Consider the following 132,427-nt stretch of genomic DNA (forward strand, 5'->3'; position numbering starts at 1 on the left):
CATCCACGTAGGCAGTCCTGTGCCAAATCGTTACTGCATTGCACAGCTGTACTGTTTGCCGTTAACTATTTAGACGCCGTTTCAGAAAAGGACTAAATTGAACAGATTTTATAATCTTTAGGACCACATTGAACAAAAATAAAAAAATGAGGACCAAAATGAACAAACCAAACAAAAATAGAGACCAAAATAGCTATTAAGCCATAAATAAATAATGATTTATGATAATATTTAGGGTTAAATATGTTTTTAGTCCCTATACTTTGGGGCGACTTTGGTTTTAGTCATTCTTTCAAACTAAGGTATAATTTAGTCCTTCAACTTTAGAAAACTCTGGTTTTAGTCCTTTTTATCAAATTTTTTTAATTTTATTGGTTGTTTTTAACTTTGGTTTCTTTAACTAAGGTATATTAAAAAAATTTGGTAAAAAGGACTAAAACCAGAATTTTCTAAAGTTGAAGGACTAAATTGTATTTTAGTTTGAAAGAGAGATTAAAATCAAAATTGTCCCAAAATATAGGGACTAAAAACATATTTAACCCTAATATTTATGATTATTATTATTGATTATGAAATAATTTTGGACCTATCACAAAATAACATTTAAATAATGTCTAAATATATATATATTTTGAAAAGTGCAAGTGAAGATAAATAAAGAAAAGAGAAAGAAGGTGAAGGGAAGCGTCAAGATCACAGACATAGACATCAGCATTCTTCGTTTCACACCGCTTTCACTTCAACTTCTAGTGCCTAGGTAAACGCCAACGACGTCAACGTTTGCCCTCCTCTCGGTCTTCGAACCTTCTAGAACCGACCCACCAAAACTTCCATACGAAGGAGATAACTGTACGGACACATTAACTCACAAATTAGCGTGGCATTTCAACCGCTATGTTGTTTTTTTCCTATGGTCTACACTAAAGTCACAATTCCACCTTAAAATATGTCACAATAATACTCTACTTGTTATATTTTATTCATAAGAAAACAAATTACATGTATTAATTAGCTAAATTGAATTTTTTATCGAATTTTATTATATATTTTTAAAATGTGTTTGTACTCGTAAATAATAATGAAATTAAATAAATATTTAATTGCATAAACGCGTGAATGAAAAGTCAGTAGAATTTTAACATAAAGTAATACGCGTAACTTAACAGATTACCGTTTGAAAGGAACAAAAGAAAGCATAACAAAAATTATAAGACTGGAATCCTAAACTGTTATATTATTCTTTCTTTCTCATTTTAACTTTTTTTTTTCTCTTTGTAAATGAATTTTTTTCTGCTTTATTTAAAATATTATTTTAATTAAAATTAAATTAAGGCATTTTTTTCGTTTCCTCTTTTGTTGAAACACGTAAAAAATCATCCTCAGATACATGTAGAGAGAAAAAGGACACAGTTAAAGCAAGAAAAAAAGGTAAATTCTTTCCCTACGAGGCTTCACTACTGAAAAGTTCTGATAGAGAAAATTGAACTTGTACGGAACAGGAATATCCTAGAACGTAAGAAAGGTTTTTGGAATTCCAACCCTAATATCGAAAATATAAATATAAAATTTGTGAAATAAGACAGATAAAATGAAAGGAAAATTCATACGTCGATTTATTAAATACTATGGAAAAAATGTTAAATTCAAATATAAAATAATCAGTCTAATATTATTAATAAAATAAATAGAAAATAGTTGTACGGTCCACTAAGATTATAATCGCTTGTGACTCTTGACAGAATTGAAAGAATCGTGTCTGTCTCCAGTAATATAACGCCGCCCATCCTATACCAGAAATGATAACCTAGTGCTGTAACCAATTTCTTCACGCTCCTCTTTTGAAACTCACACACTACTCGCGTTTTCTTCGCGAAACGTGTCTAACTGAAAAACTTCTCAAATACGCTTAGAGATACCTGCGCGAGTACAAAGATTGATGAAGGTGAGAGTGTGGGTAAACTTTCTGCGCTACGTGTGGAATGGAGTTTGTTTTTTTTTTTTTTACGTAATATAAACTGAATAAATACGGAATGTTATTTATTATTTATACTTTAATACTTTATCCAATAAAGGATATAGTTTTTATAAATACTTTTATTTTATTAAAATGATATAATTTTTTGAATAAAGTCTTTATATTTTTTATCCATATAGACCATTCTAATTCCTCGATTAAAAATAGCTGCCTGACATCTTAACTTTTTGAAAGTTATTTAATAATCATATTTATCTCATCACATTATTCTAATAAACATATTTGTTTAATATCAACAAATATAAATAGTATATCAGTCAGTATTTATTTATAGATTTGAATACAGAACATTCTGCTCAAAGATATGGTTATTAAAAGAAATGATTTTGTAAACCCAACAGTCATACTTGAAAGACTTTTTATATTTTCATTAAAATTTTAGTATTCAGGGAGGAGAAATGATTAATAACATTCCCATTTCAATTTAATCGCATTTAATATTTTTCCGAGAATGATTACAAAACGCTGTAATGTATGTTGCTAAACTCATCAATGATAATAAATACACAAAATTATAGCATTGATTAAAACAGTATATATTTTATATTATCTATTTCTTTACTTGTAATGTTATAATTTATTATGGTTTACTATTTTCTTTTAATTAGTAAACTCTCACTCTATTCCAAACATTATTATATTAGTACTCTTCAACGACAAACAAAAAAACTAAACTCTGCTGTTTATAGTAAACACGTAATTGTCGATGGTATTTCTATTTTTCTTTAAATACACCAAGTCAGTTTTCTGTGAAAGAATAAAATAAAAAGGAAGAAAAAAATTTTGAAATAAAGGAAAAATGAGTTTAATTGTTGGATACTATTATTTTTTTTTAATTATTCTTATTTTCTTTTATTTGTAATTTGTAATTTCGGATTTTACAAAAGCAGTTACAAGCAGTTTTTATTTTTTTATTTGCAGAAAATAGTTGTTAATGAAAAGAAATGGGGGATTTTGAAATTTACCCATTAGTTTTCTCTCTTTCTTCATGCCTTCCTTCCTTCCTTCCTTCCTCATTCCAAACCAAACTGTTACCTTCCCCCCAACGCAGTTCACTACTTAAAGAATAACTTGAAGAGCCATTTTTCATAAAACTCAGAATCACCACAAACTACACTGCAAAACCTCTCACCTGCAACAATGTCCCGTCGCGGCTCTAACCAATCGGATTTCAACCGTCCGCAGCAATCTTCGGCTTCTTCTTCCGCTGCCGGAGGCCGAGGCCGCGGTCGCGGCCGCGGGCATTCTGCTCCGTCTCCTCCGGCTCAAACATTTTCCCCTCGTCCTGCACAAACATCATCCGCTGCTTCTCCGGCCCCGTCTACCGCCGCTCCTCCCCGTGCCGTGGCGCCTGTCCCTGCATCAGCAGGACCGGGTTCATCCCGCCCTCCGCCAGTCCAAGCCTCGCCGGCGCCAGTTCCTGGATTGGGAGCGGTTGCTACAACGGCTCCGCCGGCAGTTCAAACAGTTACTTCTGCGCTCGAGAAGCAACTTACATTGGAGACGTCAGCACCGTCATCGTCGAAGGCTATGAGATTCCCAGACCGGCCAGGATTTGGGAGAGCGGGAAGGAAGATCCAAATTAGAGCAAATCATTTTCAAGTGAAAGTTGCGGTGCCCGAAATATATCACTACGATGTTAGTTAGTTGAATCGTATTTATTCTGTTCTGCATTAGTTTAATTTTGTGGGTTGCATGTTAGTGTTTTCTGTTGCTTATGCGTGTGAGAGTGAAATGAGATGTGTGTCTGAGTGAGTTCATTATGTGATTAGGTGGCAATCACTCCGGAGATTACTTCGAAGAAGGTTTCCAGAGATGTTATCGACTTGTTGGTTCGAGCACACTGTGAATCGATTCTGGGAAATCGCATGCCCGCATACGATGGACGAAAAAGTCTTTTCACCGCCGGACCTCTCCCTTTTGAAATTAAGGAATTTAAGGTCAAACTGGGAGATAACGATGAACTAAGGTCTTCTGCCACCTTTACTTCTAGTTTTTTTTTTTTTTTTTTGTAGTTATTATTATTATAATCAATAATTGTTATTATTTAAATGTAAATGTATTTTTAATATTTCATTAGTTTATGGTAATTTTGTTTCTATTGGCATAGGAAAAAGCGTGAACGTGAGTTTAGGGTCACAATCCGATTTGCTTCGAAGACTGACCTTAATCACCTTACTCAATTTCTCGCTCGCCGTCAGTTGGACTGCCCACAGGAAACTATTCAGGCCCTTGATGTTGTTCTGCGGGCTACACCTTCTGAGATGTTGTTTTTTATTTGGTGTTGTTTTGTTGGTTGAATTTTGATTTGAACTGTTCTGTGCTCTGTTTTACTGATTTGTTTATTTTTTAAAATGAAGGTTTGATGTGGTTGGGAGATCCTTTTTTTCTCCTGCATTGGGTCCGAAAGGACCGTTGGGTAGTGGAACCGAATATTGGCGGGGGTATTACCAGAGTCTTCGCCCAACTCAGATGGGCCTGTCCCTTAATATTGGTTGGTTTAACATGTCAATGTTGGTCAAGTTCTGAGTGTCTTGAATAAAGCAGTCTTGACAACTGATCATTCTTGTGCTGCAGATGTCTCAGCTAGGGCATTTTATGAGGCCATTCCTGTCCTTGACTTCGTTTCGAAGAATTTTAGACTCGATCTACGCAGGCCTTTGCCTGATCAGGACCGAATTAAGGTATTGTGCTGGAAATTTGTGTCGTTCTTTATTCTTATTAAGTTACATTTTGCTCATAAATGCATACCAATGAGATTTTTGTATTGTGCTCGAAGATTGTGTGTTTTTTTTGTTCTTATTGAGCTACATTTTGCTTTTGAGTGCATACTAATGAGGTTTTTGTTTATGCTGTGAGTAAAGATCTGTTACCAGATTTTTCTTGAGATCGTTTGATTAATTTTCAGTCTGGGCATGTTGAAATGTGTATAATTAATTTAGAAATCATGTGTGCCTTTTGGTTCTTAATTTACAGATTAAGAAAACTTTGAGAGGAATCAAGGTCCAAGTTAATCATGGACAGAATATTAGACGTTACAAAGTCACTGCAGTAACAAAAGAGCCGCTCAGAGCCTTAATGTAAGGAACTTTTGCTTTAGTTTTTCCATTTTAATTGTTGTTTATGATTTATATTTAGATTATTAATTGGTGGAAAAAATTATCGTAATGACATGGGTTTTTGTAATATGCATTTCAGTTGTTATACTTCATTTCTTCATAAATTATTGGCATTTTTAAATGACAAAAAGGTTTATGTCCAAATCATTCTCATTTAGTCCGTTCATGAGTTAACTTACAAAAGTATTCTCTGTTCTTATATATAAAGTGCGCAGTAGTATGAATAATCCAAGAGTTTGACTTTGTTATTTGTATGTTTAGGTTTACTGATGAAAATGGAACCAACAAATCTGTTGTTCAGTATTTCCAAGAGAAATATAATATTTCATTGCAGTATACACAGCTTTCTGCTCTTCAAGCTGGTAGTGACACTAAGCCAATATTTTTGCCTATGGAGGTTTATCTCTGCATCACTTCATCTTTTTACGAGTGTATATACAGAAAATGTATGGAGTATTTTTGGGGAGACTTAACTTTGTTTCAATGTACTTGTTTTATATTGTAGCTTTGTCAAATTGTTGCTGGACAGAGATACACCAAGAGATTAAATGAAGATCAAGTGACTGCTCTTTTAAAGGCCACATGTCAGCGCCCTCGTGAGAGGGAAGACTCCATCAGACAGGTACCTACTTCGTAATGAATTGGCATGTTTTGCTTGTTTAGTTCTTTTACTGGTGGTGATTTTTTCTGTTTTGACAGATTGTGAGGCAGAGAAAATTCAGCACGGACAAATTTGCCCGCCATTTTCAAATTCAAGTCAGGGAGGATCCAGTAGTACTTGATGCTCGTGTATTACCTCCTCCTATGGTATGATTATACGTAACACATTTTGGCCAATTCTTTTGTTTAGAATATCTAATTTTATTTTGTTTCTGCAGCTTAAATACCATGGATCGGGAAGTGAATCACAGATTCAACCAAATATGGGACAGTGGAATATGATTAATAAGGTAAATCTGTGGATGATTTCCTGTCGGGTGGTAATTAATACCAATGTTTTATAAAATACTGATTATGGTTTTCGTGAGTAATGTGGTTTAATTGAGTGCTCTTTGTATGATTGATTACAATGCTCCATAACCTAATGCTTTTTTGTATCTCATTCTTCATCATTATTTGTTATTTTTCTTATGGAAGTTGTGTTATCATGTACCTTAGATATGACTAATATTATACACTGTTCAATTATACACTGGGAATTATTACAAGTAAATTTAATGTCAATCAAGTATTGTACTCCAAGTAATATTATAATAATTTACTGGACCGGATAAAAAGATGTAACCACTTGTAATATTTTGTAGAAAATGATTGCTGGTGGTACTGTTGAACACTGGACTTGCCTAAACTTTTCTGGAAGAATACACAGAGATCTGCCATATCAACTTTGTCAGAATTTGGCTGAAATGTGTAACAGCAGGGGAATGGTATGGTAGTTTGTACAGTTTGCTACTGTGATTGTCTAATGGCTAGATTGTTGAGTATTTTTTATTTGCTTGGATTTTATGCCAGCGGTTTAAAGAAAGTCCTGTAGTACCAATCACATCATCTCCAAGTGGTCAAATAGAGAATGCCCTTGGGAACCTGCATAAGCAGTGTAAACGGGCGAATGTAGGGCTCCAATTGTTGATTATAATTTTACCTGACGTCAAGGGGTCATATGGTGAGTGATTTCAATTTTCAAATATAATACACTCTTAATTTGGCTCTATCATATCTAATCATTTCGTTCTGACAGGGAAAATAAAGCGCATCTGTGAAACAGAATTAGGAATAGTATCTCAGTGTTGCCAGCCCAAACAAGTGGTAAAAATGAGCAGGCAATATCTTGAAAATCTGGCCCTCAAGATAAATGTGAAGGTTGAAGTTATTCACTAAAAACCTTGTTTGTGTTAATCATATTGTTGCTTAAGATATATATGTTTCAGTAAACCTTTTGTTTCTTTTAAATTGTAAACGTGTCTTTGTTGATTATATAGGTGGGTGGTACAAACACGATGTTGAATGATGCATATGTGCATAGAATACCTCATGTCTCCGATGTACCGACGATAATATTTGGTGCAGATGTTACGCATCCCCAGCCAGGGGAGGACAGTAGTCCTTCCATTGCTGCAGTAAGCTCTTTTTTTCAGTCTTATTTGTAGATGCATTACTCGGTGATTTTACTGGGTTTAATGCTCAATGTTTGTGTAGGTGGTGGCATCCATGGATTGGCCTTTTGTAACAAGGTACAAAGGAGTTGTTTCTGCGCAGAAACATCGCGATGAAATGATACACGATCTTTATATTGGAGATTCGGCAAGGGGAATTCCACCTTCAGGAATTATCAGGTATTGTTGATTGGTGTTTGCTATTGCCAATTTTGTAAAGCCAACCTAATTGACATATTTTTTTTACTCTTTTCAGGGAGTTGTTTCGGGCTTTCCGAAATTCAACTAATCGTAAACCGGAGAGAATTATATTCTACAGGTTGGGTTTGATTGAACTTTTTTGTGCTATTAGGCTCTTATTGTGTATCTAATTCATTTTTCAATTTCAAATTTATTCTCAACAGAGATGGTGTAAGTGAAGGACAGTTTAATCAAGTGCTTCTTTATGAAATGGACGCCATAAGAAAGGTATGTGGGATTTGGGGAATTCTTTTGAAGAGAGGACAAGATGCATGTTTTATAACAGTCACGATAATTTACGAAGACACACTCATTGAAACTCTTGAGCAAAATTCTTTTTGTGTATCATACGGGAATGCATGATGTTGTAATTGGAGATTTATTCCACTCTTCTTAATTGTGAGTTTCATATATCTTGTTTCAGGCTTGTAGCTCTTTAGAACCGGGTTATTTACCCCCAGTTACTTTTGTGGTGGTCCAGAAGAGGCACCACACTCGGTTGTTCCCTGCCGATCACGGAGCACGAGCACGTGATAGTACAGATAGAAGTGGAAATATAATGCCAGGTTTTATATCTGAGCTGTGTTTGGCTACATTGCAGGTTCATTTGTTTACGCCTGAATTTATTAATTGTGTACTTTTTCTTTCAGGTACTGTAGTTGATACAACTATATGTCATCCTCGGGAATTTGACTTTTATCTGAATAGTCATGCTGGAATTCAAGTAATGCCATTACTCTTAAGACGTGCATTCAACTTGTTATTTATTTTTCTAAAGGCATTTGATAAGTTACCTGCTTGCATTGGATGTATATATTTTTCAGGGAACAAGCCGACCAACTCATTACCATGTATTGTTCGATGAGAATAAATTTACTGCTGATGAGTTGCAAATTTTGACCAATAATTTGTGTTACACGTAAAATTCTACTCCCATGCTATTTGTACTATATTTTACTATTTTTGTTGTTGCTTTGGGTGTATCAGTCTTGTTAAGTGTGATTGAAATTTGAGTTTATTTTCAGCTATGCAAGGTGCACAAAATCAGTTTCAATAGGTTTGTTACATCAAATTCGGTTCCTATATCTTTGACGATATTAACGTATTTACACTCTCATTCGGAGTTTGATTGTTTGCTTGCAGTTCCTCCCGCTTATTATGCCCATTTGGCCGCTTTCCGTGCTCGCTATTACATTGAAGGTGACACATCGGATGCTGGTTCTTCAACTGGAGGTAAGGGTATTTCAGCCAGCTTTGAGGTTAAATTGCCTTCGGTGAAGGGTAATGTCGCCGACGTGATGTTTTTCTGTTGAAGACTCAAGATGGTTTTCTGTAAAGATCTGTGGAAAAATCTCTGGTGTTGCCAAATCCTTTTTTGGTCTAAACATTTTGGCATCATGTCTTTTTGGTCTGAAAACATAGCTGCGCCGCCACGTACAGAGTTTTTTGGTTCTCTAGAACAATTCTGAGAAGTGAAATACGATTATGACTTTGTAAGGGCATAACATTTGTTTTACTTTATTGATGGCTAAGATTTAATTAAATGTGTTGTTGATTGTGTTTTATAAATGAAGGCATGAAATGATACTTCTATTTAATCAAAATCAGTAATATATCATCCTAAAATGTTATGGTAATATTAGAAGACATAGATAGGAGTCGAATTACGGCTTCTCATATGATCTGAATTCAATAAAATGAAAAGTTTACTTTGCACAACAAATACATTATTGGTTTTTGATTTCCGGATAAAATCATTTTACCCACAATTTTGATTACAATTTTTTTTATTGTGGTAAATTAATATAAATAAAATTTCAAAAATGCTCAAATTTATAAAGGGTGAAAGGCGAATTAACCGAAGGTACGTTTGAATTGCTTTTATTCTAGTCTAGTTCTTGATTTTATGTGGATGATATACGTAAGTTTTATGTGCAGGAGAACCGTTCTGTAATTTTTATAGCAATTAATGCTACATCCACATGATCTGAATAATTATTTTTCTAAAGCCCTCCACAATTTACAATAAGCCATTTTATACAAAAAACTATGATGATATTTTTATGCAGAAATTGAGTTTGACAAACATGTTATGACTTGTATCTTCATTCAAGAAAAAAACCATGTTAATTTACAATACTATGTACCAGAAAAGCAAAAAAAAAAACGATGATAGACACGGCTGACAAAGAGTGACTCAAATAAGCACCTGAAGCTAAAACAGACAACCCTGTTGTGCACAAAGAAAACACAAACAAGTGACGATCCAAGTAATAACGGAACGTGTGGTCTTGCCGATTGCACCAATTCCGGCAAGAGAAATACATAGCAAAAAAAAGAATATAAAGTTCCAATTCCACATGCTACAAAATTAGTGTTATGTGCATGAACAGAGCAAGCAACAACGTCCTTATCAAAGTGTGAGGTCCTTCACATAAAGAAGTGCTTCCACCTAGCTCTCCTGCATCTACAAACTCACTTCTGCCCCTACCAGCTGATGCAGATACATTCACTGGCAATGAACCTATATTAATGCATTTAAATTGTAAAACTCTTTGAATATGATGTACCCTTCAACATATACAAATACAATGCAACACAACCCAATGATGAGTGACACCTTAAGTTAAAACTTTAGACACATCTATTACTTCAAATAACAGAGTTATGCGTTGGACCCTTTTAGCTTTATAAAACTAATGATGAGTGAAAGTCTAAAGAAAAATTGAAGAGACCTTTTACTTTAAAGAAGAGACTTACATGTTAGACCCTTTTGTTAATGATTTATTTACAAACACTAATAACCAATAATTATTTTAGTTGGTCTAAAATTTGAGTTTTAGTAATCTGATCCTTCCAAATACCTAAAGAAACCTTACTTCATAAGTATATAGAATCCTTATTTACACATCTCGTTTGCTATGTGTCTGCAATGAAGTGTTGGTGAAACTTACAATCATAGTCAGTCCATCCTATGCGTTGACCAGCAACATCGTAGACAAAAATTTTGTCTTTTAATACGAGATCTGCCCCAAAAGAATCCAATGTTGTTAGTATATCATACATGATAGTTAAGAATGTACAGCATACAAGGATTTCTATTTTTGATTCTATACTATTTGTGGGCATTACCAAAATTACAAAATATAAGTATTTTCTTTCTAAATATAAGCTTTAAGGTCCAACTATTGCTATTTTAACTTCAGTGACATTATCAACTTATTTTATGTATCCTTATATTACCAAAAAACATCCACAAAGGACCTAAAGTTTCCAAACCAGCACTATACCTCCTAGAATAGTTACACTTTGACCAGGGATTTTCTGAAAGCCAATACACCAAACTGAACCCTCACCCTGCAACACAGAGGTTAATTGATACCCTTGTACGAGTGAGAAAACATGCAGAGTATAATAATAACATGCATATGAAAAATAGATGTAGGTAGTCCAGTGGTCAGATATTATACCTCAGAAAATTGAATAAAAGGAAATTAAAACTTGATTGCTTACAATATAATTCTGTTGAATAAGGTAGTCCAGTGGTCTTAAAACCAGAGATGCACCACCAGCGAAGTTCAGACTTACTTGTGGAAACATGTCAACAGTGCTAAACAAAGTATAGCCAGAGAGACAGATAAACAGTGTCAAAAAAATTTATTTTTATCCAAACATGAAAAGAAGAATGCTTGAAATCAACAAAATATATATGAACAGGTCAACTTAACCTGGAGGTGGTTATTAAGTAACACTGATTTCCCCTGGAAAGAACACTGCGTACAGATTGTGGAATAGCAGCTGTAATCTGCATCAACAATAATATTGCTGTTAATTATCAATAAATTTCCTAGAAAGAATAAATAATGACACTATTGCTAATCACATATGAAGGATCAAAGCATCATCTATTATTAATCAATTGGATGAAAAGAAATTACCTAACATAACTCACCGCATTCACAAAGGTTGTATAAGCCTCTTCTGCAAGGTAGGACAAAGTTGTTCCAGAATCAACAATGGTACCTCTGTTGCTTGATGTAGCAAAAACTGCAGGGTTAATTTGCAAAAACTGGCCATTGACAGAGATGCTCTGCAGATATAAATTGTAATGAGGCCTGAAATATTTGCCAAGGAAGCAGTTACTCGAACCAGTTTTCACAAATAAACTATATATAGCGATATATTCCAATTTGAAAATTCTCATTCAATTTTTTGTATCATGTTAAGCCATAATTGAAGCAAATTTTTAGTACAAGGGAAAGGCAGTAACCATGATAGAGTTGTAAAATCCAAAAATTAAGCCTCAATAGCGGTTTATCTGTAAAATCCTAGTAAACAAATAAAAGCACTTGCACCAAATCACACCTATTACAAACTATGCACCCATAGTGGAAGGAAGGCTGGCTGAGATGTTCAGTTCTCAAGCTATTCAAGGCTTAAAAATCAACAGACCTTGTCATGCTGATTTCAGGATTGGGCTTTACAGAAGTAGAAATCAATTTGAGAGTATCATCACCTTAAACAAGAAGTAATTGACTCTGATTCAAGATGGAACATGTTTTCCTTCTGTGTTTTGATGACTGATTTCAATGTTTTGGAGATCTAACCACCATTTGCACTAAGTATAAATAGATAGGACCACTTGACCAACCAGTAACCCCTGAATGAAAATTCTTTGACCTCACACAAGGCACCTTTCCAAGAGCAGGCACCCAAGAACATTGAAAACATTCCATCCATCCCATAGTTCTAGAACCGTTAATTTGTGCAGTGACAAACAATCAAAGTGCAAAATACCTATTGTCGGGTGAACATTTTCACAACACAGTAACTAGTGTCCTAGATGTTATAAATTGATTTCATTTATTTGTTTTATTAGGTTCCTAAGAACAAACACAAGAAGCTCCATCAATTCATCAACTTTTTTCATCTCATACAAAAAAAAAATCAACAGAAGTAAACACTTGAAAAAAAATTTCAATCTTCAAGTCAAATAGATAATCTGAATGATAAATACCATGTTGAAATTTCACTGAATCCATAAAGCAGCATCTATATAGCACATACTAAACCACAAATAAAAATTGGCATAAAGAAATTGAAATGTAGCATGTAGNCTAANAAATAAATAAACGTACTGCGATGGAACAAGTGGAGTATAAACTATGTTTGGCTCCACAATTTCACCAAGAACCAAGACACCTCCACCATTGTTATCTCCTTTTAAGCAATGAGAGAACACTCTTGGTGCAATTCCTTGCGATGAGAGTTGGGAAATGACAGACATGCCTTGTTGCCCGAATCCAAATATCCCATCAACTGCTCTCTCAGACTTTGTTAAGTCCCCAGTTTGCTGGATGCTACAANTGTTCCACAGTAAAACATTATAAGACGATGCTTTACAAGTTTAAACCAACAAATTCAGAAGGGGAGATGAGGGAGGGGTGCTTATTAAAACATAGGAATGCTATTTTGAGCCATTTCTGACTCACAATACAACAATAACACCAGTCTTATCCTACTACATGAGATTGGTTATTTCAAACTCGTGATAGCTCACCCAAAAACTACAGATGCAGAAGCATTTGTTGTCAAGGTTCCCTCAAAAATACTAGCAAAATGCATCAAGTCTGACACATAATAGCCTGATGTCCCACTGCCATCTCCATACTGGAACGTGTAAATGCACTGGTTGTTCTGACTGGAACAGCTTGCATCGGAGGACTGAACTCCGTTCCTGCACCTCCGGTCAGAACAAGAGATCAATGAAGATGTTGATGAACTCCTAGGGTCAAAGTAATTGAGCTGAATCTGCAACCAAATCCAGCAAAGATGATGTTCAATCAGTATCATTCACAAATCCCAAAAGTACATTGTTATAGTCTCATCCAAACTGTGTACTAAATTGAATCAACTAACTAACAAATAAGGAGCAGGGAAGTTAAATTTACTTGCAGCCCACTTGTCTGAGGACAACCATTGCAGGACCCACAACTAACCCAGAGAACATCACTCCCAGTGTCAATCTGCACATAAAATTCCCTTGGAGGAGTACCCATTTTTACTTTGGTATAGTAAAGCCTGTGGGAAAAGCCAAAATTTTTGTTTTGTTTTATTTCATTTCAAAAAGTAAAACATTAAATGGAGAGCACAAAGCATATAACAAAAGCATCAAGATTGGAATTGCAAGAGAATTTCAAATATCATAAAGAAAAGCTCAGAATTGAGAGCCAGCCACACATGACAAAGAATCACCAAGATAAGAAATTTGAAGACACCCATGAGAGAAATTGATCCAAAAAACACATAAAAACTTAGAATTGAAAAATGGGTGATAGAATTACCCGACTTCTGAGGGATCGAAGGTGCCTTTGACAGGGAAATCTACGACATAGTTAGTAGACTGCAACATTCTACGATGTCTGAGGCTGTCCCGCGCTCTGAGCTGACTCAACTCCACGCCATGATTCGAAGGAAACGCTCTTTCCAGTGTCAGAGTCACCGGCGACCCCTCCACCACCGACAGAAGTGCGGTGGCGAATAGAAAAACGGCGGCCACCGCTTCCATTTAGTGTCGGTTGGAGAGTGTAAAAGAAGGGAAAGTGAAGCGGAATTGAGACAGTGACACTAATGAAATATGAGAACAAAAAGCCACGCAGCGCAAAAATTGTTGGTGTTGCTGTTCTTCATGATCGTGATGAGAGAGAATTGTAACCTGAAAGAACCTGCAAGTTGCAGGTTGCGAATTTGGTTCACATAACACAACAATAATGGATTACGTATAGTTACTGCCATTTTTATATGAAGCCATCGTAACAATTACTGCACCACCGCTACATACATTTTTGTAATATACTCCACCTTCTTCTTCCACCGTTAAAGAAAAAAAAAAGTTTATACTGGGGGAATGTTGTTATTATTCTGTTATACTATATATACTAAAATTCGTATGAAAAAACAGAACATTAACGGACATTTTTTCATAACCATGATAAAATAGAACATGTTTTCTACCCAGGAAAGAAAGAAAAAGGTTAAATGAAAATAACAAAAGAGTGAAAATATGAAAAGATTAAAATGAAAATTAATCATATTTAGGTCAAGAATGGAATATCTTGATATAAAACTATTAAATAAAATATTATAAAATTGGTAAAATAAAATAAATATTTAAAAATATAAGCAATATCAATACAATTGTTTATCATAATAATAATTATAATATATATATATATATATATATATATATATATATATATATATATATATATATATAAAGTTACATGAGTTTTTTTTCTAAAATAAAAATCTTATATAAAATAACTAAGTAAACTATTAAATTACTTTATCACTTACTTGTCTTTCATCAGAAGCAAATGATCACATATTTCAATATTTGTTCATATTATAAAATGATTATCACCACAAAGTGAAAGAATAAGCTAATGTATTTGGCTTAATTTAATTACAATATACCAATTTATAAACATGTGTAAAATATGTTATATACTTATATAAGTAGTTGACAATGTACTTAATTATCTGAATACATGTTTTAGATATAAGATTTTGATGTAGGCATCACTTGTAATAATATTTATGTTATGTAAAATCACAAACAAAGGAGTTATCATTCTAAAACTTATAAGGTTAGTTCTCTTTACATCTATGATTAATAGTCTAGTGGTTAAGACATTCTGGAACTCTCACCACATAATTAATTCTATTCTATTTTGAGTATGAATAATTATTAGAGTTCAATACTTTTAACTTCTTATGTCAATGCATACACTAATAGTTTCATCACATAATTAATTATATTCTATTTTGAGTATGAATAATTATTAAAGTCCAATACTTTTAACCTTCTTATGTTAATGCATACAAAGAATTTTTCCTTTGAAATTCTTTCAACATCAACACCAAACATATTTACAACATTATCATCACATTCTTATAACATTATAATGTTCATAAGCATATACAAAGTTAATTGTAAATCTACTCACAATAGTCAAAGAAAAAACAATTTAAACATATAAACTGATGTTTAGAGATGACATTCAATGTTAGACTTTTCGCAAAAGATAGTTCTTAACGACAATCACAACGCTTAACATCATTTTTCTCATAAAAAAACAGTGTTTAACGACACTCAACACCAAACCATTTGCAAATATTTTTTGAAAGTTAACATCCTAGAACTAAAATATTCTAGTCAAGATTAATGCTCAAATATACTATCAAATCTAAAACACGATTTTTTAGATTTTTACAAAAATAAAAATATAGAAAAAAACTTCACAATTTCTAAAAGAAAATATTAACCTGAATTTGAAAGATTTAAAAAAATTGAAAACAAGAGAAAAATTAACTGTGAAAAAAAAACTTTGAAGATAAATATGCCATGGAAAAGAGAGAATTTACTAAAAGTAATTAAGTAAATTATGTGAGAGTGAAAATTATAAGAAAAATATATTTATAAATGTATAAAATGAAGATACATTATTTTCTATATGTATTCACAGGTTTGTATCTAACAATTATATTATTTTTCAATAACCCTGTTTATCTTTTTTCATATCGTTTATATTTTGTTAAGAATATATTATAAATCGTTTATTATTTATTATTTAATTATTTCTTAAGTTAAAATCTCAAAATTAGTACATACTATGATTTAAGAAAGTCAAACACACAAAAATAAAGAAATATTTTCTTGCATCACTTGACAGAAAACTCTTGACCAAATCACCTCAATCTTAGGAACTGATATACTAGATCGAGAAGAAAGATGTCTCACTCTATATTTTGAAGACACCTCGACCAATAGTAGATAAAATACTTAAAATGTTACATAAATAAAAAGATAAATCATAATTAAGTTGTAGAAGGTTCAAAAATAATTAGACAAATTAAAAAGCTCTTAAAATAAGATAAATCTATAAGATTAAGCTCAATAATCAAGACCCACAAAATTCTTATATATAGTCATTATTTACTAAAATTTCAATTAAATTATTTATTACTAATTCTCATTTTATAACATAATAATGTATTTGCAAACTCTTCCCATGAAAAACATTAATATAGATCTACATCCGACTAGAAAAACTAAGAAACAAGTGAATACGTTACATATTGGAAAAAAACATAAGACAATTAATATAATCAATATATTTTTAATACTGTTGATACGATTTATTTTTTACGGTATTAATTTTAGAGGACTAAAATCAAAGTTTTTTTTTAAAAAAAAAAATTAAAATGTATCTTACTTTAAAATAGAGACTAAAACCTAATAGAGACTAAAACCTAAAACCAAAATCGCTTGATAATACATGAGTAAAAACATATTTAACTTTTTATTTAACTATTATTCTTAATACTATGATTTGAATGTCTTGAAAATATGCATAAAATTTTTAAAATAAAATTTATAAAATTAATATTTGTATTTTTCATATTCAAGCTTAATGATTAAGCATCTTAATTTTGAAAGTTGACACAAATCTCCAGGTAAACTGCTTTTGTTTTCTTAGGAAAGGTAAATTGCTTTTACTAATGCGTCGACACTTGTCTTTCATTACTCATTAAAATAATTGACTTTTAACTTCTTCCAAACCCCATCATTGGATTATTTATCTTTTCAAAGTTAGTGCAGTTAGTTGCTCTTATTCAACCAACTTAGTCGTAATCCAATCTCGATTCTTTCATTTTTTTTATTCTAGTTTGTGTTCTTCAAATAAATTCGATTTAATATTTTAAAGATATATTAAAAAAATTTATTATATCAAAAATTAGTAAATGTTAAAGGGATTGTACAAAGATAGCACAAAAAACTTAACACACAATCTGATTTCGTTACAATTTTATTTCTTACAACTTTCTTAAACATAAGCTAATGCAATTAATGTTCAACGTTTTATGTTGATTTTATGATAAATTAGCGGTTAATTTGTGAACAAATAAGTGATTATATATTTAAATTTGAATGATAGTTTATTATTTTATAATAAATCAAAATAGAGAAAGATATATAGTTCTCAAGTTACATTAAACGCCACATGATCGGTTTGAAAATAGTTGTGAATAAATTAACTGTAAATAAATAATAATTAACATACATTATCTTGTTGGTATAGTTAGGATATTTTTTTTTTTTCTTTTAGAAATATGCATGATATGAAGATTTGAATGGGTTTCGATGATGATTATTTTAATTCTTACCTAACAAGAAATTGCTAAAGATTGATGTGCAATCTGCTATCTCAATTGATTTCATTGTGAATATTATAAATAATGAATGTAGCATTTAAAAAACATTAAATTTTGCAATATCCATTAAAGATTTGTAGTTTATTCCGATTAAAAAGGATATACATATATGTAACTATTAAAATGAATAAAAAAGTTGAATTACGATAAAATAAAAATATTTTTTATGCCATTATAAAAATAGAAATCAGTCAACAGATTTCTAAAATAGTTAAAATTTTGTAAATTGATTTTCAAACTATTTTTTAGTTGGGTTATGGTCTAGTGATGATCTCTATTGAATTTTCGTGACTAATATAATCAGTTTTGCGAGTTTCAAATTTTCAGAAACTTGGTTTTTGGTTTATATATGCTATTATTAAAAATTGTTGTAGTCTTAAAAATTCTTAAATAATTGTAAACCCAGAGTAATTTGACCCTATAAATAATTATATATATGCTATTATTAACTTCACAAAGAATATTTTAAAAATACTATTTATTATAATCTTATGAAAGTAACAATTTAAGAATGAATTACTTTTAAAATTTTAATATTTCAGGCGATAAGTTTTATTTAATTTTCTCTCAGAACTAACTTCTTCAATTATTTAAAAGAAAAAAAATAATTTTCTTTTATTATTTTTTTATACTTGTCAATGACCATTCAAACATGATTTAGATGTTTTATTTATTGTTTGAAAGACATGTAAGAACGGAAATCAACACAAAGTTAATGCTATTTTTTTCTTCTTTTCTTATCCCATAAATTGACAAAAAGTGTTGAGACAACTTCATTATTGCTTTAAACGATGGCTAGACTAAAGCGCATTTCAATTTGACATATTTTGAACTTTTTTTATTTATTTTTCATTATCATTTAAAATTTAAGTGTGAGTGGAATATAAGTTCACAGACCCATTCTTAATTTTTTTTGATGATACACTTAAAATTTCTTATAATTTATAATTTATTCATTTGAATTAAATATTTTCATTCATACCTTTATGAAAAAAATACCAATTATCTAAAAAAATATTGACAAATAACTTTGGACAAAAGTAATATACTTAAATGTGATTTTAATATTTAATTTCCATATAAAGTAAATTGAGTTTATTTTCTATTTAGGAAGGGCAAACTTTTCTTATTACATCACTTTTCAATAAACTAGCCAAAATATAAATGCATTTTTAAATATGTATGATATTATATAGTTAGTTATGATATTGTATTGTGATTAAGTTAATATATAAAATAGATTTATATTTATTAAGAGCAAAATGGATGAATGGAGGAAAAAAGAAAGAAAAACATTACTAACAAACGGAGAAAAAAACATCCAAGACAATTTTATATAAAACATGTCAAAATAATTATTAGTTATTTAAAAAATAAATAAATAATTATATTGTAATTAATAGTAAACTAGAAATAGTAATTATAAACAACGAAAAATATATACTCTCTTTATATATAGTTATAAATAATATAAATAAGGGTTAAATATGTTTTTAGTCCCTATACTTTGAGACGATTTTGGTTTTAGTCCATTTTCAAACTATGGTACAATTTAGTCCTTCAACTTTAGAAAATTCTGGTTTTAGTCCTTTTTATCAATTTAACTTTATTTGTTGTTTCAAACACGTTTCATTATAGCATTTGGATTGTTTACACTGTTTGACACATTTTTACTTCAATGTTAACTGAGAAACGTGCTTGGAACAACAAATAAAGTTAAAAAAATTTGATAAAAAGAATTAAAACTAGAGTTTTCTAAAGTTGGAGGACTAAATTGTACCATAGTTTGAAAATGGACTAAAACCAAAATGGCCTCAAAGTATAGGGACTAAAAACATATTTAACCCTTAAAATAAATGTTCACATCTTAATTATAAAAAGTCTTTAACTTTTTATGTTAGAAAAATGAAAGTTAAGGGACAAAATGATCCCATTTTCTATAAAGAATATCCCACTTATTTATTCTTTCTCAATAATAACCAACTTATTATTAAAGTTTTTTTTTTCTTTTTTGAGTTGATTCAAGAAGTTTTATCACAGATTATGATGTATTTATGAAAAACTCTATAATTTTGAATAAAAAGTTTACAATATATAAATATAAAATTAGATTTACATCATCTATATAATATTTTAGTCATAATCACATCAACACCAGTGGTTTTATAGAAGAGACCAGAAGTCTCTGGCTGTAACATCTTTATCCCTTACCCTTTATATCACCATCTCCCATGTTTAATCACATTTACATTTTGAATATTTGAATCATGAATTATGGCGCTTCAAACACATCCATGAACTTTTTTTTTTCTTTTTCTTTTTGTCAATATTCATGGAATTTTGGTCATAAACGAGAAATAAAAATATTATCTTTATTCTTTAGTTAGTAGGGTCTATATATAGAGGATTATCTTTGAAAGACTCCACTTTTCTTTTTCTTCTTCAGTTGTTTCCATGCTATCCTATCCCAAGTCATAAAGTTAAAGGAGAAAACTTTAGTTTGGTGGTTGGAAATTTAGTTAGTTACTTACTTTAGTATAAAACTATAACACAGATTTCTAGTCATTCCATGATAATATATAAAACTTAGGAAAATGATATTTTAACATCATTTGACACTATTTTGACACCGTACACATGTCAAAATATGGTTAGACGATTTCAAATTAAAAAAAAAAACTTTGGTTTTTATCTTCCAAATATGTTATTGCCTATATCTTTTTTAATTTGAAATCGTCCAACTACATTTTGACATGTGTACAGTGTCAAAAAATGATGTTAAAATATCATTTCCCTAAAACTTATTCAATACTTATAAAACTCAATCATGTTACCAATAAGTCAAAAAATAACGAAAAAATTCCTTACGTTATATATATATTTTAATTAAATTTCAACACTTGAATTTAAGGTTTTTTTTTATTATTTATTTTATGCTGTCAAGGTGATACTTAAAAACAATCAATTGGGATAAAAGCGATATTGTACAATATTTTAAAATAACACATCTAAAGTGTGTTTTCCAACAACCAAAACAAAATCCTTATTTTAGGATACATAGCAGCCTTTGCCGATTTTCCTCAGAAAATAAAATAAAAGTTACAGAAATAGTTTTCAAACATCTTTCTGCTGTTCTGAAATGTGTATATAATAGATCGGTCCCTGTCCTGGGCCTGAGAATTGGAAGGCCTACTGATTTGTGGCTTAGGCAACCACGGCTTTGTCGAGGCCGTTTCTTCCTGCACCACAACTGTTTTTCCTGCACTCCTAATCATTGCAAATACCAGTTTTACCCTTGAGTAAAGGATTAAAACCTGATCTTAATTTCTCATGAAATAAAATGTCACGGTCGACCTAATTTACAAGGTCTCAATCTTTTATGACAGTCTTACTTCACTTATAACGTCGTTATAGAAAGAGTTTCTTATTTCAAATCATGTCATAGAAATTTCTTTTAACTCTTATTACCTAAACTTAATCTCTATATTAACCAATATATAATTGCTTCTTAAGAACACCATATTTATATAATACACACAGTTATAATAACTTTCCAATCAAAACATTCCATTTTGTCATTATGTTGGAAAACATTTATATAAATCATTCCTTAAAAGAAGAAGAATATGAACTATCTATTATGAAAATATCACATCTAAAACTATCAAAACTTGTTCAACATTGTCTAGTGGATATAGAGGACGAGTGTTAGGTTAAATAAAAGGCTTTTCTATAAGAAAATTTAAAATTTGTGTCTAACAGTTTGATATTTTTGTTTAGCGAAAATCTCTAACGCACAACGTGAATCAACTCTAGAGCTCAATATAAAGTGAGAGCCTAACACTTATAACGTGACACCTAATGTTATAACCACTAAAGCTCACTAACTTCATATCTCAACTTGGTGTCCAGTGGTACACACTTAGCATCCGACACCATATTATAGTAGTGGAGAATGAGACCTCAATTTATTAGATTGGTTTAAATTTTATCCTTTTTATAAATCCTAATTGATACCAATTCAATTTAGAAATGTACACTTTGAAATCAATTGTTCAAACATAAATGCTCATTCTCAACCATTCCACAATTTCAAGAAACAATTAAACACTTCTCATTCACTACAATTTCATTCAACAAATTTTCATAAATGTTAGTCTAATAGCTTATAGACCAAATTATCATAAAATTAACTCAAGTAGACATACAATCTAACAAAAGTACAAAAAGTAATATTTAGTATTAGTTTCATTCACTTCATGTAATTAGCTCACTAAGTTAGAGTTATTCTTTAAAGTTCTATATTTCACACAGTAATTTAATTGTAAAACTAAAACTTTAATTAGAAGTCAAATAGTATCTTTATGGTTATAAATAAACAAATATTTATTTTAAACTATTTTGAGTTAGCTATGTTGAATTCCAACCCACATTCAATTTAAAAAACAAATTAACCTAAAAAAGAGTACAAAGTAAACTTATTTTGTTCTCCACTCTACTTGAATTGAAGTGTATAATTTTTTTTTTAATATATAGATTTTTACTTTTAAAAAATATAAATAAGATTAAAAATCTAGTGATAGTTATTTAAAAAATATTATAAAATAAAACTCAATTAATAAAAAATCTATTTATAATTTTAATATTTTATTAATAAAATAATCGAATTTCATAATTAAAAATCACAATACTCTTAGTGGATTATTTATTAGTTTAAATAAAATTTATCAAAAATAGTAATTTAAAAAAAATTATTCGGTTAATATAAAAAAATGAAAAAGTAAGTTAGACATTTTTTTTAAATGATGCGTTAAAAAGATATATTTTTTTTTTTCAGAGTAGTAAATTTCAAATGATAAGTTATTCATAATATATATAAAAAAATAACACTGTTTAATATTTAAATTTGGTGTTTTTTTTTAAAGTAACATGGCATCAACAAATTTGTCTTGAATGACTTATTATTTATATTTACTTAAATAATATTATTTATTATTTATGATAAAATTTGGCATGGAAATCAAGTGTGACCATTATTTAGATAACATTTTATATTACTTAATTTTTATATAAATATAGAATAATAAAATATTTTATTTATTTAATTTATTATTCAGTAGTGGAAATACATGCTATATACACATGTGTATTATTTTTTTATTGTAACAAAAAATTATTAAGTCATAAAATATTTTTTTTTATTTAAAATAATTATAAAAATAAATAATTTGTATATTTTTATTATATAAATAATTATTTAAATTAAAAAAATGTAATTAAAAAGATAAAATTAAAAAATATTTCTTTATTATAAGTAATTATTTAAATTTAAAAGCATGGTTACTAAAGGATAAATTTTTTTGAAAAACTATGATACCAAAAAATTTAATCTATATTTATTAATAATATTAATATTATGCATAAAGGAGATTTACCTTTCTCTTGTACATATTTTTTTTTTCTTTTAATAATTACTTTTTTAAATCTATACCATTATATTTTTTTAAATAATTATTTAGAGAGTTAAACATGTTTTTAAACTTTTAAAAATATAAAATTAAAATTTTCTATTATTTCAAAATTTAATATAATTTTATTTTTAAAGAAAATAAATAAATATAATCTTTTCAACACAATTATATGATTTTTTTTATAACGTAAGGCATTTAAATTATTTATTCTTTAATTCAAATATTAACCTTAAATAACATTTAACTTGAGATGTATGAAACTTGATCTACAATTCCAATTTTGCATATATATATTTATAGATTAAAAAAATATTTAATATTTAAAAAATCATTTTCCAATTTTACTTTTTTACAATTAAACAAAAAAGTAACTGTACCAAAATCATTATTTTTATAATTATCTTTTTATAAGAAATATATTTTAACTTTATAAAACTTTTACTATAACAATATAACAAAAAGTGTGCATGTGTTTTTATTTATGTCTAGATTTATTGGTAAAATAAAGGTTTAATATTATTTTGGTTTATTGATAAGTCTGTTCAAAATGGTTCTACTTTGGTATTTGTGTTTAAAGTGATTTTACTATTTTTTAGATCTTTTCATATTTTGTAGAAATGGTTCAAGTTGTTCTTTTTGTTTATTGAATGAGTTGTCCAATTATTGCTTGTGTGACACCAAGGTCAATTGACTTGGTAACGTATGTAGACCACATCACCATAGGGCCACCATGCCACCATGAGTTCATCTTCTCACATAATCAAAACTCCATAACCACCACGCCATCAACCTCCATGTGCAAACATCGCACCATCTTCATTCCGAAGTGCAGAACCACCATCCAACTTAATTACACACATTTAGCCACCATGGCGACCTTCACAAAACATAATTGCATCAAACCCTAAATCGTGTCTCACCTCCACCGCAACGATGCTAGTTCAATCCGACGATGCCTGTAGAAAAATCCTAAACTAGAATTGTGATTCACCCATTCAAACCCTAATCGAGAGTTCCTTCTCCCTCGATTCAAACATTAGAAAAAACAACCAAATTGCCTAATTCGAACCTCCACAACCAACATTCGAAAGCCTTAACTTAAATCGTGTAATAACGACGAGTTCATCTCCTTCGCGCACTGCAAGCAATTCTCTTTCATCTTCGTCTTCTCCACGAACTCAAAGAACCCACATCGCATTCTTGCCAATAAACATATCCTTCTTCGCAACATTTTTCATTGCAAAAGAAATGCGGGCATCATCTCCATCCATCTCCAAACTTGTAAATCGAGAAGGAACCACAACATAGAAATCCCCTCTAATCATGCCACCTCGAGCTCCTTTGTGCAACAGAAGAACCAACAACTACCATAGATGAAGGTCAAAAATCCTGATTCGAGAAGGAGAGAATGTATCTCGCTTCCCAAGTACCATTATGTAATTATGTGAAACACTAATTTAGGTGGGAAAGAGATTGTCACTTGACAGTCCATCATTGGTTGAGTTTGCCACACACTCAATAACTGAATAACTCATTCAATTTTGATCAAGGAACAATTACACTATTAACATTAAAAAAAAATATCAACTATCTAAGAAAAGTAAAACCACTTTAAACACATATACCAAGCCTATTAACCAAGCCTAAGGACCAAGTATTAAACCTGAAATAAATTCAGTAGGACTAGTTCCATTGTTTTGAATTTTAAATTTAAAAATAACAGTCAGAATTTTTTAAAAATCAAACTGTTACGAAGTGAAGGGATGGAGTTAAAAAAAAAAAACTTTTTTCATAATTTTTAATTCGTTACTGGCAGTCACAATGATAATAACTATAGTTCCCTCAGTCACTCTCAAATTCCGGTGGTTTTATTTTCCCGGTAAAGTTCAAAAACCCTAACTCCGATTCGCCTCTCTCTGACTCAAACAAATTGGGATTTGTAACCGAAGCATTTGATGGAAAGGAACGAAAATTACAGTTCAGAGGAGGAATGCATGGAGGATTACAGGCGTGGAGGGTACCATGCCGTTCGAATCGGCGATGCTTTCAACAACGGCCGCTACGTCGTGCAGTCCAAGCTCGGTTGGGGCCATTTTTCCACCGTTTGGCTCGCTTGGGACACTCTCATTTCGGTACCTCCATTTTTCAACTCCGTTCCTTTGATTTTCGTGTTATAATTGCCTACATTATGCTTTTTTTATGTCTTTGGACTTCGATCACTCACTACGTTGAATTGTTAATTCCTCGTATTTCGAGAACTCCATTGCGTTTAGTTGCTTCCCTGTGATGTTTTTGGAGTAATGATTGTGAGAATGTTGCAGTTTTTGTGTTCCAGTTTCTTGTTTTAGTTGCGAGGGAAGGGTGGGAAATGAGAAGAGACTTTACAGAACCTTGAACGTAGGGAGCTAAATGAAAATTATGTGGCACTATTTGTTAGGAGTCCCACGTTGAGTGACTCTAGGTGAATGAAGCCGTGAAAGGGAAATGGACAATTTGCGTTGGAGTTGGGAAAGGATTCCATGGACTTTTAAAGTAACTGATTATGTTAGAGTGCTAAAATATGATACTGATGCCTTTGAGTCTCTCTTACTTGTTAGTATAAAATTTACACTCTTAATTAATCAGAAGTCGCGATAAGTATAACTTTCTATTAAGTTACGGAGTAACTCAACAAGCTTACTAAATTTGACTAGTTATTATTGGATTGGATGTCTTTATCAGTGAAAACATGTAAACTGAAATGAAAAAGTGACCCAAGTTAACAAACGAAACATCCACCATGTTTCACTTGTCGCTGTTTGTAAATGTTGAATTTTGGAGTTTGATTTTCTTACTGATAGGAAAGTTTTTTGTTTGCAGCGTTTTGTAGCCCTTAAAATTCAAAAGAGTGCGCAACATTACACTGAAGCTGCAATGGATGAAATAAAGATTCTCAAACAAATAGCCGAGGGGGACCTGGATGATAAGAAATGTGTTGTGAAGCTTTTGGATCATTTCAAGCATTCGGGGCCTAATGGACAGCATGTGTGTATGGTTTTTGAATTCCTGGGTGACAATCTTCTCACCCTTATTAAATATACTGACTATCGTGGGGTTCCACTCCACATGGTTAAAGAAATCTGTTTTCATATATTGGTGGGCTTAGATTACTTGCATCGTGAGCTTTCTGTTATACACACTGATTTAAAGCCAGAAAATGTGTTGCTTCAGTCACTGATAAATCCATCCAAAGATCCTAGGAAATCAGGTGCTTCACTCATCCTTCCGAATACTAAGGGTAAGGCTGCGTCTAACAATGGGACTCACCAAGACAATAAAATTTTGAATGGAGATCCACTGAAGAGCCAGAAAAAGAAAGTCAAGAGGAAGGCTAAGGTAGCTCAAGGCTTTGTTGGGACGGAAACTTCAGAGGAAGCTGAGGATTATAAAGGACCCGAGCAAGAAGATTGTGGTAATGATGTAAAATCAAGTGTAGAATCTGTTGAAGATAAACCTGATAGTTCTCTGAGTAAAGATGAATCAACAAAGAATTTTGAAAAGGATGCTTCACAAGGAAGTCATAGTCATATGAGTAGCAGCCGTTCCATGAAAAAGAAATTGCTGGCAGCCGTTGACCTTAGGTGCAAGCTGGTTGATTTTGGTAGTGCTTGTTGGACTTACAAACAATTCACGAATGATATTCAGACAAGGCAATATAGGTGTCCTGAGGTTCTTCTTGGATCCAAATACTCAACCCCAGCAGATTTATGGTCCTTTGCTTGCATTTGCTTTGAGCTTGCAACTGGTGATGTTCTTTTTGATCCTCACAGTGGTGACAACTATGATAGAGATGAGGTAATTGCACCTCTTTTCCACCAAAAACACCATCATGCTTCCAACTGGTTGGCTTTATTGTGCTATCAAGTATCAACATCATGCTTTACAACTGTCATGAACTTTTTTCTATTGAGTGTTTTTAACAGTGTAGAAGTTCACTTGTGCTTTAGTTTTTTATTTGGTCACTTTGCTATTACAATTCAATTTTGTATCCTCATGCTTTTGTTACATGTGAGTGAATGCAAAAGTGTATATTTCTTCGTATTTTAAACAAATATCTGTTTTTTCAAAAGGAAAAAGGCAAATGCTATCTTTTGGAAACAATTGTATGCCATGAGGAGGGTGGGTAGAATATACAGTTTGTAATTTCTAATTTGACAATAGGAAATATATTATGGGCCCTGGGGCTGGGAGCCATAATACAGAGGACATGCCCATGGCAGTTGAATCAATAATATTATCATGCTTGTGTCTTCATTCTTTTTCATTTATATCAGCCTTCTTTGGAATTCATGTTGTATTTGGAAATTTAAGAGAAACATTCGTTGGGAACATTGCTAACTTATGTAGGCAGAACACTTATAGTTAAAAGAGTGATTTCTTTCCTACTAAGGATATTTTAACTCTTTGTACTCTTTTCTTACTTCTGAAGGATGAAATGGAGGCTTTAGCTTGCAGTTTGTGAATGTTGAAGTTATGCTACTGGTTAAAATTGGGGCTTCATCAGTCTTCTCTGTTTGGTTCTAATCAATGAAATTTTAAAGCAAATTTTGGGGGATACACACACACACACATTGAAATCACTGGGACTCTAGGCCCATGTTCTGTGTACACTATATATTTTTCCTTGCTTTATACTTGCTGGAAATTTTGAAATCTATTTTAGTGGAAAACCATGTTTGAAAACAGTGATGACTACGTAAAAATGAACTGCAATCTTGTCTTGGTGATATTTAGGCGTTTGTTTTACAGGACCATCTGGCATTGATGATGGAGCTTGTTGGGAAGATGCCTCCGAAGGTATGGATTTTATTTCATCTGCAGGAAATTTTTGAAGTTTATAGGTACCTTTGTTAAATATTTATATCCAAGAATCACTATTCAAATTAAACTTCGTTTCAGAGTATTTTTCAGATCGTCATGTTGTGTATTCCATTTTACTCTGAATGAGTTTTTCTACTTAAAAGAAACTGAAAAATAGGATAATTTACTGTATTTCATTCTGAAAATCAGTCAATGTTGATATTTCATCTTGTGTGCTGAACAGCAAAATTTGAATATGTTCTTCAGATTGCACTAGGGGGACGATATTCTCGAGAATTTTTCAATACACATGGTGACTTGAGGCACATAAGCAATTTGAGATTCTGGCCAATTGATAAGGTGCTGATGGACAAGTATAATTTCAGTGAGCAAGACACAAAGGACATGGTTGACTTCCTTGTTCCAATACTTGATTTCGTCCCAGAAAAGAGACCAACAGCTGCTCAGTGCCTTAGTCATCCGTGGTTGAATACAGGTCCTCGTACTCTTCAGCCCTCAATAACTTCCGTTCAACCTGATGCCGTCAATGAGGAATTGTCTGAAAGAAGGAAAAGGGAAGCTGCTGAAAAAGAGTCAGTGGAAATTGGTTTGAGGAATATAGCCATTAAAGGAACTTCTGAGCCTCTCAAAGACTCCCAACCTCTAAAATCACCCAAATATATATAAATTGGCTTGTACGGGGTTTATAACAACCCCTTTTGTTTCCATGGATACGTTTTGCTGATTCTTTGAGCTTGATATCCGTGGAATTGTTGGATGGGGCATTATATGCAATGCAGGTCAGACAATAAGCTTCTGGAAGCTCTTCCTGGGGCAAACTCTACTGGAATTCTGCTGTACTGTTGTAACCTAACTTATTTCACCTTTACTGGCATTACAGGTGTAGGTGTAGCTTCAAATTCAATGGATCAAGTGTGCTCAGTTATACAAACTATGATTTCTTTTGTGCTTGGAACTTCTTCCTATATTAGAGTTAGGGGTGGGCAAACTGCCCTGTAGTATACTGCACTATAAAAAATTATAATTAACTATAAACTAATTTTAAAAAACTGCACTGAACAAACACTTCAAAGTAACTAAACTGAACTATTTTTAAGTTCAATTTGTGCAATGCAGTTTAGTTAATTCTTTTTTGCAACCCAAGACCCTACTTCATCTACCCACCCTCAAACACAAAAAACAACAACACACCATTTTTGCAGTATTTCTTGGGCAATGGTGTGTTGTCCCAGCGTTATTAAACATGATGTCCAGCTTCCCGTACTTTGAAACTGCTGTGTCCACGCACTTTTCAACGTCTTCTTCCTTTGTCACATCACAATGAACATATACAGTTGATTCCAACTCATTGTAGAGAGAAAGACCCAAATCGTCTTGAATATCAGCTATCACCACATGAGCTCCATGGTTAAAGAAGAGCCTTGTAGTGGCCTCTCCTGTTCCGCTGGCACCACCAGTTATAATCGTCACTTTCCCAGGCTTTCTTCTATTCAAAACACACACAGGCAAAAAAACAAAATTTGTTTCGCTTTTATCCTTTTTGTGTACGGTTTGAGCATGGAGATAATTCTCTTGTGCTTTCTGTGTCTTCAACAGCAGCAGTAACCTAGGTGAGTGGGAAGAATGGGATGTAAGGAGAAAACAAATGAAACTTAGGGTAAGAGATATAAACCTAAACTGAGTTAACGGTACTGAATATAAAAACAGTTCAGTATTTTTAAACTGTACTATTTATTAGTTTAACCAGTTTTTAGTTAACTATATTATTAGTTTTTTAAGTTTAAAAAAGTATGGATTAACTGTAGTTTAAGTATTTTATGTTAACTATGCCCACTCCTAATTAGAGTTTGGTCTTTCGGAAACGCAACACTTGCTCAGGAGGGGGGTTGTCAGATTGTACATTTTAAACGAGTTGATCCTTGATTTGTCTGCATCTGTCTTTGTTGCATGCGTAGTTTGTGGGACATTTAACTTTAGTTTCTGCTCATTGTATGTAAAAAAAAAAGATTGAATATTTTCCTGGATTTGAATTACTACGTCTAAGTCGCAAAAAACTTTAGAAGACAAGGGATTACCATATCGATGACCCTCGGTAGCGACAGGGTGCTACAACGCTATAAATAAAATGGTAGTCAATGAGTTTTCTTAGTTAATAAAATACATTTTATATTGTAATATCCCAGGATTTTATTTTAATCTTTCGTAAACAGCGTGCTAAGGGGTATGGATTGTGCAAAAGTAAATGAGATGGATCTTTAATTGTCTATATAAGACTTTTTTCCCTATAAATTTCCATTACATGTATTTAATCACAACTGAATGATAGAGTTTTGAATCAAGAGTTACAATCACAAATGTGACTAAATGGATTGGTATTAAACATATGTATATGTCACAGACAATGTGATGGGCAATGAAGAGAGAAGAAAGAAAAGTTCTAGGGTGTTCATCTATGTGTGGAATACCATTTTCACTCAATTTAGATACCACTAGGGTCTATGTATGACCAACAAAGTAAAAATTAAATCCCTAAAAAGATAACCAAACGTACAAGGTAATGCATACTAATTACCCTAAATTAAACTAAAATCCATAAATATACAATCACAATTAAAACGCCAAATATGCCTAATTGGATCATTGTAGCAGTAATTTTACAATGCACTTTGTTGGTAAATTTCTCAGATTAAAGATATAGATATCTTAATACAAACACAATTTCACAAAATTCTGTGTGCTAATTCGCAAAGAAGGGAACTTCCCGATATCAGATGCCAACCTCAATATAGCCAATCTCTGTTTCATAAGATACTCACATCATGTAAATTCTTCAACAAGAGGCTGATAGAACATTTTGTATGCCTCAATCACTTCAAGATACCACATAGCCTCTCGGTCAGGAGATGATGAAAGATCAACAATCTTGTGAATCTGTTACCATTATCAGATTAAATTAGATTTTGACTACTTTAAATTATGTTACAATTCTTTATAAATTTCTTTATATGTGAGACCAATATTAGATTTCACACCCAATAACAAACAGAGATAAAACGGAGTAATCTCGAATATAATATTCCTTCCCACAACATCGCCCAAACCCGAGTGCAATATAAACAGCCATATAAAAGTTCTCTCCCATAGGCAGAAAGCGAAAATCAGATTTTCTACATTCATTGAACGTCACCAAAATAAACTCCCTTACTTTGTGGGAGAGAAAATCAATGCAAGTATGAATGGCTATGGAAGCTAGTTTTGAGATTATTTCATTCAATTTGGAAATGCCTCTAACTCAGATCAAATGATAAACATAAGTGTACATTATTATTACCTTGATCATAGGAAGTTCTCCCGCACGTGCAACATATCCTCCAACTACCATTACATACATCCCTGACAAAGTAAATGAATTAAAATATAGAGTGAGCTATTTGAAGAAACACATCAAGTATAAAATTTTGAGAAAACCCCACGCTTAGTTATTACAATTTCCATTTAAATCCAATTCAACCCCCACAAAACAACAATCTATAAGGGAGTGAAGGGTCATCCCCTATTTATACACTGTTATGTAATAATCTCAAACCTGAAGTTTGCTAGATTAGTTATTATGTGGTAAACCTTACCGCTACCACCAACTTGTTATTACTTTTACTTTTTTGCACAATTATTACACTTCTTTCACCCCTAAAATCTTATGTAAGTCATTTCCCCGTATGTATTGCCTTCATTGCCCACTTCTACCAATGTCAGACACTTGATCGATCAATTTAACTGTGTCAGGATATTTTGCTTAACAAATGATATTCGAGACGAGTCGAATTAAAATATCGAAATGGAGCAATCTTAATGTTACAAGCTATTTTTCTTGCACTGATACAAATTCTAAGATTAATTGATGGAATGCAGAGGGGTGGAGTTTACCGAGTTGCCAGCTACGGTGGCGAAACTCCCCAGTGAGGGAGAGCTCGATGAGGCCGGTGCCGTCGTCGAGAAGCAGAGAGCCGGTGTCGGAGACGGAGACAAGAACGCCCTGAGAAATTAGGCAAAAAATGAAAGACAAGGAAAACGGCGGCGTTTAGGGAATACCAACGGAGAGGGAAGTCGAAACCTGCAGCCACGCTCGCTGGAAGAGGAGGCCGCCGAGCGTGTAGCTGTTTTGAGAGGGTACTTCTCCAGCCTGCTTCAGCTGCGAGCACAAAAGTTTCAACGCTGCCAAGCTATAGTCCATCACGCTCTCCCTTCACTGCTTCGCTAACGCACGTTATGTTCTTATTCCACAGAAATGGTAGAGTGACACAAAAGATAAAATAATTATAAGAATAATTTTTTATATTTTAAAAAAACAAAAATAAAAAATTTGTATGGATCAAAATACCATTTCTCATTTTCAAGTAAATATAAAAACTAATTTTTTTCCTTATTTGGGTAAGAACACAAATACATTATTGTGTGTTTTTAATAGAAAATGTAATCTATAATAATGGCAGATTCTTCCTGGAATTCTATGATTTCCATCCTCGTCCTCCTATACAAAAAAAAAAAAAAATCGTTTTTCTTTTTGAATTATACAATTTGTAAATTATTTCTGAAAATTAAAATTGACTTTAGAATTGTACCATTTAAATGTAAATTTAAAACTATATTTTTTTTTGATATAAATTATAATACACTTGTTTTCTTTTATTCTTATTATTTGTTGTTGTTGAACTAATCCAAGCAACATAAAAGCATACATTTTCATTAATGCAATTTAACATACAAAAATCTCCTTTAGTCTTTTACATAAGCCATCTTCAAACAACGCCCGTGTAGACTATATTGTGAAGTGTTTGATTAGATATGAGAGAGATTCCAGCAGCAACCAAACTATCAGCCAAAACCTTGTTAGCAGCTTCTGAAGGATGGAAACTATCCCAGAATACATACTCAGATGCATTGGTACATGTTCCTGTGGAATACCTATTGCACAATATAGATGTCTCTATCAACCCTGTTCCACAACAACCTTTCCTTGCTTCAGAAAATCCTGTCATCACACATCAAAAATATTAAAAAAAATAACTTTAAGTTTAACTTAATTCTATAAAATCAATTTATAAAATAAAGTTTATATCTCAATTATATATTATAAATTGATTTTATGTCGATGTAACACTTCCATTAGAAAACACATTAACAACATTAACAATAGTCAGAGCAAACTTAAATCAGATAAAACTTAAATCAGATTGTTTTTAGAGTCATCGTTCAGTGATGATCTATGTTAAAAACATGTAAGGAACTATATATGAATTTTATCTATTTAGATGTTGTACCATGTTGAGAAGGCTTGGTGACCAAGTCATAGAGAGGTTGGTAGATATCAAAGATAACCAAATTGAGGCCTGGAAGCATGTTTTTCAAGTTACGAGATGTGGTGTTGAGCTTTTCATTGAAGGTAATTGCATCATTGTTTAATCTGGCAACACATTCGTTGCTAGTAATACCAAAGAGAGTGATGGCTCCAGGTAAGCAACCTATAGGAGGCAATGATGTCACACCGATCCTCCTTGCTCCCAGTGCATGTAAACTCTGTTAAGGGCATGATCAGAAATGAAAATCATAATCAGCAAAAACGAAATAACTTAAAGTTTTAATCAATGGTAAGGTTGAGAAATGCATGCCTTGATGAAGTCTGAATAGGACTGCAAGAGGGTGTCTGAGAATTCATCAACTGTATAAAACTTGTTAAGCAAAGGATTTATGTAGTAGTTCTGAATGAAATCACTTGTTCCAGCACTGACAAGATATATAGCATCGGATATAATTGATGAAGCATTTGATTTTCCTGCTGCTTCCACCAATTTTTTCTGGCATTCCTTGTAGTATTCTAGTTGCTGACTCAATGGAATTGCATTCTACATCCATGAAAACACACAAAAGCACTTACCAAATATATGATGTTAAAGAAAGAAGAAGAGAAAGCCTAAAACTTGTAAAAATTTCTAAGAGTATTTACATATAGTTTGGCTGTGGGTTCATAGTAACCAGAAGCAGCTGAGGCAAAGTTGGAACCATTCAAGAGGTTATTTCCTTCGGTGTTCAAGTTAAGGTAAGCTGGGGGATGAGATGTAAATCCAAGAACTTCAGCTGCAGTGAATGAATCAATGAAACAGATATCAAATCCAAGTTCAGAAAATGAGTGATAAGTGTTGAAAATCAACTGAGTCTAAATAGTATATTAAATAAAAATGAGAAAGTAGAACACTGTAGAAAGACAAATTAACCTATAGATAAAAACTCCTATCAATTCTGATTATACTAAGATTTTATTGATGTTGTACCTCTTTTTCGATAGATTCAATAATAAAGTTATTCAGGTAAATGAGAATGGAGGAAAAGGTAAAGGTACCTGTGAAATCTATGGCAAGCTTTCCATTGCAGAACCTTCCTGTTGGATAGTGATTTTCAAAGTCTCTTCCATAAGGAAGAAAGTTTGCTTTTATTAATGTAAGTTTGTGATTATTATTGCCCACATCAACAACAGAGTCCCCAAATATGAACAATGCAGGTACCAGAGGCTGTCCATTGCTCACATTCAGCAACAAAGCAAGAAGAAAAGAAATGAAGAAGGACCATGAATACCTCATACTTTTAAATTTCCCCTTCAGAAAAGATGTTTTCTTTTTCATGCAAAAAGAAACAATAGGAGAAAAAAAAACTTTGAAGTAATTAACAATATAATAAACCTATACATATATAAAGAGATTGTTTTATTGGTGTTTATTTTTTTTCCCAATTTTTTCTTTTAAATAAAATTTATTAAATTAAAAAAAATATTGTATTAATTTTACTATTTAAATGATTTTTTAAATTTAACCAGTTTTTTATTTTTAATTTGACTATTTTTGAAACTTAATATTTTTTTTTAATTATAAAACTACCTACAAAATAAACAAAATTATTTATCATAAAGTTGTAAAAATTATTTATACTTACTTCTACAATTATAACAATATAAAATAATAATAATAATAATAATTTTATTTATTTTTTGTTATAATAACAAAAAACAACTCAGTGTAACAAATGTGTTTTCACGAAAATATAATGATATTGAAAATAATAAGTATATATTTAATAAGAATTTCATTCAAATAAAACGGGATAAAAACTAATTTCCTGTTATAGATTAAAATTAATTTATATATTACAAATTATTAAATATACTAATAATAATATTTTCAATTAATACTTAATAATTTAAGGAGGAAATAAAATAAAAATCATAAATATATTTAAATTTTCTAACAAAAAGAGTAATTAGTTAATATAATAAATTGTAATGATAGTTTTAATAATTTTAATTTAATTTTAGAAAAAATATGATAAATTTGGAAATAATAGGTACACGTTTAATAATAATTTCATTTAAATAAAAATGGATTAAAAAAAATTCCTATAGATTAAAACTACTTTATATATTACTAATTATTGATTGTACAAATAATAATGACAATTTTAATTAATAAAAAATAATTTAATCAGGAAATAGAATAAAATTCTAAATATGATTAAAACCACTAACCAAAAAGGAAGAATTTAATTAAGAAGATATTTGTAGTACTAGTTTTAATTTAATTATAGAAAAGAGTACAATAAAATTAGAAATAATAAATATTTATTTAATAATAATTTCATTAAAATAAAATATATTCAAACTATTTCCTATTATAAATTAAAGGATTAAATACTTTTTATCACTAAATTTTGATAAAAGATGAAACTCGTGATATATTTTGATTCTCAAATTTAAAAATAATTGATATAGTATTTCTAATTATATTAAATTTTTACTCACATTTAAAAATTGCATTTGAGTATCAACATGATTATGTTATCATTATTTTTTAAATGTGTCTTTTGAATATCATTCCAAAAAGCCTCTTTCTAGTGAAGGTATCTTACGTGTAGTATCTTATGTGTATATAAACTTATGTCCATTTTTTATGTTATTCGATGTGAGACTTTGTTTGTACACAACGACATTTTCTTCCTCTTCCATTATAGAGCATTTATCCTTCGCCCTGTCATTGTGTCGCCGTTAATGAACCTTTCTTCTATTCTCTGTTCATTCTCTTCGTTGTTGTTAGGCATTGTCGCAATCCCTAAATTTGATTCATTTTTCAGTTCATGGTTAAGTTGTCTTCTCTTGCAATTCATAATTCCATCATGGCTTGAACCTCAATTCCGTTTTCCATTTCCTACCCTTTTTCCACCACCCATGATTCATCTTTAATCTGTCATATTCAAGAGATCAATTTCATCATACCATTCAATCATGCAATTACAGATTTTAAGATATTTATAACATTAAAACAATGCAATTAGTTTCTCTTACATGAGACATTGATGAACTTGCTCTAAGCAACCCAAAACCCTTTAAGCTCACAGGTTGTCCTATCTATACTTAGGAATAACACAAACATGATCATGGCATACCATTAAAATCACTAATAAGTAGGGGCTCATATAGATGACTAAAAAGATGTATGCAAGTGAAAGAAGACTCATATGCAATAGGTAACAAAAAAAGACTAAGAAAAAGAGATGAGATTCAACTTACGTAAATGGAGAACTGAAGCATCTCAACAATCAAAGGAAAAAAAGCAAAAGTGATTCCCATAGTAGCGACAAGCGAAATAAGAGCAGCCTAAACCGTGAAAACAAGTTATGGGAGAGCTATACAAGTGTCGTGTTCCTAAGTGAACCAAAATAAAATGCTACACCCTAGATGGCGAGAGTCCAATAGCCAAAAGCATCACTAGCTTACGCTCGGACATGAGTGGCATGAGACACATTGAATCCCTTGTAAATCAGCAAGGACCACCTTACAAGACTAAATACCTTATCGATACAAATAGAAGAACTCACTGTAAGGATCAATCATACAATTTCGATTCTTTTGACGAACATAGAAGATAAACCACTTAAAAAGAAGTCAAATAACTTTAAAAAATATCCACAAAAAGACAATGTGATTTAAAATAAAATAATAAAATTAATTCGTAACAAAACTTTTTATATTAAAATTTTTTAATATTAAAATAATCGAATTTCACTTTTTTCATACCATTTATCACATCTAAAAATGTTAGATCTTTACATTTTTAATTTTTAATTATTAATTATACTGATAATAATAATTTCAATTAATAATTTAAGAAAGAATTAAAATAAATAATAAATATAGTTAAAAGTGTCCCACCAAAAGAAACTAATTAACTAATAAAATAAATAATAATAATAGTTTTAATTTAATTTTAGAAAAGAATATAATAAAATTGAAAACAATAGGTATACATTTAATAATAACTTCATTCAAATAAAACTGGATTAAAACAAAATTCCTGTTATAGATTAAAACTAGTTTATATATTACTAATTATTAATTATACTCATAATAATAATTTTAATTAATAGATAAAAATTTAAGAAGAAAATAAAATAAAAATCGTAAGTTAATAACAATTTTAATTTATGTTTATAAAAAGTATAATAAAATTTGAAATAGTAGATATGTATTTAATAATAATTTCATTCAAACAAAACTGTGTTAAAAATAATTTCGATTAAAACTAATTTATATATTCGTAATTATTAATTATAATAATAATAATAATGATTTCAATAAATAACTAACAATTTAAGAAGGAAAAAAATAAAAATCGTAAATATAGTTAGAATTTCCGACTGAAGAAGAGGAAGCAATGAGCTAATAAAATAAACTATAATAATAGTTTTAATTTAATTTTTGAAAATATTATAATAAAATTGAAAATAATATGTATTGATAATGATTAATAATTGTCTAGATTAAAACTAATTTATTTATTACTAATCATTAATTATACTAATAATAATAATTTCAATTAGAATTAAAAATTTAAGTATGAAATAAAATAAAAAATCGTAAAAATAGTTACATTTTCTAAAAGTAAAGTAATTAACTAATAAAATAAATTATAATAATATTTTTAATTTAATTTAAAAAAAAATAATAAAATTGGAAATAATATTAATATATATATATATATATATATATATATATATAATTTAATTCAAATAAAATTGAATTAAAACTAATTTCCTTTTATAGATTAAAATTAATTTATATATTACTAATTATTAATTATACTAATAATAATTATTTAAATTATTAGTTGCTTTTGTATTTGACCTTTGAAAAACTTCAAAACTAAATAAACATGACAATCAACATCTAATTCAAACTCTATTTTTTCCATCATTATAATGCAACACAAATCAAAACATTTCACAACCTTTCATCCATTTTAATAAAGACATTGGATTTTACTAATATGAAAAAACCTACACAATTTTGCCTATTTATAATTAACATTGCACGACCATAATAAAAAAAAAAGGGGCAAAAATATATTGTTTTTTCGCAACTTAGATTTTTAATTATTGTAGATTTCATCTTACAAGTAGTCAAATATTGTTTTCGAATCACATTTAGAATATCACCTTGGAATACGAAATGATTAATCAATGAATCTTGTACATCACATATTACAATCAAAATTAAAATAATAATAATAATAATAATCTGAGTGTAAACTTTTCAAAAAAATATATTGTAACAGTATCTCCTGTGTTGAAGTGAGGAGGAAGAGACACCTAAAGGTTGTTATCACAGTGGTGCTGCCACTTGAATAAATAAGGCACGCAATACAAAACTAAGTGCTCACCAACCGCATTAATATGGACACTACAAGTTTCTACCACCAGGAAATCCAAATCTGAGTCTAAATCTCACCTTAAATAGAAATAAAAAAGTAGAATAGTATATAAAGGTGAAAGACACGTTAACTTATTGTCTTATCATTTTTTATATAGTTAGACTCAGATGTTATTGATGTTTATGTAATCTACAAGTAATGATTCCAATATCAAAAGACTTTCTGACAAAGATATTCAGATAAACAAATTTCGTTAAAACAAATAGCAGTTAGAAAGGACTACTCGTGGTTCTGATTGGTGTATCTCCTTCTTGATATACCCAACATGTATGCTTTGTAATTTCGTTCTCCTATTCATTTTTTTTTTTGGTTTAGTTCATGTTGTTGTGTTCTGTTGTATACATTTAGTATGGTTGAAAAATAGGAAGTTAGGATCATTAACAGTAGAAGACATCGTGTGTCAATAGTTCAATTCTTCTACTTACTGGTAAGTATACTAACAAAAACATCCATCAATACAACCATAATATTCTGTCATGATTGTAGGTTGAGTGTATGAGCAGAATAAAATGATGATTGTTTAGGAAGGATTCATTACAGAGATATTACATAAATATGATTTAAGTCTAACTTATATAAAAGAGATTAACACTACTTTTCACCAATTTTAACCAAAGATTAGTGCTTAACTTTTTTCATTTCTATTTTAACCAAAATGGGTTTTAAACTCTGTGTTCTCACTTGTTACGCCTCTCTTTGGTTCTATTAGACTAAGCATATGTTTATGGTTTTCCTTAAGAGGATACAGCTAAGCTATCATGTTGCCACCTAAGTAATTCCATCTCAACAGTAAATTTTGGCAGCATTATACAAGCATGCAACCTCTTTTGTAAATTCCTGAAACTAATAATGCAAATAGTGTTTTTGAAGTTACAGGAATTTGGACAGTGGACAGGTACAGTATTTTCTATGTTGACTTATGTTATTCAGTACTCTTTACTTAAGTTGGAGCATTAATGAAGTTCTTGGAAATGCAGCCTTTACAAACCAGCTACACTGTGTGCACCAGATTCAAAGCAAACGAATAGAGTCAGATTGTCAGTTCCCAAAACGGTAATCCATCTTCAGAGTTGCTTTTTCTGTTGTGTCTTTTTGCATGAACAAAAAGAAGGCCTTTTGCTGAAGGGGAATTGAAAAGTATGGAGTATTCAAGGTCCTTCTTGGCTTCTTTTCTTCTTGCTTTGTTGCTGAATTTGAGCAATGGACAGCCTCTGGTACCTGCATTGTTCATATTTGGGGACTCTGTTGTTGATGTGGGCAATAATAATCACAAATTTACTGTTATGAAAGCAAACTTTCCTCCTTATGGAAGAGACTTTGAGAATCACTATCCAACAGGAAGGTTCTGCAATGGAAAGCTTGCCACAGACTTCACAGGCACCTTTTCTTTTTCCTCAGTTTCCATTTAGCTAAATATCTTATTCCTAAAGCTCTATCACTCAGTTTTTGAACTTGGATTTAATATATGTTTCATCTATTCATTTACTGCAGCTGAAGTACTTGGATTTACCTCTTATCCCCCAGCTTACCTTAACTTGAACAACAAAGGAAATAACCTCTTGAATGGTGCTAACTTTGCCTCAGCTGCTTCTGGTTACTATGAACCCACAGCCAAACTATATGTAAATACTCTTAGAAGTTTTTACAAGTTTTAGGCTCAATCTCATTGCTTTTCTATCTTCTTTGTTTGACATCATGTGGTAAGTGCTTTTGTGTGTTTTCATGGATGTAGAATGCAATTCCATTGCGCCAGCAGCTGGAATACTACAAGGAGTGCCAGAACAAATTGGTGGAAGCAGCAGGACAATCAAGTGCTTCATCAATTATATCTGATGCTATATATCTTGTCAGTGCTGGAACAAGTGATTTCATTCAGAACTACTACATAAATCCTTTGCTTAACAAGTTTTATACAATTGATCAATTCTCAGACACCCTCTTGAGGTTCTATTCAGACTTCATCCAGGTATGCATTTCTCAACCTTGACATGTTGTCCTATAATAAAACTTTCCAAAAAGAAGAGGCAAAGTTATTTTATTTTGCTGATTATGATTTTCATTTCTAATCATGCCTTCAACAGAGTTTACATGCACTGGGAGCAAGGAGGATCGGTGTGACATCATTGCCTCCAATAGGTTGCTTACCTGGAGCCATCACTCTCTTTGGTTTTAATAGCAACGAATGTGTGGCCAGTTTAAACAGTGATGCAATTACCTTCAATGTAAAGCTAAACACCACATCACATAACTTGCAAAACATGCTTCCAGGCCTCAATTTGGTTGTCTTTGATATCTACCAACCTCTCTATGATTTGGTCACCAAGCCTTCTGAAAATGGTACAACATCTAAATAGATTAAAAATTTACATATAGTTCCTTAGATGCTTTCAGTAAAAGATTGCATGAAGCATCAAATGATCATCAACATAGATCACCACTGAATCAAAACTCTAATTCTGATCTCAGTTTTATCTGATCTGTTCCCATGTGTGTCATGCATTGTGATATCACAGGATTTTTTGAAGCAAGGAAGGCTTGTTGTGGAACAGGGTTGATAGAGACATCTATATTGTGCAATAGGAAGTCCATAGGAACATGCACCAATTCATCTGAGTATGTATTCTGGGATAGTTTCCATCCCTCAGAGGCTGCTAACAGGCTTTTGGCCGATAGTTTGGTTGCTGCTGGAATCTCTCTCATATCCTAATCAAACACTTCACGGTTCATACTCTGGATTTTCTACACTTGTGGTTGCTGGAGTTGTATGGAGATGGCCTATGTAAAAGACTAAAGGAGATTTTGTATTTTAAATTGCATATATAAAAATGTATGCTTTTATGTTCTTTGTTACTCGAGTCTCTATGCTTGAGTGTGTGTAAACTTTTCTTTGCTTCAGATTTTGTATAGCAAAATCTTCTCAATCCATCTACCTCTTTTTTGACTGTTTGCTAAGTGCAGACTTCTTATTGAGATCAAATTTAGAAAGATTTAAACATAATGAGACTGCATCATATCATGAAGTTCTCTTGATGGCAGATGGTTACTTACACAATTTGTCATCAAATTCCACCTACATACCTTTGTTAGTGATCACACTATTTCTACATTAGCCTTGCATTTTCTTCAACTTCTCTTGTCATTATTCAATCATTAAACATAGTCATAGTCTGAGATTTATCCTCTCGGACATCCTCATTATATCAGAAAACATCCTATCACCTCCAATTTCTACTCCTGCAGCTATTAGTAAAACATCTTCAATTAAGGCAACATTTCCCACAAAAAGAAACAAAAATTTCTCCCACTGGTCATCTAAAGCTGATGAGTAATTTGGGTACCAAGAATTCTATAACCATGACAAATGAGTGAAAGTAAAACTAAATTTTGATAAGGAACTTCTGAATACTAAAAGTTGCGTTAAAGAATATCACTGAATCTTTTAAGGAAAAACTAGTGAAAAGTTTAAACGAATTCGCATACTTACATGGTCTCGAGCGAGTTAGAACAGTATTTGTAATGAGCATATTTTGGATCCTCTAAGTTCTCTGCAATCCCATGAAAGAAGTTGAACAGGACATTCCCAGCAAACGAACATAGTGTAAATGATACTTTATTTTTACTTAATTGTAAACTTCATTGGAAATACTTTAAAATACAACAAGAGATTAATAGTATAATATATATAGTGAAAAACATAAATATTAAAACTAAAAAATAAAATTAAAATAATTACTCTCGAAATAAATAAAAAAATCAAGAGTTGAAAAATAATTTCCCCACCCCCTCTCCCTCCGAACGCCCACCTTTCTTTCTCCGCTTCTCTGCAAGTCTCCTGAGGCGGAAGCGGAGGCGCCGCCGCCGGAGGACCACTGGCTGCAGAAGCTACCGGAGAAGTCGAAGCCGCTCTTGAACTTGTAGATCCTTTGCTCTTCTTCCCTCTCTTCCTCTCATTTTTAACATAACAACAGTAACAGTTTCAATTCATGAAAGCAATTGCTCCGTTGACTCACCAACTTCCCAAGTTACAGACCTTGGTTTCTTCAATTAGAAAATCACCGGGGTCCTCACAAAACCCAGTTCTTGTTTTGGAACTTCTGGGCAAAGCGTTAGACCAATACCCAGATATCAAAACATTGAAAAATGTGCATTCGAAGGCTTTTAATCTCTGCTTTCATGAAAATCCATCTCTGGGAATCAAACTCATGAGAGCCTATGCTGCGTGCGGAGAACCTGGATTGGCACGCAAGGTGTTTGATGGAATTCCTGAGAGGAATGTTATTTTCTATAATGTCATGATCAGAAGTTATGTGAATAACCATCGGTACAATGATGCATTGCTTGTTTTCAGGGACATGGTTGATGGTGGATTTAGTCCTGATAACTATACTTACCCTTGTGTTTTGAAGGCTTGCTCTTGCTCTGACAATCCGAGAATCGGGTTTCAACTTCACGGAGTTGTTTTTAAGGTTGGGTTTGACTTGAATTTATTTGTTGGAAATGGTCTTATTGCGTTGTACGGTAAGTGTGGTTGCTTGCTAGAGGCACGGCGTGTTCTTGGTGAAATGCCAAGTAGAGATGTTGTTTCATGGAACTCAATGGTTGCTGGATATGTTCAGAATAAGCGGTTTGATGATGCGCTACAGATTTGCCGAGAAATGGAGTCTCTAAGGCATAAACCGGATGCCGGTACAATGGCTAGTCTCCTGCCAGCATTAACTGACACTTCATCAGAAATTATTTCATATGTTAAGCAGATGTTTGTGAATTTGGAGAAGAAAAATTTGGTCTCATGGAATGTGATGATAACTGCGTATATGAAAAACTCAATGCCTGAAAAAGCTGTTGATCTTTATTTACAAATGGAGAAATGTGAAGTGGAACCAGATGCAATCACTTGTGCTAGTGTACTTCCAGCATGTGGCGATCTTTCAGCTTTGTTGTTAGGAAGGAGGATTCATGAATATGTTGAGAGGAAGAATCTATGTCCAAATTTGCTTCTGGAGAATTCATTGATAGACATGTATGCTAGATGTGGATGTCTAGAAGATGCAAGAAGAGTGTTTGACAGAATGAAGTTTCGTGATGTTGCATCTTGGACTTCATTGATATCTGCCTATGGTATGACTGGAAAAGGCTATAATGCTGTGGCACTCTTCACTGAAATGCTAAATTCAGGTCAAAGTCCAGATTCCATTGCCTTTGTCGCAATTATCTCAGCCTGCAGCCATTCAGGATTATACAATGAAGGGAAGCTTTACTTTAAGCAGATGACAGACGATTATGGAATAACACCAAGAATTGAACACTTCTCTTGTTTGGTGGATCTTTTAGGACGGTCTGGACGAGTAGATGAGGCCTATAATTTCATCAAACAGATGCCAATGGAGCCTAATGAAAGAATTTGGGGAACACTGCTTAGCTCCTGTCGGGTGTATTCTAACATGGATATTGGGCTTGTAGCTGCTGACAAACTTCTTCAGTTGGATCCTGAGGAATCTGGCTACTATGTATTGTTATCAAATATTTATGCAAAGGCTGGTAGATGGACAGAAGTAACAGCTACTCGATCACTAATGAAGAGAAGAAAAATTCGAAAAAGACCTGGGATCAGCAATGTTGAGCTAAATAATCAGGTCCACACCTTTCTTGCGGGTGACACGTCACACCCACAGTCAAAGGAAATATATGAAGAGCTGAGTGTGCTGGTTGGGAAAATGAAAGAGTTAGGATACGTCCCTGAGACTGATTCTGCTCTTCATGACGTGGAGGAGGAGGATAAAGAATGCCATCTAGCTGTTCACAGCGAGAAGTTAGCTATTGTGTTTGCTATTTTGAATACCCGTGAATCTCCAATCAGAATTACCAAAAACCTACGTGTTTGTGGAGATTGCCATATTGCTGTCAAGCTTATCTCTAAGATAGTTCAACGTGAAATTGTCGTCAGGGACACCAATCGATTCCACCATTTTAAGGATGGTACATGCTCTTGTTGTGATTATTGGTGAAACTACTTCAGGCTGATTATAGTTGGAGAGAACTGCAAATTCAAAGTTTTCTATATATGATGATGGATAATTCTCTTATTTCTTAGCTGTTTGGTACATAGGAGGAACAAGAACTTGGATAGAAGGAGGGAATAAATGTTGTAGAGGGAGATGGATTTTCCAACATCATCACACTCCATTGTTACAAATTGGCAATGGTACTAGGGGGTTAATAGAAATCGCCGGGATTTGTGAGTTAGTAAAAAACCGCAACAATTGTCTGGATTACGTAGTTGAGGTTTTGAAAACTGCCGAAAATGAAAATAATTTAATTTTTTTTTATTATTCAAATGATTTGATTAATGTAATTAACATGGAATATGTTTAATATTAAAGCGGAATAATATGAAATTAAAAGTTATTATTATTATATAAAATAAACTGTAAAATTTAAAAACGTTTAGTTTTTCAACTTAAGAAATAACATATGTACTAAATAACAATTATTATTCTTGTTTTTCATTTTCTTCCTTTGATATATTTCAACTTAAGAAATAACATATGTTCTAAATAATAATTATTATGATTCTTGTTTTTCATTTTTTTCATTTTGATATATTTTCTTTATCATCAGATACCTATAATATAAAATAATAATTACTTAATAATAAGTTAAGAATTCTATTAAGACAATTTCTCCATACACCATATAAGTTTCTTCCTACACCTTCATAAAAGAAATTTATCATTTTGTCCATTTCATATTACACCTTCATATTACACCATGACTTGTGTTAGAAAAAAGACGAAGTGATACTCTATTTTTACTCAGCTCAACTTCTTTTTAACATTTTGAGAATGAAAAATTATATTTTTTTAAAAAAGAATGACTAAAAAGTATTTTAATTTAAAAGATAAACTAAAAACAAAATCGTTTGATAATTTAAAAAACTAACATATTTAATTTAATTATATATTATAAATTAATTTTATTTTTCGTGGAATGTGTAATTTTTTATATTAAATCAGATGGAAATTACCATAATGTAACATGTAAAAAAAATGTGATCATATTTAATTCAATGCTCCTTTATATTATACAACATGAGAGATTCCTTAAAATGATGAAATGAAATGATCTGTTTTAGAAGGTTAAGGATGATAAAAGGGTAAGAAGCCTAAACCCTAAACAGAAGTCACCTGAACAAAACAATCATGGAAGAAAATGACGAGTAAGGCTGGAGCTTGCCAATGAGCTTGCTTGAACACATTTCTGAGATGGTTTATGACAATGCTTTCGGAATAGAAGGAATATGATAATCCATTCACTACTGCCATATTGCCTTCTGCCTCACAGCAAATCAAATAAGAACTAAATAGAATGGAAGAAATCAAGAACAACTGCAACAACTGGACTTATAGTTAAGAGCAAAAGAAATATAGAAAGGAGGAAAATAATGAAAAGGAAATTCGAGGTCTTTTTAATTTTTCTTTTTATAATAAAAACAATTTCATTAATGAACTAACATATAAAAATTTCATTTCTTTTATCGTATAAGTTGAGAATAATTTTACACGTAGAAAGACATCACTCTCAGAGATAAAATATATTCTTAAAAAAAGTTAGTATCTGTCGGTAGATATAAAGGAATGCAGTAACGTGACAGACAAAATATCATAATTCAACTTCTGACTACATAATATTTTTAATCTATTACGCCATTTTAATATTAATTATATATTTATTATAGATATTATTATGTTATATTTTGTGTGTATATTAAACTTTTATTATATAATCTAATATAAAATATTGTTTAACATGTATTGCTAAATATTTTTTGTGTAGTTAACTATAAATAATTACAAAATTGAATATAATTTAGTTAAATTTATAAATTAAAGTTCTTTACATGTCACTACAAGAATGTTAATTAGTTATTGATTATTCTGTCATACATTCCTTAGAAATTCCTTATATAGACGGATTAGCAAAATATCTATGAAAGAATCATCTCTAATAGAATTCAAGAATGAAGAAAAAAATCTTATTGTTAAAAAAAAAAAAGTACAAAAAAGATTAAAAAAAAACTACAATGACATTTGAAATGATTTTGTTAACGTCTTTTATATAAATATCATGCAAAGGACAAAATTAAATCAATTTAACATAAAATAGAACTTAATTAAAAAGAAACAAATTAACAAAATAAAAACAACAAATACACGGACTATATTATTATGTAAGCCTATGTCCATATTTTTATCACATATGTTGTGTTTAATGTGATAATCATCTTCAGAATCATATATAAAATAAATTAGCTTTGTTTTAGTTTTGCAATTTTTTAATCTTTTAAAATTGAAAAATTACTACTTTTAACCTCTAGACTATAATATTATAGGGTTAGAAAGGAGAACCAAGAGGAGGGAGGTGAGAATATTGATTTTTTGCATATAAGAAACTAGATTAGAAGTTGTGGAAAGGAATATATGTTACATGCTTGGAAGAAATAGTGTTTGGTTGCACATCATTATAGAAATAGTGGCTACATGGAAAGGTTGCAAAGACTATGGTAATTGTAAATCTATACTACTCATGTTATATTCAAAGAAAAAAACAATCTGGGAGGAATTGTACTATCAAGAAGAGGTTGTATCAATGGAAAATGGTGTTTGGTAAAGGATATCAATGTTGTTAGTAAAAAGGGGAGGAAATACAGGGAAAGGAAAGGGCTAGTGGAACTGATAAATTTACCTTTGATAGGCAGAAAGGAAAAGAGTATGTAGGATCTATAGGTTCCTAATATCATTTTAGTGCTTATACCATATACATTTCAATTCACATTTTAAACATTATATATGATTATTATTGCCTACAGATACCCACGAATAATTTAACAGTACACAGCTTCCAATAGTAACTAGCTCTAAGGTCTAATTCATTGAAATAAAATCCTTTAACATTCTTATAAAAGTGCCGACATCCACTAAAAAGGGGACTACTATTGAAAGAACAAAAAAAAAGGGAGAGCAAATATCTCGATGCTCATAGGTTAATGTCAGAATCATAACATGTTCCAAACTTCAACTAGGAATGGATATCTTCATATGCCTTCAAAAAAAAGCAGCAAGACTCACTCTCCATGCAATCTATTCAGTTAAACATCCACTGAAATCTGAAGTGAGAAACTACCCATCCTAATATCTCTCCCTTTAAACTTTCAGAACAGCTACAAAGTGTCCAGCCTAATTTGTCTCCTCCGTAACAGCATTGGTTTCTTCCATGCTGCTCTCACCTGTGGTTACAGCATTCGCAACTACATCTTGATTGGGGCTATTTATTTCCATTGAAGCACCCATTTCTGACACGTTCTCCCCATTGTCAGTATAACCATCAGTAGGGCTACTACCTTCCACTTTTTCAACAACATTCTCAGCAGCTGGTGAAGCATTTGCTAATTTAGCATCACTGTCATGTACTGTATGCATGTTATCAGAATCCACATTCATGTCATGGCTGGGGCTAGAAGTCGACTTGTCTTGCATAATCTCAACTTGCTGGTCAGAAGTTCCATCATGTGATGACTCGACTGTTATTGCTTGAGCATTTCCATCCTCTGCTGAGTGAGGTACAATACTCCCGGTATCCTGCACATCAGTTTCATTGATTTTGGTCTCATTGGTCTCAGCATGAGCATTGTTTGCTTCAATTTCTTTTTGCTGCTCTGCCTTTAATCTGCATTGGTTCATGATATTTTGCATCTTCTCCAGCTCTTCAATTAGACTCCCGTACCTGTTTTGCAAAGTTTTTTCAAGTTCCTTTTGCTTCTGTACTTCACTCCACAAATTGTTTATCCTGTGNGATGCTGCTAACTGCTCCTGATTTTGCAAAGCTTTAAAGCATTCTAACTCGGTTGCAGCTATATCCATCTGCTTGAAAGTGGCCTCAATTTGCGGCCAGATACTTTTCTTTGCTCTCATCTGAAAATGCAATAGCCAAATTAAAATATATACAAGATTGAATATGCAAACACTCAGGTAACGTGTATCTAGAATTACATATAAAAAAAAAACATTTATTTTGTCCAATAGCAAAAACCAAAGCACAGAATCCTGCTTTCTTCGTGTTCTCTCAATTCCCACCATTGTGAAACGTAGGAGTATTCCACTACCGTGTTGATTTCCCACTATCGTTATGAAACACTTTTCAGTTTGGCTTATTTATGGGCAAAACACAAATGAGAAATTTAAAAACTAACTTTCCAGAGGCAATAAAACCAATAAGATTCTAAAAAATTAGTGATACAATTAATACAAGCTTTGAAAGCAAAATACGAGACTACATGTTTTAATGTAGCAGCTCTGCAAGAAACAGAAATGTAGCATCACATACCTCGTATCCTTGTGTGATAACAGTCACCTTCTTCTCAAGCCGTACCATCTTCTCCTTATCATCATCCAATTTCTTTCTCACATTCTCAAATTCATTTTGCAAAGCAGCTAGTTTTTCCATGTTCCCAGCAACACTGGAGAGACCATATGCATTACGGGTAGGAAAGTACATAAGATCATTGAGGCAGGTTCGATGTGCTTCAATAAATTCTTCAAGGGGCTCATTTTCATGTCCCATTGCGGCACAAAGATATTGGACTTCTTCCTTTATCAACTTATCAGCCTACCATAAATAAACAGAAAGACAAATAAATACTTTCTCCAATGATATCATAATTATAATTATATAGGAGCAGGAAAAAATACAGCTCATTAGACATAGCCAATGCTTTATCAAAATAAAACACAATATGCATTACTTAATAAATTAATTGCAGTGCCAATTGTGGTAAAATGCAAGGGCAGAACTTGGACAATTACATATGACTCAATGAATCTGATCTGACAATATCTGAAAAGATGAACAAAAATTCAGATAAAAACGCACTAAATCCAACTTAATTAAAGGAAGGATTGTAACAAAAATGTGAACATTTAAGATCCAATTCACAAGCTCTTTTCTTATACAATGACATTCAGAATAAAAAAAGAATACATTTACACAGTTTTGTGAATATGATATATACAACAATCGTGTGGAATTGTTTGTTTCAAAATGTTCACTGGGATTTCATAGTATTATGTTTTCAATTACTATACCTTCCTCTAAATAATTATCAACTCAGTAATAACTATCATAATAAGAAGAATTAAGACATGAATTGATCAAAATGGAAAATTAAAAAAGTGATGGAACATTGACAAATCTAAATTATTTCAATTTCATTAGTCAGTGGAATATTTTGGGAGGTTTATGATGGAAGGGGAAACATAATTAAAAAATTGAGTAATAAAAATATAAAGTCATTATAGTCACTGAATCTTAATAAAAAAAAAAAAGTGGTAATTTTCAACACAGAAGTCAAATCTTGTGCGTAATAAAGAGTGTAAGTTGAGCAAGTTACTTCCTATCAACAGAAGAAAATGAGATGTCATAAAAAAGGGAAAGGAAAAAGAAACAAGTCAGGACATACATCTTTCATTTCATCTTCCTCAAAATCTTCTATCACAGGGACCGCAGACAAATCTGCAGATCGCTTGACTCCTTTCTTTTTCTCCTTATTCACTTTATCATCAAGCGGATACTTAGCATTGTCATGCTCCAGTAAAGTTAGAAGCTCCTTTCTAATCATCTCATCAGCCTGCTCAATAGAGGTTGGTGGAACAAAGGAACTCTTGTCCCCATCAGATCTAATTAAGGAATTTCTTATAAGCTCCAATGAAGCAGCAGGGGGTCTAGGAAGTTCCCGTTGAAGGACCTTTGATCGTTTTCTAAGTAATGCCTGCTGTCTTGCCTCTTCTTCTGCTTTTTCTCTAGCTATCCTGTCAGACATATCCTCTTCAATCTTCTCCTCAGGCTCTTCGGCATCTTCTGTGACTGGTTCCATCACTATTTGGTACTCATTCTTGGGCTGAGGAAGGCTTCCTAAACCAGAACGCAGACTTCTTCTNATATCAGCCTGTCTCTGCAGCTCACGTTTAGTGCTNTCATGCATATTCATGTCCTCATTAATACGTAGTTCATCCCTCAAAGGAGTCCCCTTTGGTGTCATGCTAAAAGAAAAACCATCTCTTGTTGGTGTCATACCAATTCTTGGAGTGAGGCCTGCACCTCCAGGAGTTGCAGATGGGGTCAGCATTGGATTTGGAGTCTGAATGTCTTTTTTCTTAGGAGTGACACCAGAAAAATCTGAAGGATGCAACTCCGGATTCTCTCCTCCCAACAATGGCGTTTGAGACTCCCTCAACCTGGCAAGATTTTCAGCTTCCATCATAATAGCATCTCCTTTACCAGATGGTGTTCTCTGAGGGGTTCGCAAAGGAGTCACTCCTTGACCGGGTGTCTGTGCATAATTAGCCAGAAGAGCACGTGTAGCACCACTACCTTCAGTAAGTTCCTGACTCCCTGCAAGGTCACTAGCATAACCCAACTTAGCAATTTCATCCAATTCTTGATCAGATATCTGGGGTGGTGGAAGCATCAATTTTGACCTCTTTCTTACTGTTTCTGGATCATTCAATTTGTTGGCATGCAATATGGCAGATGGGGCATCTTGCCTTTGTGCAATTTTATTTTTTGCAATGTCCTGCTTTCTTAATTGTGCCTCAATATCAACCCTCCTTTTCCCCTCAAGTTCTTCAATTGTAGTAGGGAACTTGGGCTGTTCCACTGGTCTATCTTCATCTGCAACATCGAAAAANCCTGGAGGAGGCCTTTTCTCAAATGGAATTTCTGCATTGTAGTCTATTCCTTTCCTTTTTCTCTTNCGCTGCCTGATATCAATTCCAGCCGCCTTCAATTCCCTCTTCTTTTGTAGGGAAGCAAGCCTCCTNGCTTCCTCAAGCTGTTTCTCCCTAGCTTTCCTTTTTGCTTTCTTTCCCTTTGTGTTGGCTAATCGGGCTCGTGCTTCAGAAAGCATCTCCTTTTCATCCTCATCCATATCAACAGGATCAGGCCGTGCAGGTTTTGACTCGGGGTTTGGATCAATCTCCCCAGGACGCAATTTTCGAGGATCATCACCAGGCTCATANTTCTCATCTTTTACACAGGCTGCATCAAGGAGCTTCTCATACCGCTCAAGACACTGAGAAGGTGTACGACCTACAATTGGAGCAATTGTTCTCCACTGAGTGGGCATGAGCTTAGCAAGATGAAGTAACTTCTCATCCTCTTCTCTAGTCCACTCAGTCTACACAAAAAGCATCAAATTGAAAAAATCACTCCTTATTAACGAAAAGCCAGATAGTAAAAACTAAAAAGTGGAAGACAAAAGCTGTAGATGGAAAAAATCAATTAAAAATAGCTTGTAACTAACATAATGGAAAATTAGAAGGATGTAGGTTTCACATCATATAAGAAAGCTTAAAAGTGTGAGAGTAATACCACTGAGCAAAATATTACAACCACTACCCATTTTTTACAGAGTAACAAAAAAGGATAAACTTCAATTAAACTTCTCCTAATCTTTGGATATAATATACAAAAAGAAGTAGGAAACTGAGATGAGAGGCACCTTCTTTATGGAGGGATCAAGCCACTCGTACCAGCGAGCTTTGCATTGCTTGGCAGATTTGCGAACAAGGAGCGAAGAGATTCGAGCCCATTGATTCTTACCATATTTCATAACAGCCGCTTTCAGGATTTCATCTTCGGTGTTTTTCCAAACACCGCCCTTTATCATAATCCTCATCTTTGCTTCAACTACAGACAATATAATCTGAGTATAATATGTCCTCGACAGGTTATGCAATCTAGAATCTGTAACATTCATAAAGGCAACACATAATCCTTTTAGTATACAAACTGTTTTTTTCTATTTACAATCACACACTATAATTTTTTTCATTACTTTTCCATTTTCTATTCAGCACTCTCTCTCTTCCAATATATGCTATCATGATGGATGATAGCCATGCACACCGAACAAAGTTTTTATTCATCATGTGTCGGAGAACAAAAACACTTAGAGATGCTCAAACAAGTCGCATTAATGGTAGCTAGTAGCAGAACTTATTAAAAGCATATATTATAGCTCATACATGGATCAAATTCTTCCAACGGACAAAAGGAAAAAGGTACATTCAATTATTGGTGCTTTGCTTTTATCCTAATCTATGTTTGACTATGTCTTGAAGCTTCCCTTTATTATATACCCCGCAACATAACTTCAAATACAAAAAATGTAAAAATTAAGTTACAATATAAATTGGCAAGTTAGAGGCGAAAGAAATGATATTTCTAAACCCATATACATAGCTGGACCCATATACTCCCTTTTGTTATGGACTGTTGCAGTGGAAAGAACCTTAGTAACCATCAACTAGGGCATAAGCTAATTTGAAGATTTTTGCTAATGAAAATTATTGAAAGGATTTTTATCGCCTAAAATCTCAACAAATCTAAATTCCACACTTATGTAGTATAAGGACAATTTAGGATCTAATCCGTGGACTTGGTACTTATTAAGTTAGAATTGTAGAATTAAGTCTATTTAATTATTTACTAAAACTAAAACTAGGTGGGGAAAATAAAATGTCAAAATAAAACCTAATATGAAAAACTAAAAGATAATGCAATGCATGATTTCTAACCTAAAGCAATCTGGACTAACAGAACCAAACCAATGCAATTAAAAGAATCTTAAAAACTAAAAAGAAACTAAAACAGAATTCACAATCTAAAATTCAATTAGTATGAAGGAAATCCTAATTTGGTAATTAACTAAGTGAATAAGCGATAAAAACTAATATGAGAATGAATGCTAAGAAAGAAATTAAAACAGTAACTGTACGTGGAAATTTGTAGAATTTGAAAACACCAAAAAATAGAATTGACACCTAACCTAATCACATATCAACTAAATCAGTAAACAAATCATCTACTACAATCAAAACAGATCAAAATATAAGAAATGAAAACTTTTACTAGAAATGGATACACAACAACTGAAAGCATACATAGAAAGTCTAAATCTAATCATCTATAATTGGGAGAGATTGGAAATAGAATAAGATCAAGCACAGTATTGGCAACAGAATTAATTTGAATCCTTAAAGCTTAATATGTCTCAAGAAGACATCTTGGAAATTTAGGCCCTCTTTCGGGTCCTAAGGTATCTCATTCAAATACCTGTAATGTGCATAGTTTCTTTAATTTTCCAAATTAATTCCAAATGCCTAACTGTTCTTTACCTTACTCTATAATCCTCTAAAACATATTACCAAAAATCAAAACCTGGACTAAACTATACTACAACGTGCAACAAAAGTAAAAAGAAACATAACTAAGTACTGAACAATGATCAATTTCAGAATGTAAGATGAATATGAAAAAAATGAAAACTAGAAACAAGAACTTCAAACAAAACCAAACTAAATTCAGGAACTGTAAATTGGTAATGCAATAAAACTAAAACGCAGAATTAACAAAAGTAAAGGTGCTGAAAAAATGAAATCGCAGAAGAGAAAATAAGGACAATCAACAATTTGAAAGTATTGCAAGCTGAAATCAAAATACAGAATACCAGAGTTTCCCAGATATCCACTGCCTGTCCCCCAATGACGTGATCCAAGATTCCTCAGTAAAGCAGAGAGTGTATCTACTTCTACGGAAGCAATAAAATCTAAAACTAAGGCAAGAATTTCGAAAACTGAATCGCAGAGTAAACCCTACCAGTGATGTCTGTCACCCACTACTATCTACTCTAAGTAGACTGTCTGTCACCCAATGCACCTACATTATTCATTACCAGACTCCTGTAGGGAAAGTCCAAAACAGAAAAAGAAGGAAAGAGAGAAAGAACTGAAAACAAACTTGGAATATTCTGGAGTATCCTTCAACTAACTTTGCTTCGTTCATTAACCGTCAATCCAGCTCAGCACAGCTCATCGAACCGATCAACATCTTGGGCTCTTTCTTTGGGCCGCAGCGCTTCTGACTGTCTTCCAACTCGACCCATGGAGTGCTTCTCTGCTTCGTCCTGTTTGTTGGCTCGCGAACCCTAGCGAGGGTTGAGAAAATTGGAGAAAACCCGAAATGTTTGAACCTTTGCGCCAAAGAATATGCTCGAGCTTACCTCCAAAGGCAGCTTCAACGTTCCAAAAACGCTGCGTTTCAATTATGCTCAACCCATACAACAATAGCTCAATGATGCAATTAAATCAACTCTTCCGCATCTCAGTGTGGTCCATTTCAGCAATTAGAAACTTCAGCCTCTGCCAGCCTATTAAAAGCTTTTGAACAATGCTTTTAGGGTGTTAGTCTCTCTACCACACAAGTGTACCTATGTCTCTTTGTTATTTCTTTTTATTCTAAAAATATTTTACAAATTCTCGTTATTTCTTTTTATTCCAAAAATATCTTAAATTTTTTTATGATTCTCAATCATTTTTCTTTTTTTCTCTTTACATTAATAAAGAATGATTTAGATTTGAACTTGTGATATATTGCAAAATGTAATATTTATATTTTATTCTAAATTTTTTAAAAAAATATTTATATATGTATTTTTTTCTTTTACATTTAATATCTATAATTTTTAATATTATATTATGTTTTAACTTGCCGACATGTTTTACTCAAATAACTTGAATAAAGTATTTAATTTATTAGATAAATAATATAAAATTATTATTAAATACCTAAAATATAAAAGAAAATTTATTTGTTAAAGATTTAGAATTTATTTAGTTCTTTCTTTATTGTAAAGTTAGTATATAATAATAATAATATATTATTATTTACTATTAATATTATTATGTTTATTATTTTTGTATTTGCATCTAACTTTTAAGTTTATAAAATTGAAGTAGTAAAAGCACTAATATTGAATTTTCCTCTCAATTTTATATTTTGCAATAGGTTTAATAGTCAATTTTGTCCCCACTTTGGTTGACAAATATCAATTTAGTCCTTTATTATAAAAGTGTTTTAAGTAATGTAGGTTTTTGTTATTTCTAATTTCATTATTGATATTTGTCCTTTTTTTTGTACCTGTGTATATTACATGCTATATTTTGGTTTCATTTTTCTTCATTCATAATAAGTTGAATTTGACATTTAAAAGAGATTTTATTTTTTATTTTATGGAAGTATTGGTTGCAACATTATACTCGAATAACAAGCAATACCATCTCTATTAGAGATTCATATGATTTTGAGGTAGAGGTTTATTATAGTAAAAGTTGTTGTAGATAAATATCACAAGAACTGAATTTCTTTAATGGAAAAGTTGAATTGATTGTTGTTGTTATGGTTTTGGAAGGGTATATCTCGTCCTTTTATGCAATTTTTATTTCACTTATTCACAACAAGCATCGAACATGGTGAATGTTCCAAATACTACCTTAATTAAATGTAAGTATCTTTTCAACAAAGGTTTGTGTCTTCTGATTAAGATTTACATTTTACAATTTACAGGACACTAAGAGTGTGATATTGTTCTCATATGGAAGTGACTTAAATTCCACAATGTTCTCCTTGCAACTACGTGAAGGTTAATCTCCATTTAGGTTGTCAAACATTGTCAAAGTGATGGATGTTGATGGAAAATTGAAGTCTAAGGCATGGAGTATTTTAGCTTTTGAGAGTCTAAAGAAAACCCACTATTGCACGGTGCCTATTGTAAGATCAAGAAAAAATAAATATCTAGAAAGATGGTTTAGACATTAATTATATTTATTAAAATAAGAAATAACATGTTAAATAAAAGTGAAGTTTAGTACAATTGATTAAAGTTTATTGTTATAGGTTAGAAGTCATCTATTTCATTCTTACTTTATGGATAATATATGTTTATTATCTATTTTCAATTTGTTTTATGTGCAAGTGTGGTATGAACTAATAATTATAATAATTGTCGCGTATGTGTTTGATAAAAATTAATTAGAGTTAGGAGAGTGAAATGAATGAGTTAATTAAAGTAGTTTAGAAAAAAAGAGATAACTTATTTCTTGTAATGATAATTATATATTTTTGTATTTATATAAATAATATTCTATGGGGCAGCTTTCTTTTGTTATATTATTTATGATTATATAAATAATATTTCTTTTGTGGAATTACAGTTTTAATAAGGATTGGGTTGGTTGAAGTAATATTATATATATTATGTATAATATAATTTCATTTATATATGTAGTGAAAATATATAATTGAATAATTATATTTTGTAGCTTTGTAGTGTTTAAATATTATTAACTTATGGGCTTTTGCAAATATTTTAGAAAAATCAATTCAAAAAGTGAGCTGTCTTTAATGTTTATATAATATTAAAATAGAAACCCCAGCTAGGAGGAATGTGATATAGAAAACTCTCTAGCCGTGAAAGAAGTGGGGGAGAATTATTTTCTGTCAAGAGAGAAGACTAGGAACCAAGCTATTAGGAGGACTTAGAATATCTAGATTTCTTTATTGGATTAGAGGTAAGGGGAGCTACCATTATTGTGTGTTTTGAGATAGTTTTGAATCTCTTATATTTCTGCGACGTATTTTGTTCGGTTATACTTTTAAATATATATAGGTTTAAATCATTTAAGCGTCCCTAGTTTTGTTAGGTATTCCCAATTGGATCCCTTTTTTTTTTAAGTTTCTCAATTGAGTCCTTATAAGTGCTAATTTGAAACAATTTAGCCCCTGCTGTCAAGGTTGTCAAACTCGAGAGTTTACGTAAACTCGTAAGAGCTTCGTAAACTCAGAATCGTAAAATCGTAAGAGTTTACTTTTTTATAAAAAAATTTATAAAAAATATTAATTCAAATATTATGATAAAATAATCAAAGAAAATAGTTAAATTATTTTTATTTCTATTTTTTAATAAATAAGATAATTTAGATAATTATTAATTAAATTTGATTTATTCCTAAACCTATTTTAAATTATTCCTAATTTTAGTTTCCAACTGCAACATTACAAATACCGTTAATATAATAAAATATTATGATCACGATTTTTATTATAAAATCAGATATTTGTATAATAGCAATATATTATAATAATAGTACAATAAAATCTAATACCATTAATATAATAAAATATTATAATAATGTATCACAGTTAACGTCCTTGAATAAAATTTACTCAGATCACAGATTTTATAATAAGTAATGCGGCAACAGCAGGGAATAGTCAAATCAAATGTCTTTTCTTAATCAAATTAAAGACAAAATATTTTAAAGTAAAAAGCTTTTAGTACATATTAGAGCTTTTGAATCATTCTTATAATTCACTCTCCATTAAAAGCATAACTCAGAAGCTTTTGAAATAAAAAATTTTACTCAAACCACCATCACCCAGTGACGCCACACAAGACCTACAACAAGTTGACGAACACGACGGCGAACAAGATGCCACCACGAATAAGGTGGACGGCAAACAACGAGCCAGACGAATGAAGACCACAAAACGTGACGCCGACTATGACGGTGAGTACGAACCAGACCACCAGACCACGACGACGAGACCGACCGCTACAAACGGTGACTACAAACGGCGACCACGCAGACAATGGTAGGGTGAAGCACAACGAAGAACCAAATCAGAAATCTTCTTTGTTCGTTTTTCTCTTTTTTAAACGCAATTTCCCTTTTTTAAACTCGTTAAATCGCGATAAAATCGCGATTTTATACGATTTTATCGAGTCTGCTAACGAGTCCACCGAGTTTACTCGGAAACCGAGTTTACTATCGAGTTAACTCGGTAACTATAAGTAAAAACGCAAACTCGTCCGAGTTAACGAGTTAACTCGCGAGTTGGATAACCATGCCTGCCGTTAAAAATCGTTAACGGTGTTAAAATTGTGCACAGGTGGCGAGATGACGTATTAAATTGTAATGTACATATAATTATGGAGGACTTCCAACCGTGTATTTGCATGTTCTTTACAGTGGTTAGGAGAATTTGTGGGGATCGGTTTTATAAACATATTGTTAATAGGATGTGAAAATCCTACTTTGGTAAGTAGGTCTCGTTTTGATAAATGGGAGAGTGAAGGAAATGCTCTATTTATACAGTTGGTGAACAAGGCCCATGATCCAAAAGATCAGTTAGAAAATGATTTTTTTAATGAATTAAAATGTTGGCAACAACACTTACGAGACTTGTGGGACAGTAGCAACTTCCAATTCAAAATATTTTGCAATATTATATTCAAAACTTATAACAGTATTCGCACATGGACAGTTGTATGTTGTTGTTTCTAGAGTCAAAACAAAAAAAGGATTGGAAATTATCGATAAATTTTAGTGATCGACTTAACTTGTGAGCAAAAAAGTGTTGTGAGAATGGTGAAGTTGAATCATTAGCACTTTACACATACTGATTCTCAAGTAGAGAATGGTGAGGCATGTCATGAGAACAAAAGGAGGTCCTAGCCTAGGGATTTTACCTTCACTCACCCTAGCCGCAAATCAACCACCAACGAACCGTTGTCAGCGTCCGCAACAACAAGAGCTTCAAACCGGCTTAGGGCGACAATGGAAGAGCGCCACCCAGCAACGACCCGCTTCGAACAGAGAGTACAGTGGAAGAGCACNACCCANCAACGAACCTCGATCACCGTCAACACCACCAAACTTGCGCTGTCAAACCGCAGTGTCAAACCAGCTGACCGCCTCTAAGGTCACGACCCCAAGTAAAGGACTTNGACGAACAGGAGGGAGGGAACTCTTCTGTGAAATTTGGGAAATTTGAGAACGAATACTCAAATTTTCAACTTAAAGCATAGCAGACGTTACCGAAGGGCGAAAACCCTCGGTATTTAATTTCACCAAAACATTACCGAAGGCCTGTTGGCCGTCGGTAATAATCCTTCGGTAATATGCGCTTTTACTGTAGTACGGGCTAACCTCGTGTGGCAGCTGATGGGTTTCAAGTTACTTCACCCACGAGTGCACAAACGACCATAACTACATATTCATACTAATCCGGACGGTCAAGTCAAAGTGGTCGGTCATATATGTTTATATGAATTATACATGTTGTATGAGTATCTTAGATGTTTGTTTGAATTGTATTCTCACATAAATATTAAATTACACTAACTTATTCTATATCTCTATGTCTATGTAGAAGAAAAAAAGCATCTCAACCAAACATAAATTAACTATTCCTTTTTTCTCTTTTCCATTTCTCTTATACTTCCTTCTTCTGCATCTGCTAGCTGACAGCTCCATATATAACACATACCGGAAACCCTTCATACACTTTCATTACGAAAATCACTCACTCACTATTAGTTATCAAATTAATGCTATCGGCAACCCTTTTTCTTCTTATAGATACTGATACATCTAAAGTATTTATATCATTATCTATTTTATAGCTTATGTCTTATTTTTTATTTTTTATAACACTTCATGAAGAACATGTAATTACAGTCTGTACTAGTCATCGTTTCCATTTGATACTCACAAATTCCTACCACATTTTCATTAATGACATTTTTATTCAAAACTAATCCGCTTTTCTACTACTAATTCTGGATTAATTAACATAATTTTTTTAAATTTAAATAATGATGATAATATTCTCACTCCTTCCCATATTTTTAGATGTCTAGAATTAATACACACGAATTAAAAATATGTAGAAGAAAGAAGTAAGAATAGGGAAAGTGAGATAATGGAAGGAGAAATTTGGTAAGCGGCGGAGAAAGCCACCCTCCCTCACAGGACCGCTTGCTTGTCAATAGATAAACATTTAAAGCTGTCTTCTTCGCCACCTTCACTCTTCCACCTTCATAAGTAATTTTTTAATGCATGCTTTTTGTATTATCATGCGTAATTTTATAAATTGACTATTTTCTTTTTATGTATTAGTATTCGAACCCAGCGTTACACAAACTGGTGTAGTATGTTTTATGTAACATATATAGTAGGAAATAAGCCACTTAAAAGTAATATAGTCATAGTTAATGGTTGGGTTAGGTATGTTTAGAGGGGAAAAACTGTCAAAATCTGTTAAATGGGACAACGTTCATTCTGTTTCGTTTTAGTAATTTTTTCTCCTGTATATGATTATTCTGCTTATCCCATCACTGCTAAAACTTTGCCCATTTTTAAGCTTTCACGGCAAGAACAATGCGTGGTTTAAGTTATTTTATTTCAAGAATTAATGAAATGACTTGTGATAGGGCTGAACCAACCTAATTTCAAACATATCGTTTTGAGATACGTCAAGAATAGGATTTTGTGCACCAAAATTGTTTTAAAAATCAGTTTGAATTCAGTCTTTGAGTAGGTTGTACTGAGTTGATTCATGTTAAATCTTAGACATTATTATTAATCTTTCTAGTATAAAAAGTTCATGAAGGAAACCCATGATCAAAGTATCCATTTATTTATTATCTTTATTAACAGATTTAATAATTAATTTTGTTAAATATTTCTAATTCAAGTAATTAATTTAACAAAAGGTAATAATAACATCTGTTAAAAAACTGTTTTAAACTCTTAACAAAACTTTTAGTTTTGTTAACAGAACACATAATAGGAATGCATTTGTGAAAATTATCTAGCATTAACGTTTAGGAATATTAACATGAATTTTCAAACAAACTGAGATATAAGGTACTTTGTTTTATTTCAAACATATCTTTATTTCTACTTAATAAATGTTCTAATACTTAAAAATTCCAATTCTTAACTCAAGTAGATCATATTACTCAATTAAAGAATCTCACACATGCATTCATACTCCTTAAAAGGTAAATAATGATTTTTATTTATTACTTCTACATAAACTCAATTGTTACATAATGTTTCTATTATTTACATATATATTAAAAATATTTACTTTTTATAAATGGTAAAAAAGTTAAAACACATCTTTAACATTAATCTTTATTTAGTTTTCCAATNAAAGAAAANTTTAAAGATATAAATATATGATATTTTCAGTTAGTAATTTTTTTTACAGTGAATGAAAATATATTCACTTTGTTAACAAATATAATTTACTATATATATATCGATTTCAATTTCTAAACAACTACTAAATTTTGTATATATATCTATTTGGTTTTCCACATAACATGAATAAAAGAAAGATCATTCTAGTAATACTGGAATGATCATTGGCTCAATCCGTACATTAGTCCCCAAATCGCACTTAAATAGAAATTAAACACATTTCATATAATAACATATACTATAGTATATATTATAATATTTTAGATATTTAAGATTTTTGAACACATAAGCTTGATAGCAACTGCGCTAGTAGTAATATAAATATCATGAATGTCATTTACATACATATTCTTATTCAAATAAACATATAGGTATATATTTTGAATTAGTCAAAAAATATTAGATTTTTATAGTAATTTTACAGTGACAACTATGGTTTTTAGACAAAGCATTAGGAATGAGATAATGATTGAGCAAGTTGATTAATTTTTATCTTTATTAATTGATTTTAGATTAAAGAAAAATAATTTACCTCTGGATTAAAAATTAAATAATTGAAAAAAAAAAAACTGGTGTTTTTCAAGCGCGCCACAATCGCGTTGCGAGATTGTCTGTGTCGGTGCGAGATTGTGAGTGTCAATTGACAGTTGTGCCCTTTTGTCGGCGCGTGACAGGCAATTGGTCAACCAACGCAATGCAGTTAGGCTTTTAACTTTTTTTTTTTTCTGAAAATTTTACTTTGGATTAAGTACTTATATATAATTAAATGTTTCTTTTTAATTTTATTTCAATAAAAAATTTGTTTTTACATTATTACTTTATCTGAAAATAAAACACAATTAAAGTTATTTAATTATTTAAGAATTCATATTTAATATAATTTGTAGTTAGTTAATAATATGAAATATTTATACTAAATTTGTTAACTTTAAATTATAAAATAATATAAAATTAATCGAGTTATAAACACATTATAAGATATTACAAATATGAAATATATGATTTAATCAGCTATTAGTTTTTTCATTACAGATGTAACTACTCATTTTTATAGAATCTTTCATATCTTATTTTAATTATTTTTTATTAACAAAAATTTAGCTTTATAATTTTGTTTTGAATATGTCCAGTTCCAATCAAGAATTTACACAAGACATACCAATTTTCTCCTTAATAAGAGTCATTAACATAATAAATCATGTCTTTTAGAGAAAGAGTAGGTTTTAACACATGAAAGAAATCATGTTTATTTGAAATAAGTTGGTAATATGAGTTTGGAGTGTTTTTTGACAAACTCACTTAAAAAAAAAGAACAAAACAAACAAAATAAAATTATTTTTTATACATAACCTATTTTATATATATATATATATATATATATATATATTCAATCTCTAATTTTTTATTTTTAAATTATATTTAAGTTAATTTAACTCGTGGAAAAATGATTTTTGTATACTTTTTCTATACAAACCTTATGAAAAAGTTTGTCAAAAATAATTAATCTTTTAAATAATGAATAATTAGATAATTTTGTTTAAGAGAATAATGATTATTTCTTATATAAAATAAGTATGTTCTAACACTGTAATATGTTCGAAAGCTTAAAAAAGTGCTTTGTATTTATCTGCTATTTTTAGCAATAACTAAAAACATTATTTATATTTTTCAAAAAGTGTACACATTATAGTGAAANTACTTAAAAAGTTTAATTATTTTTCCTATATGACTAATGATTTACCATATTTGAGTTTTATAAAGATAAAATTAAAATAAATAAGTAATATAAAATACGTAAATAAAAGATAAACATTTATTCTTTATTTCATTGAGTATTTTTTTTCTATAATTAATTTTTTCTACATTTTCTTTTAAGCTTACCTAAAAATATCATTTTTGTTCATATTGTATTTCTAAATAACAATAAGAGATAAGAAGCTTAGGAAACTTGTTTGTTTCAAATTTTTAGTGAGTGTATTATTCTTTACAAAAAAAATAATTATTCAATATAACTCCAAACATTCCTATATAGATACATGAAACTGCAACATTATTAAACTTATTCATTGTAATTTAAAATATTTTATTTTCTATTTTTATAAATGACTTTATTTTTTTTCTTAATTTGGCACCAACCATGTTAATGAGTTTGGATAAAATAACACCCTTTTATCTACGTAATTTATTTAATCGATTATAAATTGCTATTTTGTTCTAACTATTTTGATATATGTTTTTATTCGCTTTAATTATTTTCATTGGTAATTTATTTGTTTTAAAGTCTGTATTATATATTTTTCCAAATAACATATATTGTAAAAATTAAAATAAAAATATGCATTGAAAATACTGAAAATAACAATAACAACTAAAAAGAGAATTTTACAATGACAACATATAAAGCAAATTTTATGATAAAATATCTTGGTTTAAAAAGTAAAAAAATACAGAGAAGCTTTCATTTAAAAGATAATTTAATTAAACACACATAATACCTGGAGAAAAAAATGGTGAAATCATGAAATGACCAAATTGGATATGACACTTGGACAGCTCAGTACCACATATAAAGGCTACAAAACGTTCATGTGTTATAAGTGTGTCCATGATAATATATGAACCCCCGTGAAATGATGTCTACTGTATCGTTTTCTTTCCCATTTAAACGGAAACTCATTTCTTTCACACGCGCTTCTACAATACTACTAAGTCACATTTAAGGTTGAATATAATTAAGGGTTAAATATATTTTTAGTCCTATATTTTTGGGTGATTTTGGTTTTTGTTCATTTTCAAACTATAGTAAAATTTAGTCCTTCAATTTTAGAAAATTCTGGTTTTAGTTTTGTTACCATTTTTTTTTTACTTTATTTGTTGTTTCAAACACGTTTCTTAGTTAACAATGAAGCAAAAATGTGTCAAACAGTGTAAACAATCCAAATGTTATAATGAAACGTGTTTGAAACAACAAATAAAGTAAAAAAAAAATTGATAAAAAAGACTAAAATCAGAGTTTTCTAAAATTGAAGGACTAAATTGTACTATAATATACATGTTAATATAATTTAATCTAACATATACAATAATATACAATAATATTCATGCAATTAAAACACATAGTATACTATAACATATTTTAATCTAGACAAAACTCGTCCGGACTTAGAATGAATATCAAGTTATGGCGGGTTGTGCACTTGTGGTTGCCTCTACTACTTTGCAAAGCCATTGCCATGGGTTGAACCCACACACACAAGTGTAAGTCCGTTATCACTCACCTTGGATCATACTGGAAGCACCCAAGACTAGGACCTCCTACTACTCTCACCACATGACTAATTCTTCTCTAAGTGAGATTGAAAGAATCATTAGAGTGTTACAATAACCCCCAAGACTGAGCTTCCTATATTCATTCTAAACATTACAAAGATCTCACCTAGAGATCTTACATTTAAACCACCGCCAACAATCTTGAACTCATAGTCATATACTTTCGAATTATAAACAAACCAAAATATGCACGCTAAAGTTGCTACCAAGTAATATAGTTCTACAACCCCAAAATAAATAATAGTTCACCGTTCCTCTACGAAGACCTAAGACTACATCACAACCATTTATGCTTCTATCACTAACCAACAAGGATGAGCCTAATACAATCATATGTCTAATAGCTTCCTTCCTTTCAATATTTAAAGTCAATAAAATTAACAAAAAGTAAAACTATCTACATGCTCACACTAAAATATTTAAAGTCATAAGTTAATAAATTAAAAGGCCTCTGGAATGTAATTTCTAATACACCAAAAATATATTTTCTTAAACCATCATGGCTTAAATAAAATATTAATTAAACTTTTATGATTTAAGTTTAGGTAAACAATTTCCAACAAAGAAGACTAACTATTAAAGTAACTAAATTAGATATTTAACAAATTATTATTAAAAATAAATACTCTCACGACCCTCTCATGTCCTCCTTTTTATAATTTATCCAAGTCTTTAAAACCACCAATTTATACTTACGAGAATGCTACACAGAGATCCCATTTCCAATCATTTATAAACAAAATATATATAAGGTGGTCTACCACTAGCTTCTTATTTCTGTACCTAGTGAAAATTTCCTGTAGCATCTAACTACATCCCCATTATTTTACTCTAAATTCTATACCACTTAACTTTATCTCTATCTCTGCCTTTTCTAAAAGTAAGAAACCATATTCACGCTTCTGCAACTATCAAAATTCCGAAATAAAACTCTTAGTCAATACATCTTCATAGGCAAATGAACTAGATGAAGACCACACATTACTTATTACATCTATGTTCAACCAACATTTATTTTTTTAAAAGAAACAACATCTTCAAAAGTGAAAATACAAGTATCAAGACCGTTGAAATCAGAATATTCAAGCAAAGAATGAACTATAAATCATACACAAGCATTATTTGTAAAAAGATACAGACAACAATAATGCAAAGTAACTAAATAACAATTTTATACCCAATTAATCAAGTGGTACCAATAAGGCAAACAAAACAAAGAAATTGAAAAAAAAACAATGTTGGATATTAACTTTCTACTGATAAATATGATACTTACATACTTTTACAAATTTTAAATCTAGTTCCTCTTACCTTCAATTGGTAGCACAATACAAAAGGGATTTGCCCCCTTTCTCTGAATCCTAAAAAAAAAAAGCAAGAGTCACCTATAGATAGACAAATTGTAGATAAAAAGGGTTTTTAGGATCTAATAGAAACTATAAATTTTTGGGAAAAGAACAAGATGAATCACATGCAGCAAAATTGTTGCATGCCCCATAGCCCCAAATTGCATGAAAAAGTAAAAAACAACTTACCCGCAGAGGAACTAGAAATTGATCAGTGCAACTCGCAATCTTTAACGTCAAGAAGCTGTTAAACATTTTAATTTCCTAAAACTTAATTTATTTCTATTTTAATATTTTTAAATGCTTTAAATTTTAAATTATGGGATATTACAAAAGTGACAAAAAATTTGGTTAAAAAATTATCTCAAAACCACTTAAAGCAAAAAATAAATCAAAGATATATAAGTAAATCTATGTTCATTTCTCGCAAATATCTTAATATCAAGTGAGATTATAATAGATAACAATTCCGCTAATCTAACTTTTCTTTCCAAAATAGTTCCATATGAATACAAACAATCAATTCGAAATCATTTTCTCTTTTTTGTTTTAACAGTAAATAACTGAATTGAATGTGTGAACACATCATAAACGATAAAATCGTGTAAGAGAAACCAAATGAGGACGCAAGACATTTCAAAATTTGGACACACGTCAGTGAGAGAATGAGCCACACATTTGGAAGGTGCACAAAAGTCATGGGAGTCTTTTTCTTTTCTTTTCTTATCATATTTTTATTAAATTTCTTTTTCAACTTTATTTTTTTAATTTTGTGTGATTGACACTTTTTATCATACTTTATCATACTTTTTATTTCTTTATCTTTTATATCATGTTTTCATCTTAAATACGAACTTTTCATTTCCTTGCTTTCTACCCATATGTGCAAATCTATTTATGAAACAAACCAGATCCATAAGGATGAAAGATAATGAAAGCTTTTTGACCTTTAGTAAAAAAGATTATAAAAAATATAATCAATGACATCGATTGAATTAAAATATCTTAAAAGTTTTTAATAAAAGGTAATTTCTTAAAAAGATTATTGATAAAACATGAAAATAACATAAAGATTTTTCCATTCCTTTTTCCTTCTTTCATAAATCAGTCTTTCTTTTCTTATTCTAAATATGATTTTCAATATATCAATTTTCAATACAGTGTCGCTTTGATACCAAGATTTCTTTTTCTTTTAGATAGATTTGACATGTAGTTAAAGAAAAGTTTAATGTTCTCATAATTTTAAATAGCTTTCTTTTTTTGACGTCTCAATTGAGTTTTTGTTTTTGTAAAATTGAATAAAATAAGATCTTTCTGTCAAATTAAGATGATACAATTAAGAAGGATATCTTGACCGTATAGTTTTTTATTATATGGCATTGAAAATGTGACTGAATTGTATTTTTTTAATTTTTAAATTAAAAACTGAAGTATACTTTATATTTCCGTCAAATTGAGATACGTCGTTAAAAAAAAAAATATGCTGATGACATTAAAAACGTGACTGAATTGTATTTTTTTAATTTTTAAATTAAAAAACAAAAAATACAAAGTCTATCATTTTTTATGAAGATTAAAAGAATCTTTTGTGAAAATTAAAAAAAAATGTTCATTATTAGTTAAACATTTTGAGGAGTTGTGCAATTTTCTCTGTTTCTTACTATTTTATTGGTTTAAATTATTGTTAAAACATTAAATTTATACGAAAAAATTATTAAAAATATTATTAACAATAAAGCAATTCACCCACTTAATTTATTATACATATTAATCATTGTACTGCACGAGAAAAAGCATAAATAAAATATATATTACACAAATCAATCATATATTTAAGCTAAAAAAGTGAAAACGATTCAAAAGGTATTATTATTGTAAGAAATATAATATATTTTACTTGACATTTGACTTTTCAAAACCCACAATTTAGATGTGAAGAAAAGAAACTATTTAAAATGGTTTTACCAACTATTACACTTTTAGCAGGTAAACAAACTTTAACAGGACATTAATATACTTTATGTTATAATTTATAATAACCATGCGAATAAAATATTTATATATTGTCAAATATTTCGTTGAAACAACAGTAATCGTACTATATGTATTTATTGTGTAAATTAAATTACAGTTATTGTACTATCTGGTTTTAATGTGAAAAAGAAAAGACTTAGCTATATTTATAGTTTTTCAAATTCAAATATTTTTAATTTACCACTTTAAACTTCAAATTAATACAAAAAATTAATCTCTACCTCGAAATACATATGTGATATAGGATGTGTTAATTTGGGGTGATTAAGGAGATAATTTGGGGAGAATGATTGAATGAATTTGAGAGTAAATTTTGTTGTGTGAGAGTGAATTTAGAAGTAAAGTTTGTAAGAATTAGGATAGAATTTGATCGATATGACAATTTTAAAAAATTTGTTTAAATGATAGAATTAAAGCTTACCAAAATGTCCCTAGTTATTAAAATAATATAAAATGATAATTGTTAATGTTATATTTAATTATAAAAATGTTTATAAAGAGTAAAAAAATTAAAAACAATTATTAAAATTATTTTTTAAAAATAATTATTAAAATTAACCATGTTTATAAGATTAAGAGGTGTATAACCAACTAAATATCGATAATAAACATAAAAGGACCCAGTGAGTATGGAGGTGCAAAGCATTAGTTAGGATGTGTAAAAATCAAATATGGCCTAGGCCTAAATACACTAAGCTCATTCTTCATACAGGGCGTGAGAGAGAACTGCCCCCCTCTCTTTTTCATTTATTGGTTTCCACACATCTCCATCTCTCCGGTAGTCACTTACCACTTCTTCCGAGCATCTCCTCCACCTGGTCATTGCCACGTCATTTATCGAAGCTCGCCACACTCTCGCAAGAGGCATCATGCACCTCCACTTCCATCTCCTTTGGTTTCACGAAACCCCGACACCAGTTCTAGGGGCAACCATCGTGCCTTACCCAGTTCGCTAGAGTCATCAGCAGCGACACAGTCGCCTCCGCAAACCTTGTCGGCGTCTTCGCCGCACCTCTTCCTTCTTTAAGATTTGCAAATCGTGAAAACATGGCTCTGCATCCTCCATTGCTTCTTGAGGATCTTCCTCCATTGCTTCAACCAGCATGGGATGCGTGCTACATCCTCCACCACCACCACCACGGAGAGCTTCGTTCTCCCCCAAACGCATGCCTCTGCAACCACCACCTTCGTCGCATGGGTACTACAATGTCCACCTTCTTCAACCATGAAGGCGCCATAACGAGTTGCAAGGACGACTGCTACCCGAATACACCTCTGGGGAACTGAATACGCTAGACGGGAACCGAATACGGTTTCACATGCTTTTCTTCAGATGCCTATAACCGAATACGTCGTCTTCGAACCGAATACGATTTCAGAGTTCTTCGTCTTTTTTAGCTTCGCAAAGTCCTCTTCTTCGTCAACCTCTTCTTCATCGTGAGTGCATAGTGAACGCTCTATATTTTAAATATGCAATGCAATTTGATTATAATTTAAGAATGTTTGTTCATCTGGGAATTTTATTCAGTTACAGAGGCATTTTAGAGAAAGTGCATTTGATCCCTCCAAATCTCCTCATATATGCGGGTGAGTGAACAGTAGACAAATCCTGCAATTCCCTTAAATTCCATCCGCACAATTCACTTCAAGTGAACGCGTAATTACCTTCCACTCCTCACTCTCTAATCTTCGTAAACAGTATGACACCCTCAAGTGAACATAGTATATAATGTTTAATAAGCATGGAAACTTAAAATAAATTACTAAACAAATAGTTTATAATTTATTTGCCAAGTAAACTAAGTTTCATATTAGGTTTAAATTAAAACAAATTTTAACTATATAAATTAACAAAAATAATATTATAATAATAGTAAAATTATTTCAAAATTTTAAAACTGAAAACTTATTTAAGCTTTCATTCATGATAAGAGATTGAATGTGCTAAAAGGGAGGAGTATACCATGACTAAGATGTGATTGTTTTAGAGGATTGATTTGGGATATACTGAGTGGATGAATTTGAAGAGATTTGAGGATAAATTGATTGCTTTTTTTAGTCAATTTTGAGGTGAGTGAAAGTGAATTTAGAAGTAAAGTTTGTAAAGATCAGTGTATGATTAGACCGATGTGACAGATAAAAAAATTGTTTAATTAATAAAAATTTAAGATTACCAAAATACTCCTAGTTATAAAAATAATAATTGTTAATGTATATATAATTATTATTATTATTAAAAGTAAAATACATGTAAAAAATATACATTAGATGGAAGTAAAAGAGAAATAAAGTAAAAAGTTGTTTTGAAGAATAAAAATAAGAAGAAAATGGAGAAAAGCCGAGTCTGTTCCATGGAACTGAATAAAGCACAAGTGGAACCAAATACATGTGAGTGTGGAATTGAATACAACTGGGCGAGAATCGAATAGAAGCATCAGTTGGATTTCTTCTCTCCACTATAACCGAATACTAAAAAATGGAACTGAACACATGCATCAAAAACCGAATACAACTCGTGTTCAACTCCTTCCTCAAGCTCTGATCTTCATCTTCATCTTTAACATGGAGGACAAAGATGAGATTTCAAAGTAAATCACTCTAAATCTCTACATATTAGCGGGTGACCACTTTTAAGGATATCTCGCAAATACACTATTCTCAAATGTCGAAAATCGGACCAAACAAACATATTGTTGGAAATGCCACATCGGCTAGAGATAAGACCAATTTATAATATATAAGTGGGGTGCAGACGTCGTCTTACAAACCGGTTTTGTGGGTTGAGTTAGGCTTAAAACCCACTTCTAACACATGTATAAATTTATACTTTATTTTTTCATAACAATATAATCAACTTAAACGAATACAGCCTTAATGAGCATACACGTTTATTTATTAGACTACTTATTTATGTGTTTATCTTATAAATTACTTATACTTATAAATTATATTTCAATAACTTTTACTTCTCCCTATCTGCCTAGACCTTATGTTTTTAATTGTTAAAAATGTATACTTTTTATAATTTAATATTATTTTCATCTTAATATTTGTATTTTTAGTAATTTAATATTCTTTTGATCTCATTATTTGTATTTTTCCGATTTTTCATGTTAACATTATTATTAGAAGATGATCTTAATATAATGCCATGAACACGTTTATTCTTACACAATAACAAAATGTTTCACTCTCTACGACTAATTGAGATCACAGAAAAATTTTAAAAAATAATAATTACATAAATATTAAGAAACAAATATTAAACTTTTCTTTTTAAATTCTTTTACGTATTCCGAAGACAATCTTTCAAACTCTCTAATTAAATTACTCTTAAAGATTTATATATTAATATATCCTTAATATCTTGAAAGTTGGTAACGAAAGGCATACGTCGTGCAAAAATTGAAATGTGAAATTTTACTTTTTAATCTTTTTATATATTTCATCAAATCTTTACTAATTTTCTGGTGCTATGCTACATTTTAAAATAAATTTTTAAATGATGATAACTAAATAATTCATAATTTTTAAAATTTTCATCTTCACCATTCGTTGATACATGTTTTTTTATACATATTAAATTATATTTTTTCAAACATGCCCTAGTACATTATTAGAACATAATTCAATTGTTATATGTTATATTAATAAATAAATTATCTCTTTCGACTGTTTATTTTTAAACAATTTGTTAAATTTTATTTTTAAATAACTAGTTTTGTAAATTTAATTAACTATTTATAATTACCAAAGTTCTTACACAATAGAAAGTTATCTATTTACAGAATTATACAAATAAACATAATAATTATTTTTATGATTCTTTTACAGTTTGATAATAATTTTTTAATAATATTTTTTTCTTATTTTATTAACTATATTTATTTTAATAATTATTATAATATTTTTTTGTTATGGTAAAAAATATAAATACATGGTTCCTTCGACTGGTATATAAAGATTAAAAGTGAAAATGGAGGTCTAATTTGATCTGTTTAGTTCGTTTCACTTTCGGCCTACAAAATACGTAGTGGCCCATATTGACCCGCATTCTTAAAGAGTATTTTGAATTCTAGTGCTACAAACTTGACGTATTTGAAATGTTTTCATTACTAACTCCTGCATTAATGTCGATGTTCTGAATAAGTTTATTTTGATTTCATCTCTATTATTTTTTTTAACGATTAAATATTTTTTTTATTTAATGAAAATTAAAATTAATTTCGTTTGAAAATTTTGAATTAATTTAATCTCTTGCATTTAAAATTACATAAATTTAACTTTTTTTAACCTAATTTTATTAAGTTTATTTAAAATTTTTAAAATATTTTTTAATTAGAATGAAATAAAAAATGAGTCAAATAATATAAATTATTTAAATACTATCATAAAATATATTTAAAAAATTTGATTGATAAAATTAAATTAACATATTTCTAAAATTGAAAAATTAAATTAAGTGAGAGTTTGGAAAAAAAAGACTAATTTAATTTTTACTAAGTGAAAAAATACATTTATCTTCTTTTTGAATAATTCAAAGTTATAATTAAATAAAAATGTTATAAAGTTAGGATTAAACATATAACATGCAAGAGGGCTTAAAATTTCAAAGAACAACAACTTTAATGGTACCAATTATTAACTTGTGATTGCAAATAGTAGGCATTCTGGTATAGCTACATTCATTCACTACTGCAATGCAACACACCATACCAGAAGAACCTTGCAGCTTACAATTGGTTGAGTGGTAGGCATGCAATTAACTTGAATCAATGGTATTTTCTTACAGGTTAATAATTTCTTTTAATAATTTTTAATAATAAACTATATATTATTATTTTATTGATTTATATATATATATATATATATATATATATATATATATATATATATATTTTTGTTTATTTTTATCCCTAAAAACGTTTAATTATAAAGTTCTTAAATATTAGGTTACTGAAAAACCGAAGGGGTAAAATTGGAAGAAAAGTTAAATACTCCGCTCTGCAGCTTAATACAGTGGAGACTACATTAAAAGAGAAAAATCAGACCAAAAAAATTGTAATTGTAATACTATTAAATATTTTTTCTCTGTCGAAGAAATTTTATAATGTCAGAAATAACTACATAGATTTTATGTGAACAGATAAATTTAAATATAAATCTACCACTTAAAATTAATTTAAATATTCGAAACAATAAAATAAATTATTTTAGAAAAGAAATGGAAGTAGAGATTTTATTTTATCCCCCAGCGGGTACAAGAGCGAGTAGAGAGTAGACGCGAAAAACGCGCGTGGAAAACTAGAAAAGGATCCGAGAAACGCTTGTCACAGTCGGAAGAAGAAATGCACGTTCTTCAATCCTTCTATTTCATTTTCATTTCAAGATTATTAAATAAAATAAAATAATAATAATAATAACTATAACTATTATTATTAATTTTGCATTTCTGCCTTCTATATATAGTCACTCGCTGAGTTGCGTTATAATCACCACGAATTGGAGGTAGCTTTGCTTGGTGTATGAATCGAAGCAGCACAATGGCGCGAGTGGATCTGGACGGTAACCCCATCAAGCCTATCACGATCTGCATGATCGGTGCCGGTGGGTTCATCGGCTCGCACCTCTGCGAGAAACTCATGCACGAAACCCCTCACACGGTTTTCGCCTTGGACGTTTACAATGACAAGATCAAGCACCTTCTGGAACCCGATTCTCTGCCTTGGGCCGGTCGCATCACCTTCCACCGCCTCAACATCAAACACGATTCTCGCCTCGAAGGTCTCATCAAGATGGCAGATCTCGTAATTCCACAACCACTTCTATTTCCTTTCCTTTTTTGTTTCTTTTTCCTTTTCTGTTTCTGTTCAATTTTTTTACTTCTTGCTTTCTGTTCCAGACAATTAATCTGGCTGCGATTTGCACCCCTGCGGATTACAACACGCGTCCGCTCGACACCATTTACAGCAATTTCATTGACGCACTCCCCGTGGTACTCCTCTTCTTCCGGTTACGTTTCAATTCAAAATGCGAATCTTAAAGATTTGGTTTCGATTAGACGTCGTTTCGTTCTTTGTAGGTGAAATACTGTTCAGAGAATAACAAGCGCCTTATCCACTTCTCCACTTGCGAAGTGTACGGGAAAACGATTGGAGCCTTTCTCCCCAAAGATAGTCCTCTTCGTAAGGTAATCTTTCTTTTTCTCTTTAGCCGTTTTCTTTTACGACCGTTCCAGATCTGTGCATTGTGAATTGTGCTTTTTTCTTAATTTGGAAATTGTCGGTGATTTGGATTTAGTGAAGTGACGTGGCTAATTGTTTCTTACGTTTTGTTTAGGTTGTTACTAGTGTATGATTATTGTCTTTTTATCATGTGATTTTGACTATGTACCTTTGAGGTTAAGGTAATGTGGATTTTCTTGATGGATGTGCCTTTGGATTTTGCATGTAGTTTTTCACATGCATTCCGGTTTTTAATTTAGTTACATGAAGCTGACTTATTGTGAGTTTTTGATGAATTATCGTTATGTTTATTGTTTGTTCTTTAGGATCAGATTAGTGTTGGTTTTTTCAATTTTGCAGAATTCTTCGCTATCTGTTTTTCTGGTTTTGGATTGGCTGCAAGACTTCGTATTTTGTTGTTTCTTGCTATGAGATTAGATTATATGTGTTGTTTGTTATTTTGTGTTAGGATCCGGCGTACTTTGTCCTTAAAGAAGACGAATCTCCTTGCATTTTTGGTTCTATTGAAAAGCAGAGGTGGTCTTACGCCTGTGCTAAACAGTTGATTGAGAGGCTGATTTATGGTGAGATTTATTTTATTTTTTGTTTTGATGCAGTGTTTCTTTCTAAATAATCTGATGATGAGGTTTGATTGTTCTCACTTATGTGATTGTTGGCAGCTGAGGGCGCTGAAAATGGTTTGGAATTCACCATTGTTAGGCCTTTTAACTGGATTGGACCTAGAATGGATTTCATTCCTGGCATCGATGGTCCAAGTGAGGGTGTTCCTCGGGTTCTTGCATGCTTTAGCAATGTTAGTTAGTTACTTTTGCTGAATTTTGTTCTGAGTTTTCAAAAACTTGTTCAAAATTCCTCAATTTTTCTTTTACTGCAGAATCTTCTCAGAGGAGAGCCCCTCAAGCTTGTAGACGGTGGACAGTCTCAAAGGACCTTTGTTTACATTAAAGATGCTATTGAGGCTGTCTTGTTGATGATTGTAGGTTCTTGTCTATTTTTTCTTTATTTTTGAGACTAATTTTCTAAACACAGGCCAGGCCAGGCCATGTGACTTTGTTCATCTTAAATTATTAATTCACCGAGTTTCATGTCTTGTTTTACAGGAAAATCCTGCCAGAGCTAATGGTCATATATTTAATGTCGGTAACCCAAACAACGAGGTTACTGTTAGGCAGCTTGCTGAAATAATGATTCAGGTGAAGTGATCTAGTTTTTAATTATTTGACCTACTGTTGTTAGAATTTAAGCCTAATGTTTCTGAAATTCAATAATGAATTGTTAATTCTATTTCATTCTACAGGTTTACTCAAAGGTGAGTGGAGAAAAAACTCCTGAAACCCCAACCATTGATGTGAGCTCAAAAGAATTTTATGGTGAGGGATATGATGACAGTGACAAGAGAATTCCTGACATGACCATAATAAACAAGCAGCTTGGTAAGTTTCCTCACTTTCTCACTCTATTTGACCTTCTAAGAATGTATCTTACTTGACCTGATTGTTAATTTGCCAGGTTGGAATCCTAAGACTTCGCTCTTCGACCTGCTGGAATCCACTCTGACCTATCAGCACAGGACATATGCTGAAGCCATCAAGAAAGTAATTGCAAAACCCGTTGCAAGTTAAGCTTTTACAGGGATGGTGATTTGCTATCTTGGAGAAGGGTGTCGTTGCCTGAGTTTTCTGCCATATTTCACTGGTTGATTTTATATAAATGGTAAATTTTCTTCCTTTTGGTTTCCTTAGCCAGCCGTAGGCAGCTCACATAAGTCATTGCCCTTAATGTATGTTCTGGAGAAGTAGGAATTTATATATAGGGCAATCTGTGCTGCTATGTAATTTTAATGTAGACTTTGCGTTACTAAACATCTTGAGGCATTTTATAATATTAGAGAAGATGTTTTTTATGTGTTTTTAGGGATGTCTCCAACATTGTTTTGTTGTCTTTCCGGGTCAGCTGTAAGTTGTATCATTCTGTATTGACCCTCTTAAGAGCCATGTCTTCTTAATATTAATTTATTCTATGGTTATTTTTTGTTACTTTTTTTTTTCTCTCTCCCTCTCTCTATTATCTATTATCAAATATATATTGACATCTGGACATTCTTAATAGTTTTTTAATGTTTTTGTTAATTACATTATAGTTATTTAATAAATTATGGTCAATATTCATAATCAGTGTGTTCTCACGACATTTTTAGCAAAACTCAATTAAGATGTGATCACCGTGGCTTAGTGGGATAGTAAATTAGTATCGTCACAGAAATTTCTGTCACGACACACTTTTTATGAAAGGAGGACGGTGACCATCCATATCAATGGATCACAGCGGTTTCTTTTCTAACTAAAACCAAAGTCATTAATCGCTCATAGATTTGGCAAAAGGAGAAGAAAGCACCTTTAGCAACATGAGAGGGGGAACATTTGACTGTTCATCACGCGTTTAATTTGATCTCACGTTAGATTAAATATGCTGTAACTATCATCGTTAGTTGAGAAGTTAGATAAGACTCGTTGTAAATTTATATTTAGTTACAAATTTAAGTTCCTCTTAATCATTATAATTTAATTTATCAAATTACATAATATAAGTTTTATTTGAATGTAAGATCAATCTACACTTTAATAATTTATTTATTAGACTAAATAATATTTAAAAGTGAAAATATTTTATAATTCTAAAATAGAGTTCTTAAATTTAAAATTTCATATGAAACAAAATTATGCTTTACACATTGGACTTGACATCAGTTTTGTTCTGTGAATAATCAGAATTGGGACCCACAATAACTATGTGTCTCCATGCATTTGACAGTGGCAAATGCGGTTCCAGCTCCTATAACCGTCCCATGTGACAATGGGTGAAACCACCTAGTACTTGGTATGGATGAGCGGATGCATTGAAAGAAAAATTGAACCACAATAATTGTGTGGGTCTAACTAATGTGTATTTGGATAGAATTGGAAAATTCGATTTATAGATGAAAAAAATGTGAACAAATGTTATTTTGGTGTGGCCAAGCATGTACTACACCGGAATGGTGATGTTTTTGTGTAATTTCTTTTCACAATTTTCCACTTCTTTTTTGCAAAACTGGTTGAACACACCATTTTTTAAAAAGATGATTCCGATAATATTTTATCATCATTTGAAGTTATAAGGGGTTTTTAAATAAAGATCATTATTGTGTTTGTGTAAAAGGAAGACATGTTAATCTCTAGTTAAATACGGAATATGATGCATAGAAGGAAGGAAAATGATATATGAACAACAAATGTTAACAACATTTAGACACAGAACACGGTGATGGTGCTGGATGCTTAGCACGAGAACTAGGTGGTGGCTCAATCGTAAGCTCTCTCTTTCTCTCAGATTTCAGATTTCGCAAATGAAACCTAATTTCAAATTGTGTGCCATTCAAAAGCTTACCACATCAACATTTTATTTTAAATTTAATTTCCACGTGGACCAATACCATTTAGACACGTGTTCCGTGTCTAAATGTTGTCAACATTTGTTGTTCATATATCATTTTCCTAAAAAGAACGACAGAACACAAGAATTCAAATGTGAATTGAAAGTTTCACTTTTAACAAACAAAAAATTATATTAAAAAAAACATATATATTGAATTTTAAGAATTTGTGTTGAATAAGGTGTACGGTGATTTATATAAATAACTCATATCAGATAGAAAAATTTTAATAGTAATATTCGTTTATGTTTGAATTCGAAAATTAATTTGAGAGAATAAAAATGGATGAATTTGAAGATAAATTAATATAAAAGTAAAGTTGTTTGGATTGAAAAAAGATAAGAAGAAATGAAATTAAAATTTGTGAATAATTTGATGATAAAAATTTTAAAAATTAAATTAAGGATAAAATAATTTCAAAAATTAAATTAAATATAACAAAAAATATTTAAAAATATCAATTCAAGCTAAAATACATTAAAATAAAATATGAAACTTTAAATAAACTAATTTATTTTATATAATATTTTAGTATTAATTATTTAATTGATTAAAATTATTATATCATTGGATAGGGTGAAAAAATTATTATATCAATGGATATGGCGATGATTGATACTTTCCTCACCAATTTAAGGGTGTCCTCATTTAGAAGGATGAATTTTGAGGAAAGGAAGTGATGGATTTGAGAGTAAATTAAATGTTCTTTTTAAAGGATTTAAGAGTGAATTTGGAATTCAAGTTTATAAAAATTAGTGTAAGATTTGACTGATATGATAGATAAAAAAATGTTTAAATTAATATAAAATAAAAATTACTAAAATATCCTTAATGATAAAAATAATATAAATGATATTTATTCATTTGATAAAAAATATTATAAAGATGAAAAAAATCAAAATTATTATAAATCAATATTTTTTTAGGATTATTATTATTATTATTATTATTATTATTGTTATTGTTGTTGTTATTATTATTATTATTAACAATCAGATGCACTTGCTTCATTATCAATTATTCACATTTTTAATATTTCTCATATCCACATTAAAGAAACATAGTATCACTAATAACAAGAGCTATTTTGTAATTTTGCTTTTCATCCCTCAAATCCTGTCATTTTAGTCGGGATTATTTTTAATCTTCATCTCTCAAATCCTCACCCACAAATCCACACAAATCAGATTAAGTGAATAACATGAATCTATTTTTTTTTTCTTTTTTCCTTCTTCACCAAGAGTGCATAAACACATTATAAGAGTTTTTTTTAAAAGAAAAAAAATTAGCATTGAAATTCTCACTTGCAAAGCATCCTGCACCTTTTATCTTTTCATCTCTTTGAAAGAAAGAGAAGTTTAAAGTTTATAGTTTCTCTTCATATTCCACTTAGATAGACTAATAAAAATACATGTCATGTGTTAAAAACCTAACATTAGTTAATAAAAAAAATGCATTGAAATAAATAGGTAGAATAAGTATCTCATATTAAATCCATAATAAAATTTAATTCACAATTAAAAAAAATGGTTAGAAATCTAAGTATAAATTAAAAATCCCACATTAATTAAAAAAAGTTTAATACCTCTTTTGGTCCCTCTTTTGGGAGGGTTTGTTCAAAGTGGTCCTCCCTTTATTAAAAGGTTCACTAAAGTTCTACCTTTTGCAAAAACTGTGCAAGTAGGTCCTTTTTGGTTTAGTCGTTAACTTTGTTAACAACAGAGGTGCCCAGCTGGCTAAAATTTGATGACGTGTAACGTTTTCCCTTTGCTGGCACTGTTATGTGTTTAAAAAATAATAATAAATTGTGATGTGCAATTTAATATAGTTAGGGTTAAATTAGAAATTGAATTAAGGATAGTTTGGGGTGGCTGTCTGTTATCTCAGAGAATGCACAAAGAACTCCAATCTCATGATTCAGGTGTGGGTTCCCTTACGCAGAGGTCTTATAGCTGGGCCTGAGTACCTCACCAGAAACTTAGATGATTGGGTTGCAGTTGAGATGAACATGAACGTCAAATTGAACAGCATGAGGGATGTAAGCCTTCGATTCTACCGAAGCCAGGAGTACCCTCGACTTCCTTATTACGTGGATCTTCCTGGTTCTTTAGCCCTTCGTGTGTTCGAAAGAGGCACCGACACATGCCTCGGTGTCATTCAGGTTCTAACGCCTCCCTGTGACACCATCAACTATGTTGGGAATGCAAGTGCGAGTCCAAGTCCCACATTGGATAGAAATGAGAAAGTAAAGCATTATATAAAGATGAAAGATCCATTAACCCATTGCCTTAAGGTTTTGGGTAGAGAGTGGTGTCAATTCCTTATATAGTCGGGCTCATATCTCATTGGTGTTTGTATCTCCTCGGTAAACCTCATCCTTAATAGACCCAACAGTGGTATCAGAGCCGATTGTTAGTCTTGTGGTCGGCTCAGACGAGTATAATGATCCCTATATCGAAAGTCTTCTTGGCAGAGGGTGGTTCCAGGTAAGCGTGTCCTGTTAAGATGAACGACGGTATGAAGGGCTACTCGTGGTTGTGGTTGGATGAGAATGCTTCCGTTGGAGGGGGAGTGTACCAATGTGGAAGGGACTCACCCTTGAGGGGGAGATTGTTGGGAATGCAAGTGCGAGTCCAAGTCCCACATTGGATAGAAATGAGAAAGTAAAGCACTATATAAAGATGAAAGATCCATTAACCCATTGCCTTAAGGTTTTGGGTAGAGAGTGGTGTCAATTCCTTATATAGTTGGGCTCATATCTTATTGGTGTTTGTATCTCCTCGGTGAACCTCATCCTTAATAGACCCAACAAACTATTGCCCGTAGCTTCTCAACAATAATTAAATATGCCGACAAGCACAAATGTGCCGATGATCTCGGCACCGAGAGCAGTGCCTTTGGAGCACTGGAGTTGGCACCGCCGCCAACGAAACAAGCTCCTTGACGAACCACGAAGCTGGACGAAGAGGGTGGAAGACCACAAAATCCCTAGAGGGCTGATGGAGATTACTGGATTGAAGGTGCTTGATGAACCCTAAGTTGCCCAGAATTTCCTAATCCCAATCGCAAATTTACCCAAATAATTTTCTGACCAAAATCAACTTACTTAATTACCCACCCCAAATTACCCACATAACAAAATCAACTTACTTAATTACCCACCCCAAATTACCCACATAATAGTGCCAGTAAAGGGAAAACGTTACACGTCATCAGATATTAGCCAGCTGAGCACCTCTGTCGTTAACAAAGTTAACGCCGTAACAAAAAAGGACATACTTGCACAATTTTTGCAAAAAGTAGGACTTTAGTGACTTTTTAAAAAAGGAAGGACCACTTTGAACAAACCCTCACAAAAGAGGGATCAAAATAGACATTAAACCTTAATAAAATATATAAAAAAGTTATTTGATTTTAAAACTCTATAATACTCTTAAAAATTTACATTTCAATTATAGTTTCATGTGACGCTTGTAATTATTATGAATTGAGAATAAAAAAGTATACAAAATTAGTTGAGAATAAAAAACTACTTATTAAGATAAGGAAATTAAATCAAAACTAAATCAACTCTTCAATTCTTGTTTTATATTATAATATTATATTATTTTCCTAATGAGTTGTTTATAAATAACTATTATAAGATTATATTATTTCAAAATATTTTGTTTATAGAGTACTATTGATTGGAAAAAGGTTAGTGGTGGACNTTTAATTGATTGATAGGTCATCACNTACACAAATATAAATATAGATGTTACATATGATGCGGAAAGAAANGNGATAAAAAAAAAATGTTTCATTTAAATGAAAATGTTACATATCATTGCTCTCGTATCATATAGTTGTTGTTATTAAGAACCTTTACAAAATTAAAATTACTTAAAATATTAATGATATTATAAGACAAGTTAAATACGCGATAATTTTATCATTAAGAGTTAAATACTATAATTACTTAATTAATAAGCTATGATAAATTATTTATAATTAAAAAATATGAGCAATGTATACCTTGATAATTTATATCACACTCAAAATTTGTCATGATAGTATCCACCGTATATATATACAAATATATGTATATTCATATATTGTAATGTACAGCTTCAATTAACAACGTCGCTTTGGCCGAGTGGTTAAGGCGTGTGCCTGCTAAGTACATGGGGTTTCCCCGCGAGAGTTCGAATCTCTCAGGCGACGTTCCCCTTTTCTAAGCTTTTAACTGTACTTTTTCCCTTTTTTTTTCACATTATGAAATAAGTGTTTAGGAACATACAGAATTTTGATGAAATTCCAGGTACTATTATTATATTTTCTCATCGCCTTTATTTATTTTTTTCAAAATTTATAGACAATAAAACTAATTATTTTAAATTTTACAATGTCCAAATTATATTTCACCATCTACATATTCATGGAAAAATATAAATCGAGATTATATAATTATGGAGAAAAACCATTCACTTATACAATGAATAAAATAATATTTTTATGATTTTAGTTTTCCAAAATAAACCTATAGTGTATGGTCGTTTGGTTAGTCATAAATTGAACGATGAGTTACAAATTAGACGATCAACCTTTATTTGAACATGTCTTAGTCATTCTCAAGACTGGAGAGTCACGTAAGTGAACCGGTCGGTCATGAGTCAAATAATTAACTTTAATGCTGATCAACTTAGAAGTAAAGTATGATTACATACATGTTTGAAGTAAGGAAATATGTGATTTATATTTGTTGTGCTATTAATATTTGAACTGCCAACGCTGAATTGACTTTGACATCAGAGTGTCTTCTACAAGTACCCAATGAACAGGTTGGATAGTGGTTACGAGAGAACTTGGACTTCAGGATAACTTTTGGATCCTAGAGAACTTGGACTTCAGGGTAACTTTTGGATCCTAGAGAACTTATCTGACTTTGGACCATTGAACTTGATTCTACATTCTGAAACAAAACTTTTTAAACTTTTAAACTAACTAATACCAGTTTAGGACAAATTCAGCAAAGATGAAAGAGTTTCCATAAATATTTTTAAAATGGTTTCATGTTACAAAAATCATTTGCAAAAATGGTGAATTTTACACTCCCAATTTAAAAATTATATAAAGGAATGGGAAGATTTCAAGGTATACAAGTTAGATAAAGTTAAAGCTTTGTTTGACCTAAAACAAACACCAATAATATTGTTCAATTATATAAACTTTAGCTTCTTGAAGAAAGGGTTTAAAAATAACTAAGCAAATATCTTGCGAACCCAGAAACACTTCTTTCTTTTAGAAAAAAATCATCATTTATTTAATTTTATTCTCTCAAAAAAACTATTTACCTATCTCTAATCTCTTATTCAACTTTAATCATTTTGAAGATTTAACACAACTAGAGTAATCTACTCGAGGAACTTTACCAAAAAATCCAGATAATTTATCATATTAGTAAGTTCAATTTTCTATTCATTCTCTATAGAACCACATGCTTTCTCTTATATGCAAATTTCTTTTTGCTTTTCATGTTGCCTTTTCTTTATCCTTAATGAAATTTCCTGTATCTGACATACTAAATTTGTGTCTTGATCATTATTTGGGTCTTTAGCTGTGTAGTTTGAGTGATTCAAGGTGTGGAGCTGTTTTGGGAGAAAAGAGTAGTGCTAGAAAAGTCTGTAAGGTAAGAAAAATTAATCATTTATAAGTCTTTCTTAATATTTGATTTGAATGAGTTGTAAAAGTTTTGAAACTATTGAGTAATTGTTGTTGAAATAAATTTGGGAATTTTGTATTTTAGAGTGTGGTAGGATATGTGTATTGGTGGATTGATTCAATGAAATTGAAAATATGGTAATGTTATATTATTGTTGTGTTAATTTGTGAATGTTATGAAATTGTGATGTGTTTATGTTGTAGGTGAACGAGAGAAATGAAAATGAATCATAGTAAAGACAGGGAAAGGTTGTGAATGAGTTGTATCATGACTCATACTTGTGAGGTTGTGAATGAGTTGTATCATGACTTATTATTGTGAGGCAGAATTATTTATGATGAAATATTTGTGAAAGGATGTTATAATGTAAAAATTAGATGGTAAGATGAAAACTAATGTGTTGTTGTATAAATATAGGTTGTTGTATTTTTCCTGCTTATAAACTTGTTTGAGTTTGTAGAGATGGCAGGAAAATGAATAGAAATTATGCAGTAGACATTGGAGAACATGATAACTGATTTAGTTGAAGTTTTGAGGTGATGGAAGATAATAATTTATTTGTTATGTTGATATGGATTTCTATGTGTTACTTTTGAATGTATAGGTACTAAATGTGGTATATGTTTGATGAGATGAGCAAATTGTTGAGAATTAGTGCAATAGAAAATATAAAGAATTTAGAAATGTAGAAGAGTGATTGTCTTAGGTGCTAAAATATTAGATCTGCATTGATGTTTTTCTTGAAAGTGAGCAAAAATGTTTAAAATTTTTGTTAGAGAACTCTAGTGAAACTGGTATCTAGATGACACTAGGTGCAATGAGTCATTATTTCAATCACGCTAGGCGACACATCGGTGCGCTCAGGTGCAAAAGCTTTACAGGAAGCTAGCAGAAAACTTTTCATCGAGTGAAACTCCTAACTTAAAATTTTTGAAAATAAGTAATCCTAAAACCTTGTTTTCGTATTAATGTGTGGTTGAGTTCCAAAAAGTTGTTTTCATTGAACAAAAATACTACTATATAAGATGTCAAAGTGTATTGAAGGGAACTTTAGGGGTTAAACTCTCCTAATTCAATTAATATCCCACTCACATAAAGTCTAATATCTAGGTGGTGTGAGTCAAAGGAGACTTCACATGACAAATAGTATGATATGAAAAAGGATGACACTTTAAGAGCTACTATGATATGAAAGAGGATGACACTTTAAGAGCTACTGGGGCTATTCTTGTCATATGCACATATGTATGTATTTAGGTATGTACATACGCACGTATGTATGTATGTATGTAGGTATGTACTTACGTATGTATGTATATATGTATGTATATATTCCAAATATGTATAACAGTGTAGTTACAATTTGTAGAGGACCAATTGATTAAAATTCTTTGATGTACATTTTATCATAAAAACTATTAGAAACAAAACCTAACACAATGATAAAGAAAGTCAACTGGAAAAAGTAACAAATTTAGAATAATTTTTCCTGTTAATCAAAGCATCATTAGCCATAGTAGAAAAAGACCTTTCTCCTTACATCAATCATTGATCAGGTACCTGGTAGGAGCATTATCTGTTGCATCTACTATTATATTATATCTACCAAATTCGCATAATTAAAACAAAGAAAAACATGGCTAGTCATAACATTCAAGCACTCTTATCAAGAACATGATAACACAACACCCCAAATGGTAATGTCATTTTTATTTTCGCATACATGTTAAATAATAAGATACAACTAGAAAATACACAGGCTACATCCGTGATCAATAATTTATGTATATGTCAACAGTACTACTCTAAACTCTTACCACTCTATGTTTTTTTTTTTTCAGGAAAACTGACCAATCAAGGACAAATTTTTCAGGATTTCACATGACAAATAGTATGATATGAAAGAGGATGATACTTTAAGAACTAATGGGGCTAACCCTGTCATAATGTCATAATTTAGTTAGGGACATTGGTCCTAAGTATTCGAACATCATTTGAGAGTTTGGTAGTAAACATGATAAGTTTAGAGTTTTTGAAAGATTGTGTCGGATATATATGTATGTATGTATCTTCATTGTTGTGATTTTATTTTTATTTTAATCCCAATAACCATGGTTGTAAAGTATCTCAACATGCTAACAAAGTGTTTGTGAAAATAGATGTGTTGCAACAAGTTAGTTGCCACCTTAAGATTTGAATCAAATCACGTTATGTTTTTGGAAGATGGATTGTAGTATTACTAATATCGATGAATTTGGAATCTGATTGAAGTACATAACAAAACAATGAATCGAAAGAAGATGTTGAATGTCATATGAAACATTTATTTAATCGTGAAAGTAATGAATTTACAAAACAAACTAACAATGTTAAATGGATAAAGATCGTGTTGAAAATTTTTGTAAAGTTTACATTATATTTTTGTTTTGTATTTTTTTCTCGTATATGTGTAAAATTTGATGCCATAAATTATAATTCAACACAATACAATTAGGTTGTTGGTATGCATAATTTCATAGACTAGCAATTCATGATAGGAGATAAAAATATAAGCATGAATCATGCTTCAAGGTCTTATATTGAATGGGAAATCATAAAATATTAACAAATTTTAAGGCATTCAATGATAAATTAATCCTACACTCATTAACTAATACAACAGTTTTAAGAAAATGAATTATATTAATTTATTTTTAAACAAAGTTTAGATCAAATCAAGACATTTAGAAATAGTAAAATAACACATTTTTTTCTATCAAGAATTTTCAATTTATTTCATATTTAAACAACATTATTATTAACATGAATGTGAATCATTTAATTAAAATACTCAAATTAAGATTTTTTTTCCACACATAACACATCTAATATTACGCACATAATATACTGTGCGCTATATTTACAAAAGTAACACATTTTTTTTAAGATCAAAATTTCTGATGAACCTAACTCTAACTCATATATATATATATATATATATATATATATATATATATATATATATATATATATATATATATATATATATATATATATAATCTTATGTTAGAATTTGATTTTTGAAAAACCGAATTTTAAGTTATTTTTTTTTTTTATAATCTTGAATTAGATCTTTATATTTTAATTTTTTTATAAAGACTTTTATATTTTTTAAGTATTTATAGAAAACATCTAAATAACCTTTTCCCTTAACAATTCAATAGCTTATAAATAAATACATTAGGCTAATGAATTGTTGAATTCATTTAGCCTATAAAAGTTTAAAAAATAAAAAATTTTATAAAAAAAATTAATATAAAATTTTAATCTAAGATTATAAAATATATATATATAACACTTAAAATTCGGTTTTCTAATATGCTATGTCAGAACAAAAAATCCTCAAATTACATATAAAATCACAATAATTCCAACCTCTGCATTTAGTGGAACACAATAATTATAAGATAAACATAAGTATAATGTGATCAAATATGATAAAATCTCTTAACTATTCTTTAAATAAGTTATAATAAAGTAATATTTTATTGCATTATTTTTAAGTAGTGACTGAGCATTGGAACACAATTGATAGAGAATTTAATTCCACACAAATAAGTCCAAGATCAAAGAGAGAAAAAAGGAGTTTTAACAAAAGAAAGATAAAAATATTACTAAGTTACTTTATTTTAAGTAATAATCGAATTATTGATGGAAAATTATCCTTTATTTATGGGTAAATAATGTATTTCACATTAAATGGTTGAAAATTATTTATTTCCTTAAATAAATATTATTTTCCTTATAACTCTTTCCTATATGCAATAGCCTGTGATCAAACTCTAATAATAAAATTATGACAAATTAATGTGATAGAAATGATAAGAATAATGTGTTATACTGAGTTGGAAATAGAAAATATAATTTTTTGCCTTGACTATGATCCAGGCAAGATATTATATCCTTAACAAACTGATCAAAGATAATTAATCAGAAAAATAATAATCAATCATTAATTTATATATTCGTTCAGTTAATAATTAAAAAAAAATTGTAAAATCATGATTAGGTGAGGGAAAAATAATGATAATGAAGCAAAATTGCAGGAGCTATAGTAATAGTAATAGTGTGTTATTACTAACTCCATTCTTTCCTGTTTTGTTCCTTTTCTCTCATTCTCTCTTAGCATTTTCCTTTCTTAATGGGAGCTGAATCAGAATCTCATCAAACTCCATCTGCTTTGGCAGATCCACGGCCTCCGGGGGACGTGTTCGCCGGAAATGAGGGAGACGGCGGCGTTCCGGTCTATCTCCGTGGTGGATCTGATCGTAGATGGTGTTGTCTGGCACGAGAGGGCTCTCAGTCTTCATCGGAGACATTCGTAATTAACCGAAGCCTTCGTGTTGGCTAAACTCGACAACTTGTTAACGCGCTTTATAAACGATTAGGTTAGGGTTTCTGTACCGTATTTTCGACTTAACGAATCCTGCGTTTGATTGTTTTTTGGTGGAGTTGGAACTTGATTCCCGAGTTTGTGATGTCAATGCGTGTCGTCGTGGGGGTAATTGTTGTTAGTGTTTGTTTTGCAATGTTTGGCAACATGTATGCATGAATTGAATAGTATTTGGTGCTGGTGTGAGTAAACGTCAGTTTATCTTGCTACTTAATCCAACATGATATGGAATGCCAGTATAGATTACTTACAATGTGAGTTTGTGTTTGTGTTTTAGGATCCCTTTGAAATAGTTTTTTAATGCTTAGTTGGACTTATCTTATGCCATATGCACTAGTTGAAGTGTATGGAAGAGCTTATGAAAATGGTTTATATTATTGATATGTCCCTGAGCAAGTTTTATCTTATTTCAAAATAAGTTCTTACGAAAACAAGTTAACCAAATCTCCTCTTGGATTATTAAAGAATTTTATACACAAGTGCCTACATCATAAGTACTTATCCAATAAAAAGTCGTTCCAAATGGAACCTTGGTGTAGTTGACATTGACTGCAGGAATTGTTTGGTGAGCCTGTAATTGGTTCCTAAAACTCTGAAAGTAGAGGGTCGATGATTCTAGTTTCATCAGATTCCGTTAAATCCTTTTCAAGTAGTTACAGTTACTTTTTGGTGCTTTCTTCTTCAAGTGATCATACTTACTGCTTAAGGCTGATTGATAAACTTTACATTTTTTACTTGTTTTGGGGCTTTTTATCACATGGTGGGAGGGGATTGTGAATGTCATATGACAAACTATCGGGCTTTACTACTGAGAACTTTTAGGTATTTTAACGTTTCAGGTGAATTGCTTTTTTTTTTTTTTTTTTTAACGTTTCAAGTCTCAGTAAATGTATATTAATTTTCTACTTTTCCTCTTTACATATATATATATGTTCGGCTGTGATGTGGATTTTTGTCACATGGAAGCTGTTTCTCTAGTATATACTCCCAAGTATTCAGAAAAGCTGGTAAATTTTACCCTTTCATGACAAACATTCCATAATGACTTGTTGCTACGCCCAGAATAATCTTGAAATGCCAGATAATACGATAGAGGTGATGGAATGCCAAATTTGCAACAGCTGGCTGCAAGTTGGGTACATCGTAACATCACTTTTGGTCAATGAAAATAATGACTTTCTGAGATTGGCAATAAATACTCTCTGCAATGATATTATTAGTTGAAATGAAACGTACCAGTGCCATAGGGAAAATATGTCAATCTTTTCTGGGACTTGGCCTTGTGGTCATGTAATAACATTTATTATTTGTACCACTCTCCCTCATATAGTATCTTAATGTTAGCCCTATTGAAAGGAGAACATGTCCCTTTGTATATTACCATTCTTTTGTTTTTGCATCTGAAACTTTTACTTTGACGTATGGCCGTGCAATATGATGATGCTTACTCAAAAGTAGGCAAATGTTCACTCTGTAATTTTATTTAGGGTAAAATGTCTCTTTAGACTCTGAAAGTATTAAAATTGAAAACAGGTATATGGAGTAATTTTTGTCCTGTCATTAAAAGTCCTCTACCTCATACACTTACAATCATTTTGGTTGCTGAATTTTAGCCTTTACTGTTATTTTAGTCCTTAAACACTCTCGTTTATTAACATTCTTTTACTATCATTTTATTCCTTAAATTTAACCACTTACTGTCATTTTAGTCTTTGGATTTAACCATTTATTTTCATTTTAGTCCTTAAATTCAACCACCTGCTGCCCTTGAAGGACTAATTGGATATTTCAAAAGTGCTTTTATAAGCTAAATGATATAAATGATCAATTTTAAGCACTAAAATGGTTAAGTTCAGAGACTAAAATGATAGTAGGCCAATGTTCAGGGAACAAAATTACAGTAAGTGTATGAGGTAAGGGTTCTAAGAACGATACTGAAGTGATAGAGAAAGAGAAATTACTCTTTCATGGAACCAAGTAATGGTGCATTAGCTTTTAGGACTAAATTCACTGTTTACCCTTTTATTTGGTTATTTGCAATTATGGTCACAACATTATTTTAAGCTGGGCTCAAGGTTGCTGTAGATATCTAGTGTCTACATTTATGTATTTGCAACAGATTGGTGTTAAAGCAGAGTGGAGGGCTCATTTATGTAGTAGTCTGACTTTTGCTTTCTATTTTTGTTTAAATTTTTCTTTTGGTTGCTTGACTCTCCATTTGAAACAATATGGAACATAAATTTAAAACTGTGTTTATGTTCCTAACATGACAAATCATGGATTTTTTCCCTCTAACCTAATTGATGGCCAACACATTTAACATATAAAACACGTTATCTTGAGACATCTCATGATGTCTAGCATGAACCTGATCTTCTATTGTATTGGTTTTGCTTGAAGGTCTGGTCGGTGTTTTGGTGCAATTTTTGTTGATAGAAAATTGTTCTTTTGTTATTCTGATCTCTGTTGCGGAGGAAATTGAAATATCACAAATATTGTAACATAAGATTTTAAATTTCAATTTACATGCAACAATAATGAACCCCCGGGGTTCAAAATGTGACTTCATTCTCACCTGTTTCCTTTTGACTAGGTCAAAAACCCTCGTCTTCCATCTGCCTAAGTAAGCTTCTTCAGACTATACCTATATCTACTGAAATGTTTTCCCCTGATGAGGTCCCATTCTGGACTATCTTTTAAAGCTTCAACAAGTGGTATGTCTCTGCTTTAAGTTTGTATTCAGTTATACTAATTTTGAGTGAGTTAATTAAATGTTGCATATTTTGTTGATTTTGCTTGTTAGAGAAGTTATACCCCTTCAACAGCTACTACAATTTGACTCAGAACATATTTATGTATTTCCATTTTTTTCCTGCTATCTATCTGCACAGTACTTTTCTGTAAGCATGTAGACAGCGATGTGAGATACGAGACTGTTTTCCTTTGAGCAGAGGCTGTTTCTGCTAATTGATTGTCATCGTACTGGTTTTACAAGATGAACATCCAATGGCTCAACAAACCAGCACTCCTCTAGCACTGACAGATTCTTGAGCAATGCGGGCTAGTTATATGGCTAAATTGAGGTGAACTGATGATAGTTTCGCAAACCACAGCCTAACTCAACAAGTACGTTCCTCAAGCCAGTGATTGTACAAGCAGTGGTCATTTTCTTATATGGTGTTTTACTGAATTATTCGTGGTACAGCTTGTAAAAGATAGTTTCGTAGTACAAATTGTAACAGCAGTATGGCCATTCTCTTAAAAATTAGTTTCATTAGGATAGGGAGTGTACAATACATATTTATTTGCTTTAAAATGCTTTGAAGTCATCGGCCTCGTAACAGACGAACAAAAAACTTGTACGCGCAGTGACATTATTAAAAAGCACAACTATCCCAAGTCCGACGCAATGCTAGTTCTCTATTACAGGTCTCGTTGGGCAATGAACACCCAAAAGCATTTCATAATGCTGACAAGCGCACTATCTGTTAATATCAATCAATCCTAAGCAATTCACTTGTGAACGCATTATAAAAGCTTCGCTTTAAATTGGGTACAAGTTCCTAACTTGACCGAACTCCAAAAAATGAGAATTTTAATTTTTAATCTATACAAATAATGTATCAGAGAAGCATTGTAAAAAAATTGCTTATCTCTGAGTTCAGGGCAATTTCCTGTGGACTGAAATGGGAAGGGAACAAAATCCGCCGAAATGCCATGATTCCAGATCAAGAACGAAAATCATCATCGACTGCAGGCTGAAAAACACACCTCTGATCATATGCCCCTCTTAGGTCGCAGAGCTAAGCATTCTACCAGCTTACATGATTGTCACGAAATTACTTCTCAATTTGTCACAAAAATTAACAGATCAGTTATTACCATATTCCCGGCAATGGCCACACCTCCAACTTCCAAGCGATGGTAATTCAACCCAAGGTGAACATTGGCTGTGAATCAAAATCCCACAAATCTCACAACGGAGATCAGGGGCTGGTTCCATTTGTGAACATTGCATACAACGATGGCCGGTGTAAGTCGTAGGTGCTGATTTATCTGCCAAACTAGCATCATCGCACGATTCAGGAATAAGGGTGGTGGTGCTAGAATTTTCCATATATCCTGACAAGTCCTCAGACATGTCAACACCCTCGAACTGACCACCATCATCTGACTGCAACAATTCTGTTACAGAGAAGTAGGTATGGGGTTCAAAATCCATGTAATCATCGTAATTTTCATTTTCAGAGTCATTCGGCAGCTTGTTGTCTAAGTCAACAGCAGAGGTGTATTCTAAAGGTATAGATTCCTCCGCAGGATTGGACAGATTACCCGTCTCACCATCGTATGTAGAGAATTCAGCATCCAAAGGTACACCACCTTCAAAAGAAACATCATCACCCTCGTTCTTAACATTCCTTCTCACTGGCAGTTTCTGAAGCCCTGGCGCAGAGACACCATTCCACTCCATATCTCCTTCTATCTTGGGTTCTGTTACCAGTTCAACACTTGTGAGGGAGAAAAGAAGACGATCATCCTCAACAGGAAAGACGGTAGTAGGATCCTCATCAGGAAAGACATGACTAGGATCCTCCGCAGAAAAGGTAGAAGTATCATCATATACAGGAAAGACGGGAGTAGCAACTTCACACTCTCTCATATCAGAGATTGCTCCAGAATCAGTATCTGCTCCAGAATGTTCTTTCTTTGCTTTTGTGCGTGACCTTTTGCCCTCTTGTTTCTTAGGCTTCAAATCAGAGTAAGGACAAACAGGTGATTTTATCCTTCGACACTTGCAACATTTGAAGCTTAACACACTAGAAAGTTTGGATTCTTCAAGTTCAACAGCTTCAGCATGATACCAATCTGAAAAGCAGAACATATCAGATAAAAGAGTATAATCACCATTAACATTTCATAAATTATTTACTACAGAAAAACTTACTTTGGCATGTCTCACAGCAAATATACATCAGATCAGACGTATATGGCTTTCGACACAAGTGACAAACAGGTTTTAGTCCTGGTATGTTCGAGCTCCCTTTTAAAAGTATGTTTCTGAGCATGAAATCGTCTGAATCTTCATTATGTTTCTTTTTCCATATAATGCCCCAAGAACAATTTTTGCGATGGCGTTTTGCAGCTGAAGTTTCCACAGAAGCAACTTGTTGGATGTCAAGATGATTATCATTTATCCCAGTAGTTGGTTCTTGTTCAGAACGTTTAGCCTTTGTTCTTTTCAAACTCGTCACAGAAGTAACTTGTTTCATGGGATTATTAGCCTTTGTCTTGGAAGATTTCGGTGCTTGATCAAGAGTTCTAGGCCGTGATCTCTTCAAAACTGTTCCAGAGTTATTTTCTCGTCCTCGTAGGAGTAATGGACTGGTAGGAGATTCATTACTATTTTCTTTCTGAGCAAGTAATCTGGCATGGTAACATTGGTTGCACGTGGTCAAGTACTCAACTTCGTTTGCAGAAACTATTTGACTTGTGGAACAACCCTCGTGACAATAACCTAGCACCCCCCAAGGAAAAAACTACATTTATGAACAAGAATAATACAAATGCCTGGATTTTAAATCTCAAACATCAATATAAAGTTTTGTTTATGTATAACTGTTAAGTACCATAACATAAGCTTAACTTAAACAAGAGATGCGAAAGAATACGAGAAATTTTACAAATGCAAGACATAACTGACACAAAACACAGTAATCTTCTACTCCGTGTGCTCGAGTTTCTCCATTAACCATTGAATCTAGGTAACTTCCGTGCATGTATGGCTAACTACCATTCACTTACTTTTCTTAATTTTTTTTAGTATGCAAAACTACAATATCTTGTAACTTGGATAGCCAACACTTAGCGCCCCTATTGCAACTGTACTCAAACACTTAATATTTTTCTAAAAGTTTCAAGCTGCACTTGTTCTTCAAACTCCTTGAATGATAGAAACATATTAAATTCTTCTTAAAAGGGTACACCCAAAATCTCTTAGAGTAATCATCAATGATTAATACAAAATATTTTGCTCCTCCTAGAGATACTTATGGTGATTCTCGTACATCATAATGGATCTAGTCCAGAGTGGGTTGGCTTCTAATAATTGCTTTAGCAAACTAATACATATTGTAATGTATCTCCTAAAAACATGTATAGATTGATCATAATGTTTTATGATTTTCATCATTACCAAATTCCTCTCTCACCACCTTTAAGATCTCAAATTCAATATGGATCTTCCACCTAAGGTTGTCTAATTGCCTAACGGGCAATATATTCTTTGCATGTCATACCCCTTGAACTTTGCAAAAAATAATTTTTTCCCAGGCCCTTCATTGTGAAGTTTGTTTTACGCCTTTAGAAATTATTGTCAATTTACTAACCAAAATATCTTCATCTCCCAAGGAACAAACAACCGAACCATGTGAGATTGTTTCTTCAGAGTTCTTTCCTTTATTCTTCCCGTGCTACTAATATTTCTTTGCATGCCCTCTTGTACCACGATTGTAACATTTGAGATTCTTCCTTCCTAAAGACATTGATCTACCATGATTTTGACTCTCACTAGAGCCAATGTTCCATAGATCAACCTCTCTACCTACATTGAACTAGAAGATCCACACGTTCATATTTCACTAAGTTGAAATCTATTGTTGAAAGCTAGACAAATAAAGTATTTTTATTGTTGATGTGGTTCGTAACTAACTTGGACTCATTCATTTGAAGAGCATAGAATTTTCTCTTTAAAGCAATTACTGTAAGTGACATAATTTGGAACAATTTGTTGAGGGTGTATCCTTCAAGCTGCTTTTTCACAACATTGGCAAAACCAAATCTGCCATTGCTAAGTGTACACCAACAACAACATTGTCACCAATCTCTTTCCACATTTCATCTACAATATTCAAAGGTCTACCTTCAATAGCACTTCCTTTTCTAAAAACTACCCTTATCTTCAATTTTCAGAAAGATAAATTATTCTCATTCAACATTTCTGTCATATTTTTCTATCATGGTGTCATACAAAATGTTTAAACTAAATAGACTTATGCAATTTCCACTATGAATAGTTTTGTCTATTTGAACAATGGTGATAGACCATGAACTAATACACTCAATGAGTTCCCAAGAAAGAGATGGATCACCAATGGACACTTAAATACCAAATTTTTATTTGTTTTAACTTTCTTCGAAACGTACTTTCGCACTACCAAACTTTATATCTAATAATAATAATAATTATTTTCTTATGTGGGAGATCATATGAATTACAACCAAAAGGCATACTAAGATCCCAAGGAAAAAGAGATGAATCACCGGTGGACACATTTGAATACCAAATTTCACCTTGTCTTAAATTTCCCTAGACATGCCCACTTTCATATGACGACACTTTATATCTAGTAACAAGAATAATTATTTTCTTATGTGGAAGATCATACTAATTGCAACCAAAAGGCATACTAAGACCCCAGGAAAGAGAGATGGAAGATGACACTAATTGCAAGCACAGTATGGTAAGAATTTTCTCCACTTTGAATAGTATTGTCTATTGAAAGAACTTTCTCCACTGTGAATAGTATTGTCTATTTAAACAATTTTGATAGACCATGAACTGATGAAGGTTTTTCCTTGTCGTAATTTCCCTAGAAGAGTCACACAGTACTAAGTTACGTACTAGAGTGACAGAATATTAACTCACGACAAGAGAGATGAGAAAGAGTAACACAACTCACATCAGGCAAAAATGAAATTCCATTAAATGGAAAAAGGTAGAACACCTCTCTATAAATTCAAGGGGAGAGCAATACCACATTCTCTTTAATCAAAATAGAAGAATACAATAACTTAGACAATATCTATCTATAAATTAAAGCAAGAGCAATACCATACTCTCTCTTAAACTAAAAATAGAATATTAAATCTCCTAATTTTTTTCAAAATTTCAAAAACATTCAGAATGGGAAGAAGAGATTTAAGATGATTGAAAAGAGGAGACAACTCCCTTATATAGCAATTGGTAGCAGGCTACCAATTGATCCCACCAACGTGGGGCTTTTGTTAGCAGTAACTGTTATGTCAATAATGTAGAAATGGATGTATAGTTATATTTATATAGAAGTTATTAAATAATAAATTTCACAGCAATTCCATATCAAGATCATCTTGGAAATTTAGAACAGCAAAATAGAGTAAGGATGGATCATTCACAGGTACCTTGGCATGCATTACACTTGGTAGCATCCCTGAATCAAAGTACATAGGAATTACGATCTTTAGCCGAAACAGGTTTAAAGAGCAAAATGGAAAGAGGAAAGAAGATATGAATGAAAAGAGAATTATTACCTAATTAAAACACCCATCTGACATACAGAACATGACTCCACATCCAAGTTATCTCTCTTGCATGTAAGGTAAAAAAATATGTCCTTGCAGATAGTTTTTAGCCGCTTTCTGTGCAACCCAGATGCAGTATTCAAGTGCTGCCCTTCATTATATGGCATGTTTCCCTTACCTTCTTCATACTCTTTCACCAAATATAAAGGAATTCGTGCTTCAGAAAACCAATACTTCTCCTTTCCTTTTGGATCTTGCTCTATTTCAATAACATTTTTCATCACCCGAGAAGGAAGATGTTTCTGACTCCCAAAAACTATCCCATAACAATTTTTCCCCTCTACCAGTTTAGTGTCACAAATATTTGCATTTCTGAAAGCAGAAGCTTCAGTCTCTTGACCTTTTCCATCCTGGATATTCTGCTCAGGCCGAATCAGATCACTCCATCTGAGATAAAAATCCAGATATCTGACCTGATTTAAATAATAAAATATTCACTAGGTCAACAAGCTTGCAACCCAAACAAAGTTAGAGCCAATGCTTGACATATAATTAAATGAAAATAAGAAACCTGAAGTGCTAGCTGTGATGCATTCCTACTCATTTGTACAGCAGCTCTCCAAACAAGTTGTCTACTTCTTTTGGGAATTTCAATTCCATCAGCATAAAAAATGGCAGGAATTTTTCTTGAACCACCTGTCCCCCATAATAAAGAAAATATGTTATTCACTAATAATAAAAAAAAAAGGAGGGGGGCGGGGGGGAATTCACAAATATGTGTCCAGGAAAGCAGAGACAACCAAATTGTAAAATTCAATAAGCTTTGTAGGCTGACTCGACCTAACTTGATCTGAATCTTGACAATATAGGGTGAGTATTGTATGTTGAACAATATTCAGCTTGAAAGCTCACTAGTCATCTCAACTAACATTGTGATATTTTAATTAAAAAATATATGTTAAGATATAATTTATAATAATTAGTTCATAACAATAAATTAAAAGGTTAGGCCAAGCTGATCTTTGAGCTTGGTTCTACAGCTTAAAAGATTCGCCTCAATACAGCTCAATCTCAGACCACACCCAACCCCAAAAAGTGAATTTGGAAAAAGGATGTTAGAAGGAAGAATTAGAAAGATAATCCCATGTGCCCATTGCTGAACCCAGTTCTGATGCTTAACAAGCAAGTTGATCAATTAGTTGAGAAACTATCAATTATAACAGTTTGTTAATTGTACACGGAACAAGAGATTGGCCTGTATAAAAGGGAATAGAGGGCCAAGGGGAAGTGAGGGGGAGAGTCAGGACTCAAAAAATTCCAGGGCAAAGAGACATATTCTATACTTTCAGCTTCAGTTTATTTCCCGGAATCTTGTTAATTCTAGTTAGAAGGGAGCATCTAATTCTGCTATTCAATTGAAGTTCCATCTCTACTTCATTGCTATTATATATATCCTATATCCTGGTATATTGTGTAGTTAAAAATAAAATACCTTCTCGTGCTGCTTTTCTAACCATGGATTTTGGCAAGATAGCTTTCTGGAATATAAATTTGGTGAATTTGCCACCACGCCACCACACAAAATTTTCAGGGCGACCCTCAGTTGTAGCTTCGTCAGTAGCTGACCGCTTCTTGTAACGCCTCCCACTTGGTGCACGCTTCTGTGCTGTTCCAAGAGTGGATGTGGCACTTTGTACCATGGAAAATTCAACCAACCAGTCATCCATCAGCTTAACCCATTCCCCAAAGAAAGAAATTGACCGAATGTTCTCCTCAAGCTGAAAATGAAGTATTAACAAAATTGCTCAGATGGCACGAGCAAGAAATGTCATGATGAGATATTCCTAATATAGGCATGATAATACACAATTCTGGAAAAGGATCAAATTGACAGGCAGCAACATCAGCATCTATACTATTTAAAGCAGTCAAGTAGACAGGACAAACCCAAAGGTATAAAAAGTGATGGAAAACTAATACATCGTATCAATCCATCAACACAACCACCATAATATGTAAGCCCACATGATTAGTTAAATAAAGCCACAAACACGCTATACAAAATCTACTCAAGTACATAAAGTTACTTAAAGCAGCAAGGCAATCAAAGGCTGGGCATACTTAAATAACTACTTTACAAGTGATTTAGTTCCTGTTGCCAGGGCTGAATTTCATAACAAAAGAAATAGTGAGCTGTATAAAGCTGTGAATTCATAAAACAAAGAAAAGAAGTCACAGAGACGTCTAATTTAGTTGAGTGACATCATTGTCAATTTTTTCTTTATCATATCTATGTCATTCACCATCTTTTGGCCCATATGAATCATCATCAACTGTTGCAGGAAGTATAACTTATATGGGAAACTAGATAGGCCAAAACAAATCCAAAACTAATTAAATTCCTAACATGTGACTTAATCAACATTGAATGACTATTAGAAAAACGCAAAAATATAACATTAAAACAAATTAAATTTTTAACAATCACCTACTTCAAGTAAAAGTGGTTTGATAGCACTAAATGTTGAGGCCTGTTCCACTCGCTTACGCCATTGCCTTCTGTAGATTGAACTTAGGAAGGGCCCAACTACTAAACCACGTAAACATTCCTCCATGTATATAATGTAGGTTGCAATACTAGGGAGTACTCCCTCCGCACTTTTTATAGGAGAAAAACCAGCAAGCACTTTTGTAGCACTCTTTGTGGCACTTAGAGCAGCATGATTTAACATGCATCCTCTCTTGCTTGAAGCAGGGGCTTTACAAGAAATGCACCAGCCACACCTTTCTCTTGGAACCTCCACAGGCTTCTTCTCAGAACTTGGCCAAAAAAATCGTGAGGCTGCTAATGAGAATGCTTTTGCTTGCAAGTAAGTGTTTCCAGATGCCAATTTCCTCTGATTGTCTGACACATGGCCCTCTGACCTAGATTCCTCTGAGGAAAGAAGGGCAAATTTAGCAGCCGCTGATGCAGCAAATTCACCATGTATATAGTAATTCATGTACGACAAAGGCTTATAGGAGAAACCCATGTAGGCAAAACCATTGGTTACATTGCGTTCACAGTTTTCAAAACTGGCTTGAGTGCTTTCTTTGGTTTGGAAAGAAATATTTATGGGAAACCCTGTATGGTTTGCATGTGCATAATAACTAAATTGACCATGTACTGAAGAACACTTGCCAGGATCTACCTCTGTTGGCCTACCATCAAAATTTCCATGCTTGATGTTGGAATGATGACTAACAGAAACAGAAGCAGAATCAGCTGAGAGGATGGACTCGATCCTACTGCTCTCAGGAAGCTTTGTAGTCACAACAGGGTACTCACTACTGCTACCATTGCCATTACACTGAAGAGCAGAACTTGGGGTGGAAACTGATGAAGCATCAAGAGATGGCACCAAATTGTCACAGTAAGCTGTACTAGCAGAGGTTAATGGATACTCTTCCTTCATCAAATTGCCTTCACCCACAGGAGGAAGTAAAAAAGGGGAAGGCTTAGTCTCTTCCTTTATATTTGCTGAGTTCACATTTGCTCCACTTGAAACAGAATGAAACAACAAACTTTCTGGAACACTCCAATATTGAAGCACTGCCATGCAAATATCATGGTATATTGGTCTGTACTGCAAGGATGCATAAAGCACTTGGAGAACCTTGGGGATGTCATTCTGATTGTAGTACCTAAGACAGGATTCGGCATTGCCAATATTCAGCCTGCAATAAGGCAAGTTACAAGATCATAAGGATATGACATCAGAAGTCGAAGTGAGTAAAAAAATTAAGAAAAGTTTCAAGTCCAAAGATTTTAGAACCGAACTTCAAATCTCATTAATGTCAGAAATACCACCTACTGATAGCATAACAAAACAAACAAAAATTAAGCACAAAGATGTTGAGCATACACAAGTAGATGTTCACAAGTTCCCATGAAGAGTTGCCCATACAAATCCTTTCCAAATATTTCAGCCCCTCGAAGTGATGTTCCCTTTGCAATGGTTGGCCCCAACATATTTATTTTGCACTCTGGACAATACCATGGCCCTTCTGGTATATGATTTTTTAACACACCAATACACCTTGAATGATAAGCAGAGGGACACCCATCACAACAAAGCAGGATCCCATCCATGCCACAGAGGCGGCATTCATCTCCATTTCTATCTACATCACCATCTTCAGTGCTTTCTGTACCTCTGGAATATGAAATAAAGCTTCCAGGTTGGTTTAGAGCATTTGAAGCTGAAACAAGCTTTGTAGCTTCTTTATCCTCAGACGCTGAAGTAAAGGTGTATCTTGGCTCGACCCTTCTAAGCCCAACTTCTGTAGGAAGGATATCTTCTCCATCATCATCATCAATCCCAACCTCTGATTCTCTCCGAATGTTCATTTCATTTAAAATATCCTCAGATTCCAAAACATCATCACAGAGAATTTGCAATATCATCAGCTTCCTACTGACCGGCAGTAAATAATATTCTACAGTGGACACCTCTTGGTAAAATGCTTTCCACTCATGAGAATACGTGCGTCCACTGACTACCAAATATTGTATAAGGAAGACTGGCCATGTCACTGGATCCAGCAAGCTCCATTCATTGCACCTGCAAATACATCAAACAAAATATCTTTTCAAACATGACGATTTTGCCAAATAAAAGAGTAAATAACACACTATAGTGGTGCCATTGCAATGTAGCAGAGAGTAACTTTAGACAGCTGCTATGGAATTCAATTCAAACAGTAGAGTGGTATTCAATAGCAGTCATCGCAGCTGCAATAGTGGCTTACTGCGTGCTTTAACAGCACTACCATCATATAGTCTCGCATAGACTCCAAAAACCCATTCTTAGCCCTTAAACAATGTTGTTTGATTTATTTAGTTTACATTATATAGCAGAAAGTGGCAGAAAGCCAATAATCCACTATATCAATTATATATGACATATATAATTGAAATATATGGTTTAGATATATGTAAATTTTAGGTTGCATGCAACTAAAACTAAAAATAGACTAAAGTTCACATAATATTGATTCAAAACTTCAATTGGCCAGAGACATGCCACAGAAAACAAGAATAGCAGATTCAAAGAACTCCACCACGCAAAGGCACTATATCAGCTATCTAACAACTCTATCACTATCCTGCTAAAGTGTTCGAGGAGTTAGCAACTACATCCCCCTTCCAAATCTAAAATTGATAACTGTGATATAAGTGTACGCAAGCTATTCATGCTAACAATCACATAGCAGTAGACGAATAGGTATACTACCTTAGGCATCTTGATGCTCGCTCTGAGCCCTCTGATGAGAGGAATTCAAGGTGCTGCCTCAAAACTCTCATCAGCGACAGATGAATTGCGTCAAATAGTGAATTCGTGACCTGGTAATTCAGGGCACCGATGAATTCGTCCAGAGTAAAAGGCTGTAGGAACAACCGTATACTAAAGGATCTCAGGAATCCATATACAGAGAATACCAGTGAGACACATTGTTCAGGAACCCCAATGGTACCTGATGACACCGGCAACTCAGGTGGTGGTGGCAGGGTCTCAGCCTCAGCACCAGAATCCATTCCCTGGCCAGTGCCAGAATCACTCAAAGAATTGACATCCTCATCATCTTCTTCCTCATTTTTTTCAATCATCAATCCACCATCGTTCAATTCACAAACTCCAGCCCTAGATTCCTCCTTAATGGATTCAACTGGTCCTTTCTGTGAACCAATTCCGGTCTTTCCACCATTCTTTGACACCAATTCTTCTAACTTCTCCTTTCTCCCCGCCAAATCACCATTAATTTCACCCTCTTTTACTAGTATAGAGCGGACCTCACCGCTGTCAAGGTCCTCTGAATCGCCATCCTCGTAACAAACTCTATAAAGACCGCTTTCATAGTACACTACTTTTCCCAGGAATACTCCATTCCTGGGAAAATTTTTCAAAACGAACCTTCCTAACAAAGCCACAGGAGGTCGTGTTCCCATGGACGCCAGTTTCTTTGCTTCGTTCTCATTCTCTTCGTCATTTCTTCTCCTCTTCCTCGGACGCCCCCTCGGTCTCGCTACGGGCGCCTCCATCCTAGGAAAATTAGAACCCTAAGATAGATTTTCCTTTGATTTAGGCTTTCCAGCACAAAATTGATTCAAAAGCTAGGGTTCAATCAGATCCTGCAGAGACATATGCAGCCAGCAACAGTTGAAGATAAGTGAGAGTGAAGACGAAAATCGAAGTTCAGATTGAAGAGAAATTGGGAAAATGAAGAAAGGAATTCTGAGAGATTGGAAATGGAGAAGAAGAAGAAGTAGATAGGGCTCGAAAATCGAGTGAAGAGTTGAAGATAAATGGAATAGAGTGTAGTTGTTAGGGCTATAAGGTGTGAGAGAAGTAGAAATGGAAGGGATAACCCTACCCTAGTGAAGAAAATGCACACTGGAAAACAATGAATTTGATTTGGTTTGTTCTAGACTCAGTGGCCGAGTTCGGTTTTGGTTAATCTTTCTAGAACGAGTCGTAAGTGTGTTGACTCGTTGAGTCCGAGTTGGGCACCAACACACATGAGTCAGCTCCATTTCACAAGGTATATGTAATAGAAAAAAGTACTCATCTGACGCGCTATTGTGTTTACATGCTGTTGCTGACTCAACTCACCATCCTATGAAATGAAATTTTAATTTGAATGAAATTATAAATAAAAAACTGTAACCATTTTGCCGGGAAAGCATTAGATTTAAAAGGTATATTTCTTGTAGGTTTTTCTCTCCTTATTTTATCAACCATTGATAATTAAGGGTGAAAATGATCTAGGTGTCCGTGTCCAAAGCCTTTTTAATTTCTAAGTTTCATGGGTAATTTATTTTACATTTCTTATGGAGTTTTATTTTTGAAGTGAGTATGATATTTACATGTAATAATTGTCTACTACAAGCAATAGTTGTTTAAAAAAAATTATTTAAAAGATAATGTTTAATTGAAATAGCCTTACAACTCACCATATCTAATTACTAATGCAACTTATATCTAAAGTAAAATAAACTAAATTCAACCTATTGTTTCTAATTATAGGATTTTTATTAGGTTAATATTACTTAGGTTGGTTAAGAAAGGTAATTATTTAAACTAGATTAACCTTTAAGTGAATTGAGGATTTAGATACTTATAATTTTGGTGTTCTTTGACATTCTTCCACTATTGTTTGGACTTCAAATCACTTTTGAGTAAAGAAAACTATTTTTGATAAATTGTTATTAATGAATTAGATTTGAAAATTTATTTGAAACTAAATATAAATAATTATGTTCAATTATGTTCATATGCAAAACTAAGAAAAAAAGTTTAAAGTGTTTTTGTGAATGATTTTATAATAGTAAATTGTTATACTTATATTGTTGGTTTGATGAAAATTTTGTGTATATTTTAGTTTGAGTTTTGAATATGGACTAATTTAGTAGATATAATTTTGTTTAAGTGAGATGTGAATTTTGTTGAGTTATTAAGTAACTTGAGTTCAATGTAATTGGATGTCATTTGGTAGATTTTATAAATATTTTTTATCTATTACATGTAATTCATGTTTTGGTTTACTTTTTTCTCAAGTAAAATTAAGCAAGAGATTTTAATATTTGTTTTATCAAGTGATAATGATCTCATTTCAAGTGATATAATTTTACTTAAGTGAGAATGGGATAAAAAAACACTCATTTATTTTATATTTAAATCTCACTCACGAAATATTGTATCACTCAAGTGATATTTCAAGTGTTAATTTATACTTAAAGAATGAACTTATATTATAAATTTGAATTATATTAATCGATTTAATTATTATTTGAATATTTATGACATGTGACATTATATGAGTTGATGCTACAAACATAGGATTAAATGTGAACACTTATATATGTGTATGTATTAAGTACACAAATATATGTTATCAGCTATATTCTAACTATGTTGAGTGTTTAACTAAGTAGACTAAAAGTTCTTAATGTGATGAAAAGTTAAAAGAGTGGCATAAGTATATATCATTTGTTGTATGTATGGAGATCTATGTGTTGATTTCAGTTGATGAATGAATGAATTAACATTTTAAGTATAAGTTAGTTATTTTGATATATGAGCTAAAGTTAAAGTATTATTATACATATTTTTGATAATTTGTTCTTTATTTATTATGCATATGCAATTTTATTGTAGTCGATACATGTATAAATGCATGTGTAGGTCTAAGAGTTGAACCTGGAAGAGAATACTATAAAAGTCTTTTTAGTACCTTTTAAAGTGAATGTATATATACTTTGGGATCAATGTGCATATATTATGTATGTGATTATTTTTTAAGTATTTTTAGTTTTGTAAACTTTTTATTATATTTAAGTACTTCACATCCTTTATGTAGTTGAATGCTTTAACTAGTTGAGGAAATTGTTAGAAATTTTAATGAGTTTCTAATATAATTTATGTTGGACATTTAGAATGAGGTACATCACCTATCATTCCTCATAATTTAGCATATAAACCTAATACTACTAGGACAATAGAAATTATAGCAACAATCTTACAATAGTAGAGTGTGTTACTGTGACACAACAACATCATACTATTTCGCACTAGTTAGAGACTCAAAATACCAACAAAGGCATCTCAAACTCTTTATCGACCTTCTTGTACGAGTTTGAAAGATTTCATGAGCATAGTCATCCTAAGTAAAGTTAAAAGGTCAATTTAGACAAAATGGATTATTGGATGAATGATATTGAATGAATCTTTAAAGTCGGATAAACATACAAGGCGTTTAACACCTATAATCCATACTCAATGATATATTACTTTAGCAATCAATCAAAGAATCATGTCAAACAACTCCACCTTTTATTTTAATTTATCATGTGTGAATCAAGATAGTTATGAAGTTATTTTATTGATCAAATGATCAAAATTAAAAGGAAAACAATAAAAACAATGGCCAATCCAGGACAAAATATCACAAATCAAAATAAGAACAATTAAATATGAAAATCATACACATATATAACATTTATTATATATCATTCATTTGTAGTCAATGATGTTTCACTTACTTGTAATTGAATAAGTCATTTCCAACCACTTGACATTTTTGACATTTCCAATCACTTGACTTTTTTACTTTTCTTGCTATAAGTGATAATTGAGAGGAAAAATGAGTAAGTTAGAATATAAGATATTGAATTGGTTGTGACAAACATAAAAATATTTTATGTTAGTCACAATAAAAAGAGGACATAAATAACAAATATGTTTAACTTTAAATAAATAATCACAAACTAAAGTAGAACTTAACATTGTTATACCTGAAAAACAACATGCACAAAGTTTTCCACCACTTAAAATTCACTTGTCTTCAATAATGTCCTACCTACTTTAGTGATCAATCAAATAAAATTCATATCTAACCTCGCAACTTTTGTCCTGCTCAAAGTAATATTTGAAAGAAAAAAATGAGTAAGTTATATAATTGAACTTAAGTTGGTCACGACAAACATAAAATTGTTTATGTTGCTCACAATAAAAAATAAATAAAGAGAAAAAGCAGAAATAAAACATGTTTACAAAACAAAAGCAAACTTATTCGTAATTAAACCTAGAAAATTCATACACATTCAATATATATACAATATGATATCTATTTGTAATTGAGTAATCAATTAAATGGAAATCATCTTTGATAAAAGAAAATATTTCTTGCTTAAAGTAACAATTAAGACGAAAAACAAGTGAGATAAAAGATTGAATATTAAGTTGATCATGAAAAGTAAATGATTGTTTATATAATTCACAACGAACATAGAATGACGAAAAATAATACAAAATATGTTTAACCTTAAATAAAGTATTTCAAATAAAAAAACTAAACACATTTAACCAAAATCACCTCCTAATATCTACTTGTATTCAAATATATTTAAATTACCTAAGTAATTGACCAGAGAGAATCAATCTTTGACAACTTAACATTTCTTTTTGATTTGCCAGCTTTAAGTACCAAGAGACATAGGATACAAGGGGTTATAAGGTTCAATTTGACTTGGTTTATAGAAGAAATGAGAAATTTAGTAGAAAGGGATTTGGGAATGAAAGAAGGCATATAAGATGTGGTTATCAAATTGACAAAGAGAAAAGACAGAAGAAGTTTTAGAAATGAAGCATTGAGAAATTGTATACCTAATCGACCATATTTATCAAGACATCGAATAATAAATTGGGTTTTTTTATTACCATTATTGTAAGTGGATCCCATCAATAATTATTACAAGTATAAAATCAGGCCCAAAATATATAAAAAGGAAAAAAACAACATTTAACCTTGTATTAAAAGTAAAAGTAAAAGGTAAGAAAACAAAAAGAATTAAATTAACCTAATCATTGTTAAATCATAAATAAACTAAAAATCTACATTTTTTTATCGAGAAATGTTAATTGTTAGTATTTTTTTAGTGGAGAGAGTTGAACACACAACCTTTCTCATCCTCCCTTCAAACTCGTGAAACCAAATTTATAATTACTTAATGGAAGAGTTAAACTCATATGGTATCTCACCATCCTTCCAACTTTAACACTAAACCACCTTATAACTCTTATAAAATTGTGTCAATTTAGATAGTAAAGAATACTCACCTAAATTGAAACATGATCATTTTAATTTGATCAATTTAGTCCATAATCCAAAAAATTTAGGTCCAGACCTTTTGGTTCAAACATTTTTAAAAATAAAATACTATTATTTTATCAAAAATTTTATATATATATATATATATATATATATATATATATATTGAAATTTATATATTTAATCACACTTTACAAATTGAAATTCATTTATTAAAGTAAGTTAAGTTTAAGAAATACATATTTTATTTTATTTTTGCCATAATTGATTATCACGAGCAATTATGAAAATTTTTAAGCAAGTTTTTTTACCGTTGTGTATTCATTAAATGCATAATCGGTTACCATAAGTGGATAATTGATTATCACAATTAATTAGTTGACCACGGATGTTTGGAGGTATACTAATATACGAAACATACAAAGTGTATTTTCTAGATTCTTATCTGCAGTGTGCGGTGACAAGTGTTTTGGGATTTTTTGAACCCTTGTGTTGTGCCTTTGAGAACTTGGCGTGTTGGCATAGAGCGAGAACTTTCATTTAGGGAGTGTGATTGAGTGATGTTGTTGTTGATGAGTTGAAAGCCTATCATCCTTCGTAAAGCATTCAGAGGAGGTGTTTATTCTTTGTGAAGATTTAGATGAGGTGTTAATCTCTTGTGGGTCACAGGTGAAGTGAGTTTCATCTCTTGGAGTAACGAGAGAGGTATTCTAACCTTAACTTGTTTTATTTTCTTTGTGATTGTTTTGTGCTAATGAAGCGTTAATTCTCGGTTGAGATTAACAACTGGATGTAGGATCTTTGTGATCCGAACCAGTATAAAAATTACATGTGCAAATTTATCTCTTCCTTACTCTTGTTATTTATCTTTATTATTTTTTTAGTAAGTTAATTGAGTAGAAATTAAAAAAAAAAATACATGTGCAATTTTCTCTCTTCCTTACTCTTGTTATTTATCTTTATTATTTTTTTAGTAAGTTTAATTGAGTAGAAATTAAAAAGGCATACGTTTATATTAAAACTCCTCTTGATTTGTTATTCCACACTAATCATTCCGCTGCACCGCTATGACAATTTTACTTTTAAATTTTAAATTTTAATTTTTTTTAATTTAACACAAAATGCTTGTTAGCTTGATTATGATTAAATTGGTACAATTCCTTTTAGTCTTGGATTCCAATGTCCATCTTATCTACACTACTAATGCGTGAAAAAAATAATAATAAATTAACAACATATGATGTATTTCTTAAATAATCCTAAAACTAATGCATAAATTAAATAAAATTTGAAAAAAAAAATTACAAAATATTATAAACATAATGTTGTGATGAAAAGATACAAATATCATTTCACAATTATAGTCATATGAATATGTTATGTATGTTACGAGTTCAAGATAAGTTGGAAGTCTCATATTAGATAAAAATGATAAAGATAATTATTATATAAGTAGAAAGATCCATAAACTCGTTATCTTAAGATTTTTTATTGGAAGTGATGTCATAGTCTTTTATGTAGGCATGTTCATAATTCATTGGTACTGAATCCTTCAGTGTTTCTTTTCATACAAAACCTCACAATATAAATAATTGATGTTATATAGTTTTAAATATTATGGAATACATTATATTTAAATAAAGACTTTAAATGTTTGTGAAAATCATGAATTTTTTTATGATAATTATAAAGAAAATTAATTTTGTGATACACCCATTAAAAATAGTTATTTGTTAATGATTGGTTGTTTATAATTTCAATGATAGGTTCCTCAAAATGGAAACAAAGTGATAGTGTTAATCAATTTTGAACATGAGCATTAGAAAACAAACAATTTGGTGACTGTTGATCCATATTCATGTGAGTTGTACAATCAAACTTTTTCATTGTACAATCAAACTTTTTCATTGTGACTTAATTCCTTTAACCTACATCACAATATAATTCATTTTACTAGCAATAATTTATCCTTTTAACAATTGTCCTACTAGGAATTTAACTCGCAATTGTGACTTTGATATTAATTCTTGAATCGAGTTTGTCATCGTGTCATTGTTAGGGTGCAAATCCTTTTTCGTAAAAGTGTATCAATCTAAACATCATCATTTGATTATGATTTGATTTATTTATTCTGTATCATAAGCCAATTGATACATTTTATAAAATATATTATCATCACCTTATTTTATATTTACACAATGTTCTTTATCCAATATTAAAAGAAAAAAATTTCAAGTACTATAAACACAAAAACAAATTGGGTTCATTTATTTTTATTTATTAAAGGCTTTAAAATAGTGGTTATTTAGTTTTTTTTTATATAAATTCAATTAAATATTCAACAACTAACCCTTCATCTTCTTGCATAAGTTAAACTTATAATTGGGTTCACGTTTGTTCAACATATATATTATTTATCATTGATAATAAAAAAAATTTCAAAATAAATTTAAAATTTGTTTAATAACACAAAATTGTATTCAAAGAGATTGTGTGTGAATTTTCTAATAAATAATGATTTTCTTTCTTTTATATTTTTCTATCACTTTGTATATTAAATATACACTAATATGATAACATAAAATTAGTAATTTATGTTGTTTAATTTATGCATAACAACGAAATAACACATTTAAAAAAGTATGGTAGAATTTTTGTAAATAAATTGAAACGACTTATGTCTGTTATAAGTGTTTAGAATAAATAAAAATTTCATATAAATTTGACACTTATCATGTATTAAATGGTTATATGTATGTATAAGAAAATCCTCTTTATCTTAAAATACAAAATGAGGTATAGAGAATCTAAGTTTCATGAATTATAATGATAATTGATTGCTTTGCAATAGAAATAAGAGAAAAGGAAAAGTTGCAACTGAACCACAATCACTAACGTTGAGTGATGGAAGTAGAAAATATAGGATAATGTAACTTGAACTTTTTGGTTAAGCATAACAAATCTAAACTAAGCACATGAGGAAAACCTCTTAACAAGGAAAGTTGAAGCACTAAACACATAAGGCTAAGTAGTGAAGCAAACCCTCTCGTAAAGGAAAGATTAAGTGTTAAGCATAAGGTAAAAGGTTCAGCTAAGTAGATAACAAACTCTTGAAGAAACATTTTATGATTGAGCACAAAAGACATGATCGAGCACCACCTAAAATGTTTTATAAAAATAGGGTTCTACCTTGAGTTTAGGGCATCAATTCTCATAACTTTAGGCTTTTTCTCTCTGTAAAACTTAGAATAGCTACAGTGAAATCCACAGGGAAGATTCTGCAACTTTAAAAGCTTAGATTTCATATCATCCTGAGTGGCTAAATTCTCTTATGAGAGGTTAAATGTAGTTAACTTTGATTATCTATAATGTTATTCCTTTAAATGTTTATTTATGCTTTGTTCAAATAGTTTGTTATGTTCGTTGCTTTGGTGAAATGACAACTTATGTTATCTCACCGGTCTGGATTAAGTTGGAAAACTAATTCAGATTATGGTCTAATCAAACCATCACACTCTTCCTAGAGGCTTCCTACATGATTTAGAGGGTGTGTTGGGTGTAAAAGTCCTTAGCAATAAAGCAAGGATTCGTTCAACCAGGAATGAAGGAATCCCACTAGATATGAAGTTCTTAGGTTATAGGCTGCAAGAGTAGACTCGGATCTACCTTAGAGTACTTTTAGGACATTAAGCAAAGGATATAATAAACATAAAATAGTATTGGCAATACAATGGAATCAAAGGGACTAAAATCCAACCTCACCACACACTCATCATTATAATTTCTTAAACTTGAATTTAATTTTACCTTATGATCAACAATTCTTTTGCAGACACTATTTCATTAAATCTAGAGATAAACATTTGATAATCTTAACAAATCTATGTAGATACAACATTTGTTGATACTATTGCACACCAATGCACTTACTAGAAAATGGTTGTTAAGAAAACTTCATTAATCGGCCAATAAGGGGGTCTGACATAAATTTATTTTTAAAGTTCAGATCCAAGTTTTCCACCTCATTTCTCATTATGTGAAAACACATCGAAAACATTTTTTTAGTTAATGTTTATTCTCAGGTGACAAAATAATGTTGGTTTAGGGTTCATTTATGACAAAGATTTTTCCTTTCATGGTGGGCTTCTCATGAGTCAACCTTTTGTCTGATTTTTATTGTTGTTGAAGTTTGTTTGTTAAACTTTGCGTTGTATTTGTGATCATGAGCGTTTCTTAGGGAACTCAATCATGGTTTTGCTTTAATATCCCTTTATTTGCATATCGTGTTTGTCAATGTAAGAATATATTGTATTGGTAAGAAAAGTTTATGTCTTTTATACTTTCATGACATCTAAAGTCAATATTGAACCCCAGTTCTCACCTTGGTTCATTTATACCACCAATGAAATAGCTATAATGAAATGAGTATTTTTGAGTTTGTTTCAATTGTATATTGTGTATTGCGTATCGAGTGAAAAATTTAGATAAATTTAAAGAATGGTTAATGAGTAGAGCACTTAAGTTAGAACAGAAGTTGAGCCACTCAAGGAGAGATTTCACTCTTTCCCCAACTTTAATGCTTATACAACTCAATCTTCTTCATATGTGGTCCAACATTTGTCCTAAATTTGGTTTCTCTTTTCACCAACTATTTTTCAGCTTTATCAAAATCTTTCATTTGGTACGTAACACACAAAACTGGAAAAAAAAAAAAACTTAGAAATCTTCATTGTAACTTTTCCAAAACACAATTTATTAGAAATATCAATTAATGATGACCTCAATTTCATCAATTCAGACAACCAAATCAAGTACCATTTAACATGCAATCGCATCATAATTTTCTCATACCAGACAACGAGATTTCAAACCAAAATCAAGAAACTTTACCACAACACAACAAAATTTCAACAAGCTTAAATACACAGATTCAACAACTCAAGCATACTAACTCAAATGATCACTGTAATTAAAAACTTAAAACAAGGTATTTAGCTTTCTTTATTTGTTAGAAGTTCAAAGTGCTCTATAGAACCTAAAATCGCTCATAGATCAAAGAACTTTATTTGTACCTATAAATCACATAATCATGACCAGGGTACGTCATTATATCATTAATCAACAAAATACTTAATTAAAGACTCAGATGACACATGCAGTGAAAAATTGCTCACTTACATGGGAAAACTTTAAAACTTGAGAAAAGAGTATAAACTAACTTACTCTTTTGCATTAATTGATCAAGTAGGATTGAAGATATTGTCGGAGTGATCACTTAAGCACTTCCCAATCTTCAAATAGAAAAACGAGTGAGAAGACTTAGAGAAATGGTAGAGGACTCTATGAAAATGAGTTTTAGAGAGATTGTATGTGTTTTAAGTAATGAGACTCATTAGTTAAAAGTCTATTTACAATTCAAGCTTTTTAATATTAAAATAATTGAATCACATCATTTAAAACATGTTACTAGTTCTAAGACTATTTTCTACATTCTTACGATTTGTTTGTCTATGTATTCTCTTTGTTTGCAATGACCACCTTAATAGTATGAGCGGATGAGAAAATGACCGTGGATCCAATGTAGGACGAGAGTAGTGTAGCAATATAGTGTAAGAATGATATTGTCATGTTTATGTTCTCTTTTAAAAAACCTTATTATGCTTTTGAATCAATGTAATACTATCTTATAGTTAAAACCGTTATGTATATATATTTTTGGTATTATAGTTATATTTGAGATAATTGTAATAGCATTATGTATATACATATATGTGAGTTATCTATTCTTAAATATCGGATATGTGATGTTTTGTAATAGTTATATATTATTAAAATGGGATGTTAAAAGTTTTACCATACATTCATTCATTGATATACAACACATCTATAAAGGATTACAATACCTTATTAAATATTTACAAACAACAAACTTGATTGTGTATGTCAATACATCAATTCATAATTTTAATTTTCAACATTTTGTTCTCTATTTCATCTAAACATAGATTACTCAATGTTCAAGTTCCACTATCAACATTTTAATTTCCTACCTAATTTATTATTTTCTAATTCCATAATTTTTTTTTCAATAGATAGTAAAAATTTACTTTAAATGCAAAAAATTACATCTCAAAGTTTCAAAGTAACATAATCACATCTTAAAACACTCCTTCAACTAAATACCAACTTAAACTCCAAAATAAATAAAACACGATTTTCATCATAATCAAACTTCACTCTCCACAAGATTCTTTTGTGTTTCCAATTGTACCATCAAACTCAAAACAACTTAATTGAATTAAAGATATTACCTTCCTTTACTTCACATTCAAAACTCCACTATTGATAATCCAAATACTAAGTGTATTGTATGACTATCCGGTCAGTTAATATTACCTTCCCTTACTTCACATTCAAAACTCCACTATTGATAATCAAAATACTAAGTGTATTGTATGACTATCCGGTCAGCCAATATTACCTTCCCTTACTTCACATTCAAAACTCCATGATTGATAATCAAAATACTAAGTGTATTGTATGACTATCCGGTCAGCCAAGGACCGGGGCGGTCGACCATCCAACACTGAAATGACCGACCAGTCAGGAACAATAATTAATTGATAATTAATATGAACAATTAATAAGAATAATAGTCATTGGAAATTAATAAGAATAATGAAAGTCATTTATTGGTAACTAATGGACCATACCTAATTGGAATCTCATTATAAGATTTATAAATATATGTTTGACAAGTACCCACCTATATGTCATAGAGAAGAAGGAGAGAGAGCGAACAACGTAACTCAGATGATGGAGGACCATTAGGGAGTCCTTCCGGTCTTCAGGACAATTTGAGTAAGGGACCTCAACCCCCTACCCGAAACATTTTGGCGCCCATCATAGGGTCGAGTTCTTGCATAGCTTCGTACATGACAACTTGCTGCATGACCGAGCGTTGTGTCTTCGTTCAAGTCTTGAAAGTGTAGGCAATCATCTTGGACGTCCATCTTGATCACAACATAATATGGCTACAATTTTAATTGCTCGGCTTGATATGGCATTTTATCGTTTATGCCCGATCAAGTGTCGGTGACGAGACCGAACGGTCCCACCTTCAAAAATGCGGCTTTCTCCAAGGTTGATCCTCTTGGCATTATTCGTAGCCTCAACTAAGTGGACATGTCTCGCTTCACGTTTGTGGTGTTGTTAAAGCCTCGTAAATGGCCATCTTTGGCCTCAAAATAGTGCCTTTTCATCGGCGTTGACAGTTTGACTTGGTGCCTCTATTTGCAGCAAGGCTATCTCAGGCCATAAGTTTTTCTCTCGTTCGGCATCCACCTGTTTCAAGCCCGGTCCTGGCCTGACATATCGACGACCTTGCCTCATCTCTACCTAATTAAGCTTAATATCCATGGTGCAGTCACCTTTAGTCTTGGTTGTTCGGGCATCAGCCACTCAATCCTAGCCTAGCTCCAAAGTTAAGTGCTCCGCCAAGGTTTCAGCCATTCATTATGGACCATTTTTCTTTTGTGTGAGATATAGCTTGGCAGACCTGAGTCTCTCTCTCTCTCTCGATCAGTTAGCTCTCATATGTTTAGCCTCGTCAAGCCTAATGGCTTGGCTCTTGTTCGAGCCTCTGGGCATCTCAACCTTTGTTTAGCGTATCTCGAGCGGTGTCTATCCATACAGTCATGGTCAACGTCCTCAGCTCTTCTGCAAGTCACAAGGCATTAAGCTTTAACATCTCGACTATGACACATCGTAATATGGATTCCTCATTTTGGCCTTCAAATGTTCAAATGAAGACCAAATGGTCTCGCTTGCTTGACTATCCGACCTTATAGCCTAAGCTAGTTAGACATTAATTGTCCAACCTTGTAAATGTGTTAGTCTGACAAACTACACTATTTTTTACCATTCAAATTTGAATTGCTCATTTTCTTCTGTATAGATGATAGGACCTTGCATACAAACCACTTGGCCAACTTTGAGCAACCAACCGACAGGGAATTTTTTTCAACTCCTGCCGAGCCCTCCAGGGTGGTTAGGGGACGTTTTTCAACTCCTGACTTACCTTCAACCAGCTGGCAGGGAATGCCTTTCAACTCCTGTTGAGCCCTCCACGAGTGGTCAGGGAACATTTTTCAACTCCTGACATACCTTCAACCAGCCGGCAGAGAATCTTTTTCAACTCCTGCCGAGTCCTCCATGGATGGATAAGGAACGATTTTCAACTCCTGACTTACCTTCAATCAGTCGGTAAGGAATTTTTTCAACTCCTTCCAAGCCCTCTACGGGGTCAGAGAACATCTTTCAAACTCACAACTTACCTTCAACCAACTCGCAAGGAACATTTTTTAATCCCTGCCTTACTTGCAACGAGTGGTTAACGAAACTCAGGATCTTGGTCAAATGTACAACAACACACAAAGACAAGTGTCGAAGGTGAAACTAACCGTAGCAAAAGTGGACTACCTAAAACCCCTGCGCATTATATCATGCTCGGGTTTTGGGGACCTATGTATTATATGATCACCTGGTTAGCCAAGGATCGGGTCGTCGACCATCCAACATCGAAATGACTGACCGATCATAAACAATAATTAATTGATAATTAATATGAACAATTAATAAGAATAGTAGTCATTAATTAGAAATTAATAAAAATAATGAAAGTCATTTATTGGTAATTAATGGATCTGACCTAATTGGAAGCCCATTATAAGATTTATAAATATATGTTTGACGAGGGAAGTCAGCGTCGTAGTGTTACATAGCTTGAAGAATAAGAATAGAAAATGAACAACATAACTCAAATGATGGAGGACCATTAAGAAATCCATTTGATCTTTAGGACAACTTAAAATGCTTTGAGTAAATGACCTTTACCCCTATCCTAAACACTAAGTTAAACATTTTTTTAACTTATTCCTTGAGAATTTTAAAATAAATTTTGATAAGTTTATATTGTCTAAAATTCTCATATCTTCTACTAAACCACTCGTGATTGAATAGAAAAATGAAAAACAATTTCAAAATTTAAAAAGAACAGGGAGGGAAAACTTTGGGGAAATAATAAAATTTACAAAATTAATATTAAATAATAATTGAAAGTATATCTTACATATTAAATATAAAAAAAATTTTATTTTATTTTTTTAAAATCATTCCTACTAAATATAAAAACTGAATTTGTGTTAACTAATATTTTTTTATTTCTTTAAATAAGATTTTGAGTTTAAGTTTTTATAAAAAAATATATTTTTTAATGACATTCTCATTTACTAATTTATCGTTACAATTTACAAAGTTGGGATTTATAGTTTTGACCCTTTCATCTCAATAGTTTATTGTTATCGATATTATTCCCCTTAATATTTCGAAATATATTATGTTTTGAAAACGTTATTCTCTAAACATGTTGAAGTTGCACTTAATTATTTTTTAAAAAACTGAAAGCAATTTAATTAAATTTTATAAATAAAGTATAGAAACATATAATGAGATCTTTTTTTCTCTAAAATATAAAATAGTCATTCATTATGTATATTTAATTATTCTTCTGATAATAAAAAACACTTTATAATATGTTTTTCTTTAAGATTTTAGAAAATACTCTAAATGAGAGTTAGTTTTAATAAGAGATGCTAGATTATTTTATTAATTAAAATAATTAAGCTAAATAGTATAAATTAAATCAGGTTTTATTTTATAAAAAATATTTTGTTTATAGAAAGTGAACTTTTTTCTCCTTTAACATCTCTTCAAAATTCAAATTTTTTTATCTATTTATTTGTAATCGAGTACGTCATATCATTTTATATGATATTTTGTTCTCTTTAGAGTCTTAGTAACTTTTGATTGCATGGATGGTATCTAGGATTGCATGTGATATTAGAAAGTGAGTTTAAGCCTAACTCAATTCCAAAAACCGACTTGTAAGGTGAGGATTGCACCTCCCTTATATATTATAAATTGGTCTTATCTCTACCCTCTTCACGCCGAGGTATAGATATCTCGTGCGTGATAGTAGAAATTGGGTGGTCCAATAGCGGCCCGACAACGGGTGGAATAGAAACAGAAATGCCCACTTAGAACTCGCTAGGATAGACTCTGATCATGGCTCTGATACCATATTAGAAAGTGGGTTTAAGCCTAACTCAACCCCACAAAACCGGCTTGTAAGGTAAGGATCACACCTCACTTATATATTATAATTTGGCCTTATCTCTAGTTGATGTGGGACTTCCAACACACCCCCTTCACGTCGAGGTATAGACATCTCGTGCGTGATAGTAGAAATATATAAGTGAGGTGCAAACCTCACCTTACAAGTCGGTTTTGTAGGTATGAGTATAGCTTATATGTTTTAAGATTTTTTTTATTTTCGTTGTCATAACATTATATTTTTTCATAGCATTCAACTACTACAAGATATTCGTCATACTCTCTTAATAATACAAAACAGTTAACTCAAAGAAACATATAAGATGATATTACAGATACACAGGTATAACTTATAATAGCAAAATATATATACAAGATCTTGCACTACTGTGGGATGTTACATCCTCCTCTGCACACACCAATCAAATGATCATTGTAAGAGAGAACCACATGCAGACATACAAACAAAACAAAAGGGTAAGCTAACTTTTACAAAGAAACAAGCACAATTTAGTTCAACCATACATAATAATTACATTTTTAATTCAAATCAAATCTTAAATAGATTCATAACATTTATACTTGACCATCCAAATATGTGTACTGAAGTTAGACTATGGCAAGTTTGCACTTGTAATGGTGGAACAACTGACTCGCCTCAAGCTACCACACAATGTTAGTTCGTCTACCACCTATCGTCAAAGAATCAAACCATAGACTAGGACCTCCTATTACTCTTCACCACATAACCCCCCCCTCTCCCTCGCCAGAGAAGTGGCACTTAGTGTCACTTCTTACCGCTCAACGCCCACCAAATCAAGAGCACAACACTTAACGGCCAAAAGTTTCACCTCAGCACCAAGAACACAAAGAGTTCACTATCTTCGCAACACTCAACGTCCAAAATGGCCACTCAGCGCCTTCGAGTCTAGTGGCTCTCTGACTTTATGACGCCCAGCTTCACTTCGTGCCCCTTAACGCCATACCAGAAAACAATAATTATGATTCTCTTGATCTATATGCATCAAGCCATTTACAAATAACCAAATTGATATCCTAATACTTTTTATTGTTTGAAAACACATTTAACTCTTAGTTTGTATATCAATTTGCTCAAATGGTCAACGACTCAATCCATTATATCAAACTCACAATCACCATAGCCCAACTTCCAACTTAACATACTTACATCTCATATTTCAACATGATAAGAAGCTAACTAAGTCCTAAATGCCACAAACTTCAATTCTTAACTCCAAACTAACTCAAGAACTGAATCCCTTAGAATTTCACCTGTCAAAACCCTTTTTTTTAACCAATATCCTAACATTTTACTCATTTATATACATAACAGTAGAACCAACAATTTATTTCCTCGATTTTATTAATTCAGATCTACAAGACCCATTATATTGAACCAATCAACTCCTTCATAACTTTCTCATACCAAACTAAAAGATTCTAACACCAATCCAAGTATTCATACCATATCATAACAATATTTCAACATCTTTCAAATCAATTAAACAATCATTCTTAACCATAATGAATCATCCAAAATCAGTGCTCATTTCAACCAACAATTTATAACTGAAATTCACCACATCAAATCATCAAATTTCACACAATTCAAACATTTAACACAAATTATACCCATCATACTAAATTTAAAGTGTTAGTTAATTTCTTTTACCTGACAGATGACCAAATCACTCTAAAAAGCCTAAAACAACTCCAAATGCACATGAAGTTCTATCTACTCCTATGAACCACATAAACATGAGCAGGATACACTATTGGGACCATTGATCAACAAAGAGTTTTATAAAAGACTCAAACTTTGCATGTAAAACGAAAAGGGCTAACATGCAAGAAAAACAAACAAACCCAAAAAGAGGAACAAAAAACCAACTTACACTATTTAAGAAATTGATGGGTTAGACTCGAAGATATCGTTACAATGATTACTCATCTTCGATCTCGAACATATGAACAATGAGCGAGAATCCTTAGAGACAAGTTAAAGAACTAGAAAAGTAGTCTTTAGAGAAATAATAATGTGTTTTAAAATAGTGAAACTAGTTCATAACAAAATTATTTATATTAAAATAAGTAAGTTTCACTATTTTTAAACCAATATCACCTCTAAAATTTTATTTTCTAGGTCTTTACAGTTGTGAACCTTATATATTTATACCTTTATATATCTTTTTCACATTTATTTATCAATTTAATCCCTTAAATATTTTTTAAAAATTAAAATAATTATCATACTAATTTTACTTTTTAAGTGACTATTTTCAAAATTAATTATTTTTTATTTGATCATTTTTTAATTTTTTTAAAATTATAAAACTACCTAAAAAATAAATAAATAAATTTTATAATAAAATTATAAAAATGATTTATATTTAATTTTATAATTATAATAATAACAGTAATAATAATAACTTTATAATTTTTCATTATCATAAAAAAAAGTAAATAAATCGTAAACGTGTTTTCACTAATTTTTATTAAAAATAATTTTATTGAAATGAAATAAGATTTTTTGTTATAAAAAAGTATGAATAATTCTTCATGTCAGTTATCTACAACCTTCTACAACTAATTACATTTTATGATAAGTACATACTAATATATGTTTTTCATTTCTTTTTATATACAACAACTCTTGTCATTACTTTCCTATTCTTATGCATAGACTTTTAATTTTTGTTCTAGTTTCTACTATTTAACTCATTAAAGCTAAAGCTTATTAAAAATAACATGAATAAAAAGTAAAATAAAAATTTTGAACTATAGAAACTTAAAAGTAAATTTGCTTAATTAATTTAGAGATAAAATAAATAACCGTTATTATTTTATTTAATTCATTCACATCTCAACTTAATGTCCATATTTAATTTTTTTTTCCACGAACATAAAATAAAATTTTCTGCACTATTATTTATCAGTAGAACTTCAATAACTGTGAGTATTTCAAGTACATCCACACAAATTTTAAACAACATAATACTAAGTAATCGACCAACAATAATAAAAAGGTTTAAACCATTTAGTTGTCCCTATTTTTGGGAGGCTTTTCCATTTTGATCCTCGTCTTATTAGAATCCTCAATTGAGTCTCTATAAGTGATAATTTCAATCAATTAAGCTCCTGCCGTTAAATTTAATTAACGGAGTTAACTTTTTTGCACAGCTAGAATGATGACCTGTTAATTTATGTAAACATGGCCTATTTAGGGTTGAAACGTGGCATGAATTAAAGTTGAAATTGATTGAAATTAGCACTTATGGGACTCAATTCATGCCATGTTTCAACTCTAAACAGGCAACGTTTATAGAAATTAAGAGGTCATCTTCCCAGCTGTGCAAAAAAGTTAATCTCGTTAACTAAATTTAACGGCAAGAGCTTAATTGATTGAAATTAGCACGTATAAGGACTCAATTGGGAAATTCGAATAAGACGGAGATCAAAATGAGAAAATCTTCCGAAAATAGGAACAACTAAATAGTTTAAACCTAATAAAAGTTATATTTTTAAAATTTTTCATAAAATTCAGTCCAATCAGACTAATAATTCTGTTAGAGCATGGTAGTTAATGTACTTTTCTTTTTTATGTGCGCTAATACATTTTTTTTTATTAAAACATATTTAAAAAAATTGAAAACGAGTTAACTCGCAATGAAAGATGAGTCAACTCATGTAGCGTAATGACTTGCATGTTGCTCTAAAGAAGCTCGTTTTCTTTTGGTCGTGAGAAAAAGTTAATAATTACAGAGAAAAATATTGGCGGGAACAATCCTCCCGCTTAATTAGTTTTGCCACCATTTCTTCAAATAAATGGTTTCATTTCATATACAGTGTCCGTCATGTAATTTTTATCGTAATTTTTATATCAATTATAGATATTGTCTCAAAATAAATATTACTATTAAAGAATATTAATAAAAAAAGTTGAAATTGTTGTGTATATAAGTTAGAATTTATTTTTATTGCTATTCATATTTTAAATAATATATGCAAATATTCAGTCCATGAACTTCTTTTCAAATAATAAAATATCTAGTGGATACACATAAAATAAAATTTATACCTATAGTCTATTTATTAATAAGTCATCATTTTATAGATTTAATTAGTAATCTAGTTTTTAAATTAAGGTTTTTATTCATTTTAGTTTATAATTTTGTTTATATTTATTTAGGTCTTTATATTAAAAAAAAAAAACTTAATTTAACTGTATGTAAATCTCACGTATTAAAATTGATGTGAGAGATGTTATATGTCAAAATCAAAATGGAATCTGTCAGGGTCAAAATTAGAAGGTTTCAAGATAAAAGATGACTCAAAGTTTAACATGTGACACTTTAAAACAATGTTAAAGTCATTAAGTTACTTAGATTATTATTGGGTTAAATATGTTTTTATTTTCTATATTTTCGGGCGATTTTAGTTTTAGTCTCTCTTTCAAATTAAGGTATAATTTAGTCCTCCAACTTTAGAAAACTTTGGTTTTAGTCTTTTTTACCAAATTTTTTTAACTTTATTTGCTGTTTCAAGCACGTTTCATCATAATATTTGGATTGTTTACACTGTTTGACACATTTTTGCTTCAATGTTAACTAAGAAACGCGTTTGAAACAGCAAATAAAGTTAAAAAAATTTGGTAAAAAGGACTAGAACCAGAGTTTTCTAAAGTTGAAGGACTAAATTGTACATTAGTTTGAAAAAAGGACTAAAACCAAAATCACCCCAAAATATAGGGACTAAAAACATAATTAACCCATTGTTCTTTATGGATAGAAATCAAATTAGCTAACTTATCAACATTATAATTTCTTTCATGAAAAATATTAAAAACTTTAAACTACATATACTTACAAAAATAAACAAACATCCATGCCAACTCCCTCTTAGATTCAAAGGAACCATTCGTTGATCTAATAAATCATGATAACCTAAACTAAAATCACTCTATAATAAAAGATATCAAAAGCCTTCCATGTTTTCTCTAAAGCATGTATATGACCTACATAAAATCATCACATAAATAGAAATCTACACTCCTAAAAAAGTTAAAAAATTATTCACACATTCACCAGACTTCATCTCAAAATATTAGCACACATGATTAAACAATGACAATTGGTAATTGTACCATCAATGTTTAACATAAGTCGATCAATAGATAAAACTTGTCATGTTTCAATAAATGAAACCACCTATCCTTCTTAATTTGAATATTGAAAAATGTTAGAGTAAAAAAATCATAGATAATATTACTAATACTTTTTAGATTTATTTTCTTTCATACACACAAACTTCTTAATTTGAAAAATATAATTAGAACCTAAAATATAATATGGTTCATTATCTTTCAAATCATCCACATAACGACATAATAATAATCACTTTAATTACTTTAAACAAGTGAGTACAAAAAGATTTAATGAACTAAACAACAAAATTCAAAAAGAAAAACTGCAAATCATAAAAACTTCATTCAATGGTTCCTATAACGGCATAATAATACAACAATTTAATCATAAATGAGATAAATATTTAACATTATTCTCACACAAATAACAAATAACACATAAAACATAAAACCACATTCTTTTTTTAACCTCTAAAATTAGTAGATAAAGAATACAAAACATAAAAAGAAAAAAAAAACACTAAAATTTTAGCTAATAACAGAACATCCAATCAAATGAAATTCTCATAGTCACACATTGCAAACCATAAGAGTAATATTATAATGTATTGAAAGTAGTATGAAGACACCTCTTTTGACAATATATAATTGTGATCTCTTATATAACATGTGGTAAAAACATCTAATATGATATTATACAGTAATAATCATGAAACTCATTGTAAAACGGAGAAAATCTAACTTCACGAATGATGAAAACATATAAATAAGATTAACAAAAAATTTAATTCATTATACATCTTTGCTTAAATGTTGTATTTTCACCTCAAATGATATTTTTTTCATTGTGTATATAATATTTTAGCTAACTTTAATCGCATTAATACATTTTCGTAAGTTTAAAATGAATATATGATTTGATGAATTTAGACTCTCTTTTTTCTATTTACTATTATTTTTAAAAGTTTAGACAAATTTACTGAAAATTTAAATAATAACATTATATTGATTTTTCATTGCAGTAACCTAACTTATGTTTTGAAAATGGACTTGCAAACTTGATTTGAGCCCATGATTAAATCTAGAATCGCTTGAGTTTTCCAACCCATTACAAATCCATATTAAGCCAAAATTTTAAAACAATTATTCTTGTATATTTTTTCTTATATATTATTTATTTTCCACGTTTTTATCCAAATATAATTCCATAATACAATTTGAGATAATTTATTTTATATGCTATGCAGAAAATGGTAATATAATATCTCCTCAACTCCCACAACATATATATAAAACATTTACTAAGCTTCCAAAACAAACCTAAAAATAAACAGCATAACCACTAATTTAATATAACAAAAGGTTTTCACTTTTGAACTGATAAAATATATCTGAAATACAAAAGCTCATAGATAGTAAGAAAATAATTATAAATATATATATATATATATATATATATATATATATTATATTTTGAAGTTTGACCTTTTTTTTCTGTTGAGAGAGCAATATTATCACTAATATTATAATTATCACTAATATGATAAATTTTTATATATAATAATAAGATTAAACATGAAATTATTGTTTCATGTCATAGGTTACTTAATGATTTGAATCAATAATTAATTAAATATAATTAATATTTTATTTAACTATATTTATTGATTTTAACTAATACTTTATTCGAGTGTATTTATTGAGTTTAATTAATATTTAATTTAATTTATTGATTTATTAATATTTTATTTATTGATTTTAATGAATATTTCATTTAAGTTTACGTATTGGTTTTAATATATAACTTCATTTATTTATTACAATTAATATTTAATTTAATTAATTCATTTATTTTTAAATTTTGTTTACGTTTATTGATTATTTTTATTTAAAATTTCTATTTAAGTTTTCAGTTGATTTTAATTAATACTTATTTTTTAAATTAATTAATTATAATGCTTAAATAGCCTTATTTTAAATTAAGTATAATACTTAAATAAAATTGTTTTTTAAATTAGTTAATTTTTAAGATTATTATAATACTATTTTAAATTTAATTGAATTATTTTAATAATTTAATTGAATTATATTTTGATATTAATATTTATGTTTCTTAATTTATTCAGTTTTTTAAATTTTTGATTAATTTATTGAATTGTATTTGATATTATTATTAATACTAATATTAATTTTAATATTAATATTTCATTACTTAGCTTTAGTTTTTTACAATGCCACGTGGCGTGAGACGTATTTCATTTTTTAGGAAAATAAAAAACTATCTAGCACTTGAAACCACTAAGTACTGTACCAACATTTTTGCGAAGTAACAGAATTGCTTCACTGTATATTTTTATCAAAATAATTCTCATAATAATTATTTTAAACTTAATATTTAAACTAAATTATAATTTGTTACACTATATTTAATATTTCTCTTAAACTACGTTGTAAACTGTTAAGCATGATAGTTTCGATTATTCTCAATTAAATCAGCCAACGTTTGATTATCAACCACTCTTCAAAATAATTTGAATTAAATATATATCTTAATTATTTAAAAATATCCATTTAATATTTTTAATTTTTAACGTGTCAAACATTAATACTTTTTCATCAATTTAAATTTAAATAGTTTTATAACATTTAGCTTTGAATACTTGTGTATGAAAAAAACTTTTGCCAAAAAGTCTTTTATTAAAATAAAAAGCTGTATTTATTAATATAAATGAATTTGTAACTATTAAATTTGTTTCATAATAAATCAATCGTTTTTATCATACATAAAAAAAAATTAATTGTTTTTATCATAGTCTCCGTTATAGTTATGAAATATCTTAAGGGATATTTATAAAACATTTTTCCATTTTCAATGCATAAGTGATAAATTACTTACGTTTTATTTTAGTATAAAAGGTTTTGTTAGATAATTTATTATAACAAAATTCAAAAGTGTCTTTTTGCCATTTGCAATGGTACAGTAATCTGGTTTCACGTGCAAATTCTTTACTTTAAGTCTATTTCTATCTTCTTCAATTTTTTTTTTTAAATTATTTATGTGGTCTTTTTAATTGAATAAATGTATCCTTTTAGTTTCCACCCTTAAAAAAATTCATAATTATAAAAATTAAGAGAGTGAAAAATGATATATAAAAACTGAAAAATGAAAATAATATTGTAAAGTATAAAATGACCAATTTTAAATATAAAGACCGTAATCAGTTAGTTTTTCAAAATTCAGGAATTTTCACCCACAATATATATGTTATATATAAGACAAAGAATTAATTATGAATTCATATTTGTGATTATTTAACTTTTTCGTAAATTATTTTGTTTTCACTTTTAATCTTGATTTGTTTAAAAAATCAAATTTTACTTTTTCCCCCCAAAAAAGAATAACATTATTTTGGTGATAAAAATAGCCTTAAAATTGCTTTTTATATTAAGTTATTGGAAAATTTAAATGTTTTTTTTTTCTAAAAAAGAGGATAAAATGATTTTTATTATTAAACATAAAACCAATTTAAGAAGTTTTTATACTAAAAATGAGAAAATTACTACTAAATATATAGCAGGAAAGTATTATTATTTTTTTTTCAATGTTAAAAATACTAATATTTGAAAGCAATTTGCTATAATTTTTAATTCATGAAGATTTAAGAGAGAGAGAGAGAGAGACATTTTCCAAAAATACAAAATTAATGCCATATTAAAACTAATAAATATTTTAGACGGTAAATAATATATAGGAAAAAATCTGCTTAAATATTATAAAACATTAATTTTTAATTCATGGCAATTAAAAATTTTGTTGCCAATAAATAAAAAATATTTATTATTTATTTATTTTCATTTTTATAATCCACGAGATTCCTTCTTTTACCCTATATTAATTAAAAATAAAAAGAAAATCAAATGCAATATGAAATAATAATAACAAATAATAATTTTATTTTGTCCTTTTTTATCTCAAAATTAAATCGTATTATAACATATACAAACAAAAATAAGAGTCCATCTCCAATTTTCTTCATTTATAAATTCACATTACAAATAAAAGCTTATCATGTGAATGAGAAGAGTTATTTTCATATTTTTAGGAAAAGTTTTCAAAAACATCCAAATTTTTGAACAGTTTCTAGCTGATTTTCTTTCTTCTGTCACCTTCTTCATAACACCTTCACCATTACCACACCTTCTTCTTATTATTATTATTTTGTCACAGAAATTTTGTTTATTACTAAAATAAAAGGTGTCTCTCTATTTCATGGAACAACCTCTTTCAGACACTGATCAGTTTTTGACTCTGGGCGCCACATCGGACGAGTCACAGAGTCCTAAGGAACCAGCGTCGCATGTCAGCGCCGCCGACAATAACAACAATGCTGTTAGCGCAGTTAACGTTGCAACTGGTTCTGGTTCTGATACGGAGCTGGTTGTGGCCTTAGCAAACTCCGATGCTGTAGGTTCGGGATTGGTGGAGAAGCGAAGAAGGGGGAGGCCTCGGAAGAGCGAGGCTGTCGGGATCACGGCGTCTCCTTTGATGGCGGTGGTGCCGCCGCCGCCGTCAGGATTTTCCGATCAGACCAAGAGAGGAAGGGGACGCCCTCGTGGCTCTGGGAAACTGCAAGTTATAGCTTCCATCGGTGAGTTTTCTTATTATTTGTTAGGTGACCCACATTTATAAAATTATATTTTTACTTTAAAATATAAAATAATTTAAGAAAAAATTAAATAAAAAAATTAACTTTTTATTTTATTAAAAGTTAAATAGCTTTAAGCTTCAAAACATTATTTATATTTGCATGATGTTTTTTTTTATTTTGTTAGCCATTTTTTGCAGAATTAGAGAAGATATTTTTTTAAAGAAAAACTTGCAAGAAAGAAAATAAATAAAAAAAGGCTTAATACCGCTTTTGGTTCCTAGTTTGGGAGGGTTTGTTCAATATGGTTTTACCTTTATTTTTCCATAACAATTGATCCCACCTTTTGAAAAAACTGTTCAATTGAGTCTTTTTTGTTCATAGTGGTCCCATATTCAAGTTTAAATTGTTTATTATAGTCCTTATTGTATACGATGATAACATGATTTTTAACATAACATTATGTCAGGACGGTTAAAATAACATTTGGATAGGTGAATGTATGAAAGAACTTATTGACGTCGTAACCAACACCATTAGAAAATTGACGTCGTAACAAAAAAGGAATCAATTGAACAGTTTTTTCAAAAAAATGGGATCAATTGTTACTAAAAAAAAGTAGGACCATATTGAACAAAACCTCCCAAACTAGGGACCAAAAGCGGTATTAAGCCTAAAAAAAACTACTAAAATTCTTTATGTTTATGTGATGACAAGAATATTCTAATGAGGATTTTAATAAAGTTTTGTCACATAAGAATTTTATTTTAATCTAAACAAAAATTTCTCTGTACATAACTATGGAAAAGAATACTTAAAAACATATACGACACGTTATTTTTTACCTTTCTATTAAAAAAACACGAGAAATGAATGTAAGCATATGAACCTACCATTGAATTGGAAAGGTGTTTGAAAGTAAAAAAGAAAAAACAATTTTTCCAGAATTTTTTTTTCTGAAAATTTTTAAAATATTCTCGTGGCAGAAAAGAATAATTAAGTAAATATAAAACAACGAGAATGACAAATGTTTGCTGAAATTAAGCATGCGTTTTTTTATATTTACGGATTTTTTTCTCTAAACCAAGATGCGTTACGGAAATAAATAATTGTATTTTACCACTGTAACAGTTTACTTATTATCGTATTTCACTGGTTATTTGTCTTATTAATCAAATTGAAAAAGGAATGAAACAAATTCTTTAAATTTTGAGTTTTAAAATACTAAAATATAAAAACCATCTTACTGAAAGTGTTGGTAAAACCTGCCACAACACACTCCAACCTGTTACCTGTTCGTATAAAGTGAGTAAGAGTGAATATTATGGTATTTGTGTCGTTATACTAAAACAATTGAATTAAATTTTAAAATTAACAGGTTGCATAATTTTATGCTGAAATTCAAAAAAAAAAAAATACTATAAAAACAAATCACTATGTTTTAATCTCATGTTCTATTTGTCTATTTTTTTAAGGATTCCATGTTTAAACATGTTTTGATATGTTTATCACAGGTGGGTTTATGGCAGAAACAGCAGGGCGAAGCTTCATACCTCATGTTCTGACTGTGCAAATTGGAGAGGTAATGAAAGACTCCTAAAAGATTATTAGTTCATATTTCAGATTTGTCTTAGTTTCATAGAACTATTCTATAATTGTGGTATCAACTGAAAATAGCATGTTTATGGTCATTTTCAGAATTTGGTTGAAACGATAATGTCATTTTTTGAGAAAGGCCCGCTGTCGGTTTGCATACTTTCTGCTACTGGTGCTATTTCGAATGTGACCATTCGTGAACATGCTGGTTCCAATCATATTACGAGATTTGAGGTACAAGTACGCAAACAATCTCCAATATAATATTAATAGTAGGAAAAACTTCTTTTACCAACACTTTTTTAACAACTTGTGACATTGGTCTGTTTTAAATATTTTTTAAACATAAATTCAAATAGACCAATAAAATGATGACGTGTGTTCTGTTGTAAAAAAAGTTATCAAAAAGTGTTGTCAAAATATTGTCCTTGATACTTGATAGTATATGAATCTTTCCCTGCTTTTGTTTCACTTTGACTTCAAAGTTTTGTAGTTTGTTTCATTTTCTGATTTTTTTTCTCCTGCATACAGGGTACCTTTGAGATACTGTCATTATCAGGAGCTTGTACCTTCGTTGGTGGTATTAATGGTCCAGTTCGTACAAGTGGATATTTGAGCATTTCAATGGCTAAATCTGATGGAAATGTTTTGGGGGGAATTCTTGAGAGTGCATTGGTAGCAGCTTGCCCTATTCAGGTAAGAATTTTATGAGATATGGTGGAGATTTATCCTTTCATCTCACACAAATTCTGCTATTCAACATTTAATACCTTATGAGAGTTAAACTAAATTTACAAGATGGTTCAATCAATTACTCACGAGTTATTTATAACTATAGCTGTATTGTACACATACCATATGAATGGTATCTTTGTAGATGTTTTAAAGATTTTATATTACCTAAAATTAAGATAAATTTATAGTATATAACTAACTACAAATTTCACCTTAAATCAATTTGATAAGTTTGAATTAAGTTTAAAGTTATTTTTTTTATGATAATATCAAAATCATCCAAAATCTATCCAAACAAGATTTGTTGATAGTTGAACCTATCATGTTATCTGTTATTGAGTTTTATTATATCATTTTTATTAATATTTAGTTTCACGCTCGAATGTACAAGTCTCGATGTAAAAACTGTGGTGAAGATTCATGTAAACTAAAAATATGATATTTTTATTTATATAAATACGTACAAATCTCATCTTACATATACAAGTTGATTTTATAAGATTGATTTAAACTTAAAAATTAAGATAAGAGGATGAGAAGAAATTTTTGTCCAATCTACAAGAACTTTTGTTTAAACCTTTGTACTTACTTTTGAAATCTGGTGTCTATTATTGACAAGAGAGTTAATTTTGAACAAATAGTTTTTAGACACTTGTTCTTCAATTATAAGTAGTTTTATCTCAATCTATGCTAACCATTTAATGCAGACCAGAAGAATAATATTAAAATTAGTTTTGATCTCATTTATGTATTATTGTACACTGTTGCATTGTGATAACTTTCAAGCTTTCTGTCTCTTGTGTACATCAGCTTATTATGGCCACTTTCAAGCAAAACATGAGCAGTCAATTGAAGAGGAAACAATTGTTAGAATTTTCTAATGGCCCCCTTATACTGGAAAGTCCAAATTCAGAAATTGGTAAAATGAAAGTTCCAAAGTTGACAGAAGGAGAGAAAAGTTGTTCTTCACCAGCAACAGAACTTGTTCCAACAACAGTACCTAATTGTGTAGCAGATAATGTGTTTTCTGCTACACCAAATGGAGTAGCAGATAGTGCTACTAATGTGCACTCTGCATGTGTTATTGGTGTTGATATGGACAACCAGGCACCGCAGTCTGCATCAGATGATTCAGATCAGAAGACTTCTGCAGAATTGAATGCAAATGTTATAGAGTTCTGAAACTATCTGTTATAGCTTCTTTGTTTGTAGTTTTCTGTTGTCTGGTTTATGCCAGAGGTTAAGCATTTATAGTGTATGACTTTGAAGAATTGTTCATCTAGTTAGTCAGCATTGTAACTAAAAAAAGAATAAAGTTCAAAATGTGACAGTTTTTTCTGTGATTTCATTTTCTGCTATATGTTTTGAAATGAGTATTCGACTGCTTAATATTTTAACTATTTAGTTTAACATTATATTATTTGCAATATTTTATTTATTTATTTCAACATTAAACTTATAGATATTGATAAAACGATAGTTCTTATTTGTGCTACTTTTCTGTTTATCAACTCTCAAAAGAATTTGAATGAAGAGAATCGATCCTTGAATAAGCAAAAAACCTCAATTAAGAATGAGAAGAATGGAATAAGGTACCATTTTTGAGATCCATTAATATTTTAGAATATGTTAATGTTTTTAGAACATTCTAGAAAGAACATTATTTTTACAAATTTTTTCATGAGAATATTCAAGGGATAATTTTGGAAATATTCTTTGGATATTCTTTTTAATTTTATATTTTAAAAAAAAAATATTTCCGACACATTTAACTGAAAGATTTTGTAGTTTATGAATTAGTTTATTTTTCTTTTATACTTTCCAAAACTTCCAGTAATTTCTTTTTTCTTTCTCTTATCAGTTTCTTTTGAGAAATCTTAATCTTAGTATTGAATAACTTTTTTGAATTCCTTATTGATAATGAAAATATAGTATGTAGTGAAAAGAATGTTATTATTTCTTCATTTTAATTTTGATTGGAATATTTAAAGATTTAGTTTGGTAGAATAGACAATATGAAAAAATATTAACTGAAAATAAAATGTATTTAATATGTAAATAAAAAATTGCAAAACTGAAAACTAATGAAATCCTAAAATTAAAAATATTCCAAAATATAATGTACACTACAATATAACCAAATTAAAAGTTAGGTTTAATTAATACTTTGATTGTTAATTATATTTAGACTAAAATATTGAATTGTTTTTTAATATATATTTTTTAATTCGATTATATATATATATATATATATTTTGAAATCAAATAATGGCTTTTTCATTATATTGGTATAAAGAACGTTTAAATTGTAATAACTTATCACACTAATATATATAGGTGAAAAGTATGAGTATAAATACTGTTTGAATTTGTCTCTATTTTGATAGAAATTTTCGCATTAACTCAATAAAATATGAGTATGGATAATATTCAATTTTTTCAATTGAATCTGAAGACGAAAATGTGTATGTAAATATTTGTTTCCATACTTATCCATATAGTAATATCATCTCATTTAAATTATTATAATGCCTGTAGTTTATTAAGTAATCTACAAAGTTTATATATATATATATATATATATATATATATATATATATATATATATATATATATATATATATATATATATATATATATATATATATATATA

The 132,427-nt window shown here is 30.8% G+C and overlaps 11 protein-coding genes, 1 long non-coding RNA gene and 1 other non-coding gene across 23 annotated transcripts; 8 read left to right on the plus strand and 5 right to left on the minus strand.

The window, feature by feature from the left end:
- The first annotated feature begins 2,961 nt into the window (after positions 1 to 2,961).
- Positions 2,962 to 9,091, plus strand: LOC106756516 (protein argonaute MEL1). Its single transcript, XM_014638978.2, has 22 exons — positions 2,962 to 3,673; positions 3,808 to 4,004; positions 4,146 to 4,301; positions 4,396 to 4,529; positions 4,613 to 4,719; positions 5,012 to 5,115; positions 5,416 to 5,551; positions 5,660 to 5,776; positions 5,854 to 5,961; positions 6,033 to 6,104; positions 6,459 to 6,581; positions 6,667 to 6,817; positions 6,893 to 7,014; positions 7,134 to 7,271; positions 7,351 to 7,487; positions 7,564 to 7,626; positions 7,712 to 7,775; positions 7,972 to 8,113; positions 8,198 to 8,271; positions 8,372 to 8,466; positions 8,573 to 8,604; positions 8,691 to 9,091. Exons 1-22 carry the CDS (start codon positions 3,176 to 3,178, stop codon positions 8,858 to 8,860), a joined length of 2,940 nt encoding a protein of 979 aa, XP_014494464.1. The 5' UTR covers positions 2,962 to 3,175; the 3' UTR covers positions 8,861 to 9,091.
- Positions 9,092 to 9,619: 528 nt separating this feature from the next.
- LOC106756508 (aspartic proteinase-like protein 2) lies at positions 9,620 to 14,423 on the minus strand. 2 transcript variants are annotated; one of them, XM_014638970.2, is made up of 10 exons: positions 13,892 to 14,423; positions 13,499 to 13,628; positions 13,108 to 13,358; positions 12,686 to 12,913; positions 11,500 to 11,662; positions 11,276 to 11,352; positions 11,061 to 11,157; positions 10,838 to 10,904; positions 10,502 to 10,573; positions 9,620 to 10,059 (listed from the first exon to the last, which is right to left on the minus strand). In XM_014638970.2, the coding sequence occupies exons 1-10, from the start codon at positions 14,113 to 14,115 to the stop codon at positions 9,911 to 9,913; spliced, it is 1,458 nt and encodes a 485-aa protein (XP_014494456.1). In that variant the 5' UTR covers positions 14,116 to 14,423; the 3' UTR covers positions 9,620 to 9,910. The 2 variants fall into 2 exon arrangements, with proteins under 2 accessions (XP_014494456.1, XP_014494455.1); XM_014638969.2 differs by having other exon boundaries at positions 9,620 to 10,071; positions 13,892 to 14,422.
- A 10,706-nt stretch (positions 14,424 to 25,129) lies between these two features.
- Positions 25,130 to 29,106, plus strand: LOC106777330 (SRSF protein kinase 1). The gene is made up of 4 exons (XM_014664909.2): positions 25,130 to 25,428; positions 26,156 to 27,130; positions 28,085 to 28,132; positions 28,403 to 29,106. Exons 1-4 carry the CDS (start codon positions 25,252 to 25,254, stop codon positions 28,820 to 28,822), a joined length of 1,620 nt encoding a protein of 539 aa, XP_014520395.1. The 5' UTR covers positions 25,130 to 25,251; the 3' UTR covers positions 28,823 to 29,106.
- Positions 29,107 to 30,578: 1,472 nt separating this feature from the next.
- Positions 30,579 to 32,440, minus strand: LOC106755836 (recQ-mediated genome instability protein 2). Its single transcript, XM_014638053.2, has 4 exons — positions 32,268 to 32,440; positions 32,081 to 32,189; positions 31,488 to 31,549; positions 30,579 to 31,087 (listed from the first exon to the last, which is right to left on the minus strand). The coding sequence occupies exons 1-4, from the start codon at positions 32,385 to 32,387 to the stop codon at positions 30,974 to 30,976; spliced, it is 405 nt and encodes a 134-aa protein (XP_014493539.1). The 5' UTR covers positions 32,388 to 32,440; the 3' UTR covers positions 30,579 to 30,973.
- A 512-nt stretch (positions 32,441 to 32,952) lies between these two features.
- LOC106778962 (GDSL esterase/lipase At5g22810-like) lies at positions 32,953 to 34,788 on the minus strand. Its single transcript, XM_014666975.1, has 5 exons — positions 34,551 to 34,788; positions 34,158 to 34,288; positions 33,823 to 34,056; positions 33,475 to 33,730; positions 32,953 to 33,185 (listed from the first exon to the last, which is right to left on the minus strand). Exons 1-5 carry the CDS (start codon positions 34,786 to 34,788, stop codon positions 32,953 to 32,955), a joined length of 1,092 nt encoding a protein of 363 aa, XP_014522461.1.
- A 5,029-nt stretch (positions 34,789 to 39,817) lies between these two features.
- Positions 39,818 to 41,887, plus strand: LOC106756623 (GDSL esterase/lipase At5g22810). Of its 2 annotated transcripts, XM_022778522.1 has the most exons (6): positions 39,818 to 39,859; positions 39,942 to 40,341; positions 40,456 to 40,586; positions 40,697 to 40,930; positions 41,046 to 41,301; positions 41,478 to 41,887. In XM_022778522.1, the coding sequence occupies exons 2-6, from the start codon at positions 40,104 to 40,106 to the stop codon at positions 41,669 to 41,671; spliced, it is 1,053 nt and encodes a 350-aa protein (XP_022634243.1). In that variant the 5' UTR covers positions 39,818 to 39,859; positions 39,942 to 40,103; the 3' UTR covers positions 41,672 to 41,887. The 2 variants fall into 2 exon arrangements, with proteins under 2 accessions (XP_022634243.1, XP_014494606.1); XM_014639120.2 differs by lacking the exon at positions 39,818 to 39,859 and having other exon boundaries at positions 39,931 to 40,341.
- A 701-nt stretch (positions 41,888 to 42,588) lies between these two features.
- Positions 42,589 to 45,047, plus strand: LOC106756622 (putative pentatricopeptide repeat-containing protein At3g49142). 2 transcript variants are annotated; one of them, XM_022778521.1, is made up of 2 exons: positions 43,047 to 43,211; positions 43,313 to 45,047. In XM_022778521.1, exons 1-2 carry the CDS (start codon positions 43,177 to 43,179, stop codon positions 44,967 to 44,969), a joined length of 1,692 nt encoding a protein of 563 aa, XP_022634242.1. In that variant the 5' UTR covers positions 43,047 to 43,176; the 3' UTR covers positions 44,970 to 45,047. The 2 variants fall into 2 exon arrangements, with proteins under 2 accessions (XP_014494605.1, XP_022634242.1); XM_014639119.2 differs by having other exon boundaries at positions 42,589 to 45,047.
- A 2,813-nt stretch (positions 45,048 to 47,860) lies between these two features.
- On the minus strand, positions 47,861 to 55,207 carry LOC106756145 (cell division cycle 5-like protein). Of its 8 annotated transcripts, none has more exons than XM_022778525.1 (6): positions 54,817 to 55,207; positions 54,527 to 54,607; positions 52,517 to 52,704; positions 50,477 to 52,192; positions 49,345 to 49,626; positions 47,861 to 48,932 (listed from the first exon to the last, which is right to left on the minus strand). In XM_022778525.1, exons 3-6 carry the CDS (start codon positions 52,691 to 52,693, stop codon positions 48,198 to 48,200), a joined length of 2,910 nt encoding a protein of 969 aa, XP_022634246.1. In that variant the 5' UTR covers positions 52,694 to 52,704; positions 54,527 to 54,607; positions 54,817 to 55,207; the 3' UTR covers positions 47,861 to 48,197. The 8 variants fall into 8 exon arrangements, with proteins under 8 accessions (XP_022634246.1, XP_014493920.1, XP_022634244.1 ...); XM_014638434.2 differs by having other exon boundaries at positions 52,517 to 52,761; XM_022778523.1 differs by lacking the exon at positions 54,527 to 54,607 and adding an exon at positions 54,676 to 54,735 and having other exon boundaries at positions 52,517 to 52,761.
- Positions 55,208 to 74,103: 18,896 nt separating this feature from the next.
- Positions 74,104 to 76,901, plus strand: LOC106756559 (UDP-D-apiose/UDP-D-xylose synthase 2). The gene is made up of 9 exons (XM_014639031.2): positions 74,104 to 74,427; positions 74,523 to 74,615; positions 74,703 to 74,810; positions 75,314 to 75,428; positions 75,525 to 75,658; positions 75,740 to 75,841; positions 75,966 to 76,058; positions 76,163 to 76,298; positions 76,375 to 76,901. Exons 1-9 carry the CDS (start codon positions 74,146 to 74,148, stop codon positions 76,485 to 76,487), a joined length of 1,176 nt encoding a protein of 391 aa, XP_014494517.1. The 5' UTR covers positions 74,104 to 74,145; the 3' UTR covers positions 76,488 to 76,901.
- A 5,557-nt stretch (positions 76,902 to 82,458) lies between these two features.
- On the plus strand, positions 82,459 to 82,540 carry TRNAS-GCU. The gene has a single exon. It is a non-coding gene; the product is annotated as a tRNA-Ser (tRNA).
- Positions 82,541 to 88,141: 5,601 nt separating this feature from the next.
- On the plus strand, positions 88,142 to 91,893 carry LOC106756042. Its single transcript, XR_001375446.2, has 3 exons — positions 88,142 to 88,465; positions 91,064 to 91,184; positions 91,362 to 91,893. It is a non-coding gene; the product is annotated as an uncharacterized LOC106756042 (long non-coding RNA).
- On the minus strand, positions 91,874 to 103,420 carry LOC106756041 (DDT domain-containing protein PTM). The gene is made up of 9 exons (XM_014638279.2): positions 102,087 to 103,420; positions 100,716 to 101,414; positions 99,303 to 100,527; positions 98,303 to 98,588; positions 97,382 to 97,506; positions 96,820 to 97,283; positions 96,691 to 96,719; positions 93,416 to 93,985; positions 91,874 to 93,336 (listed from the first exon to the last, which is right to left on the minus strand). Exons 1-9 carry the CDS (start codon positions 102,890 to 102,892, stop codon positions 92,342 to 92,344), a joined length of 5,199 nt encoding a protein of 1,732 aa, XP_014493765.1. The 5' UTR covers positions 102,893 to 103,420; the 3' UTR covers positions 91,874 to 92,341.
- Positions 103,421 to 127,067: 23,647 nt separating this feature from the next.
- On the plus strand, positions 127,068 to 130,956 carry LOC106778970 (AT-hook motif nuclear-localized protein 7-like). Its single transcript, XM_022787267.1, has 5 exons — positions 127,068 to 127,446; positions 128,958 to 129,025; positions 129,142 to 129,273; positions 129,571 to 129,735; positions 130,585 to 130,956. The coding sequence occupies exons 1-5, from the start codon at positions 127,068 to 127,070 to the stop codon at positions 130,954 to 130,956; spliced, it is 1,116 nt and encodes a 371-aa protein (XP_022642988.1).
- The last annotated feature ends 1,471 nt before the right edge of the window (positions 130,957 to 132,427 follow it).

Source organism: Vigna radiata, chromosome 2 (assembly GCF_000741045.1).
Source record: "Vigna radiata var. radiata cultivar VC1973A chromosome 2, Vradiata_ver6, whole genome shotgun sequence".
NCBI classification, from domain to species: domain Eukaryota; kingdom Viridiplantae; phylum Streptophyta; class Magnoliopsida; order Fabales; family Fabaceae; genus Vigna; species Vigna radiata.

Coding starts and splice junctions, on each gene's coding strand:
- LOC106756516 (XM_014638978.2), top strand. CDS start 3,176: ATGTCCCGTCGCGGCTCTAACCAATCGGATTTCAACCGTCCGCAGCAA. Junction 4,720..5,011: donor CTGATCAGGACCGAATTAAG/GTATTGTGCTGG, acceptor CTTAATTTACAG/ATTAAGAAAACTTTGAGAGG. Junction 6,582..6,666: donor TGTGTAACAGCAGGGGAATG/GTATGGTAGTTT, acceptor ATTTTATGCCAG/CGGTTTAAAGAAAGTCCTGT.
- LOC106756508 (XM_014638969.2), bottom strand. CDS start 14,115: ATGGAAGCGGTGGCCGCCGTTTTTCTATTCGCCACCGCACTTCTGTCG. Junction 13,359..13,498: donor CTCAGACAAGTGGGCTGCAA/GTAAATTTAACT, acceptor ATTTGGTTGCAG/ATTCAGCTCAATTACTTTGA. Junction 11,663..12,685: donor ACTCCACTTGTTCCATCGCA/GTACGTTTATTT, acceptor CAAATATTTCAG/GCCTCATTACAATTTATATC.
- LOC106777330 (XM_014664909.2), top strand. CDS start 25,252: ATGGAAAGGAACGAAAATTACAGTTCAGAGGAGGAATGCATGGAGGAT. Junction 27,131..28,084: donor ACAACTATGATAGAGATGAG/GTAATTGCACCT, acceptor TTTGTTTTACAG/GACCATCTGGCATTGATGAT. Junction 28,133..28,402: donor TTGGGAAGATGCCTCCGAAG/GTATGGATTTTA, acceptor TATGTTCTTCAG/ATTGCACTAGGGGGACGATA.
- LOC106755836 (XM_014638053.2), bottom strand. CDS start 32,387: ATGGACTATAGCTTGGCAGCGTTGAAACTTTTGTGCTCGCAGCTGAAG. Junction 32,190..32,267: donor TCCAGCGAGCGTGGCTGCAG/GTTTCGACTTCC, acceptor CTAATTTCTCAG/GGCGTTCTTGTCTCCGTCTC. Junction 31,550..32,080: donor CCACCGTAGCTGGCAACTCG/GTAAACTCCACC, acceptor TTACTTTGTCAG/GGATGTATGTAATGGTAGTT.
- LOC106778962 (XM_014666975.1), bottom strand. CDS start 34,788: ATGAGGTATTCATGGTCCTTCTTCATTTCTTTTCTTCTTGCTTTGTTG. Junction 33,731..33,822: donor CCTATTCAGACTTCATCAAG/GCATGCATTTCT, acceptor TGCCCTTAACAG/AGTTTACATGCACTGGGAGC. Junction 33,186..33,474: donor CACCAAGCCTTCTCAACATG/GTACAACATCTA, acceptor GTGTGATGACAG/GATTTTCTGAAGCAAGGAAA.
- LOC106756623 (XM_022778522.1), top strand. CDS start 40,104: ATGGAGTATTCAAGGTCCTTCTTGGCTTCTTTTCTTCTTGCTTTGTTG. Junction 40,931..41,045: donor TCTATTCAGACTTCATCCAG/GTATGCATTTCT, acceptor TGCCTTCAACAG/AGTTTACATGCACTGGGAGC. Junction 41,302..41,477: donor CACCAAGCCTTCTGAAAATG/GTACAACATCTA, acceptor GTGATATCACAG/GATTTTTTGAAGCAAGGAAG.
- LOC106756622 (XM_014639119.2), top strand. CDS start 42,948: ATGAAAGCAATTGCTCCGTTGACTCACCAACTTCCCAAGTTACAGACC.
- LOC106756559 (XM_014639031.2), top strand. CDS start 74,146: ATGAATCGAAGCAGCACAATGGCGCGAGTGGATCTGGACGGTAACCCC. Junction 75,842..75,965: donor AGGCTGTCTTGTTGATGATT/GTAGGTTCTTGT, acceptor CTTGTTTTACAG/GAAAATCCTGCCAGAGCTAA. Junction 76,059..76,162: donor TTGCTGAAATAATGATTCAG/GTGAAGTGATCT, acceptor TTCATTCTACAG/GTTTACTCAAAGGTGAGTGG.
- LOC106756041 (XM_014638279.2), bottom strand. CDS start 102,892: ATGGAGGCGCCCGTAGCGAGACCGAGGGGGCGTCCGAGGAAGAGGAGA. Junction 98,589..99,302: donor TCAAACCACTTTTACTTGAA/GTAGGTGATTGT, acceptor CTTCATTTTCAG/CTTGAGGAGAACATTCGGTC. Junction 93,337..93,415: donor TTGCTGTGAGACATGCCAAA/GTAAGTTTTTCT, acceptor TCTGCTTTTCAG/ATTGGTATCATGCTGAAGCT.
- LOC106778970 (XM_022787267.1), top strand. CDS start 127,068: ATGGAACAACCTCTTTCAGACACTGATCAGTTTTTGACTCTGGGCGCC. Junction 129,026..129,141: donor TGACTGTGCAAATTGGAGAG/GTAATGAAAGAC, acceptor GGTCATTTTCAG/AATTTGGTTGAAACGATAAT. Junction 129,274..129,570: donor ATCATATTACGAGATTTGAG/GTACAAGTACGC, acceptor TCCTGCATACAG/GGTACCTTTGAGATACTGTC.